General features: G+C 39.6%; 2 protein-coding genes across 2 annotated transcripts; both read left to right on the top strand.

Annotated features, from left to right (window-relative positions):
- Positions 1–81,165: 81,165 nt before the first annotated feature.
- Positions 81,166–98,487, top strand: LOC308060265 (desmoglein-4-like; the record flags this gene model as incomplete). The annotated part of the gene is made up of 16 exons (XM_080378731.1): positions 81,166–81,246; positions 83,644–83,679; positions 84,009–84,185; positions 85,206–85,361; positions 85,497–85,644; positions 86,555–86,718; positions 86,990–87,124; positions 87,688–87,873; positions 88,055–88,314; positions 89,241–89,383; positions 89,530–89,748; positions 90,040–90,591; positions 92,446–92,594; positions 93,096–93,156; positions 95,827–96,035; positions 97,516–98,487. The coding sequence occupies 16 exons, from the start codon at positions 81,166–81,168 to the stop codon at positions 98,485–98,487; spliced, it is 3,648 nt and encodes a 1,215-aa protein (XP_080234857.1).
- Positions 98,488–98,507: 20 nt separating this feature from the next.
- On the top strand, positions 98,508–143,979 carry DSG2 (desmoglein 2). Its single transcript, XM_080379160.1, has 15 exons — positions 98,508–113,432; positions 119,585–119,620; positions 120,506–120,640; positions 121,864–122,022; positions 122,269–122,413; positions 123,639–123,799; positions 124,671–124,805; positions 124,952–125,137; positions 126,121–126,380; positions 127,252–127,394; positions 128,063–128,290; positions 129,576–129,806; positions 130,820–130,944; positions 132,039–132,371; positions 134,197–143,979. The coding sequence occupies exons 1-15, from the start codon at positions 112,950–112,952 to the stop codon at positions 135,217–135,219; spliced, it is 3,783 nt and encodes a 1,260-aa protein (XP_080235286.1). The 5' UTR covers positions 98,508–112,949; the 3' UTR covers positions 135,220–143,979.
- Positions 143,980–144,179: the final 200 nt, after the last annotated feature.

Here is a 144,179-nt window from a genome sequence, read left to right as displayed (position 1 = left end):
TGGCTTTGGGGAAGTCCTCTTTCATGTTTTCATTCTTCAGGGAACCACCATCCCTCCGAGGCTCTCATTATCCCAGGAAAGGAGGTTACTACTCAGTATGGTGTACAGTGAGTCAGTCAAACTGTGTTTATGGACTTTGCAAAGATAGCATTTTTTTTCCTGTAGGACAACAGTGTGTTCAAGTCAGCCTCCTTCCTCATTTTCTCTCCTCCCAGTCCTCTCCCTTCCCATCCCCAGAGCTTGAAAGGCTGAGCAAGCCATACAGGACGCTGCCTGAAAATTAAGAAGAAAAAGAAATAAGAGGAGGATTAGAGTATTAGAGGAGGAATAACAGGAGTAAAAGAGGAAAGTGAGGGAAGAATTGAATGGATAGATGGGAAAGAAATTCAGAAAGGAAAGAAAAGGAATGAACTAGCAGAGGAAATAAGGTAACAAGATTGGGCAAGAAGTAAAAGAAAATAATGAAATAAAAAAATAATATAGTGAAGAATATAAAAATATGAAAATAATTAGGAAGCAGAAAAAATGAACTAAAGAAACATAAAGCTACGTTGAAAAGCCAGCTTTAAAAACAATTGTTTTCTTTTCAGTGCTGGAGAAGAAATAAGTACTACTTCAAGAAATGTCACAGCATAAGCTTGGGCGTGATTCACAAAAACAGATATGAAAACAATGAGGAAAGTTGCAAAGGTATGCAAAAAAAGAAAAAAAAAAAAAAAGGTAAAATAGGAGGTAGAGGAGGAGTAGCTTAGACCTTTTTAATGTTTGTTCTCTGCTCCTTTCCTTTACTTATGAGCAGCCACTCCTGAGCAGGGAGTGTTTGGCTAATGGAGTCTCAGCCCCAGGGTAGACAGGAGTGCCTCAGCTCACCCAGTAGCCAGCATCTCTCCCCACTTTGGGAGTGGTATGCACAGGCTGGAAAGAGACCCCAGGAGAATCCCAGTATGTGTCCAGCAAGGAGAAGGAGTGGACAAGTCCACGCCAAAACTCACATCCTTTTCCCCTTCCAAACAAGAAAAAAAAAAACCAAACCAAAAATGACTTAGTGTTGGTGGTACAGCTCAAAAAGCTCTCAACCACTTCTCTACTGTGTGCATTTAATATAGGCTCCTGGAGCTTTGTCATAACTGGAATGGAGAGGCCCGGTTTTCAGCTTTCTTCTGTGCTCTTTTCAGCCGGTATAAAACTACTGGCCTCATGGCAGTGACTGCCTTGTTACCTTGTTGGAAATTACAAGTGAATTGAAGTTCTCTGTTGGCTAACGGGGCACCACAGAATTAGGCCAACACAGTGGTTGTGTATTATTCAGCAATCCAGCTGATTTAGATTTAAGTAGTTTCCAGTCTGTAAGCAAGTAAGTAGACCCTGAGGAAAAGAAAGGTCAGGTTAGGCTTGGTGTCTTGTCTATAGAAGGAAAATTCAAGGGTCTGTGTGTTGATCTGGTATGTACAGATTTTCTTACAAATTCGACTAGGTAAAAAACAAAACAAAAAACCACATACACACAAAAAAAAGATGATGACATCATACTAGATGGGTTTTTCTCATAGTTTTTGCTCAATCTTCATGTGAACATGTTTAGTCATATGGCAGTGACAAACTCCCTGTGTACCTCAGGCGTATTTATGCAAGTGAAACTATCATCTCACACTTACTAGAACTGGGCAAATATATGTTTGTAGTCCCCATGAGCTTACCTTCTTTTTGAATGTGCTATACCACATCTGAATATTCCAGCCTTTAACAGCAGAACACCTCGACAAAATTTTACAAGTGTGCAGTATCATTTATTCAAATGAATACTAAAATATATAATTTTAAACTCCAGGATATATTGTGTATAAATACATTCAGTTGGTGAAGAGGTGTTTTGAACCAATTCAAGACAGTTGCAGCAAGTGATATCATTTCTGATGAGTTCAGCAAGGCAAGCTCAGTCATGCCAGTTTGGTGAGAAAGCTGAACCTCACCCAGCTGTGAGATTTTGCACTGGAACCTCAAAGCATCATAAGCAATTATGTTTGAATGTGGGCAATGAATATAGCTAAAACAGCAAAATACTTGGTAGGAGTGAAAAACAATCTACGTGAAGTTAGCTTAAATGTTGTGGTTGAAGTGTTGGGTTTTTTTCCCTGGAATGAGTAATTTCTGTGAATGTGGAACATGCACAGTCTTTGCACAGGTGTACAGGAGGGGATGGGGGTTGCTCTCCCACTTCATGCCCCCCCCCCCCCCCCCCCCGTCTGGCCCTGCCTGGGGAGATAGCCGAGGGCCAGCACAGCTTGCGGCTGTGGAGGCAAACTCAACTGTGGTGCAAGAACAGCACTGACTGCTTTCAAGAGATCCTGCTGGCGTGTAAACACAGTTTGCACCACTAACAGTTTTAAGAGCTAGCCTTCTACAAAAGCAGTAAGAAGGCAGAGCTGCCAAGTTTCCCTGTTTTGAAGGCTGACTATGATGTGGTCCGGTGGAATAATAGTCCTCCTCAAAAAAGATGAAACTTCCAGTGCTGGTGTTCATGGCACTTAGAAATAATATTTAGAAGAGACTTCCTGCAAATGCAGAGTGATGTGACAAAAGCAGACCTTTGAGGGCAGCCACATTTCAAGTGATTAATGATTTCAATTGAGAGATTACCTACCATGACCACTTAAGTCCTTCCTTCAAGGTGCAGCTATAATATTTGTGGGAAATTCCCAAACACATGCAATATACTTGGCTCTCTGCCAGAGCAGTTATGTAGGTACATAAGAGAAATGCTTAGAGGTCAACATCAACAAAGTAACCAAGTAATGATAATAAGAAAAATAAGGGCAAAGTAGTTATGATTTTGACGTCCATAGCTCTGAAGAGTATGTAGGATAAAAAAGCCCTGCATGCTTCATATATACATTAAAAAATGCATATTTCATTTACAAAACTCTCCTAACTGTCACTTCTTTGGGTCATCTTTCACATCTCTGGGTCATCATCTTTTCTTTCTTGTTTTCTTTGTTAAGAACTAGTATTCAGACGTATCTGTCTGAAAATTAACTCTATATTTATAATAAAAATATTCATTAAGACTTCAAGTAAATGGGATTCCTATGAAATGTGGAACTACTCAGTGTAGTACATTTCAATGCCTTACTAATATGAGCAATATCAACTATCACAATATTATCAAAAACAAGATAAAATTGTAACTGGTAGGCTCTAGTTATACATAAAAACCTCAAACATCACTTAAAGATCATAGACTATTTCTATAGCTTTAGTTGCAGGAAGAAGGTACATGGAAATGCTTAAAGATCAGAATTATAACAGAAGCCTCATTTGAAAGCAACTCAGTTTTTATTTCAGTATTTATTTCTTTTTTCCACCAGTGCCATTATTTTCAACCGTCGCTGTTATGCAGTATTACTTGGCAGTAACGTGCTTCAGTGCAAAAGCTAGACTTCCCAGTACAGGTTTTTGGATGAAGTCTCCTATGTGTGTGTGTATGTATGTTCCATTAGGTATTGGTATAGTATTCATGCATCCTGTGACACTTTGGCTTAAATATAGATAGTTTCTTCTTGTATGAAATTATAAACTACTTTTCAGTGAAAGGAAAAATAACATATCAATGCTAGCATATGTATAGAAAGGGAAATTAAAATGTGGCATCAAATATACTGATTGCATATTCACATCAGATACACCACAACCACTTGCTTTTTAACCACAATCTCTTCATCACTGAATAGCTTTCCATGGCCATAAAAGTCTCAAGAAAAGTCCTCCTAACTGACAAAATATAAAAACCTTACTTTCCTCAAAAGATAACTACACAAGTATAACTATTTTTAAGAAGAATATAGTAATTTGGAAGTGTTCAGCATTAAAAGAGCATATTTATACTGTGCATCAGAGTAATAAAGCAGAAAAGTAGGTTAAATACTTCAAGAAGTTTTTTTCCAAAAAAAGTCACTATTATTATTCTTGCTATTTTCTATTATGGCATCTATGTAATTTTTAAATTGTTTATGTTGTAATTAAGTTATTAAGGACGATACCTGCACAGAAATCTGTGTGCTGTAATATTTCATCATTAAGGGGGTGATGAGAAAAAGTACATTGATTTCTCTGTATTAATTCAGCACATAATACAAACTTCTATTTTATTTTTTATTGCATTAGTAGGTAATTCAGTATCAGCTTTCTCCATATAACTTTTGCTTATGTCTGTATATTGACTTACCTTTAATATTCTCAAAACGTTAGTGTCTTGAAAATAATTTATATAAATACTAAATTATTACTTTTGCATGCCCTTAGGAGAGCTTTCTATTTATATAGAATAAAATAAATAACAAACAATAAAAAGAATAGTGTTTCTTATACTCAGTATTTTCTGAAAACAAATGTTTAATTATTATTATTGGACACACAGTCACCAGTTCAAAACATTCATACTAAGCCACAGCTAAAGTTGCTGACTATGCAATAAATTTCAAGTAGTATATATCTTCTAAAGTCACACTCTAGTTTTCAAAGGTGATATGCAACTTCAGTTTTTACAGGGTAATGTTTTTCAATCTTGCACCAAAAATAAAAGAATCTGCCATGGAGTGTTTGAACCATTAATGTTGACCTATAACATATCTAGCAACAAAGAACTTAAGAAATATCAATTTTTGCTGGTCTGAATTTGGTAGATGAACATTGAACTTGCTCCTTCTCAGAAGTGCCCAAGCCCACTGTGCCAAGCTGAACTTGGGAGCAGGCACATTAACTGCTCTGTGAAAGACCTGAGCCGGGCTGACCACACAGCACCCACAGCAGAAGTTCAATGCAAATAAGCATGTACTTAACTAAAATAGTAGTAGGAGATCCTAAATCAATGCCTTGCCCAACCTTTCCAGGATTAAGGTCACTTTTTTTTTTTTTTTTTTTAATTTCCTCTACAACTGCCCCAAATATCAGGTTAATTGGGGTGGAGCCACCTTTCCTATTGAGGCTGGGGCCCTACTTGCACAGAAATGGGCAGTGTAAGGAATCAAGAAGGAGCTTAGTGGTTAAAGCTCTCAGAGAACCCTAGTCCTCATAGCCAGCACCTTCTGTTCTTTTAATTTACAGATTACTTGACACTAACATATTTCAAATAGTAGTTATGGGCTTGATGTAGATTACAGAGCTTGACCCTGGTGAGATTATGGTCCCTTCTGACCTTAAAATCTATGATAGGTTGATGCCTTTGAATAAGAGTCATACTCATAAATACCTAAAACTATTATAAACAAGATGAAAATGTAGTGTAAAATTTCATGTTTCAATCTAACAACCCATTTACTGGGACTGTACTTCATTTAAGTGGGTCTGCAATCAAAGATCAATTGCTGCTTTCTTCCTATCTGGGGTGGTGTTAAATTGCAATATAAATAAACCAAATTGTGAAGGGGTCTTAGAATTTTTTTCCTGTAGTCAACAAAAGTCCCATTTTCAATATATTCCTTTTCTGAAAGAAATGTGCATAGCAGCTGGTTTAGGTAGTAAATCTATCATTGCAAGATATTTTTAGCCAAGACCTTAAAGGTCTTCGCCACCTTAAAAAATTCTATGATTTGAATACATTTCTTCACATGCTGAACTGTAAATCATTGAGATTACTAGCAGTTGTTATGCACATCCCTAAATGTTTTCAAGATTAGGACAATTTTTTGGTTAGGAAATTCAAAAAGATTATTTACATATGCTTAACAAATGCTCATATATTGCACAACATACAAAACTGCATAAGATATTAGCAGAACATGTGTACCTAGTGACAATCTAGAGAGAATCTGTGCTGAAATATCTGCCTTTCTCATCATCACCTGAGTCAAATATTGCGTAGTGATGAAAAAATAAATGTTTGTCTGGAGCACACAACCAGAATACCTGAAAGTCAGATAGGGACTGAGGAATTTAAAAAATAATTTTATTTTGCATTTGTATGACTGGTGGTAACAAAAGTTAAGGAAGGAGAAATACTGTGAAATTAGGCACATAAAACTCTAGGCTCTGTCTCTTTCTTTGTATTTCTCTTCTTACCATTAGAGAAATGTGAATACGTGAAGAACTTTATGAGCATCTGCCATGCTATAGTCACTTGTAGATTAGAGATTACAGGCAAGACATTGTGTTAATAGATTTTCAATTAAAAAATATGCAAGTGGTTACACTTTCAGTGTAATACTGGGAGGAGTATTTGATCAATAATCTAGCTTCTTTATTGGATAGGCAAGAGCTTTTTTTTTTTTTAGAAAGCTAGTGTCACATCATCTGAGTGTTCTAAATTAAGCAAAGAGTTTCACTGTTAATGTAAGTCAGGTCATTGGAGATCTTATTTACAATGCAAAACTTAGAACTTCCTTTTATCTAAGGATAAATGGAAATATTTTTAATGGGGAAATTATCCCTTTCTAACATACTAACCCACACTTGCATTGTATTTAGTTGAAGCACTGGAGTTCAGAAACTGAAGTCATATTACAGTTATATTCTTGATCTTTACGGCATTTATCTGCTTGTATACTTGGTTGTAAGTAAGCAGTTATTAATATACTTAAATTTGTACCATTTTCCAAAAAGCACATGTTATTGTTATACAAAAGCAGTTTCATGCGCTCCCTGATCTCTGCATGATAGGAAATAAAAATGGCCTTTGGGTTCCTTGAGGGAAGAAATATATGTGCCCAGTACTGAAATCAGGGGACTATACATAGTATGTTGAAAGTTTTGGGGATAACAGTTTTGGGAGATGGTGATCCCAGGCATGAGATAGAGACACATAGGAATATCTACCTTGTCCCCTGGGAAAATGTCAATTACACTCAGTCTTTGAAACAATGTTGAAGAAGTTATTTCTCATTTCTTATTAATCAAAGTTACATATTAAACATTTAAATGTTATGTCATCATATTTGGTAGCTGCATTTCAAGATCAGATTATTGTCCATCTCAGCAGGTGTACAGCAGTTGGGTGTGATTAAAAAGAATACCTTTGGGAAGGGTGTCCTGTGCCTGAAAAAGACAACCTTCAAGACAATAGAAATCTCCACCTGTGACCCTCATGAAAATAAATGGTTTTACTTTGTATTCCCACTACGGGTCTTTATTTTGGCTAGTAAAAAGTATTGTAACAGTAGGCTATACTAGTCCATTTATGTTAACACTCACATAGGCACATCAACACACCCATGCACACTGAACTTACTTGCACATGTGCAAAAGAGTAGTTAGAAATTGGTGTATGAAGGTATGCTTGTTACATCATACATCAACATGTATATTAGGACTTTTCAAAACACAAGTGTAGTTTGTGGCAAATCTACCAGGATTTCTAAATGTCTGTTTTATCCAAAATGTTACAGATCCTTATAAGAAGTGCACAATGGTTTTAAATAAGTTTTGGGTGCTAATTACCTCAGATTGCCAGAAAAATTATCTTTTGAATTTTGAATCTTAAGGATAACTACAGATGGTTTTTTTACTTTTGTTCTACAGGCCAAGTCTGATAGATTTCAGTAAGAATTTTGCCTAAGAAAGAGATAAAAGTAAACTTTCTGGATTTGTCTTTTTTCTTGGCTTTGTGGTTAGTGGTTGGTTTCCATATAGGTTCTCACAGTCTTACATTTAGTCATACATTTAGCTGTAGTTAAGTGTGCAAATCTTCTATCTCATCTGCAAATGGAATTTTTCAAAGTAAATAGGATTGTGACATAAAATCAGAAAGCGTAGTCCATTCTTTCAATTATACTAAAAGTAGCTATTAAAGTTTTAGATTAAAAAACACATCATCTCATCTGCTTGAAACCGTGCAATTCCCTGCCTCCTTTCCCTCACTTCTCTCATTCCCTGCTTCTCTGCTGATTTTGTTACATTTCTTACTTCTTCGTATGAGCTCTGGTATGCTCAGTACCCTTGGAGGTGTAAGTCTGTAAGCAGCAGACTTCTAGCCATTCTCTTTTTTAATAAATTCAACTGACACCAGTGGAAAGCAGATACAAGACTAAGACACTTTAAAGGCTAAACTCCTCTAGCAAACGTTTTGTGCCACTAAATTGGTGGGAGGAAATTGCTTTTCATGGTGCAGAGTCTGTCAGCAGACTTGTGCTTTGTCCAGGAGATGCTTTGGGGGGGATCTCAGAGGCTTGCAGGGAGCCAGTCCCCTCTTTGTTAAAGTTTATTGGCGTTCTCTTTGAAGTCAGGTAGAGTTTGGCCATCTTTGTCAGGAGATGGAGTATTTGAGTGTTCCTTCTGTGTGAGAGCAGATGTGCTTTTTCCCTTCACTGGGAAATTGGGATGCCACTTCTGCAGCCGTTCTGTCCCCAGCTACCTTCCCTAGTGCAGGACTACAGCTGTGTACCAGCTCAGAGTAATCATGCCACATATTTCAGTGAGACTAATTATAGCTCCAGTAAGCTGTTAGGGAATGCTTTTGTGATATCTCAGAATACAATTCTGTACCATTCCCCCAAAGGAATTTTGTACCACAGGTATGATCTAGTTATAACCGAGCTCATTAATCAAATCAGACCACATCAATACTTTTATTTTGTAAAAAATGAAGGCAGCAGCCACACCTTCCCCTGGGTAGCAGTGCATCTCCTGAAGCCTCCATCCCAGGGAACAGGCAGTCAGGCGAAATCTTAACATGACTCACGTGCTCTTGCAATTGGATTATTCATTGTAGGTGTAGCCACCGTACAGAAGCTTGCCTTGCCTCTCACTTCTGCAATACCAGATTTTGAAATGGTAATAGTAGTATGTACATGCCAGAAATATTTTATCAGATACTTCAGATTCGTGAGGAAATTTCATCTGTTGTAGTGTTTTCTAATTGTGTTTAATACTTTAAAGCTTTTGATCTTTTTTTTTTTTTTTTTTGCATATCAAGGTTCAGAAAAATAATTACTAAACTCCTATATGGTTTCAAATATTAGATCTGCAAAGTAGTCACATATCTTTGGTAAAAGAACAACAGACAAAGCAAAATCAGTGACTCCTGAATTACTTTATTTACCTCTCATACATTATTAGGGTCTTTTTAGACCTACTTACATAGAAATACCAATATGTTTACCTGTTAATTATGACCTACAACTTTGGACCAGCTGCAGACTTTTTACAATATATGCATGAGATCAAGAAAGACACATGCTTTGGAAAAGCTGTCATGAAATTCCTATTTAAATAGCAATCTTATTTCCCAGCTGCTAATCATGAAGTCTCTACTCACTAATTGGTAGAAATAAACAACCAGGTAAACAGTCTGTGTAAACAACTTCTTTGCAAGAAAACATACTTTCTGGCAACACAGGTTCTTTAAGATAGAAATCCTTTTTGAAAACCTTGACTATACATGTTTTTACTAAAGCAGGACTCTTAAAGCACATTGAAGTACAATGAGTTTTCTTCTAATTCATATAGTTCTAGCCATTTTCAAGGGAAGGTGAGGGAGTATTTTATAAATATTAAAATATTATTTTTAAGATGTTTGCTAGCTTCTATCTCCCATTCTCTTACTGCTTTCAACATCAGAGTTTACAATCTTAATTCCATGTCTGTCAGGCATGAAGGTGTGCCTTTATCGCTTTGGCTTTGTGAAGAAGCCTCACAGTTAAGTTGAGACAGAGATACAAATGAAATATATTTCATAGGTACCCTTAAGAAGGCATAGTAAGACAACTTTCTTTAAAAAGGCTTCTGATACATGTTATGTTATTGTCATAATATTCCAGGCATAGGTTGCTTTTCAAATTTTGCATTCACAGACACACACACATCCTGCCCCGCCCCTCCCCAGACTAAACCCAGCTTTCCCATGTTGTCACAAAATTGCACAGAGAAAAAAACGGTAACAGGAATCTCGAAGTTTTTTAGTGTAACAATGCCAACATCTCTCTGTCCCTCATCTTCCTCCCATTTTGCAGGATTTTGTGTTTACTTGTTGCCTGAGCCCTCCATGCCCCCTGCCCCCAACTCCCCTGGAAATCCACCTTGAGATCCTCATTTTGACTGGAATCAGACTCCCCTCTAGTGAACCAGTAAAGAGGTGATAGAAAGTGATGCCATCTCCTGGCTTTCTCCTATAGCAATTATCCCTGTTCCCTGGGTCACTGCTATGGAAATTGTGCATCTCTCTCCCTGCTTATTGGGTGTGTTTAAAAGAAGGACTCGGTGTTAGAAAAACAAAAGAGAGCAACATGGGTGCATGGGAAAGTCCTGGAAACACGGGGTCTCAGCATGCCCAGCAATTTGTTTTACCAGAGGGAGCCCAGTGGTGCAGGGCTTATTCAGGTATGTGGGGATGGACCCCAACTATGGAGACTCAGTGTGTTTCCATTGTCAAAAAAACAGCCCTCTTCCAGCCTTGGGTAAGTAAGAGAGAGTCTTTGCAGGGTCACATGAAGCATATTATTTATAGAGAAGTATAAAATCAGAGTTCAAGCTGGGTTAGAAGGTGACTGGGAGAAACTGAATGTGCAGGCAAGCGTTGTGTTTCTTGGCACGGGAGCTGAGCTCAGTGTAGAAGATGACGCTTCCATTGGTGGTTTTTATTTTTATTAATTGCATAAATGGGAAATAGGTTTGAGCTCATTTAACTCTGTTTTTAAAACAGTTTGTGTGGTTAAACTAAATACACATAATGCTTGATTATCTGCTTTTATGGCTATTTTGTCAATGAGAGAGTGATTTATTAGTCCATTTGCTGTTGCTTTTTTACTACAGACTTGCAGAAATGGCTTCAGTTTAGGGAGAGACCCAGGCTGGGTCAGAGTGCAGTAAGGATGTTTAAGGCCATTTGTCAAAACTGGGGCGTATGCTGCATCTGCGCTTGCTCCTCCTTAGCCCTGTGTCTGAAGCTCCATCTCTGCCAGGTCTATAGCTCTGCAGGATTATGCTCTGGGGCTGTCTTGGCTTGTTTAATTTTGCTCAGGGGAAGAGACTGTACTTGTCATTTGGCAATGTGGGTATTGTTTGTCTTCATTTCCAGAGCTATTAATTGAATCCTGTATTTTTTTCAGCATTTCTTCTTCACTCTTCATCCTCTTTTCATTTTTTTGTGATGTGATTTGAAATACCAACACAGTTCCTTTGAAAATCTGAAGAAAAAAAAAAAATTTCCACGGCACAATTAATTTTTTATTACAGACACAGTATACTGTGGGAAATGCAAATGTTTTACTAGGTTATATTCCCTTCCTTTCATTGGCTGCAGTGTGAAGTAAACACATTTCATGTGTGTCTTTGTGTATCCTCTGAAGTATAGAGGCTGAGTGATGTGCTATTGGTCATTCTAAATTGTTTCTTTGTTAGTTTGTTTTTCACATGAATACCAAACTATAACAAAGAATAAGTCTCTATAATTATTATATCAGCTTTCCAACTGTGGTCTGAGTGGCATCAGAGAAACACAATTTATAAAGTGTCTTTGTAGTTTTTACTTCTTCTATTTTCATGGATTATTTTTTGTATCCTTTTCATCTGTGTCCTTTTGAAGACAGCTGTGTTAAAATGTGTAATTTAACAGGTTCCTACTTGCTCATGATGCTAACTGCATCTCAGTTATGACAGCTTTTTTAAGTGTTAAGCTGTATATTAATGTCCAGTTATGATTTACAGTTATGTTGTTTCATAGCATATTTCTTTCAAAGTATCTAAAGAAAGCAATCACATACTGCAAGTCAAAAGCAAAGATTGCAAGTGTATCTTGTAATCCAGTACACAATACAGCACTGCATACCGTTCACCCAACTTGTAACTCATTAACACGATAGGTATGTGCTTCTCCATGTATTTGTTCCATTTCTCATGTGTTTCCAACAAAATACATTTTGGGAGACTGATTATTATACTTCAGTATTTCTCTTTACTGGGGGATTTCCTTTCTTAATATCTCTGTACACCTTTAAAATTAACTTAAGTGATTTTATTAATCATGTAATATTAGTTTGCTAATAAAAAAATTAAAAAGTGAAATGATACTGGCAAACTAGCAAGCTATACATTTTCTTTCTGATGTTACACAACACTTTTGGCACTGACTCACCTGACATGACACGTTTGTTGCTGCTACTGTAAGTATCTTGCAGATGATCTAAAAAAAAAAATCAAAACCAATTGCCGATGCTGAGAAGGTAAAAGATTGTAACCCCCCCAAAAAAAAATATCACAAATCTAGTTTTTTAATTTTTTTAAAATGCATTTATTATACAGGGTTATAAAACAAAGCTCTGAAACACTACGGTAAATAAAGTTATGTCAGACACAGATACCAAGAATTGTGGTCATCATTATATTTTGAGGTGAAAAAGTGATTTATGTGCTGCATAAGCTAGCAGTGCTTTAAATATTTAGTAAAAAATTCTAGCTGCCACAGCAGACAATGCATGGCTGTGCATGTCACATCTGGCTGGCCTTGGGAGCATATGCATGTTTGCAGAATCTTGTGTCCCAGCTGCTCAGCAGATCTTTTGTGACAAAACCCAAATGACATCTGAAGTATCAGATGGCCCTTGGGAAGAGGGTATGTTCTGTACACTCCCTAGTATGTTGTACTGGCCACCAGACAGAGCCTACCCCTTCTAAGTAGGGACAGGGAATGAATCCAGAGAGTAAAGACAGCTAAAACAAGGGCTAGGGAGTGTGCAAGCCCCATTGCACTTTGGTGAGGAAAGAGCTGGTTTGGGACTGCCCTGTAATTTTAGTCTTTCATTTCTGGAAAAATGTGGTTTCTCTGCAATTACCCCAATTTGGCCTGCAGGTTATAAATAGAAATAGTTAGATTACTGCAAATTAAAACTATAATCATGCAATCCTTACTACTTTGTAGCAAGGCAATAGCTATAAACTCAGGAACTAATTTGCCAGTCCAGTTGTGAGCAAAAAGGAAATAAATTCAGGTCCCAGGAAATCTTCACTTTTAAATACGAACTGCTCATATGCACATCAATCCTCATCTGCTGTATTTTGTGAGAGTCAGTGGCCTCCCCAAATCTCCTAAACCTTCTGAATTCAAAGTTCTTTCAGAATAAGATTTTGAAGGAGTTCTGCGTGAAAGTATTTCTTCTCAGAACAAGTGAGCTTTGAATTTCCTGTCAAATCCCACCTCCTTCAGATAACCTTTTTGACCTCCTCTGTCTCTTTGCATCTATTCCTGTGCCTAATCCTTAAATTGATAGTGTTGCCGTTGTTCAAAATAGGTTCCAAATTTCTCAGGGCGGGAACCTTGTCTAAATTTGTATTTGTAAAGTACCATCCACACACACTGCACCTGGGGCACTATATGGACAGTAAATGATCATGGAGCTTCTTAGCAAATAACAGATGTGTCTAAAACTCTTTTTCAGTGTACTTACTTGAAAAAAAAAAACGGCCAGGTTTTAAAGATTACAATAAAACTTACAACTGGAACATAAACATTACTGATACTAAAGATATTTAAATGTTATTTCTTTTCTCAGTAAAAAGTGGAATGCAAATTTAATAACTGCAGACCTCACTAGAATTACCATTTACCTTTCAAAAGCATTTATTTTTCTAATTGTGTTACTACTACCATAAAGTAAGGAGGTATTTTCATAAAAATGTCATCTTTTTAAATGTAATTTGAACTTCACAAGGACAGGAAGATATTTTAATCAAGTGTTTTTCCTGGGCCTACAGAAAAAAAATATGCACCTACTGTTGTTGGTTGCATACCCTTATAACTCCACAAAATTTCAATGCAATTACTCTTGATTTGCACTCCGCTGTGAGAAACAAGCATGTCACGTTTTTCCTCAGGAAATCACAGCACCACAGGTTACTGTAGGCTGTATAAACTAGCTAGGAACGTGCCACTATATACCTGCCTTGTTCATATACATTTGCGTGGATCCAGTATAGACCACAATCAGACAGAGGGAACTTGGCCATCTTGGTTTGATTTGGTACAGTTGCTTTTACAGCCTTAGATGTCTGTGGGGAACTGAAGCTTATCCTGTAAGATCCAGACCAAACAAGTAAAATTAAGGCAAAATAACTGTTGTTTAATAATCATTCCTGACACTTTTGCAAGAAGTAACACAATTTAGAAGGCTTGTTTCCATTGACAAAAGCCTGGAGATACTCTTTCAGTCTTATCTGACCTTCTGCAACAAACCTCATTGGATTTGATTCTAATCTCACTCATTTCGCAAATGAGAAGTAAACTTCATGGAAATTAATGGCATGTCATAAAATGGGATATTAAATTAAAACTGGGCCAAATGATTTTGTTTTAGAGGATTGTTACACAATTGACTTCAAAGACCTCTCTGTGACCTAAATGTGAAGATAAGAGGAACTTGGTTTATTGACTTCATTTGAGATTTTAGCTTGAAATTACCCAGAATTTAGCATTTTATTCTTACTTCTGATTCAGATTTCAGTGCAACCTAATTACAGGCCTATAAAGATGTGCAAAATATGGTGAAAAACAGAAAGGTGAATTCAACACGCAAATACCAAAGGAAAGCCAAGTTTCTCCAGTGCTGTTAAAAGGCACAGATCTCATATTTCATGGGATTTACCAGAAGGTACAGAGCTTGGCAAAGTTTATGTAGGTTTGGTGAACATCTGCTATGAGCTGTAATCTGGGGACAATGTGGCTGCCAGAGCTCAATTTCCAACTTGTCCTGAGGCCTTCTTATGCTTATATATGCCCCACCTACAAATGTGCTTAACTAAAAGGCTAGTACTTAGAGTGACGTTGTCAGCATTTTCACACGATTAACTTGCCAATTAAAAATGGGCTTGGTATTGAGTTTAGAAGTTAACTTGGATACTCCTAGCTTGGGCAGAGAGTTGCTTTCAGGCAGGGTGAGGCCAAGTCTGATTTTGTAGGAGGTGTCACGCCTGCTTGGAGAGAGACGCCATGACTCGCTGTGGAGCTGGCATGGCCTCAGCTGGAGCACTCACTCCCTTCAGCCCTTTTCCCTGGACTGCAGCCAGAGGCAAAAGCACTGCTGTGAGATAGGACCGTGACTTTCATCCAACAAGTGGCTGCAACTTCACCCAGTGCCTCTTTGTTTGCTGTGGTTTCTTTCACATCCTCGCTATTACTGCCGTACTTTGGCATACTCTACCACATAAAATAGTTTCAGAAAAAAATAATTTCTGTCATCAGTTTAAATTCTTTAAAATACTTGCTCTAGGCATAGCCTAATTACAAGTTTTTTTCCATTGTAAGAGGAAAACTATATGTGTCTAGAATTCAATGACTGTAGAGCGCAAGAATGAAGATTTACAGTGGTTTAGGTTTATTAATTATATATATTTTATACTAAGAGAGAACACAGAAGATACCACAAGGATGCCTTTCCTCTAGGTGACATAAAGACAGAATAAAATCAACAGATATTTGTCCTTTGAAATTGTCTTTTGAAAAATACCTCTGTGTTTTTGGGGGGAGGAAAATGTTTATCTTGGAGGTCAAAACCATGAAAATATATGGAAAATAAAAAACTGTTCAGATGTGGTGTTGCACACGGAAAATGCACACTCCAATCTGGAATCAAATTGATTATTGAATGCATCTATTTATACATATGTATGTAACGTTATTCAGTTTGTGCAAACAATTGTGATAACTGTGAATACAAATCAGATGTTTGTCAATTTCCCTATCACTGTCCAAATCAAATAGCAATACAAGTTCTCCCAGTGGCAGTTGTGTAGATATCACTAGTCAACACCTCCTACTCTTTGCAATCACTTCAAGGGCCTTATCTTCTGTACAAGATGAAACTTGATTAATTTGCATTTTCCCTTTTCAAAGCAACAAGAAGTAAAAGCCAGAAACTCTCTGAGACCTACCCTTTTCATATGTTCCCTGTCACTGTCATTCATGCCCTCTTACTTAAGTTAGACATAGTATCCATATTTTTCAAAGCAAACAAATAATACTGAACAAACTCACTACAGATTTGCCTCTGACCATCTCACTACCTTTGTGTCGTTTAGCAACATGCTCCAAGAACTTTTCAGTGGAGATGTTAGGTTTTTTATGGTGTTACAGCATTTTCTGCTGTATTGGTGCTTCTGTAATACAAAAAATCAAAGTTAATGAGAATCAAATGTCAGCAGACATATTCCAGTAGCTATTCCAACCAATAAATAAAATTGTATTACTTTCATAGGCTTTTTTTTTTTCTCTCCAAAGGTTGTGTTGTTATTTCTAATCAAACTGTGGAAAAGATCCATACCATTGAGCCTTAAACTACCTCTTTGGCTCCTGGGGGTAATTATTTATCTTTTGTATAAATAGGATTTTCATTTCACATATCCTGCCTAAAATTTTATTTGCCATTTTAAAACAATGCACAGAATTCATAGGGACAGAGAGCTAATAGCAGCTAATAACATTTGGTGTCAATTCACACAGATTAACTGATGTAGACAGAAACAAAAATGAAAAAGTATATATAGACCTGCTATGGTGAGGTGGGCTCCCTGCATACCAGGCTCCTCAGCATTGAAGTTCATGATGGTTAAAGCAAAACCATGGTCCTATAGTTTTTTCTTTGTTGACAATGAAGTCTGGGAGCTGAATTCTCTCTATTCACTAAATAGATTCTGTTCACCAATAAACTACAGAAGGCAAATGCACCCCATCAAATGGAAGTTCTTCAGCTAGCATCTGTTGGTGGGCGACTCTGAAGTGACTGGTACTGGGCCTGGGGTGACACTCAGCATAAATGCTTTACCTGCCTTCTTCAGCATAGCAGGATTTTTAAATTAATCATAGAAGGCTGCATTAACGATTGGTCTGGTCCAAAAGAACACCAGTTATACTCCTTCCATGTATGATAAATGTGGGTTGAAGATCATATACACTACTAACTTCTGTTTTGAAAATGTATTAGTAGGCCTGGAATTGAACAATAATGGGGGGGAAGCAGACCACAATGAATTTAAGGTAATACAGGATAACAGTGATATATTTCTAGTGATTAAATAACCTGATAAAACTATTGAATTCTTTTTGTAAGAGCCAAAGAATGCCAAGGGTTTAATAAGCACTTAGGATCTACTTGATATTCAAAAGGCTGACACATTGCAGCAAATCTTTGTCCTCATTGTCTCCAGCCTGACTAAATGGCAATAAAATGATAGGCCCAGAGTTGACTTTCATGACATAAGGCTGTAAAAAACCTTCACAGGTTCACTGAGTCCAGCTCCTTGTTGTTGTAAGCAAAACGTCAGAGATGTCCTTTCCCCAAAGTTATCAAGTTCCCATCTCCTAGTAATTAAATGTGTTGTTCACTGTCCTTTAATTATAATCTCAGTGACACTGCAGAAAACTGATCCCTTCTTTGTTTACATTGCTTTAATTCATGGAAAAGTAGTACACCTTTGGGTGGAACATGCACAGGTTCCTCTCCTTCAGTTACTGTAATAAACATCTCCTATTACTTACTGTAAAGAGATGTAGTTAAAGTGTGCATTACAAGGCCATAGGATTTCTGCTATAATTTGTGGGAAAGGTATATGCTCAGCAATTAGAATATTTTTGTAATAAGGCACTGATTCATTGTAATACATCTTTGTAAAGAAATGCGAACAAAATGAAAAAATAATGACTTCTTATTCTTAATATTAAATCATTTCTTCACAAATCACTGAAGGTTTTTACAAGACAAAGCCAGAAAAATGTCCTTGACACCAGATATAAAATAGTCACCTAGAAAGGGTGAACTGCCTTTCCAGGTGAGAGGAAGGTGCTGCTTCAGAGGATATCTGTCACACAGATAGGCATGACAGCCCTTGAAGAACTTCAGTCCTCTTGGACTAACATTAAGGAAAAACAAGATTTACAGTATATACACAATTTTTGTTTGTCTATTTGATTTTCCTCAAAAAAGTGTGGTTTCTGACTGTGAGGGTAAATAGAAATTTAAATTTAAGAAATTGGAAGTTCCTAAGGAAAGAAATGTTGTTTCTGATTTCAGTGAGGCTGCTTGGTAAGTATGTTATATCCTGAGGACTTGACTGGCCTGCAGTAGCAGACTTGCACACTTCACCTATGTGATGGGGATGACATAAAGCCTGACAGCTATGAGGTGCATCAAAGTGACCAGAAGGGGACAGAGGCAAAGATTTCTCACTTCTGGCTTCCATGGTTTGGAGTAATTTCAGGGATCCTTCTGAAACAGAAATTCAGTGATCTGGCTTGTCTTCCAGTTACTATAATTTTGTTTTGAATTTCCCTCTTCCTTTTCTCCTTGGTCTTAGCTGAATCTGAGAGGGACAGAAGGTTTCCATCTCAGTATTAGCTTTTTAGGCAATCAGTCACATTTATTCCTTATTTCAGATTTTTAGGCACGGTTGGTCACCTATTTCCCTACTTTTTGAAGTCCTCTTCCTGAATCATTCCTGCTGTTTTCCTTCCTCTCAACGTCTTTCTATAATTCCCTTTCTCTTTTCCAAAGTATGTTAATTAAACTCAGGCTCCTTCAGTGCTAACATGATTTATCAGTCATTTGCAGGCCTTGTTCCCTTGACCCCCATTCCACACACTTCCCTCTCTTTCAGTTAATCACCTGTCTCCTAATTGATTACTTCATCTCCTCATGCCACCTGTTACTGGAAAGATCTCTTACTCTTTTCCACCAGACTTAACCCTGCAGAGGGAAAGGCCCATCTCTGCCTTCAGGTGATTCTTTCACGTTCTCTTTGCCCCATCCCAAAAGTCACTAATTTCTTATAACTAGTGCTTTCACTGGTCACTGCCTTGTGACTTTTTTAGTGTACTGAAACACTTCTTGATTAAAAAAGAGGCTTTGACGTTGTAACTTTTGGTAGGTGATTTTTTTTATGGTCAATATACTTAACACAAAATAAGAGATCCCTTTGTTGCTGGGGTTTATTTTGATAGCAGCGGGTTTTTTCTGCTTGAGAGTTTGAGGCAGCATGCTGTATTACAGCTAGTTTGTTGTTTCATTTCCTCCAATTTTGACATGATGAAAGACCACAGAAAATGGTGAGGTAATAGAGAAAAGATAATTTTGTTAGAAAATGTTGTTAATTTTTTTTTTTTTTATGTTTACACCTTTCTTTTTTGCAGAGAGTGGAATATCCCCATCAGGTAGAACTGTGCATTAATCCGTCACTGTCAGTCATCAAATATTATTGGTGAGGCTAAAACAAAGGTTATTTTTTGAGCTGCACAGGACATTCAATCTAGGATTAAAATCAGAAAGTAAAACTATTGCTGGATACATGTACTAATAGCAAAGCAAACCACCTGTATCTCAGAGATACTTTGATGAATTCTTGTGTTTTATGCTGTGATGAGAGTTGCTGGTGTACAAATCTGCATGCAAGCTGAAGTAGGTTACAACCTTCAAAATAAAGATACTCAGAAGTTTGTTGTTACTTTTTTATTTTCTTTGCTATTAATTTATACTATTCTACTGTAAACAGGCTGGTTCTTAACTTATGCTTTCTTTATAGTTGGATTGTATGAGCAAACTACTAGGGAGGAAAAAGCAGGTTAGAAAAGTGGGTCTGTACTGAAGTGTGGTTTCTTCAGGCAGTGAACAGCCCTTCCCCACCAGCACCTCCCCGAGAGGCTGATGTACAGTCTTATCCCACTTATTGCCCCCTGGAGCAGTCAGGAGTCTCTCATTAATCCAGTCAGATTTCTTTGATACTTCCTACTGGGTCATTTGGGGACCCATGCTATGTGACCCAACGACCAGGAAAGGAACTGCTGCTAATTGCATAGCAAATAAAGTGTTGGAAAGCCCAGCTGACATCTAGTTTCACATATTCCATTACTATTGAACAGATATCCTTGTCTGTTTGCTACTGTTGATTTTTAGTCACTGTTACTGAGACAAATACTTCCCTCTTCCTCAAAGAAAGAGAGAAGCAAAGGAAGCATAAGCTCTTTGCTTTCACTTATGCAGAAGTGTCATGTCTATCCCATTGACATCTGTGTGTTTTGCTGGCTGGATTCACATTTCCTTTACAAACACACCATAACCCACTTATATTATTTAGAAAATGTCCACATAGTCTTTCCCCTTTTCCATCCCAAATCTTCTGAAAAAATATGAAATCATCAGAACAGAGAGATGAAGTTAACCATCAGTTTAAAACAACTATCAGTTTGCAGTCTGTCCGAACACTCCAGTTTTCCGCTTACAACGGAAGAGTTTTTTCACCTACCAGATAAGTAAATCAGATCCACCAGAACCAAAGAAATGCTTCCCCAGATACTGTCTCATTGAGGTTTGTCAATGGCATAACCAAATTTTGAATTTTTAGTGATAAAATTATCAAGTAAAACACATACTTAACTGTCGTATTTCATGATTCAGACCCTGCTTAATTACAGAATATATTTAATTAGATTTTCAAGCAGGCTAATAATGTAAAAAAGGTCCACATAAAAATTAACAATACTACCTGCATTACAGGTCAGAATCTTCAGCCTATAATTGCCGGCCTTCCCAGTCCTTATTACACACTTTGTGCATTTCCTTTCAGTTTTAAATAGATAAGTGCATGGTTATAAGCAAATAATGACTTTTAAAAATATACTTTAGAGCTTAATTTCATTGATGGCGAAAGATAATCCTGTAATGTATTTTCATAGCAATGCTAAAATCTCTTAAATGTTTTATACCATAGTGAAAGACTTGGTAAAAATGCAAATATATATTTAGGATACAAATGTTTGGATCAGTATTTTATGTATTCCCTCATTTTTAAATGCAGATCACGCTATAGTAATTCATAGTTTATTTGTATTGTGACAAATTTGCTGCGATGTTCTTTGGTAACTAATCTTGAGAGACAAGCTTAGTCTTAGTTATTGGGTATGTACCCAAAAAGTAGAGATGCACTATATAAATATTCATGATGGTCAGTTAATAAACAAACAACATAAGAATAACTGCTGGACAAGACCAAGATGATGGATAAAAAGGATACCAAGTGAAAAATTATACAAACAGAGCAAGCGAATAGTGACACTTCTCCCCAGCCTTGCAATAGACTGATTATTTGCAGCTTAAGGAGTTCATGAGCACTGTGTATTCAGTGACCCTACAGATTTTTCTTCCATGAACTCCAGTTTGTCCTTCACCCTGTGCAAACCTTAACTTTCACAAAACCCTGAAGTAGCGCTTAGCCTTAATATGTGCTGCATGAGAAAAACACCTAATTTTGTTTGGTTCAAACCAGCCACCTATAGATTCATCTGATGTCACTACTTCAGCTATTGAGAGACACAATGAACAAGTGATGCCTATTCACCCTTCCCATGCCACTCCCCATTTTTTATGACTTTATCATCTATTCCCCTCAACTGTCTGTTTTCCAGCCTGAAGTTTCCTGGCCTGTGTAATTGTTCTTCCCATGGAAGTCAGTCATACCTTTGATCATCTTTATTGCTCTACCCTGAACCTGCTACAGCTCTTCCATATCCTTTTTTTGAGGTGGGAGAAACAGGACTGCCCAGAACATTCATAATGTAGGGACAAAGCAGCATCCTGATAATCAGAAGAAATATTTCTCAAATAATTTTAGTGTTTACATTTATTAAAACATTGAATTCTCTCAATTTCCTATTACAAGTCAGGATTTGAAATTCAAGATTGACTAATAAATACTGCTTTTGGCATAGCAAATTCAGGTTTGTTTTTAAGTGATACAGCTCCAGGCTAACACATGTTTGTAAGCTAAGTTTGACTATGCTGAAACCAGACAACATAGATCCAGTTCTACCTTTGAATGTTTAGATAATAATGAGTCATGCTAATAGAGGCTGTCTAGAACAGTTCAGCTCCAGCTCACTAAAGAATTTATTATAAAATATGTTAAACAAGGGCATAGACACATGAGTCATAGATGTTAAAAGACCAGAGCAGTCCAGTGTCCTAACAAGCAATGCAAGTGAGGTGTGTCTTTCTACAGGTGTCCATGCCCCGGTGATAGCCCAGCTGGGACCACTTGTCAAATGGTATAAAAGAAAAAGGGAAAAGCGCACACCCTGAAAAGGACACCAGTTCTGACCTTTTCCCATATTCTGGTGTAATTATTCAAAAAATTATTTATTAGAAATTCATCCCAGACATCTGACAGACCCTTTATGAATGTAGACAAGGGATAAACTGACCTGAATCAGCTCTTTCTGTATTTAAGCAATGGGAGAATTCGACTCCATTTTTTTATTGAACTTGCTATAATGCGGTTAGAATTCTAACTTACAGGTATAGCTTACCTTTTTTTTTTTTTTTTTGCTACAATTAAAATTCTATTTCAGATTTTTATTTAGGGAACAGAGATTTCTTCTGTAAGTAATGATATTGTTTTAAAATTAAATATTTCATCAAGTTATTCTAAACATGGTACTTTCATCAATTTAGCCTGTTCATTCCTGGTCATAGTATCACACATCCTACTCAGCAGCATGGAGAAGTTTCAACAGATGGGCAGACCTTTCTTGAATAAAACTGATTTCTGCTTATATTTTACAAGGTGGTTTTTACTTTAAGCATTATTAGGTTTCTTAGATTTCTTACTGGACCGTTTTGCAAAATTCAAGCTATGGCAAGTATTTTTTACTATTTTCCTTTAATTATACATCAATTGAATTTCCATAACAAGCTTAAAGATTCATGCAGGGAGTCCAAGGTAAATACATATTTTAATGAGCATTCATTTATTTCTATGCATTACTTAGAAAATTAAACCAATGAGAAAAAATGTTGTCAGTTCAACATTATGACTGAACATTTAAATAACACAATGTAAAGATGCTAGAGGTTCACATTTCCTAACATAGCAATAGTTTGGAGTATTTGTTTCTTATCACACTGCTGGGACCACCAAAACATTTCTCCCAACCTTTGCATTCAGCAAGAAAATAATTAATTAAACAATATGACAAGAGCTTTGATTTCCTTATTTCAGACACATGAATCAACCACACACAACAATCTCAGTATAAGAGACCATATCCTGTGTTTAAGAAAACGTTACTAACTTGGCACATTTCTTCAAAAATAGCTAATACCAACTAACTAACAAGTTTTCTCTGAATAAAAGTTTAATGAAAAATTACCCAAAAACTTTTGAATTCACTCTGAAACTCCAGAAGATGTTGTCATTTACAATTTTTAAATGTATAATGGAGATTTATACATCTTCTATGCAGTAGTTTTTTTCTTGCCAAACAGGTTTGAGTTGCCATGAGTACTCCACCCATGCATATATGAAAGATTAGCAATGAAAAGAATTGTTGAAAAATATAAGCTAGGAATGAATTAGTAACTGTATGTCATACAAGTCCAGTCTGCTTTGGGAGGAAACAGTGGAAAATACTCTGCACTGAATCAGCAAAAATGTACTGAATTTTTCCCATGCATTTTGAGGATGGAGTTAGTGTTGTACAGAGTTCAGTAGTCACATTACACTCCTTTCTGGCACGTCTGGCCTTCCAAAATAGACATAAATTTGACTAAATGGAGTCAGGATTACATTTACTTCCCAGCTCACATCCAAGTTGCATCTGTTTAGATGAATGTAAATAACACTGCAGTAAGAGGAGCTGCTGAATATGTTGCAAGAAGATTTTGCAAGATAGGGGAATCGTGCTGGAAAAGCTTGTGATAAGACAGGACCTATGCAGAGGGTTGTTCCCAGGAAAGAGCTAATACTTGCCAGCTGCATGTGACGCATGGGGTCAACAAAGAGAGAGGCTGCCCCTACATACTGTAAAACCAGAGACGTCACCACAGGGGGACAAGCTGAGAGAGGGCCAAAAGGGTGAGTGAGCCTTTACTCAGCATATGTGACTTGACAGGCCTGGATAGGCTGTAGTTGAATCCTTTGAAACCGTGACTTCCTTGTTAAGGAATGAACAAGTGCTAATAAATGTATGGGAGGTACCATGTTGAAATCATGCATCTTTTCCTTGCAATCACTTTGCTGCAGTCTGGCCCAGGAAAGGTCTAACCACAGTCCAGTTTTATCTAGTGAGTGACTAGACATCATCTCTTGAAGTTATCCAGCTGTATATAGTATGAGGGCCATGAGGATATTTACAATTAAATCTGTAGCACAAAAACACAACAATAATTATGTGATATACTGATATTGCACATGGGGCCCAATGCCAAAGTTATGTTTCACACAGTCCAGCATATTCCAGTAGTGGGAATAGGAGTGGTGCCAACACCATGAGAGAAGAATGTAAGAGATGAGCTGCAACGGGGCAATAAATCTTCAAAGGTCTGTAGCCTGCAGTTAACCCCCACATTTAGGGATGCCTGTTCTCTGTCACAGCTGAGGTGATAGCACTGTGGTGTCTGCTGGAAGTAGACCAGAGCTAATCAGGCTTCTGAACTGTTCTACCCTGTGAAGCTGGCCTGTGGGAAACTGACTTTTTTATTAAGAGTTAATGATTTAATGATGCCTTTTAATTATAAAATTAAAATGTTGTTCCATAAAATATTTAACTTTACTGTGCTCTTTTTTGTTTTCCTCTATTACACTATAGTGATCGATGGATGATCATCTGTCTTACTCTGCTGTTACTTCCTCAAGAAGGGATCATTTTAGATAACAGCAAAGATTCCTATGGTCAGCAAACGCAGCTCTTTATATGAAACTTAATAAAGGCCTTTCCTGCCTTCTGGTTGATATAGCTAGTGCACGATTTGTAATAGAGCTTTTAGCCAAATGAGACTCAACTGTACTCCTTACTAGAAAGGAGCACTTGATGAGTGAAGTTCATTTTCTCTTTCTTTACTTAGTGATATGTATTGACTAAAATCTCAAAACTCCATGGGCCCTGAGCTCTCTGTTCCACTCTTATCCATAATCTCCAAGAAACTACCTCCCACCTCAGGACATGCTCCATTAATGGAGAACCCTGGCCAGCATGATGCTGGGACTTGACTCTGCAGCACTGCAGTCAGTGTGGGTTTGGCTGCTGACTTCAGCAGTTAGGAACAGTTCCTAATGACCAGAAGTATAGTCATGTAACACAAGTGGTGTAGAAGGTGCTAATGTTCACTTTATGCCACTTCACCATGAAAAGACCACACAGTCCTTAAATTCAGTGCCAAATCGTCCTGTAGCATGTAGGGACAAAGCTTAAGATCTTGTGTGAGCATCCTGAAGAACCAGGGAGCAACCTAAACTGACTACTCAGCAGTTTTCAGGAAGGAAACAGCGGTTAATCCATGGCTGTAAAGAGGATTAAGAAGCCATCTATTTGCTATTTGAATCTGCTGTTCAAGTTAGATACCTAAATCGGTCCTTTCTCATAATACGTGGGAAGACAGAGTTTAATCCAGCTGTCTGTAGCACGGGTTGTAGTACTTACTCTACTTATGAGGCATATGCATTTAAATTAATCTTCTACCTCCTTTCTGCACTACTTGTGGGAGTGCCCGAGGTTATTACCTGTCTGCAGAGAGAAGACTCCAGGAGCCTGCTGGTTTTCCCACTAGGCTGGGAGTTGAGAGGCTCAGCTTTGTATCCCCATTCCAAAGAACACAATATAACATATTTAATGTTTACTGGTAAATGGAGACTACCCACTCCTCCTCCAAATCTGTGGGTTGTGTGCCAAGAAATCTCTTACAGGGACTCAAATAGGACCTCACAACGCTGACTCAGTGTTTCTCAGAGCTGGATATTGTGCTGGTAACTTTCCTTTCCATATTCAGCCTAACTTTCCTCAAACCCAACAATGATAGTGGTGTAAACAACTTTTCATCACATATATTATTAGATTTGAAACACTGTAGACTGACTACTTTAAAAATATTGACCTATACATGATCATTTATTTTTACTACGCGATTTCCAGAGTCCTGTGGCTATCGAGGCTCGTGTGCTGTTACTGCTGCTACACAAACTGCTGGATAAGCACAGACCTCAGCAGGAGTGCTTTTGGTGTAATCTGAACCTTGGTGCGGCTAAAAACTTTTGGGGAAAGCAAGCATTAGCACAGCCATGCTGTTTCTGCTGTTCAAGTTAGCGCATCAGGCCTGGTGGAAGGCAGTGAACAAGAGAAGAGAAAAGGAAGGATGATGACAGCAATAAAAATGTGCTCCTATTGCCGTTCTGCTGGCTATCGCAGCTGTCGCTGGATCACAGCTCAGCATGACCCAGTACTTCTAAAAAGATTTGAAATCTCTGAATCTTCTTTTGTTTTCTATCCTGTCATGTCTTTATGGACATGTAGACCTGTCCCTGGAGGAAAAGCCTGCACCAATTACAGCCCATGTTGTCAGCTGAGACACTGTCCAGGACTTCTGAAATTACTGTCTAAACCCTAGGGAGCTTCCTTTGCAAAGCAGTTTCTTCCATTGTGTCTCCCTATACCTCCAGGAGAAATCAGGGCTGGCCTTAGTAATTCATATAAACAGGACATATGGAAATGCATGCCTTTTTAACCTTTTGCCCTCCAGTGCACAACGTAATGAATGCCATGAGAAGGATGGATTTGTCTACATTGGAACTTGGAATTGATCCTGAAGGGCAGGTTCTACTTGGGCCAAGCCACATGAACTGCCTTTCACTGTCTCTATCAGATCTAGAAAGAAGTCTCATCTCCTCTTCCCAACTTTGTTCCTCATGGAAAATAGAAACAGAAGTGGGAAGTGGGTGTATGTGTAGAAGAGAAAGGAGTGAAAAAGTCTGGGAAAGGAAGTGATGGATTGCTGAGGATGGATTCCCTGTTTTAGGGGTGTCCTTGATTTCTTTGAGTCCTGCAGGATACAGATGGACAAGGACAACAGACACTAAAATTCATTGGTGCTTCTAAGCTCAGACAGAATGGTTATTAGAGAGAGAGGGAGGAGAACAAACTAATGGCTTCTATTAATATGGATACATATAGCAAGTCTGTGTTTGGGAATTGATCAGAAATGTTAATAAAACTTTTTTCTGGTCCTATGAAATATGGGATTCCTTAGGAAGAATTTATTTTCTTTCCTCTCCTCTTTCTGTCTGTTGATCAATTATTTATCAATAAATTTCAAATATTGTACAAATATTTAGTACTATTTGATATGTTTTTATGGTTTTCATTCAGATAAATCTGGAATCAGTATGTTCAGTATTACTGCTTTTAGATAAAGAAAGTTGCATCCTACACTGCGAGTTACTTACAGCTACAGCCAGAAACAGATGTAGAGAAATAATTGATACTGTAGGTATACGCACAGGCTCTCCAAGGCCTCCATCACTTGCTGTCTCCACTGGCAGTAGCTGCATTCCTCCATCATTACATTACCACCAGTAAAGATCTATCGGCACCTACAAGTCTGATGTGAGGACTGCCTGTAATGCCACTGAACATTGTCATACCTGTGCCTCCCGTTGTCGTTTGCCAAACTGGGAACGTGGATCCAGGGATGGCTTTAGGCTTAGGCAAAACAGGAAACTGCCTAGGTCAGTAGGCCGCCGAGTAATCAGAGGGCTGGCAGAGGCATTACTGCAGGCAGCAGCAGCTTTGCGTGGGTGCCAGGGGAAGAGCATCAACTTTTACACCAGTTGGTATGGCTGGAGTGGCCGATCCCTGCCTTTTGCTTGAAGCATCTCTTATTGCTGCTGCAGTTGACCTGATGATAGCTCAAAAGAAGAGCAATTCCCTGTCTTTTTTTCCCAGGAGCCATTAAGCTTTAGCTCCTGAATTCCAAGATCCTGTTCCAGGTTTTCTGTGAGTAAGAAAGAGACATAAAGATGCCAACAAAATATATTTGTCATGGATAGATCAGAAACATTGAAAAATTCAATCTCTATAGGGAAATATTAATATCAATTAAGAACCATTTAGAAGACTGCATGGCAATTATGGAGGGTATCGGTAATGAGCAAAAGGCCTGTAAAGAAGTAGTAACAAGAACTGCTGAAGAAACTCTACAACTAACTCAGCAGGTGAAGAATATTGTAGGAAAGTGCTTTCACTGTGTGGTAGGATCTTTTTTCCTTTAGAATCCTTTTGGTACTGTTAGACAAACAGGAGATGAAAAGTCTGGTAATGTCCACCATGACTTGGTAGAGAAGATGGAGCAGAGGAAAATGTTTGTTGATATATGAGACAACAAACAGTGCCTTGAGCATGCAACCGAGACAATGAAAAACAGGCCAGATAAATGATTTTGGTGGATTTCAAGCTTGTTGCCACATGGAGAGAAGACTGAGGGTAGTATTAAGATCAAAGGGCTTTTGATTATTACCAGTGTTGAATAAAATTTGTCCTTCACAAAAAGAGGTCTTGGGGGAGGTAAGCTGGAAAGCAACCAATGTCTCATGTTTGTGGAGCAAAGAACACGCTGCCAGAAATAATCTTTGTTTTCAATTTCTCACAGATCTTAACAGTACAAAAGTGAGACTCTACATACTTACTCCAAATGGTTTATCTTATATACTATAAACTTCATCATGCATTTTTTACTTATGATATTCTACATATAATGAAAAAAAAAAGTTTTCTTGTGTTCTAAATATATGGTGTTAAATACATCTGTTCTACATACACTTTTCTTTTTGTGCCCTAAATAAATATATCTCTAAAGAAATAACATATGTTGCTATAGAATAAACAATACTGTGGTCATTTAAAAAAAAGTTTTTATTGATACTACTTTGGTTTTGGGAAAGAAATAATTATTCTAGAATTACTGAGCTATTTAATTTTAAATAAAAGAACATTTGTCTTTTTTTCTCACCTCTTTTATGGACAATAAATGTTTCTTAATGTATGTACATGTATAAAAATTTTGAAGGACATATGTTATAAAATTAGGTGAAGGTTGATTTCAGCATTTCCTCAGATGTGAATGAAATGATTTCCAGAAGACTATTGTTTGTTTGAAGTGAGGAAAGTGTGATGATGACCTTGAAAAAATTCACACTGTAATCAAAAAAAGTGTAAAAATCAAACAATTTTTATATTAGTATCAAGGCGTAAGTTTAATAAGGATTCTTTTAACAGAGAATGAATTTGTATTTGTCTCACATTTAAAGGTGGTAGTCTTTTTTACAATAGGATGGATTAAAATAACATTTAAAAAATCTGAAGTGAGAACTCAATAAACTTATTTTTAAAATAAAATAAAATATTAAAATAAATTAAATTTAAATGAATAGTTGAGGTCAATATGTCAAAAAAATTGTCTCACTGAGGTACAGATAATAGTCCAATTTGCAATTAGGTCCCTTTGGGCCAATCTACTTGACAGTCAAAACCACATATGCCTGTGAATGTATTTATGAGAAAACAATGTGTGTCCCCCAATATTATCTTTAAATGGAGCAATAGCAATTAATCTCATTTCTTTGCCATGAGTTGTACCTTGAAAATTTTCATCACACATAGCTGATTTCACACTTTTTTGTGTGTGTGAATTTTCATTCACTGCTGCTGCTCTCAACGCAAGATCATTTTGGAAGATTGCTGTATGTTCATTGGTGCAATACTTCATCTGTTTCTCTGGGGTGAGCATATTTTTAATGTTTTTGCTAGTGTCTTTATGGTTAATAACTACTGATAGTACAGCAGCACACTCCCTAAAGTATCTCTTCCCATTTAATGCTTTGCAGTCTCTCCACAGTTGTTTAACAGGCTAAGATTGCAAACTTTTTCCAGCCACTATATCTTTTACAAGGCTTTGAAGCATATGGGACAGTCTTCCATCTCCTGTTCGAATACACATAAACATGAAAACAGTCAGTGCTTTTGCATGGTCAAACTAATGCATCCTTATGGGATGTCATTGTTATTTCTTACCTTTCCATGGCTCATTTGAGTTTCCTGGTGTTTTATAGGCAAACTGAAAGGCCAGTGCCACATCCCTTGTTCTGGACACTATCTGTCCAGCCTGGGTGATCACAGTGTCATGCTTGCACCAACACTGCTATTGGAGTAGCTGCAAGACCATGAGATCACACAAGGTTTTCCACCACATCTAGGTCAAGCACTCAGTAAATGTTTGTGTTTCTTATTTTGGGAGAGTTTTGTTGTTGTTTCTAATATCAGTAAGTTACTTTTGAACGTGAACAGCTTACTGTTAAATCTCATGGGCAGATCACAGAAAAGTCACTAAGTCATAGCTATTTATATAGTAAATGTATACGTAGGAGGGACAGATAGGCATAGAATAGTATAAGCAAATGAAGCAGTGTGCAGGAACAGTGGGATGCATGCACACCACAGCGGGTTTTATTGGAAAAGAAGCAGAGGACCCAGTGGTGATAAACATCAAGAAATACTGCATGTTTTCTCACTTGTGTGTTCCTGGACCCAAAATGAATTCTCACTAGATCAGGTTGGTTTGTTTCATTTTTATACCCAAGCAGACAAAATAAAGAGGGTGACTGTTTTGAACAAAGCAAGAATAGTTAAAAATGCCAGGTTAATGCATTGTTCATGAAAGGAGAGTGAAAGCAGTCCTAAAGACAGACATTACTGTATCTTCTGTGCATAATCACACTCATAATTGTAATCGCAATTGATGGACAGCCATTAAACTCAATACAAGGTTACTTGCTGGTTTGTGGCTGTTTGTTCATAAATAGCATCCTCCTCCTGAAACTTCCTTGAAACATCTCACAGGGCAGGAATGTCTGTAGCCAGTTCTACAGGGAGGGGAACCAAGGTATAGAGCTGTGGAGTGGCTTCTCCAAGGATGTGGACTCTGCTGGAAGAGCCCAGAAAAAGATTCCAATCAGATGGGTCATAGTACAACCTTCAACTCTTGGTTGATTTGTCTTTCTTAAGATAATTGGATCAAGATTAACTCAAACCAAATTATTTGACTCTGTTTCATATTGCAGTTATCATTAAAACCTGTTTTTTGGAGAGTGTCACAGAGAGAAGCCCCACTGTAGTTTGCTGGGGAGCTGGAGCAGTGGCTGAGTTACTGAGGAAAGCATTTAAAAAAACAGCATCAAGGAAATAGTGGTATGGGTTTATAGTCAGCATCACTTTTGTGGCTTACTTCTCTGCCCCCAATATGCAGTGCTGTCACTTCAGGAAACATTATCGCTCCTCTTGGGATGTTCAGGCATGTCCCTTTTGTGGTTGTATTGCAGTTTGGTTGCCAGTGTTGCTCTACCAAAAGACTGACAGCAAAGTGGTGTTGCTGGGGAAGTTGCTGTGTAAAGCCCTGGTAAAGGGAGAAAGCAAAAGAGATGTTGCTGCTGGGGCAGCTCCCCCTTGGGCCCAGCTGCACATGGGGTCCTGCCTTGTCCAATGATGGGGTAAGGTGGCTTGTAGGAAACCGCTGTGCTCTCCATCAGGAGCTAGTCAGAGCATCCTGATCCTTCACCTTTCTCACATGTGTGTTCAAAGTACTGCAGGTTTTGTAAAGTTTGCATGGCCAGGAAAACTGGCTACCAGAGCTTGAGTTCCTGCTGAGCCTTGGCATCACCTCTGGCAAGACAGTTTGACATCCAAGGCTCCCCTTCAAGGCACAAGAGAGCATGCTGAGCCTGCCCACGCTCAAACCATGAATGGTAACAGAATTTTTTTTTCTCTTATTACTTCCACCTCCCAGCCCATCCTTCAGTGAAAGAGGAAGGAAGGGGTACAAAATATTAGTTTTCAGAGGTTATGATCCCATTCCTAAAACTTGGTATCTGCAAGCCACCTTGCTCAGATAAGGCTAGCCCAGTACTAGTCCAGGGATTTCCACTTTATTGCATAGACTTCCCTATAATATGCATGTTACAGTATTTAGGTACTTATGTACAAAACCTTACCTTTCTTCATGGTGCTATGATGTGCCTATGAACACATGTGTTAGCTCAAGTATCAATACACACACTGTGTGACATCATATGAATGTTCTCCTAGGGTAGGTTTGTTTTTAAAATTTTAAACAATAGTGTCCTTGTGCCAAACAGTCTCTGTGAAACATTCTGATACAAAACAACATTGACTTCTATTGGGATCGATTAATTATACTGTAGCCTAGGTACAGAATACTTCATACTAATAGCATCAGTAATTATTTATGATGGACATTTCAGGTGACCTATTTTCACCATGTAAGGAGAATGCTGAGAAGTGAGATTTTGGCCTTTTGGAAAACCTGTGCAATTATTTGTAACTTATTCATAAAGCAGTACTGATGACAAGATAGCCGATAATTTTTGACATGCTTGTCTGAATGTCAAATGTGATACTTATTTTGATTTCTGTTTCCTTTCTCTATTTGTCAAGGATGATAAATGCATCCAACTGAGATTATCCAGCTCAGGTCCCTCCAACTAGGAGAGCTTTGGTTTCAAGGTGCTATAGAGCTGCAGTTTTTTATCTCTGTTTTTGACACAGACTTTTTGTTTGTTTGAAACGTTAAATTGCCCCTGCTCTTCCTCTTCATTGCAGCCTTTCCCAATCTATCCATTCCTTCTTCAACCACTAATAAATATTTGGATCACTGCAAATCTTTAATGGCTTTCTGTCCTGGTTTAAGCTGGGAGAGTTAATTTTCTTCTTAGTAGCTGGTGCAGTGCTGTGTTTGGGATTTGGTGCGAAAACAATGCTGATAACACACTGATGTTTTTTTGTTGCTGCTGGGTAATGTTTATACTGAGTCAAGGACTTTTCATTTTCTCAGGCCCTGGCAGCAAGAGGGCTGGAGAGGCACAGGAAATTGGGAGGGGACACAGCCAGAACAGCTGACCTGGACTAGCCAAAGTGATATTCCATACCACGGGATGTCATGCTGCGTATATAAAGTGGGGGAGTTATCCAGGGGCTGCTGATCACTGCTCGGGGACTGCCTGGGCATGGGTCAGTGGGTGGTGAGCAGTTGTATTGTGCATCACTTGTTTTCTCCCTTCCCTTTGGATTTCATTCCTCTCCCTTTCTCCCTCTTTTTCATTGTAACTGGTGGTTGTTGTTGTTGTTATCATTATCATTATCATTATCATTATTTTGTTTTATTTCAATTATTAAATTGTTTGGCTCTCGACCCCTGAGTTTTACATTCCTTTTTGATTCTCCTCTCCATCCCTCTGGCTGAGGGGCAGTGAGCAAGTGGCTGCGTGGTACTCAGTTACTGGCTGGGGTTAAACCATGACATTCCATTAACTTCAGGCCCCAAAGTGAAGGATGAAGGAAAGGACATACATCAGCATGACAATTTGGGTGGAAGCAAGTCAGCAGAGACTTCCAGGTCACTTGGCAGCTCAGCTGCACACCCGTGCCAGCTGTGCCCAAAATGGGACAGTGGGCATCTGGGATGTAGTATCACATTCTGACTTGTTCTGCCTCTCAGCTACTCAGGCTTCATTATGCGTGTCCTGTGGTCTTCAGCCACATGGCAATATTCAGAAGTCATCAGCAGAATCTGTGTCTTACTGCCTAATGGGTAAATCCAGATAGTTTTCTAAGCATTTGTAATGGTACTTTCATACTAAAAACTTTTATCTAGAAAGATGACAGATGGTATTTGCTGTGAACTTGGAGAGGGTAGATGATGTATCCTTCCTATCATTCATCTATAACTTCCAATCTTATGGAAAGTTGCATAGATAATAGATCCAATAGTAGGGAATGTTTTCTTGATAAATCAAAGTAGCTGACATAAGACTAGGTTGTGGGCAATATGCTGTAGGTGAAGCTGCTTGAGCATTCTTGGACTAGGCAATCTCCAGAGGTCCTTTCCCATCTCAACCATTCTGTGCTTCTTTAATTAGAAAAGGATTCTGCTTTTCATGTATTTATCATTTGGACATTTGTCTCTCTCCTTCCCTCTTCTTTATCACTCACACTTTTCATAACTTGCTTATTAATAACTAATATATCTTCCCTGACATAATGCTTGTCTTCAGAGAAGCCAAGCTAAAATATGTATAGACATATGTGCTAGTTATATGGCATGATTTACAACCTCCATTAACAACAATATCATTGATTTAAGTACTGACTCAATTTTGTTTTGATATTCTTATAGTATTAAGCTAGTAATGGCAGGAACACCAAGGTCACCTTCTCCTCATCATATGAGCCTTATTGTCCTTAAAGGACACTAAATTTAAGGTGGAGTCTGCAGTGTAATGTCTGTAGGGTTTCATTGTGTGACCCACAAATATAAAGACAGAATGCATAAAACACATAAATGACAGTTATGTTTATCTCCTAGCTAAATGCGAATAATAAGACTCTGTGTGAATACATATTTTTTTTCCTCTGTTGAAATATGACCTTTGATCTTTGGCAACCACTCCCACACGTACAGCACAGTGCAAATGTATCATGGAGGATGGTGCAGTTTCTCTCTCCTACTGTTTTGATGCCTGTAAAGCCCCTTATTTGCCTGCACAAATATTTTTTGCATGTTTCATGCATTTGCTCTGGCATGCATTTTGCATATTTTCAGACAGCAGTTTGGCTCCTTGCCCTTATGCTTTAGCAAAGATATTCAGAACTTATTTAGGGCAGGTAAACAGGTGTAAAGCCACTAAGCATAAACCATTTTATACCAAGTTTCTGTGCATAGTCCTAAGGGGTCTAAGGGGCTCCTCAGCATCTGCTTGGCTGAGCTGACCTCAGGGCCTTACCATGGTTGCGGGCACAGCACAGACTCCTGCCTGCTGCAAACTTGTGGATAGGGGACTGGCCAAGCCCGCCAGATTAAGGTGGACCCAACTCTGGAATTCTTGTTCTTTCTCACAGCCTCAATCTCAAAGGCTCACGAGCTGTATGGCTTATCATTCCAAGGACAAACTTGAGTCGCACAGGTATATTTGGCAAGGGTTCAAAACCTCATCAATCTCTATCAAGCATGAGAAAGAGCTAGATATCCAGACAAAACAACAGCCGCCTGCATGTGCTTTCCTGCCTTAGATGATGGCTGAGTAGTCACTTAGGTTTAAGGGATATAAAAACACTTCCCTTAACACTCTCTGTTACAAACTTTTACCAAACCACAAAGCTCACTGTTATTCCAGCAGCAGACATTATGCTCTCTCTCATCATCAATATAATCCTCATCTATTCCCTTTACACTGACACTCCAGCACCAGTCTTCTCAGAAACCTCCTGCAAGTAAATGCATTTAGTTTCCTCCCCTTTGTGAGGGTTCAAACTAGAGAAATGTGTGTATCCCACACAGAAGTCAAATCATTAAAATCAGTCTTCTTTGGCTTCTTACAAATAAAAACAGCAGTAGAATGGAAAGGAAAAAGACAAACATAATTTCCCCTGAGGAGAAATACAGACAAGGAGCCACACATGAGCCTGGCAGTCATGTTGCTTAATGTAACTTTGGAAAACAATTAGACAGGCACAACACTCAAACTTGAGAAGAATGGGATCACTTTTTAAAATTGTCAAATACATGAAATGCAAAAAATGCTTTAATTTTAATCTGATTAACTTTTCTGGAGGTGCTGTATTGGAAGCACAGATTTATTTTAGTTGCAGTAGAAAAAAAGCATTATGTCAGTTTTACTTTGAAAGACACTCCCTAATTTGTCATACCATAACCAAATTAAGCTTGAGAACTACTAATCAGTAGTTGTCTATTATATAGCAAAGCATTAGCCTTAGCATGTACAATGCCTTTGGCATTCAACAGGGCACATACTGAAAATAAGAATTCCTTTGTCATTTGGCCAGGGAAGCAATTATCTTCATAGTTCATGATTTGTATAATAATCAGTTAAAATAAGGTGTGTCATCTGCAGAAGCTTATGAAAAAAATTAGCGTTCTCATTCTTATTTAGCAGCTTTAGCTTCTTAAATGCTTGTAAAGTTCCTGAAAACACTGTGTATTCATATAACCTTTTCTTTCCGCAGTGCTTCTTTTCCCTCCTCTCCCTTCCAAAATACACAACTTTAAAAGAAAACTAGAAATCTCCGGTCACATTTAGTCTACAAGATCCCTGACATTCTGATATTCTGTGTCCAGAATTCCTCACATTCCGATTTTCTGTCTCTGACTCCATGTGTGCACAGGTGAACTGCGCATGTTCACATGTTTATGCATGACACCAGCTCCTTGCTGCTATTTCCATACTAGTGTGACAAACATTTCAGGTCAGATCTCTGAGCCAGGCATGGCCAGTGAGCTCTAGCTCACCTTCAGGTACCCTCAGGAGGCACTGTGTTCCCGAGAGAGATCTCTGCTGCCTCTTCCTCTCCTCCCTTTCCCTTTTCCCAGAGTAAGAACTGATACATACATGTGCTGTGGATACTACCACTAGCAAATTGTGTCATCCAGTTGTGCTGTTTTATATGCTGTTTATTTAGAGTTATTTACATTAAATAAAATATAAACTATTATAAACACTATTTATTTAGTGTTTACTTAATCCCCACCCATCTGAGCGGTGTTACTGGGCATTTAAACTATGATAGTCCACAAGTATTTGAGCCCAAGGTCAGGTAGATTATAACTTCCTTACAGAGCATGTGCTACAAACTAGACCAACCTTTTGCTATTAGATAATTGCAAAAAGGGTTTGGTAATGGTATGACACCAAGTGACAGACTGTTTCTATACACGTTTTTCAGTGTTATCATTTTACTGAACAGAGAAGTAGTAAAAATTAATATAGAATAACCAATAATCTGTGATCAAATTTCAGAACACCACCTATATGCTTTCTTTAAAAGACTTTGTATTTTAACCATTGAGGTTTGCAGGTGGTCATCAAAATCCAAATTAAGAGCCTACATTATAGCTAGGAGACCTGATTGCTCTGATTAAAACCATCTCAAGCATCACATCGCTCGCAAGTCTCGTTATCACACACAAGACTCAAAATCAAGTAAATGATATCACAATCAAGTGTTTAAAGTATTGAAAGTTCTTGTTTATTTCAGGTAGCATTATTTCTCCATCTAAGACTGTGTTTGTTAGGATGAACCCCTGATCTGATGGATCAAGCCAGTCTCACACACCCATTCCTAAGATCCCAGTTAACTCTACTTCCTCCTCCAAGCTGCTGTCACTTACAAAAGTTGTTGACATCCTGAGGAATCTTTTTGAACTTAATGTTTTCCATAGAACTTGAAGAAATCTTTAGTCTTGCTAAAAGCCCAGGTGTAACATAGTGAGGAGAGCATGTACATAAACACATATGTAAAAATAGCAGGAAGATTAAGCTACTTAACACTATTAATATTTGAATACCTCTGTATCATATTATTGAAATGAAAAAAAAAGAACTTGAAGATACATTAGTCTGCTCAGAAAGTACCATCCAAAGTATACTAACACATTATTTTTCCAATTACACAGCTCATAGATGGGAACTGAGGAAGAAAGTAATTCATTGATATAAAGGAAAGAAGAGATCTTTGTGATCTTCTAATCTGATACAAGTAGCCAAGGACATGCAAAAACTTAAGGGGAGAATCACACCTGGAATCAAAATTAAGTGAAAAAATAATTTTAATTTGTTTAATTTATTAAAACTTTATTTTAATAAACTCTGCTTAAAAAGTCATACAAAGCTTTCTCATTGGTGTCAAAAGTATTAAAAGCATTGGCATTTCAACACAGATTCCATCTTCCTGAAAGGCTGAGTCCTGTGAAGCCACAAAACACAGAAACCGTTTCTGTTTACCTATTCATGGGAGTTATAACCACCTAATAAAGTTAATTGACTAAAATATTGTTTTTACAGAGGGAAAGAGGATACTTTCCTACCTGCCTTAAAGAGGAAGACAGTCTTTGGTGGCCTGTGGCCATACCAGAGCATCATGTCCAGTGACACAGTCAGCCTCACTTTATGCAAGCATAGCCCTTAATAAGTGCATGAAATATTTTATGGCAGGTGTAGTATAGTGGACTAAACACAGCATTAAAAACCCAGCCTTTCTGATTCTAGTAAGAGCTCACATAATCACTCAGATCTATTTCTCTTTCCTGTAATAAAGTATCTGCATCCCAAAACATGCATAATGACACCTTCCTTACAAATGTATTTTATTGATTTGTTGATGTTTGTGATATTATTGGAAGATTAAAAGTTCTCCAGATGTCCTCTTGTGTGAAATCATTACTTATTCCTGAGTCAGACGGAGATTGTAATGTCTTCCAGGATAATTTTTACTAAGTAAGAATCTCAGCTTCTATTGTTACATTCAAATATTCATGCAAATTGACTCTTGAAAATTCTAGATGTGACAGATGCTTGTTTTTTTCAGTACTATCAAAACATTTCTAACAGGTAGATACAGAAATACCAGGGCAGAAAGGAGAAAAAACATATTTCAAATGAGAGCAGAGACAGAACCAGTATCCCCACAGTCTTGACTGCTAGGAAAAAATAGATTGTTTAAATAAAATATTGGTAACCATTGTAATATATGGGCTGCTACTACTGAGAAATAAGGTTAATGTTTTCTATAGACTTCTTGCTCAAATAATTGAGTGAGGCTTCTGAATGGTCCAGCTGTACCATACAAAGAAATCCAGAAAAAAACATTGAACAGATTCACAGCACTGCAACAAGAAACAGGATTGTCTCTGCTTCTTTAGTTGTAACTTGCTGCCCAGAAAGCATTATTTGCTTTATAAAAGTTTATAAATACAAATTCATAAACATATTGGGTTTGCTTGCTAATCCTCCTTGTAGCTATGACAAGGACAGATGACTACAATAAATCTGTAGGGGGGGGAGGGTTTTGAGAGACTGCAGCAGTCTTCATCACTATTGATGACTCGTAAGGAAGTAAAGGTCGAGGCTGTTTTTAAAAAATTTCTTTAATAGTAATTTTTTAAACTATGATGATGCTGCATTCTTAAATGAGTTACTTTGTTGTATGTAGCATGATGCTTCACATATTTTGGTCATGTTCAGAATACGTTTTTCGCAGGTTTGCTCTTTAGGAAGCGAAAAGTTTCAGCAGTCTTTATGGTACTGTGCTTTTGCTGATTCACTGAAATTGGTTTCACTTAGAGCTCAGCGTGAGCTTAAAGTCTTGGAAACTCCTGTCTCTTCCTGGGAGAGAAAACTATATTAATGTGTAATCTGCACTTGGTCAAATATCTCATAAAATCTGTGAAAATGTTTTGGATGCTGTAGTGTGTCATACAAAATAGCTGAGCTTAGGTAGTGTCTTCTCTAAAATGTCTACCAGCCAAAAGATAAACCTGCTAGACAACTCTCTAGGGTGGGGACTTTTTGTGAATAATTAGCCTTGAGCAATGAAACTCCAGAGCCACACCTAGACTGAATCTTTGATCTGTCTTTATACAGCTAGAAACGAGTTATAGAGTTTATGCATTATCCTGATGTTGCAGGCGATAAAATCTTTACTCTTGCATAAATACTGCAACAAATATATATGTGTGTCTATGTATACATGTGTATGTATCTCACATATATACATATATATGGTAAAAATGGATGTTAGGGTTCACCATTCACTTATGTTTCTCCATTGTTTGTTCTGGTGTGGTTTAATCACTTTGAGGATTTGTTATTTTTTCTTTCTTTCACATAAAAGGTTAAACTCAATGACAAGTACTTTCTTGATGGCATCAGAACAATACGTACAACAATCAGTGTGCTGACAGAGCAGAATCTTTACCTGACCTATTTAGTAGGTATACTAGTCAATGACCGTAAAATGAAATAAATTACTAGTTGATAATGTGTATGTTGGGGGGGGGGGGGGGGGGGGAAGGTTTTACACATTTTTTACACAAGTTTTATTAAATGATAGAAAGGGTCAAATAGTCTCATGAATCTGATCTAGCTGCATACGGTCTTCACTGGTCTTTGCTACAAGAAGTGTGAACTGAATGATAATCACTTTGTCCTCCATTTTAATCCCTGATGCATTTCCAGCTCTACCTGTGGCCTTGGGCAAATCCCTCAGCTTCTCTGTCTATCTTAGATGCGCAATAAGAATTATAATAATATAGAATTAATTGGTTATTTGTTTGCCATTTTGATGATTGTTAGCTACATTCTTCTCTTGTTTATCCCAAGTGAATGAATTTGTGACTATGTAATTTAGAAAAATTCAAACACAGTTGCTACCCTCATACTTAACATTGTAGTTCTATCATTAAGCTCTGCAAATACACATGGGAAATACCCACGTTGTTATGAAAATTGTCAAGAATAAAAGACTTTGCTTCTTTCACCCTGTTTAGGTATAATTGCTTCTGAATTAAAAAAAAAAAAAAAAAAAAAAAAAAAGAAAAATAATTGTATGCCAACTACATATTAAAGCTCTTAGACAATTAGAAAAAATATTCTCATATAAATTATTAGAAAGTTGGTCTTACCCACTGAACTGAGAAGTTCACCAGACCATAGTATATTCAGTTAATAAAATATGCCCAACACATTATTGTGAGTGCTAACTTTTTGCTGTTTATACTTCTTCAATAACATTGACATGCATCTGTATGGCTGAGACGTTGAACTTGCTTCAGTTGCACTCCTTACATGAATATTCAGATTTACTGAACTGATGCAGCTGGTGCCACTAAGAAGTAACCATCTGACTAGTAGATAAATCATCAGGCAAGTATCCGTGAATTGTAATTCTTTCATATCTCTTAGAGTATTGAAGATGTCAGGCTAACTTGCACACCCAAAGTTTGCTTTCAATATCAACATATTCAAAGAGTAACATTTTTTACACATTCTGACCTTTTTTGAAATTAAACTACTTTAAAAACAAAATGTTTATGAGCTACATTAATTTAGAGTAATAAATGTTCCTTCTTTTCTATATTATAAAGAAGTTGTAGTGAAATAAGTGCTTTACAGGCAGGTAGCAAGAGCTTTTTAGCAGCACTTTCTGAGTATTTTGTAATAACCATACTGTAATGCATCTGATGAAAATACACTAATATTTTTCCTTACAGACAAAAATGACGTGTCATATACTCCTATTTCCAGATATAACATATGAATATGCATGCATTTCTCTTCACTTAAGCTTTTGTGCAGTGTATCAGAAACACTGCATGGTTTATGCTCTAACGTCAGTTCTGAAGAGTTCCATACTAGGCTTGGGCTAAATGGCTAAAAGAAACTAAATAACAATGTTGTTTTAACACATTAACTTTCACCTTTGTAGATAATTTTCTAATTAATTCAATTGTTTTGTCCATTTGTATCTTAAAAAAACCCAAAAACTAAAGCACATTTCTAAGGACAAAAAACCTGATTTTATGATCCCATGGATGCCAGGAGGCTCTGAATAGAAGACTTTCCCTATTTTCTAACTGAAAAAAAAAAAAGCTGTGAATCCTTTTTTTTCTTGCATCCTCTGCTCAATGATGGCTCCACCACGCAGAGTTCCAGGTGTGGGACTTGCCCAGGAGAAGTGGAGCCAGGGGAACACCCTGGGTGGGAGCATTCCCCCTCTCCCTCCACAAGGGAGACGCCTGCATGGCTTTTCAGCTCCAGCAGCACAATACTTGCACTCTGTCATCACCCAAGCTTGTTTGTGTGCTCAGACTTATGGCTGGTTCTCTTAGAAAGTCCAGTGGATCTCACATCTGAGTGAGGCTTCAGTCAAAACCTCAAATAGCATTTATTAATAATGTTTACAGTGCTGTGGTTTCAACTTCAGGCTGCGAGAACAAATACTTAACGGGCAATAAAAGTTTTAAGATACTTAAAAAGTAGGGGAATGTGGTTTTGCTTGGCTACATGTTCTCTCTCATGCTGGGATACCAAGTAACATGTTCAGTGTGTGGTTTCTTTTAAAGACCCACACAAAATGCTTTTGGTAAGCTGTTACAGGGCTAAAGTCCACTTCAGTTAGCATTTTAGTTCATAATTCATATATTCAAGCACTCTAAAACTTTTGCTTAAAGGGTTGGTGGCAACAGAACCGGAGGACCAAGCAGGTTTTCTGTTATATTTATCCAAGGTAGTGTGCTACCCAGTCGCCTCATTAACCTTCTTCCCAATCACGCTGCACAGCTCTTGCTGTAGTCTTCTGTTCCTGCTGTGGGTGCAGTGTGCTTTTCTATTTCTCAAGTATGGTTTTTAAAAGCTGTGACCAGCATGAACCCTGGACGAAACACAGTTCCCACTTAGTTACAGGTTTGAGAATGATGGTGCCCATCAACAAAAAAATCCTACTCGGAAAAGATGAGAAACCTCTATAATCTATAAGGAATGAGATAACAGAAGGTGTAAGAATTTCTCATCCCCCTCAGATTTCTCACAGAGTCAGCAAGATCAGGCCAACATTTGGCTGCTGTAATTCATAGTTGGGTGCATTAACTAATATCCACTTTGGCTGACGTTAACATGCCAGGCTACAAACTGCTGTGCTTAAGGAACTGGTTCATGTCCACTTCTGTGACCTGGCTGTGGGGAGGCAGCCACAAGCAGAAAGGTGGGGCAGACATCCCCAGTGCTATCCTTTTAAAATGTCTCGGCTTTTATTTTAGTATGAGGTGCTTGTAATTCTAGAACTGGCAAAAAACTAGAGAGCATAATAGGACCAAGAAGATACAGGAAAAGAAGATTAAGCTTTCAGGCTTCAGTGTAAACTTTACCTTTTAATCTAAATAAAACAGAACTTGTTAGACAAGTTAAGCTGTTACTTTGTCCCAGCTGGTTTGTCTGTTGCAGTCTGAAATGATTCCTTTTAGAAAGGCAAGATTGCACCTAACTCACTGTGGTTAGCTAGGTCACGCTCCATGGCTCTTCCTTCCATATTCCCTTTTCACTTAATGCTGTGATCACCCCTTTATAGAAGCAGGTAGAGCTGATTTCCAGGCTCTGGTGATGGTTGCAGGTGCAGGCTTCTTAGCACGCATAGGCTCACTTTTCACCTCTGTGGTGTTAAAAGCAATTCAAGCTTGCGTGGTGAAATATTTCAGGATCGTGTTATGTTTTATTTCCTTATGTGGTTATCACCTTCAGACAGTAAATACAGCACGCTGGTCACCGAAGTTAGTTAAAATAAGAAATATTTTTTTTTAATTGGAAGTGTGTCTTTTACAAATGGATTTTGTATGCCTATGTACCACATACATGCAATAGACACGTGAGTAAATATAAAAATCACAAATATTATAAGTAAAAGGTTTCCTGCATTGGTTATCACATGGCCATTTAAAATAAATCTGCTTTGATTAGTGAGCAAGAATGATTTATTCCACAAGTATTTCTAAGCAGTTTGTTTCATAAGCAGGAATCGTTTCTTCTGGAAGCATCTCTATGTAGACAGGCAAACAAAAGGTCTTTGTTGTTAATACTGTTTTATTGGGCTATTTAGGACAGATAATGTCAGTGGAGTAGGTACTAACACCCCTCCCACTCATTCCTCAGCATAGACTCAATCTCTGTGTTTTTGCTAGGGAAGGACATGGATCCATGGCAATGGCTGGCAATGCTGGGCTTCTCCTAGCCCACCTGAGTTGCCAAAGCAGGGCTCAGGACACCTTAGCTGCTCTGTCACCTGAGGTGTTGCTTAGGCCTAGGAGGACTACAGCTCTACACTGAATGTGCAGAAGGCTAGATATTCTGAAGTGAGAGCTGGGAAAAAACAGCACACTTGGCAAAACACACCAAGGTGGCAGGGTGCTTCTCTCCTCAGTATGAAACCAGTGTCAGCAAAATCAAAGTTCACAGAAATAATAAGCAAAGTGTGTTGTTGTTTTTGAAAAAATGAGTAATACAGATAGCAAAATTATCATATCCCTTCAGCCAGCAAATGAAAGACTTTTCAGTGTTCCTACAAATGCAAAAATTATAATACTGTAACTGTTTTATGATATTTTGGATTGTGCATATAGTTCACAAGTGTGGGTTTTTTCTAGATATATCTGATGTGTAAGCCCATCAGATTTTCTCTACTTTTCTTCCTCCACAGCAAATGCAATGACTTAAATTTACTGTCAATAACAAAAACACTGGAGGAAATTATTTTTTTCTCATTTTGTTGCTAAATAGGTAATGAATGTTAAAACAAGCTCAGAGTTGCTGTCTTTCATGTAGCCTTTTCACTGCTTCATACACTGTTATAGGGTATAGTTAATATCAATATTCGATCATTTAGAGTAGCTAGTTTTTCTTTGATCTATAGAACCATTTAAAACAATTTTGTTAATGGTACATTACTGGTCAATATTTTAATACAAAAACTTGAAAATAATTAATTAAGCCTGCATTTACTGCAGGAAATCTGTGCACTTTCTTTCAGGTTTAATAATTGCTTTCTTCCAGGTATTGAAAAGATAAACAAGTTTGTCAAAAATTGATTTTAATGTTTGTCGGTTTACCAACCAACAGTATTTCAGTTCTTATCTGTTGTTTGATTACTCTTTCTCAGCCTTTAAGTACAGTTGTTTCTCAGCTGAGTCTCCTGGGACAGTTCTGAGGCTCAAGGTGCTCTCTCTTTTAGTTCCAGTCATATTAATAAACAAAATATTTTTGTCCAAGTATGACAGCACATTCTCTATGAACTGAAGCCAAAAATGGCTAATGGCAGAAACATAATTAAAGAAGTCTTTCAAGATATGACTGATCTAAAGAATAGAATAGAATAGAATAGAATAGAATAGAATAGAATAGAATAGAATAGAATAGAATAGAATAGAATAGAATATTTCATTTGGAAGCTACCTAAAACAATCACCTAGTCTGCCTGACCACTTCAGGGCTGACCAAAAATTAAAGGATGTTATTAAGGGCATTGCTCAAATGCCTCTTAAACACTGACAGGCTTCAGGCATTGACCACCTCTCTAGGAAGCCTGTTCCAGTGTTTGACCACCCTCTTGGTAAAGAAATGCTTCAAAATGTCCAGTCTAAACCTCAGCTGGCGCAGCCTTTGAACATTGTCTTAGGAGATAATTAACAGTTCGTGTTATATCATACACAATATTTCATTTAATTTTGGTCAACAGAGTTAGTTTATTTCTATCCAAGAAATTACACTTAGGAAAGAGTTAATTATATCTAGGATTTCAGTAACACATTTTATAAGGGAAATATTAGCTATTTGTTCTTACTTTTAATATCATTAGTCAGCATAATGCCTAATGAACAATTTTGAGCCAACCAGAAGCACATTCACACCTACTTTATAAGTATGATTGTGTTGTATGTCATTGGACATAGTAGTCTTTCAGACAGGAAATGCTTTGAAGAATAAAAAGGAAGATGTCTCCAGAACAATTTAACTCCCTTTGCAGTCCTCCAAAATATTTTGATTGACACTTAAATACTACAGTCATTTACTCAGTCAAAATGACCTTCAGAATCAATCACTCTAGCTTAGATAGTCATTTTTCCCCTGGAAAGTGTGTAGAAAATAATTACAGTTATAAACACTTGTAATATGAAATATATAATTGCTACTTCTCACTTTATAAATGACTGTACAAGGAAAGATGTAGTAGAGAGTAATGGAGTAGAGAATAACTACTTAATGGCATGTTCTGTGACAACTGTAAGCACAGAGGACCATTTCCTAATCCTTTTTACATCTGCATAATACTGTTGATTTTTTTTTGAAACAACTCTTGATAGCACTGAGAGTAACTAAGTGAACTGAGAATCAAGCCTACTCAACGTTCTTCAAAAATATTAATATGCATGATGAAACACATTGGATTCCATGCCAATTAAGTAGAGAGTAACTTGTCAAGACTTTTTTTCTGGTGTTTTCTTGGACAGTGTTATTCAGTCAAAGCTAAGCAACAGGCTGTATCCTGTTCTCTATTTACCGTCTGTGTGCCAAAAGGTTCTGCACAATCTCTGTAGTTCTCCAGTGCTCACTGATGCATTTCTTCACAATTTACCATATTTACACCATATCAAACCACATCAAACCTGAAGAGAACTTGTCCTCTTCACTGTTTATTTTTTCCTGGTGTGTTTATCACTTTCACGATAACCATTCCCTCAAAGATCATATAAAATTTGACTCAGATCTGAAACATTCAGTTGCCCTTTATGCAGTTAAATGAAATCTAGGAGGAATGATTTAGCAAACCAAATCTACCTCTAGCCAGTTTTGCCCACCCTTACTTATCTCTCTTTTTGCAGAAAGCCAGATGAAAACAATACTCTGGAAATGAACATTAAACAGCAAATGTATTCCACCTTCAGAAAACTATAAAGAATAAAATATTTCATACCAGTTTAGACTTTCTTTTCCTCATTTTTTTGAGAGATATGGAGATGTGTTATAGTCCTAAACAAGGCTAATAGGTACTGAAAAGAGAAAGGAATGCTCTGATCTGTGTTAGTGGAATGCTATGAAAACCAAGCTGCAACATGCATGTTGATGTACAAATGCTAGCAGTGATTTATTAACATGATTTCCACATACACAAATACTCCATTCAACCCACATCAACATATTCAAACACAAAATACACATTCATTTTCACTACTAGAAACTTGTATCTATGGAAACAAATTCTACTGAGTGTAACAACAGTAAGTTTGGCTTTAACATGATCCAGCAATACATTTAGGTTTTAAATTTTAAAGGAGGAAGTAATTCCACTTGTGTGAGTTTTGTCAAAAATATACTACTTCTGCATAAAAACACTTAGTTTCACAAGTAAGAGATGGAGAATGGCTAACTAAGCAACAACTATGCAAAAGAGGCTCTAAGTTCTTGAGGATCACAAGCTGAATTGGATCCAAGTTTTCAACTACTGCAGAAAAACAACCTGTAGGAACAACAAAATTATTATCCTGATAACACTGATATATAAACATAAGTACTGTTTGTAAATCATACAATCCAACTTTCTGACCTCCTAATCTCTGATAAGGCTTGTTTCATGTGGGTCATTTGTAATATGCCTACAAGACAGCTACAAGGTTAATCAAAGGCCTGAGAAACTTGGCCAATGATAACAGTTTGAAAGAACTTGTGTTGCTTAGTCCAAAGAGGAGACCCAGAGGAGGCATCATAACTTGTTCAAGGCTGCTTCAGGAAGAAGAAAGTAGAAGAGGAGGGGAGGTGGTTACAAGATAAGTGAAACTGTGGGAGGATCTCTATACAGAGCTAAGGTGATCTGAAACAAGACGGGGAAGACCCCTTTCCATGCCATTTATGAGCATCAACCAACCCCACAACATAGGAAGTGCACCTGCCTAGCTTTCTTTCCTTACCTTCACCCTCCTGGACAATCTTTCCCATCCCTCCCTAACTCCCAGACAGGTAGAGATCTCTGAGAGCAACACCGGCCACCCCTGAAACAGGAACACCCTCCTACTGCTAGTCCCTTTCCCTTCTCTTGTGCCTCACTTAGCCATTCCCACCTCCCCCTTGTGATAGATGGCGCAGAGTCTAGCTGGAGGCCTGTAGCTGGCGGTGTGCCCCAGGGGTCAGTGCTGGGTCCAGTCCCGTTCAGCTTATTCAGCAGTGACCTGGATGAAGGGACAGTGTGCCCTCAGCAAGGTTGCTGATGATACACAACTGGGAGGAGTGGCTGATACCCCAGGAGGCTGCACTGCCATTCAGCGAGGCCTGGACAGGCTGGAGAGTTGGGTGGAGAGGATCCTCATGAAGTAAGTGTGAGGTCCTGTACCTGGGGAGGAACAACCCCACGCAGCAGTACAGGCTGGGGGTGACCAGCTGGGAGGCAGCTCTGTGGGGAGGGACCTGGGAGTCCTGGTGGACAGCAAGCTGGCCATGAGCCAGCAGTGTGCCCTGGTGGCCAAGAATGGGATCCCGAGGTGCATCAGAAGAAGGGTGGCCAGCAGGTGGAGGGAGGCTGTCCTCCCCCTCTGCTCTGCCCTGGTGAGGCCCCATCTGCAGTGCTGTGTCCAGTTCTGGGCTCCCCAGTTCAGGAGAGACAGGGAACTACTGGAGAGGGCCCAGCAGAGGGCTACAAAGATGGTGAGGGAGCTGGAGCATCTCCCTGATGAGAAAAGGCTGAGGGAGCTGGGTCTGTTCAGCCTGGAGAAAACTGAGAGGGAAACTTAGCAATGCATATAAATATTTTAAGGGTGAGTGTCAAGAGGATGGGGCCAGGCTCTTTTCAGTGGTGCCCAGTGACAGGACAGGGGGCAGTGGGCACAAACTGAAACACAAGAGGTTCCTTCTGAATATGAGGAAAAACATCTTGTCTTTGAGGGTGGCAGAGCACTGGCACAGGCTGCCATAGAAGCTATGGAGTCTCCTTCTCTTGACACATTCAAAACACACCTGGACTGATCCTGGTCTACCTGCTTTAGGAGAACCTGCTCTAGCAGGGGTTTGCACTAGATGATCTCCAGAGATCCCTTCCAACCCTGACCATTCTGTGATTCTGTAATTTTGTGAAGTGCTGTATTACTTATAGGATATCACAACTTGCAAGTGTGGTTTTGGGGAAGCCTAAGGCATTGCAGAAACATTAACTACTTAAGCCCTCACAAGGGCTTTTTAAATACTGCTATCTGGCCTGTTTGGATTTTCAGAGGGAAAAACAGATCCTGGGAAGTGGTATATCTTGCTACACTTCTTCAATTGCAGAAGCAATCAATGTCAGGGGAGAGAACACAAGACAGGAACTCCTGGGCCTTGCACTTCAGCCTTTAAATTCATTGCAGTGAATTAATCTCTTTAGACAAAGGAAGCATTTTATTATTTGGTATACTTACACTCAGTCCATACCATTATATATCTGAAAACTGATCAGAAATGCATATAAAAAAGAGACTTATTTTAAAAGCCCATATATTCGGACTGGCTGATTTCAGTGGTAACTGTTTGTCTCATTTCCAGCTATGTATAGATTGCCTGTTCATAGTAAATTATTTTCTCCCTACTGAAAAACAGATTCATTTGTTATTCTGTGAACTCATAACTCATTTTTTGAAAGGCTCAAAGCCAGGCCTCACATTCTTCTGTTATCAGATGCTTGTAAAACTGCAGCTCATCCACATGCTTTCTGAGGTCCATAAACTTAAAGTACTAGTTCTCTTACCTGTGATATCATTTTGTAAATTTTTGATTGTTTTAATTAACCAGGCACACTTCTGATTTGCAAGGAGTCTGAATGCATTTTGTTAGCTTCCTGAAACACGTATTGTGGCCAGAAAACAAAAATGTAAGAAACACAGCTGGGGGCGGGTGTGTTTGTTTATGTGTTTAGTGGGTGCAAGAATTAATATTACTCTACACTTTGAATAAAACACACATTTCAATTATGACTACAGCTATCTGTACTTGAAACTTGTACAAAATTAAATCTCCCCTGACAAAATTCTTTATTCTCTGTTCTAATACTTTTATTTACAGTGAAAGTGATTAGTCCTTTTCTTAAAAAGGGAGAAATAAAAATCTAAAAGAAAAGAAATATTTATATCCTGAATATGATGGTATATTCAACAAACCTTTGATACATTAGTTATTACATACGGTAATGATATTGGGATGATGAAATCATGTTGTTTAGATAATCCACTATACTGGCATGTACCTTGCAGGGATCTATTATTTTCTATTGAACAAAGCCCTTCCCATAATAAAATTATGATCATTATTGCATATAATTGTGAAACCAAAGGGCCATATTTCATGAGCTAACTAACTCACATCCAAGCTTTTTAGCACAACTTTCAGATTCTTAACAGAAAAAAAAATGTATTTATAAAAATGAACATTACTTCTAGTTTTGAAGGGTTTTTGAATGCCTTGCTATCTGTCTTTGTTTGTATTTATTTTTTCCATTAATTCTTCTGTAAAATATAGTGACTTAGAAAAATGCAATCAGCCAAAATATACCAAAAGATGCTAAAATGAAAATTGCTGTTATTCCATGGGGTTTACTGTAGATTGGATTCCTCTGCCATTTCCACCTTCATTCACACTCTTTTTCTTAAATTCACACATCAAAAAGAAAAAACAACGCTGTTACACCTGAGGTGTAATGCTGCCACAACAGAAGTTGCGATCAAATGATAAAGGAAAGGGCAATATTTGAAAACTTACACTACAACCTATTTGTTTCAGATTCAGAAGGGGAATTATTTGAGAGTGAGGCTGCACCCATTTATTTATATCATCAGGGCTTTTCCCTTGCTTTTGAAAGCAACTCTCCAAAAACATTATCTGTCTAAGATTCCTATCAAGACAAAGGAGTTGATGCCTGATAGCATCCTCTCTTTCTTTTCTGGATCCAGGCCAATTCCTATTGAAGTCACCAGAAAGAATCCTTGTGGCTTGAGCAAGAAGTTAAATTGAGCTTTCTTGGGTTTGTGGTATAGCCTTGGGCAAGTCACAAACTCTCTGTCACATAATTAATTTATCTGCACACTACCTTTCAATATTATAGCAACCTAAGTTAATACTGCATTTGGAGTGTGTAGTTCTTTTATGTTGCATTTCAAGCAGTTCAAAGCAAAGTCTTATTTTAGGTACCTATATATAATTGTAAGACTGAGATCATCAGAAGTTAGAAGCAGATAAAATCTGTAGGATACACAAGGATATTACAGAGCTGTTGTTTGGGTTTTTTTATTCCTATAAGATAATTAACTTTCTGTTTACTATATCATTTGGAAAATGGACAGCATAAGATAAGGACTAACAATATAATAATAATAGTTTTCATTATATTTACATTTTTTCCCCTATTATAACTTTAAAGTTATGATACATGGATGCCATAATACTGCATTACATGAAATTTTTAAAAAGCAAAAATAAGGAAGGATGAATTCTATTTCTTATATGAGAAAAAATACCTTTGATAAGCTGCAAGTCTTTTCTTATGGCATACACTGTGTTTTAGGCAGGGAAGTTTCAATTTCTGAGAAAATTCATAGGAAAATTAAGTATTAAAATGTATCTATGGAATTTTTTAAAGAACAGAGAAAGAACTGGAACAATCCTTGCTTACAAACACAAGTTGAAGCTATATCCTACAAAAATCAGATCACCCAAAGAATGAAGCTTGTTGACCAAAAAATATTTAATTGTTTTTACAATGTGGACCAGGTCTGATAGGTGAGGAGGATGTGAGAAAATTAGTAAAGGAAACATTTAACCCTTGTTCCCAAACACCCAACGTATCGTAACCAATCCCTGAAATTTAGATGCTGTAGAGAATTGCGTGAGACTTATCTGACTAAATGAATGTTTATTACACTGACACAAACTTCTGAGCTTAAGCTTTTTTGTAGTCAGCAGAGTTCTGACCAATAGTTGACGGATATGTCTCATCCTAAACTAGATGCTTAAATTTGGTCAGATTAATATTGCCCTATGTAGCACTGATCATATTTACCCTACTTCCACTGACTACAGACGGTGACTACGTGACCCTAGTTTACCTGTGTGACTAGCTCAGATGTAGACATTTACACTGCAGACACCAAAAATTTAGATAAATTAATATTGGCCCTTATGATACTGTGAACACAGTTTTTCTAAGATTCACTCATATGTTAAACAAATCTGATAAAAGAACCTGAGCACGGCATAGTTCAAAATAGCAACAGATTAGATTATTTTCTTGGCCTAGCAATGACCTTGGGACAAATCTTTGGTCTAAATTATTCAAAGCAAGACCTGAAATCAGTACATTTTACATCCTATCACAGTCTACTAACTACAGGGGTACCATAGTTACTGTTCTGATGTGAATGGCATTTAAAAGTTTGGACGATCCCCTTTTCATTCCAGTGTCTTACAGGATTCATTTGAAAATTTCTAATAGGTCAAAGGAATGGAAAAAATATCTTTTGCTCAGTTCAGTTCCACAACTTTTTTTTGTTATAGTCTGTGCCTCCAAGGCATATTTGAACATCTAACCGTTTTGATCCATCTGGTAGAATATATACACAGAGCAGGAATAATTTCAAAGGGGAGCTGATTTACTTTAATTTACACATTCACATAGTTTTTTACTATCTGCTTAACATGGCACCCCTTTACCCATTCTTTTGGCACACTAATTGAATCAGCCACCTTAGATTGCCTTAGAATTTCTTAGCCTTAGCCTATGAAGGCTAAATTCAGAGATGACCTATCAGATGAACAGAGAATCTAATGTGGATCTAAGGTAGTTTACATGCCTGGCAAATTAGATAAACTTAGATTACCAGTAGAGTTGTTTCATCTCACAACTAGTTACCTTAAATTTACATAAAACTTAATTCCTGAAGGTGGCAGCATCATGACCAAATCTATACACAGCCTTCGACACATGCAAAAACCCAGAACATGACCATGCAATAAGTGTTAATTTAACAGTAGTGCCATGTATGACTTTTTAATATGTATAACAGAGTAAGTTCTGTGCTGAGGATTTCCTATGTTTTTCTCTTGAGCTATAAAATTTAAAAGGAGCATTCTTTCCCTTAGAAGTCTTTTAGCATTCCACGCTACTGGTATTCATGAATTATTACAAGCATTTCATACCAGAAATGGTGAGTTTTGAACATTTTTTTTGCTGATTCTTTGCTTCACAAAGGTCATTTTGCATAACACGGGCACTGTAAAAGGAGTCACGTCATAATTGTATTGTCTTCTCTGTCCGCTTTGAAGCCTTCTTCATCATATGAAATGAACACTGTAGGGAGTCCCTATTTCTCTACAAGTGGGATTTTTTTCACTTGTTTCTTCATAGTTACTATCTATGTCTGTGTAGGCTGGCTTGTTACAGAAAAAGGAGGGGATAAGGGTTTCACCCACCCATGACCCTGTGTATACAGAGGCATGAATCACTCAGGTTTACATAAGCAGATCTTTTTTAAAACTGCCTTTGGTAGCGATCACTTGACATCATACTGAAATCAGGGGGGTAAAGTTCCATTAAGATTAAAGATTATGGATTAAACCTTTTATTTACTTAGACTCAAATCAGAAAAAAAGCAGAGAAGAGGTACAGGTCACTCTTGCAATGTCCCTGGGACAGCCAGAGGGAATGTCACTCTGCCCCCAGAGGAATGCAAGCTTTATTCCATCCCCATCTCCTCAGAAAAAGCAGGCTTTTCAGAGAGTGAGTCCAGCCTTTCACACTTGGGTAAGCAGGGCAAACCACCCCATGCAGGATGGCACAGCTATGGGAAGATCAAGCAATATGTGAGTACATTCCCTGGTGCTTCCTCCTGGAAGAAAGAATTTGCATCATTCCTTAATAATGGCTACACCTGAATGTTGCAAACTAGCCCTTAGCTCTTCCTAGCCATTTTCTGGTATGCAGAGCACGTTTTCCAGTCCAACAGGACTCTCCCCCCACTGTAGCACAGGCCTCTCATTTTCAGGTTCCTCGAGCAGGAACCTACAGACCAACATTTTGCATTTAGGTCTCGTTCAGCTGGCGAGAGTGGCTTGGCTTCCCTGCACCTCTCCCTGCATGCTGCTCTCTCAGAGGCACCCAGGAACCAGCCAGCTCCATAAAGCACATACTATTTAAGTAGAAAAAGCATTTAGGAGGACACATGCCTTAAAAATGTTGAAATAGTATGAATAATACCTAGCTTACCTGCTTGGTTTTTTTCCACATCAAAATCCTTTGGAGAGTTTGCCTCTGTCTTTCTCAGTCTTACATCTGTCAGTGATGAGAGGGGTAAAACGCCTTTTCTCTCATGTCAGAAACAAGATTCTCTGCATTTTCAGATCCTCTATCTTCTAATGCTTCCCAAACCTGACCAAACTCGTCTAAGCTAATCCCACAGGGCAATACTTCAGAAGGCTTTTTTTCCACCTAATTTTAGTATTGCAATTTAGCCTCATTAATTTTAGTTCCTACAGCAAGCATTCCCTGCCTTAACAGATAAGACAGGAAGACTTTAGCTCTGTAAAAAATATGTATATAACCTCAGTTAAGTCAGGATAGTCACTACTGAATAGTCTGTGCTCCTATAACATCTGCGGTATTAACACCGATGAAATGACAGCGGTGCTGACAGCCTGTTATTTGTGTTGGGGAGTTCCTGATGCAGCTTCTTTAGAATTTCATTCCAAAAAACTTTTATCAGTTCTCTCTGGCAAAAACACAGCTGTCAGAGATACACTGCATTGCCTCTGGCCAGCTCTACCAAGGCAGAATTAGTTCATCTCTGGTGCGGTTGCAGGATCGTCAGTATTATAGCTGTGGTTTTGTTTTCACCTGGGCCACTTTGCTCTCCAGACCTGCTTGTGGACTGAGATGTGAAGACATGTCAGAGTGTATCGCAGAGAAAACTGGAATAGCTGAGCAGTATTACTTCAGCTAATGGCAAGTGTTAGTGACTTGCCATTCTGAATAATCAACAGGATAAAAAATAATTATTACAAGGAGAAAAAAAATATATCTAACAAAGGGCAAAAATTAAACTAAGTGGAAATGAGGCCTGTGGCTTCCTTCTCTGTCTGAAATAAACTCACACTTGTAGAAGAGCCCTGAGTGTAACAGGGTAAATAAACTGGGCTGTGCCCAGACACGGCAGGGTCAATGGGTAGAGTGCAGTGCTTCCTGTGCACCCTTCTTGCAATGACAGTTTGTCTGTGCCAGGCCACTGTACCCACTCATCTCTGGGGACTGTTGTATCAAGAAGGCAGGAATCCCAGCTCTCTATGCCTCCTTTCACTAATTTTTGTGTAAAGAGCAATATTTTCAGAAATCTGTTTTCCCAATTTCTACCTTGAGTTTTCACCCAGGCTATCACTAGATAAGCCATAAGTACTTTACAGACCATTCAAATCTAGCTGAATTACAAGAAGGGTCATCTAACTGGCTGCTGCTTAAAAGCTTTTTCAGTTATAAGGATTCAGATCCTTGTATTTTAAAATTAATTTAAAGTTTTGCCTGTTTTATATGCCAGATGGAAGTATATCACATATTTTGATGAGTGGAAATTAATCTGGATTTGGGGGGAAAATAAGTCAATGAAATTACACAATAAAAGCCTTGGAGCCTTTCCAACATTCACAGGTTAAAGATGTCCAAGGGTGCTTTATAAAAAGGCAAACAGAAGCATACATGATCTCTTAGTCGCAAGCAGAAAGTTTTACCATTATATCTGGTTGCTGCACCTCCAAAAAATATTCACAATATTTTTCTGGCAATGCAAAAGTGACTGGAATTCATCACAGAGATTTTCTCCAGTTAAAATTATGAACAATGTTTGATGTGCAAAGATACTAGAAGTACAATGCAGCCCTTATATAAAAAAATCTTTCTAATGCACATTCTTTTGTTTGACGATCTAATACATATAAACAGATACTTTCAATCTGTAAATATTTCATTTTATTAACCTAGAAGTTAATAAAAAAGCAACAGCAAGTTGTGCTGCACAGGTATTTTTGTGTTCTAAAGCACATTTACACTTCTGCTTTTACGGACTTAGAGAAAGCCTCCAAATGCAGTGTTTCAATTGTATCTGAATCGCCGGTTATTAAAGAGATATCAGTCTTTCATGGGAACCAAGACATTCAGAAAATGGTTTTTAAATCAGAATGACTTGGCTTGGGAGTTTACATTGGCTTCTGTCCAAGCAGAAAGATCCAAAAGAGCAAATTACACCTCCACACCCAGTTAGAAAGTCTGCAGGTATTAAGTTGTTTGTTAAGTAGAGTCATTGCGTTAGTAATTTTAGCTGTGTTTGTTCTTTGTGGAAGGCAACAGGCTCTTCCAGATAGTTTCAAAACATGGCAGGGCAAAACTTGATCTTACTAAAACTGAGTTTCTGCATGAACTGTTGTTTCTCACTTCACAGGTTTCCTCTGCTCTTCTCAGCCAAATTTACTGCTAATGTATCTTTCTCTGTGAAATATGTTTTTACAAATGTTTATTTCAGAAACTACATTAAACTTTTGCTTTATGGAAAAGAAGCAAGACTCCTTTGTCTCATGGTCCTGTCTTCTTGTCCTTGTCATTTTGTATTTCTCCCATATGGAAGAAAAACTATACCTCTGCTGCAGAAAAGTTCTGCCACTTCTTTTTTTTCCTTAATTTGAAATAAAACATGCTTTCACAAGTCAGTAAATCAGATAAATGCTTTGTAAGCTTCCTTAGACTTCTGAACAGAACATTTCATTACACCTGTAGCTCAGTTCTGATCAATGAATGCCTTATTATAGAAGCCTGGTCAGAAACACTTATTTTTCTGAACAGAAAGCACAAATGACCAGATTATTACAGTGATAATCATTTGTTTCACTTGGCCCTTTGCTGTTGTACTAGGAAATTGTTCTTGGAACTCTGAAGTGGGTGAAAAGGTCTAGAGCTGTCATCTTTCCTCTGTAACAGCAATGAAACATCCCAGCTAGTTTCAGCAAAGTGTAAAACTTACTCCAATTCATAGAGGTGTAACTGAAGGTAGAGTTTAGTTCAAAGGCTGATATAGATGTAACCTACAAGCCCAGCTTGTTCCTCTGGCTCTGTGGGACTCCTCATAAGAGGAGGAAAATCAGGATTGAGTTTTGTGGAGGGAAACTCTCACTATATTAAACCACAACGCAACCCAGAGGAAGTCTGCTATGCAGGTGTCTACCATCCCCAGAGAAGATAACCTTCCTAACAGAGGCCTCCAGTGCAATGCAGTGCCCTCAATCACCTGTATATCTTTAGGGTGTCTATAACCTTATGAAAGATGTAGCTGTGGCAACCGGATATGCAGGAATTGCAAGCAGAACTCTCTCAAATTTCCTTTGCCTTACATACTGCTGCAAAATTGCTGTGCAGACTCTCATGCCCTCACCGAGGAGCTCAGCTGCCCCTCAGGCACAGTGACTACTGCTGACACTGGCTAGGGTGGTTTGAATTATGCCAGCTCTCACAGGTGATTCATCCTTCTCGTGCCCATATCTCCAAGCATGCTCAAAATCAGCATATTTCAACTCATATATGGTTTCTAGGCCAAAAAAAATTCAGCTGCCATTGCTGTGGCTCATATGGCTAATTTTGAAATTTAAGAGGCATGAATGCCTCCTTGTTGGCTGAATTTGTGATCTGCAAATGATAGGACGGGTTTTCTTTTTCTTTCTCAGACCTCTGTGGAATTGTAAATTCAGCTGCAGCATAGACACTGGAGCTTGTTTTGCAAGCTATGCAGAAGTGGGCTGGTAACATATCTAAACAGAGCATAAGCCTTGAGGCTTCTTTTCCAGCCAGCTGTCAAAGCTTTGAAACTATCATATGTTTAAGGCACTGAAAGGACTGAGGAGCATAAGCCTGGTGGAATGTGAGGTATTCATTTATCTCTGGAAGTTTACATGTCCTGCTTGATGACTTAGAGCTATAAAGTGACGAAGTAAAAGATAAAAGAAGCTGCAAAGAAGTAAGAGCCTCTGCAGTCACACAAGCTGCCTGAAAGCTTGAGCTCACCAAAGAAAACTTCGGTCCTTCATTGAAAATACCATTAGGGATGAACAATTGATCTTGTACCTGGCCAGATAGCTTTGGCACCCTGACAGTGCTCGACTCCAGTATGATTTATAACAGCCACTCTACAAAAGGACAGTGTTTTTCACTTAATGGAAGCCAAAATGGGAGTAGATGCCTGACCCTGTGTCACAGAGGAAGGGTGACAGGAGAGGGAACAAGCCACATGTACACCCTAACCACAGAATCATCCTTCTCTTTTTTTAGGAGTCAGCTTTACCTTTGTCTAAGCATCCACAAAGATCTGCAGATGACTGTGTGACCAATTTGCAGCTAAGACTGTATGTGAACAGCCTGTATTGTAAACTATTTAGGAGTTAAAAGCAGTTTATTCTTTTATATATTTGCTCTGAATTTAGCCAAAATGGCAATGTGATGCTGCAAGGTCACTGTAAAAGCTGCTGAAGAATTAATTTAAACATCCAAAAGACAAAGTTCAGGGTTGGACCTACTATGCAGCTCACTTAAGTCATACAACATTGTTTCTGTAGTCACACCGTGCAGAATAACCTTTACAAGCAGAGAAATATCTGGATTTCCTCAGATAGATTTCTTCAGATGGTTGGAAAGTCAACTCACTGTAGGCCTCTAGCTGATGCTGACTTGCTAAATGTTGTCATCCTGTGCCCCTTCTGTAGTCACTGGGAGGAGATAAGCATGTCCAGCAAGTAATTTGAGATCTTGGATGTTCTGATTCATCTTCCACAGGTGTCTTCCTCCCCACTGACTGTGCAGGGAGACTGTGCTCCTATTTGATTTACGCAAGTTAGGTGCATAAAGTTAAATGAACTAAAGATTTCTCCAGACTACCCAGGGGAATTCCCGTGTGTTCTTCCCTCTTTGTTCCCCTTTTTGTCCTGGAAAGCAAGTTACACAGAATTTGTATTTAAAATATGAGTGTTCCCTTCTGCATATGAGAAAGGCATATATAGAGACGAGCATTATATCCTTTTCTCACAGAAATAATAAGGTTGGGTTTTTTCTTATTATCCTCAACTGCACTAAGACTTCCCAAAGATTTTGGGAATGGTTTGGGACCACTCAGCTACTTTCCTCTTTAGCCATAAATCTCATGCTCCTACAACTGGAGTTTCCAGCCTTACTGATGGACCCAGTTTAGGCTGCAGAAGGCAACAAGAAAAACTCCTCCTCCTTCTTCTCAGGTATGCTTGTTGCCTTTCTGGGTACTTCCTTCTGGGAGAATTCAGCTCTCTGAGGCATCACTTTTCCAGTGAATGATTGCATGAGGAGGAAAGAAGAAGGGAAAGCAAAGCAGACTGTGGCTTGGTATGCAGGGGAATTATGGTGGGCAGAAAGAAAATGGCACAGGAGCATTTCGATACGGAGTCTAACATCCCCTTATCAATCACTCTTACAATGGCAACCGGTTCCTAGGAGTTTCTGAGTGGCTGATGCCCAGCTCTCTCACTTCTCTCTTCTCAAAGTCTGATATTGGTAGTGTGTAATCGGTCACCTATGTATTTAAATCTAATTGCATAGTTCAGATGCAAAGAGAAGGAAAACAGGGAGCTCTTGATTAAAAGATGGAGACTGCTTTTGTAAGGAAAGACTGAGGAAAATGCCTTGCAGCTCACAATGTGTTCTTCTAGGGGCAAAAGCAAGTCATGATTCTTGCTGGTGTTACCACTTGTGACTGTGAACAGAGAGGTCCATAGATATTTCAGTGTGCCATTATTATGTATATAAGTGAAAGATTTTTTGTCTTTAACTTCAGTAAATCAAGCCATAGCAAGAGAATTTTTATGCTAGAGAATCACAAGCTGTAAATGCAGCACAAATTTTTCAGGTAGAAGTATAATAAAGATTAAACGTAAGTTTAATAATAAATTATATTTTAAATAATATAATTATATATTTAAATAACAAATTATATATTAAAAATAAATAAATATTAAACAAATAACCAAGGGAAGTGATGACAGCACACAAAGCTTTAAGTCAAAACCAGATATATTTCTGCATTACGTACTCTGTTTCTGATGCATGGCAAGTAAAATTATTGTAATGGTCCCCTCTAGCCTTAAAACATATGAACTGCTTTCTCTGGTACAGCAACTTAACGCAGCAGGCCAAGGGGAGAAGGAATTTATTACACCAGCCAATGCTGCTGTTCTTAAAACCACACCCCAAAGGAAAGGTACTTGAGAGGAAATTGGTGCAGGAGGTTAATGAAAGGCAACAGTGACCAACACAAAGAGAGGATTCATCTGTAGTGCTCTCTGTACAAGTACCATTCCTACCAGCAGGGCAGGAGGACCAGGTGAAGCATCTGGGAAATCACAACTGAGGGTGAAACCCAGGATTTAGGAATGTTCTTCCATTGGTGCTGGTGGTCCAACCCTTTTGTTTTGCTTGCTGTATCTGTGCAGAGACACTAGCCAAGTACCACTATTCTTGAAGGTGGTACCTTTCTCTTTCAGGAAAAAATATCTAGTGCAAACTCAGCTCACCACAGCCACCACAAATTATTTATTTGCAGATTCCTCAAACGTTTCCAGATGGCCTCCTCCTATTCAAAAACTGACTAAACCTGCATTGTATAGCTTTCTCCAGTAAAGAATCGAATCTAAAGTGATTTAGAAAAATGTAAAGATTTTTATGACCTTTCCTCAAATCATTTCAACTTTTTGGTAAAATCAAACTTTAAAATGTTAATTTTTTCCCCAGAAAGTGAGAAACTACAAGATTGTGCTGGCAGGTATAAATACAGCAGATAATATTTTCCAGCTATTTCTAGTGATCAACAGCGAAGAAAAGCAGAAATAGTGTCTATAGTGGAGGCTGGGTTTGGTAGGGTTTATTTTGAAGGACTGGCTTTTTGTTCATGATAAAGCATGATTGAATTTTAAGAGGATTCTTAGATACATTGTTTCTGCCCTAATCTATGGATTTGGCGTAAACTGAAAGAGCTATGTTCAGTGAAGAAAATGACAGCCTGCTTTTTGCTTTCTTGGCAATTTCCAAACCAAACTACTGGCTGTATCACTGTCTTTCTCAGCAGTTTCCTAAATCTAGTTGTACCAGCAGAGTGAGGTGGATTTACTACTCTTACTTTAGCTTTTTTTGACAGCTGTTAAGAGAAAGACTATTAGGTTATTTCAGAAGGTCATGTGTTTTACACAGAGAGAGCCAGTAGCATTCATAATATACAAAGTTCTGCAATAAGCTTTTTATAGGCATGTAGTCCTATTATCCAAAATATTCAGCATTCCTTTAACTTTTTTTTCTTGTTTTATTTTTTATTATATATTCTTAACATTTCTGCTTTTGTCTACTGTTCCTTTCAAGTCTGAAATATCTGAGCAATTGCTTAGAGAGGAAAAATCAAGTATTTCTTTTCAAGAAAGATTCTCTTGCATACAACACAAATGTTTTCTTCTTTCTCCATTTTTACTACCATTATTAATACCATTGCTACTAATATAGAGCACTGTAATTTTTGTAAACCTGACTAAAACAAAATTCTTTTTCCCAAAGAGGCTTACCATTAATTAGCCAAGAAGACAGACACAGTTACAGTCAAATCATATGCCAAAGGTGGGAGGGTAAAAAGAATATATATATACATATATATATGTATATTTATAATCTGTATAGTGAGCAGCATGGTATATCCTTGCACAATATGCAGCATCCTGTGCATTGCTTCCTGGAACTTTGCTCTCCCAGTCGACCTGAAGTCAGTGATTTGCTGAAGTACACTCAGGGTTCACGCACCTTTCTGAAGCTACTTTGGCGGACCTGCACTGCCCAGGCATACCGCTGAAGCAGTGGATGAAGCATTCTGCTTCAGAGTCTGGCTTATCACCTTGGACGTGCAGTACAGAAACTATTTGTCAGTTTCCCGAGGGACTGGCTGTTTTCTTAGGTGTGTGCCTGTACTCAGCGCACGATATAGCCACACCTCTGCATTTTCACCACTCTCATTCCCTGTCTAATTACGTGTGCCCTGTCATACTCTTAAGAAACCAAGCGGGTAACTTGCTGATATCATGACAACTCTTTCTTTGTTTTCTTTTTTCTGTTTGTTGTTGTTGACGCATTGGTTTTATATCTAATGACAACTAAGACTTTTTTTAATATGTAATCTTTGCTTCTTCTGACAACATCCATTAGCCATCACAGTCATAAAGGTATAAACTGCTGGTAATGATTTACTTTTTTCAGAACAAAACACTAGTGTGAAATCCAGTATTTGAAGAGTTATCCTTGTTCTTAATACCAGCTTTTCTCTTGTTGGCTTCACTTTCTCACCCTTTGTCTTTGTGTGTGAAGAAAACCAAATGGTTTTAAAGTATCTTAGAAGCTCAAAGATGTCAATCTCTGTGTCAGTGACATGTTGAGTTTATTATATAATTTGTTACAAGAGGCAGCTTTCTCTCAAGGTCAAAGTTCAGTACATCCCTAGCTGAGGAGTGCATGCAGGGGGAAGGTGAGGAAGGGATGACTGTGAATTCAGTGAAATGACAATTTAATATTTCTGAAGTTACACAGGTATCTCATTAACTTTTGGCAGATGCAAGGTATGTATACATTCCCATTATATTAATTTGTGAATGTGTGTTCAAGTACACTGTCATATTTCATGCATGCACTAGATATACCAAATGATCAGAAATAGCAGCTGGAATAACTTCAGTATCTTCCATAGTGGCGCAAGAAGTTTCCTCAGGGAGGACACCAGAAAAGGAAGCTGGTGGGGGGCGGGATGTAAAGATCTGGAGGATGAAGTTCCTCTACTGCATGTGCCAGGGAAGGACCTACCTTGGTGACAAGGTCTGCCCTCCTGAGGGAGACCCCTGAGACACCCCCCAAGATGCCATGGGGCTCAGCACTAGTCCCTGTAATATATACTGCCACTGGGAATACATGGCAGGCACTAATGAAAATGGTCACTTTTAGATGGCTCTAAAAGTGTATAGCTCAGCTCTGAACCATTTTTGGCAAAATACCAGACAAACAAAATTAGAAAAATACATATATGCTGGTTTAAAAGGGTTTTCTAGAGGCAATTTTCCCACATAAACCACCAGAAGGGAGAAAATAACAAAACAAAAAAAAGGAAATAGTCAACATGGAGTATATATATTTCTCTAGATTTTCTGGTATACATAGAATGATTGTTCAAGTGACTTAAAGTAAGCATGACTTAAAAAATGTAATGTGTCCTTTAGATAACATACACAGGCAAGTGAGACCTGGCATCCATTTTTGCAGTCCTGTTGGCTCCTGCTGTGCTCAGAGGTAGCCCTGTCATCACTGGGAGCTGCAGCTGCTGTCACAGGCAGTATCTGGGAAAACTAAGAGTAGACCACAGAGAGCAAGGAGTTTTAAGAGGTGTAGTAAAAAATGTGTTAATTAAACTGGACAGCAATAGGAACCAAAACTTTGCAGAGGGCAATGCCTTTCCTCCATGTTATGGTGACCAGACTAGAAAATTTGTCTCTTGAGATTCAAGAGGAAACAAAACCAGGTTGATTTTGCGAGAAAGATCTGGATACACAGAACTTTGTAACAAACCTAAATCTCTGCATTGTGTAGACAATTAATGGACAGTAATAGACAAGCATTTTTGGAAGAAATATTTTAAAAGAGAAACTTCAATAAATGCCGAAGTGGATACTTGCTTGCACAGAATCTCAGTTGTACATGTAATCCCAGTAATTGCTTCCTTCTAATTAGACTTGTAATCAGTACCCAACCCAGTCTAGATGTTCTTCAGCAACTTGTCTGAGATGTCCATGGGCCAGATTGCGACAGAAGCTGACACAGGAACAATGGAGCAATACACAGTGAGTGAGCCTGTCCGTCACTAAGTGACCAGTGCAAGGGTTGGCCAGATCTTCAGTTCACACACCACTTGGAACTCAGGCATGGAGAAATCCCACCCGTTTGACTAAGCACCCACCCAACAAAGGCACGAGAGTAAGAAGCGTAACATTAGAAGCACAGTCACTTCAACTTTCTGAATAGTCAGAGTGAGCCATCTCTGGAAGCTCATCATTGAGTTGTCTCAAGCAGGTGACACTTTATTGACTATACATGTATTTGTGATGTTTACCTTAGGCAGGTTATATGAATCTAAGCTTTGGAGGGATAAAAAGGAAAGCTGGTCCACAGCACAGGCATGATAGGCTAGAGGAAGCAAGCTGCATCACACTAATAACAGACACACAACTTACTAAATGCTGTTCAGCTTCTGGTGATCCACTTTAGGCCATGTGGGGATTTATTTCTTGGATTTAGGGATCTGAGAAATCTCCATCATCTGTTCTTCAGCAGAGCATTTGCAAGGCCTAGCAAGGATGGTTGTTTCAGGTCTTCCAGTACAGTGTTCAAATGCGCCTGTGTCAGAAGAATAAATTAAAAGCATGATTCACATAATTTAGGACTCTCACTTCATGTATCTGTATTCAGGCCTCCTGTAGACTTACATCTTGCTTTCCTTGGTAACATAAATTAGGGAAACCCATTTCACCTACAGAAGCAGGTTTTCTCTCATGGTACCTGTTCCAAAGTTCAGCAAGCTCAAAGACATCCTTTTCTGTGAATTCAGAAATCTCTGGGTCAGTCACTTCCCAGAGATGAAAGACAGAATCCAGACAACTGGACAGATAAACCAAACTGATCTTTACTTCCAGCAGCTCGCCATGTTCACCCTTAATGGTGCGTAATGTCTGTTATTTACAGGGAAGGCTGACTCTTGATTAAAAGTTTAGTAGTCATTCTTAGAAGGTATGCACTTTTTTTTGTTGTGTAAGTCCCCATTGTTCAGTAGGATGCCAGTGAATGACCTGGAGAAGGTGACTAATGAGCAATTACTTGCTGGTTCTCTTAACAGAATGCATTCAGTGAAATAATCAGTCCTCATGTTTAAAAAAACAGAAGGACTTTTCACATTGCACATAACTAAATTTGAGGAACTCATTGCCAGAGGATGTTTTGGTGGTATAAAAGCTTTAAAACAAATTAGTGGAAGAAAGGTGCATCAAATACTGTTAGACATAGCTGTATGAATGCAATTTCCAGCTCAAAAAGTTCCTGACCACCAATGACCCTTTTCTGTGAGTTTCTTTCTGAACTTGGCAGCTGTTGTTGGCCTCTCTCAGGTGCAAGGTGTTAGGTTAGAGGGAACTTTGGTCTGATGTCTATGGCTAATGATGTGATATATTCTTATGGCGTTATCTCCAGTTAATATTTTTATTAAGACATCTTCTCACAAATTCAGTATACAAGAATAGAATATGCACAGATCCTCAGCCAGATATAATGTTTTATAGGCTTTGTCTATAAACATAAACCCAGTTCAGTCTCCTACATAAAACCAGAAAATAACAATGCCATTGCATTAAAGACTATGTGTAATATGTAAATAAATTTTTTAAAAAAAGTATTATATTATGGAAAACACTAAAATACATATTTCAGGCTCAAGCCTAGCCATTGCCTTTTCCCCCAAGAAAATAAGGAAAAAATCTGACATCTTAATATTTTTTGTGGGTGATAGGGAAATTTGTGATCATTTCACAAAAACCAGTTGTTGAAATTGAAAGAATGGGGATTACTACTTAGGATTTCAGTATTTTCTATTGGTCACAGAGTACTGTAATACTACCATTCTCCCTCTTCAAAGGAAAAAGAAAATAATCTCAATTTTACTCAGTGATTTCCTTGTCTAATTGCCAAGTTTTTAAAAAGCACTGTATTAGAGAGACAGGTTTGACTTTAGTTGCTGTTGCCAATGGTGATATTTTAATGATGATTGCTGAACCCATGACTCCCACTTTCCCATTGCCTCAATATTCAGATATTCAGAGGCAGGCTACACCACAAAGATCTGCTCTGGAAAAAAAAAAAAAGACTTGAGTACCCATGAACCAAAATAATTTGGAAAGACAAGGCAACACCTGAAGTCATTATCCACGTAGCCGTGACAAAGACAGCAAAAACATCCAAGCAAACTGCTACTTCTTCAGGGACCCAGTTAGTACTTGAATAAGGCTGGATTTGGAACGTCTCTATGCTATTAGTCATGCAATTCACTCAGCAATCACTGCCTAAGCAGTCAGATTAGACAAGAAACTGCATGCTTTGTTTGTGGCTTACATACCTGCTCTATACAGTCAGTTGAAAAGAAGTGATCATGCTCCAGGTAGTCTCATGACAGCTGGTTTGTTAGTGCTATAGAAGTGTAAATGCTCCCTGAGCCTCAGCAAAGGAGGCAGATGAAGACTGGTGACCATGCCCTGCAGCAGCGTGTACAAATAACCTGGTCCTTGTTATCTAAAGCATGTGTTAGGATTTCTGTAATCACCTTCAGGTATCCTCCATTAATAGAATACAGGCTCTATTTAAGGGCTAGAAGGAAAGGCCTTGGTTTCTTTTCTCTTTTCCCACCTTCCTTTCTTCCCAGGAAGAAGGAGCCTCCTACCACCTATGAAGGTATTGTGGGGAGCATCTGCACAGCAAAACCTCTACCTCTCCTGCTGCCTGTCCTTTACCTCCACTGCCATGCGAGCTGGAGGGAGAGCAAGCTGGTCTGTCTGTGTCTCACAGGACTTGCAGGTGGAAACAGATGGCCAGAGCTAAGAGAAACAGATACTCTCAAATTATACTAGAAGTAGGGATTTGACAGGGCACCATACCAGATAGACTAATCAGTTATTTCATTGCTAATTAAGACCAGAAACAAGTGAGAGTGTGTGTGTGAGAAGTGCTAAGATTGACAAGCAGTCTGTTCTGAGATATGCCTGTGCTAGCTAGTGGAGATTAGGACAGGAAAAGCTCATTAAAATGCCCTGCCTTTTAAAACCCACAGGTGAAAAAACTCAAGTTGTTCTCAGTCCTCCAGAGTTAGGCAAAGCATGCCGGTGCCATGGCAGGTGCCTAGCTCTAGTGGCACTCCTAAAACACAGCCCCGCTCAGAACAGTCTTCACCAGTTCTTGCCTTCAGCGCCCTCCCATCTGTCCATCCTGCTCAGCAGCTTTCAGGGGGAAGGATCCAGGTGCAGAGCTTGTGCAGGGTGTCTAAGATAACACAGTTAGCCAGTCAACAAGGGCTTTGTTTGAGCCAACATGGGAATGTGACTTTCAGTCACATTCTCTTGGCAAGAGTGGAAAAAAAATGAAAGTAAAACTAGGATGAGAGCATTATGCTTCAGGCATTTACTTGCCTTTGGCTACTGAAAGCACTAAGACTAGATAACGATATAACATTGCTCAGGGTTTTCACTCCATGGATATTTTAGCACAATATATTTAAATAGAGATGGTGAGGTTGCTTGTATGAGTTTAGACATACAGTCCTGGCACATTTGGGACTGATTATAGACTTGAACTAAATATATATAAATATATCTGTATATTAATATTTATCTAAAACCCCCAGTTTTTCCTGTCATGAATGTTAAGCTTTTCAAGCTTATACACAGGCCTTATCCTTGCTGTTTACTTCTACAGTTAAGTGGCATGTGCCCTTGCATGTCCTCCACCTGTGAAGACAGAAGTTCTGCAGCCTGTGTGAGGTAGCACCACCATTCATAAAAGAGCTTATTTCAAGGTAAAATGGGAAATTTTGGCTGCATCTGATATCAGAAGGCCAAATGCACATACCTTTGGGTCTTACTAACATCCACATTGTAGAATTGTGAAATGTCAGCATAGATTTTTCTTTTTAGTTGAGAGAACAAACTGCAGAATTTAACTGAGTACCAAACATTTTAACAACACTGAAAGTCCATGAAATCATCCCTAAAGCCTAGAAAACATTCTCCTTACGATGTGCAAAAGGTTATCAAGTCAGTTGAGGGAAGCACACTGGAAGAGAGAAGGGCTCCAGACACATTTTATAACCTTGTCCTTTATGCCTAGACATGCTTCTGCTTCTTCCACTTGCTTATCTGAAGTCAAACCTGTTGAAGGTGATACTAACTTTGCATCATCTAAATCAAATTCACCTTTAACTCATGTAAGCGTAGGGGTTCATACTTTAGATTACCAAGCCAAGATTCTTTTTTATTTTTTTTTTCCACGGGCTTCTGAAGTTAAACTCTTAAAATCATCTTTGTTTGAAGCAATGCTGTGATGTTGTTACTGAACTTGGTTTTCTAATTAGCAGGCCTGATTTTAGCAGCACTAATCTGGTGATGCTTAGTGTGTTTGAAAGTCATGCCAATTAGATGCTTGGGTATGACTTTACAAGCCTGTTACTTGATAAGAGCTTTTAGAAAAGTTGCTTGAAGTTAAACCCCACTTGTCACAGAATTGGTCCTGGGTAGCTCCAGACTGCTCCTATAGCTCCTAGATATTCTTTCTTTTCTTGCTTCTTTAGCTTTTTTCTCCTTAAATCTAGGATTATAATTGTATTTTGTCCCAGCATGAAGGTTCTCTTCTTTATCTGTAATCAGGATAGCTCATGAGATTTCTAATGCATTTTCAGTTAAACAAAATATACAGTAAAAGCAAATTTTCCAAATGAACATTAGTGCCTTACTCTTTAGCCACTGTAAAGGCTGATCTAAACAGTAAAAAATACAGAACACATTTCAAACACTAGGACTGAGTTTTATTTATCCACATTGGTTTAGTAGCCCACCCTACTATTCTCAAAACCTACCTTTAACTGCTCTTGCATGCACTTCCTTTTTTTTTTTTTTTTTTTTTTTTTTTGGCTTCTGTAGATATAATGTAAGCCTTTGGCACTATTTAAATTCCAGAGTTGTAAACAGATACCACTAATTTTCTTTCATATAACACTGATGATTCAAAAATCTGAAATAAATAATTGAAGAGACAATAATTTTTAAATATTTGCAGTTTAATATAAATAGTCATATTTTTATTTTTGTTTAATGTGCTATAATGGCTGCACAATGTCTGGAATCAAATGTGCATAGATATTTTATTTTAGAGATAAGGCAAAAGCCTTTGGAAAATACTACACACTCTCTGAGGGAAGTAGATGAATGATCTTGAGACACCATTCTTTCTCTGCTCTTCTTTGTACACACCATGTACTTACCCATGTACATACATGGATACATGGGACATAATATCACCTGAACAATAATAGATTTGGTTTAAAGCATCCATATACTGACTATATCACTTATTCAGAAAATGTGGTATTATTGTGGCCTATAAAAATAAAGTGCATCCTCTGTTCAGAGGACAGAAAGGAAAGCAGGACTACAAGTAAAGAAGTCAAGTTCTGACTATCAACTTGACATTGAAAACTTTTTTAAAACTGTGAATCTCTTTTCTGCACTGCAAGCTCCTCAGAAGGGAGACCATGTCCGTTATTTAGCAACAAACACAATGGGGCCAGATGATGAGGGCAACCTCTGGGCAGCCTCTGTGCACTATTGCAACACACAGGTTCAATCATAGGAGTTACAATGTGTCTTCAGTTTGATTTTGATGCTCAAAATAATACCAAATACAGCATTGTTCTTTAATAAAGCACACATTTTGTGGAATTTGTCGATTAATATTACAGTCTCTTTATTTCTGATAACCTTTCATTATTTATCTAGCTGCCTATATGTATCTCATAGGTACTGCAAAGGCCAATTTTCCAATAGCTTTTAATGAAGTAAGATGTTTTATGAAATAATTCCAAAGCATACTGGGGTTTAGTTCACATATTTTTTTACAGATCTGCTTTTTACTTTTTCATGCATTTTGAGGTGACAGACGGATTGCTCTCCCGTGCTTCTGAAGTCAAAAAAGTGTCCCCTTACTCCTGAATCTCTGTATCTGTATCACGAGTTTAGTTCTTTGTCTCCAACCCTACATCAGAATAGAAATTTGCAATGGATTATGTCCAGAAGATTCAAAATGCTGACAAAACATTGGTACAGCACAGGAAAGTACATCAACTTCACCTATACCCAAAGCAAGTTAGGCAAATTATCAGCGGAGATAGATTTATAAATTGACTGCTCTTTAGAAAAAACAGTTAAGCCAATGTATTAGATTAACAAGAAGGAATTTAATTATACATTTCAAATGATGTTTTAACTGCTGTGACTATTAAAAAAACACTAATATAAATAATTTATTTTGCACTCACATAACCTTTACTTACTGTCTGAATTAAACAGGTTTTCTTTCTCCTATTATATCAGAATTTTTATAATTTATTTCTTTATTTAGAAAACTAGCAGAAAGCAGACCACTATCCAGGCAGATTTGTTATTTCCATGCAGCATCCCAGATATTAATAACCTGCAATGAAGCAGCACACAGGCCATGCTGCTGACCTGTCTAACCTTCTTGTACTAAGAACATTTTCACCCTTGGCTCAGCAACAGGTACACCACTCCTCTGGTTTCATTTCCCTGCTCCAAGACTACTTGTCTTCATACCTTAACATCTTGAAACAGCAGCTTCAAAATTACCATCACAGGCTAAAACTAATGAAGATATGGATTCATAATGACTTTGCTAACCCCACAAGGAATACAAGATGTTTATCTTTCATTAATATGAACTGTAAGTCTCCAGCATTATTATTTTCTGTGATACCTAGGTAAAAACTGTGCAGAAGGTACAGTGTGTCCTTTCTTTTGTTTGACTTTGAAGTAAAAGTTAGGCTAAGCTTTGTTCATGATGGATGCATGTAGCATTTCTCTTTGTACCAGGAGGCCATTGCCTTCACCTTCCTCCAGCACTCCTGCCTTGTGCTCAGAGCTATGATCCTAGGCCTTTCTGTCACCCTCTCTGGTGAAAGTGGGATAGGAGAAAGACATAGTCCGTTGCCCACAAACTGATACTCTTTCACCAGAAACAAAAGCAAAATCTAGTCTGGACAAATACCAGAAACCTTTTATACACAACTGCAGCTACTGCTTTGGAAGCCCAGGTTGCTACAAGAACAAGGCCAAGCACAGCACCCTTGGATCTTGCAGAAACTGGGAAGTGCTCCTATGTTTGTCGTAGTAGAGAGATGGCAAGAGCATTAATACTGACTTTCAATGGTGGGATTCATCATTCAGAGGGAGTCATGCAGGCAACGTTAACCTGCATATAAGCCTCGACCCTACTGCAAACCCCACAGTCAATGAATTTGGCTTCACTGGAAGATAAAACTCACTAGTTCATTATAAATAAAAGGAAAATTGTACCCCAGACTGGGAGAATAAAAAGACAGTCAGGAGATGCTAACTGCTTGAAAAAGTAGCAGGTGACTGTTACCAAGGGAACTTATGAATCTGAACATTTTTCTGTTGCTGTTGACTTCAAAGATTGACAGAGAAGGCAGACACCATCTCAAAGTGAGCAACGTCATAATCGCATTGCTCTAATCATGCTCATTTCCGCACTCTTTAATTTTCTTCCTTACCTTCTACTCCTTACATATTTAATTTTTCTAATTTTGCTGCAAGGCTATCTTTCTGATTATGTTTCTTGGTTTGCCCTACACATCTTCAGCAACTCAGAAATGACAATGTCATCATCACAATTATTATTATCAACATTTACTAACAATAGCAGTAAGCTGAAATGAATAAGCTGCAAAAATCATCTGTTCTGAGGAAAGTGAAAAATTGCCTTTGTCATGATGCTGCCTAAATCAAATTTTAATATTCAATTTAATATCCAGACAGATGGGTTGATATTAGAATGTATGGTGGTGTTAATCAGGCCGATAACAAGAAATACTGCCCATCCTAGCAATTCTTTTTGTTAGAGAGAAATTATTTGGGACTGAAATACATGTTTAGCAGTCTGAAATAATCTTTACAGGAGAAACCCCTACTCCATAAAAGTTTTATCAGCAACAACAGTGATCCTGTTGATATGCAAGTGATATTCCCAAAACATATCAAAACATAAAGTATATGGCAAAACAGACCTGTATATCATAAACATTGCAAAGTGTGTCTGTGTGCCTTACCTGTCAAGTAATTCCCAGGAGCTCCAGTTCCATAAATGTAAAATAAGATATATCAGAGGTGAGTTAATTGTCATATGCCACTTGTAAGATATCTTAAAGCACAGAAGATGAGACAGAGTCCTGTCCCTGCTTTTCTGGGGCATCTTGCTGTGCCTTGGGTTCCTCATATTAAAACAGGGTGAATGATGCCAACTTCATCATATATTGCTTTGATAGAGCTAATGGCATTTCCTTTTTGCCTTCTCTTGCTATTACAGAAAATCTCTTTCTTAGCCTTCCATGTAGGTCTGAATATAGCATTGATAAAATACTTTAAATCTACCTTCCTGGGTGCTTGCCAGAAAACAGGTAATTTAGGAAAGTCTTAGGCTGGCCTCCTCTTGCAGAATGGAGGTCTGTATTAATTTAGGAATGACAGAGCCTCCAGGTAACTGCTGGGGAAACATGCTTCCTTTAATCAAGAAGGTCAGGCTAGAGCAGAAAAGTTTAATTATTTAAGAAGTTGGGGGGTTTCACTTCCCACACAGAAGACTTACTCAAGGCTAAGTCTGAGACTGCAGTATTAGGGGGTGTGTTCATTGTTATGTAGATCCAAGCCCTTGCTACAGCCCAAAGGGACTGTCCTACCCACCCTCTGCCCCTGGCTTAGCACCCTCAGCTGCTCCTCCCTGCCATCACCTGCTTTGGATGTTTAGCATCTTTAAAAAATGCAGGGTTTAAGCCATTTAGGAAATCTGAAAATTATATGCAGCCTCTCACAAAACTGAGTATATGCAGTTCTTTACGGTTGTGGGTAATATAAAATCGTATAAATATGAATGCTTAGTTAAGAAATAAAAACTGCAAAAATATTTAACATAAACTTCTAGAAAAAAAGAAACAAAAACAAACAAACAAAAAATCAGAATGAAACTCCCCATAAAAAAACAGACTGGAGCAAAATAAAGCAAAAAATAGTTAAACTGAAAAATAAATGTTACTAAAACCCAATACTTTACAAGATGCGATCAGTATTATAACAATGAAGAACTAAGAAGAATATATTAAAAGTGATAAATCTTTTAATTTAAAAATTCCATTAAGACATCCGTATTAGCCTGCTCTGTAACAGTCTAATAGAATCATGATGAATTTATGAATAAGTCAGTTCTGGGTTTATCATCCCAGACAGTACTATGCTTACTTTCAAAGGCAGATTTATTTTCTTTTATGTGTTTCCCCTTATAGTACAACTCTTGAGGTTGTGAGCTTTAGCCTACAGGAACATTCATGTTAGCCATGTATGAAAATACCTGCAACATACATCTGAGATACCCAGTCTGACTCCACATTCCCCTGAGTCCTTTAGCATTCACACCTGGTAACCTTATCACTCATCCTGAAGGGAAGGGGCCTTAGGAGCTGGTTTAGCTCTCAGGGTTTAGCTCTCCTTGAGCAAATTTTTCAACAGCCCCCACACTGAAGCAAATGCTGGAGATGGATTTATGTCAGTAGGAATTTCTTATCCACAACTCAGTTATCTCCTCACCATCGGTAACTACATCCTCCTTCACCTGTGGCACAAATCAGCCAAAGAAATCACATAGCCTTTCCTTTGGTAATCATATCGCACTGTAGGTTGATACTGATTCTTCAACACATCTGTAGTGAGAACAAGTTTATGGCTAACTTCAGATCATATTGATTTCATTTTCATGCATTTTGCAAATGATATATAGTACGTTGGTCAGTTTTGTTCAATGAAGAGCACTAATTTAGAGATGCAATTAACAATCACAGAGTATTGCCAGAAATTTTGTCAAGTGAAAAATGTTATCATCTAGATGAGACACAAAAGTTGTACTTAGCCATCTAAACATTGAGATAGTTGCTGTTGGTATTAAATGAACAGAGCAACATTGTATTATTGTTGTTACTGCTTTTAGATGTATCTTACACCACTAACTTTTCTGCATGTCCCCCTCTCACTTGACATCTTACAGATTCTGAGAAAAAATCAACCTTTGTGTCCCTGAGGCCTGGCCACTTTATAGAAGGGCTACCCTAGCACATTACCTAAATTGTTCTCAGAATATCAAAATATGAAAAATACCAAAATTTTATCAGAAGACACAAATATCCATAGCTTTTCTGTAACGACGGTATTTATTACTTCATCATGTCATTCTCTATTTCCTGGTCTTTTTTTATTAGGTCCCATGAACCTCTTTTTTCTGCCTGCATATTGTGTACCATGGGAATTATTAGAAAAAGATGTGTCTCCTATGTCTGTGAGTATGAAAATAATATAGGCAGGAAGTAAAGCAGCCTTTCTGAGTGTGGAACAGATTTATTTGTTTTGAAATTCAGAAGGGCACTGACCAGATGATGACCCAGTGAGGAGAGCAACTGACTCTTGACTAAGGAACTTGCTCATGGCTGACCAGGGGCAAAAGCCCCCCCTCTGAACCCCACAACAGGGGCAGGCATAACTCACATTGAGGACCGTGCCAGAAGAGGGTGTAGAACCAAACTACCAAACTTTTCCCTGTGAGATGCTCAGAAATTTGACTGAAGCGCGTGCACCAAATATGGATGAAGCAGGTTTGAAATCAGCTGTGGGCTTGGGCTGATGATGCACTTTTGGAGGCTTAAAAGCTTATGCCCCATTTTAAAAAGATACTCAAGAACAGTGTTTTAAAAGTAGTGAGACCACTGCAATAGGAAAAGGGTGCTTTCTGAAGCACTCAAAAGTGTTAATTACCTCGCCTAAATGGAAGTCATTAGGAACTGGACTCTTAGCTGGCTTTGCAATATCAGTAGGCGACAGGCTGAATTTTTAGGCTGAAAAGTGAAATTTTAATTAATTGCATTATATGCCAGTTATATTTTGAATTATCCAGCTCTATTTACACAATGATCCAAGGCCCTTTCCTCTGCTGCTCGGTAAGATGCTAAGAGGGATAAAAGAAAAAACAGAAAAACCTTCATACAAAATGTAAAGGAGAGAAAAGCTCCAAGAGCACAAAATCACTGTTAGGCAGTTGCTAATAATTCTGTCTTATTAATTCCAGTATTCCCAAAGGGTAATGGTCAGTGGTTTAGGATTTCTTCTTGAAGCCAGGTCAAACTACTGTACCTTTTCCGTCATTCTTGTTTAAACTATTTTTAAAAAAATATTAATTTTAAAATTATATTTTTGAAAGTTTGAACATTTGTTTTGAAATCCCATTTGGAATTACATTATAAGTTTTCCTATTGAACAATTGTTCTTATTTATCTTTCCCGATGAGTCCATGTGCACTTTTCTTCATAATGAGGTATGGCACAGAGAGATATTGTGTAACAGCTGGGGCTTTTGTTTTCACTTTTTCTGGGACTATTATTGTTGTTTGAGGCATTTTTTGTAGATCATCTTTTGTAGATCAAATTATCTTCTGTTATACTAAAAATTATGACACAACAAAATTGAAATAATTTGGCCTGTAGGAGAACATGCATATTTTACATTTTCAAGAAATAACCTTCTTCTGTTCAGTAGTCAGAAATTCAGTACTGCCAGGACCAGTTTTGAGTGACACCCACTTCCAGCCTTTCTTGGTTTCTTATCAAGGCTCCTATATAGCTTTCACATGCAGTGATTTCTCAATAATCTAAATAAAATAAGTTTTTATCAATCTTCTTTCACAGATATTCCAAAAATAGTCAAAAATAGTCTACTGACACCATGTCTGAAGGTCTGTACAGAAGTTTGAGAGCTACTCATTCTGAAGCCATGTTTACCCTTATTCCATGTATTTCCCCTACACAGAAAGTATAGAACTACCTCTGAAATGCCAGAATACTGGCCCACTTCAACAACTGATTATTGCATTAGTAATATGGATATTTTACATTTTCCTGCAATAAGTATAATATCAGTATGGTATGAAACATTAACAAACATATGAAAATAACATTAAAAATTCTGAAAAAAAACACCCCAACCACCAAACCTTCAAACCAAACATCTGAAAAATGTAGAAGGCAAAATGTTTTAAAAGCGGCATCTTGGAATATGTAATTAAGCCAAAGTTCTGTAAAAAGATACTTTGGTTCATAAAAGAATATGCGTATTTTATATGCACAGCAAGTAACTTTTTTTTTTAATTTTTACTTAATCCAAAAGCAAATTTCAGATTATTGAAAATTTTCCAGAAAAGTCAAAATCTGTATGTGATCTGTTTAAACTTGCCTGTCACAGTTTGCCTCAATGACTGCTGCTGAGAATGTTAAGCTTGGTACCAAAAGCTGAGTGACAGCAGGGACAAGCACAACGCTTTGGCAGCCCCAGCCAGCTGCAAGGCGACAAAGCACCCATCCTAAACAGCATGTGGGCACAGCATGCTGCAAAGCTGCTTACCCAGCAGGAGCATGGGGCCTTTTCCCAGGAGGTGCTGAGTAACACCAGAGGTGCTGAGCCCTCTTTTCCCAACTTGAATTCAGTCCTGGGAGATGCCCGGCGCCATGGCAGGTTTGGCAGGCTCAGGAGCAACCAGCCATATTGCACTTCTGAGGGTGAAGCATGCACCCTCTTCCCAGGTTCAATGGCAGGACAGAAGCTCACTTTATCTTTTTCTTGCCCATACCGGGGCAGTTCAGGTGTCCTAAGGACGCAAGAAGGGACTTGCAATGCTGTGCTGCAGAACAGAGGGACCTATTACTGAGCAAAGTGGGGAATCCTCTTTGATTTCTCTGTCCCTCATATATTTGTGCCCATGCCATCCAAAATGAGGCCAGAAGTGAGCTGTGAAGCACATCTTCCCTTGCCTCCACTATCTGTTATTTTAAGCAGTTCTCCAGTTTCTCTGGCACAACACGTGTACATGTCCCTCTTCACCGTGTCAGCAAGAGCACAACCCATAGGAAGGGAAAGGTATGGCATGAGGAAGCTTTGCAGTTGGTCAAAGCAGAAACTCTCCTTCCTATGCATCAGATATTCTTGTAGCCTAATGAATAAAACACTATTTTTTGCAACAAATTAATATGTTACCTCTTTAATGACAATCCCATTCTGCTCTGAGAGCTGCACTTCTGTTAACAATGTGCATGAAACTGACCTCTTCACGCCTGGAAGTAAACAAATAGACTTACATTTGAATTCAAAGTAATCATTTCTTAAAATCCATATTCTTTACGGTAATATTCATTTAGCTCGTCTATTATACTTAGTCCAAGGAGAAAACTGGTAATTGCATTCAAAGCAATGATAAGTTATCATTTTAATGGTTCCTTATGTTGTGAGTAATTTATAAATCACTCGGTATCTTCTCAGCGAAGCTTGCCTTCTGTATTTAAAACGTACCCTTTCGTATCCAACAAAGGGTTTCAGTGCAGTAAGAATTAAGGTGTGTCTCAGTTTTTACCTGCAAGCAATAATGATGTTGTCAAGCATTTCAGATGAGACCAGCCCAGGATTTTGGGGTGGGGAAAGACACTCTGTTATACAGCATCTTCAGTGCTTCCCTCAGAGGGAGGCAGAGACACCTTGAAGGGCTGAGTATAAGGACATCTACCGAGTGTCTTTTAAAATAGACACCAGAGTTGGGGGGGGGAGGGGAAAAGGAACAGGCTTGTAACCATAACACAGTTGGACTTGTATCCAAGAACTCAGATGCCATGGATTGGCTCCCTCACCAAACGGCTGCTTTTCTGTTCCTTTTATTGGTAAGTCAGATTTTAAAACAATTTTTGTAAACTCTATGATTCTGCCAGTTGAGTCTTCCTCAGCAAACCTATACGTTTTTCAGTGTAAACTACCGTCCAAAAAACTCTTGTGAAATTTAGCATAAAAAGCAAAGCTGTGCTTATTTTAAACTACACTTCTGAAGATTCTATGCAAATAATTTAATTTTCATTACATGCTGAGAAATGTTTCTTTTGATTTTGATTTTCTGCAGTCTGTTGATGTTCAATATGGGACTTTTGATGTTTAATCCATGAGTCTTCAGGTGAATGTTGTCTGTGGCTACTATTAAAAGAGTCACTATTATTAATAAAAGTATTATATTTATAAAAATCCTAATAACTTGACTGTATATCATTTGGTTCTATGTCTTTATTTTTTTTATCAGTTGAGGGAATATGAAAAGCAGATGTCTTTTTTTAAACTGACTAGAAAGAGCACTTCGGAGCTAACTAAATCCTATAGCTATATTCAAAAGAAAAGCGCGAAATCTAATGAAGACCTTAGCTGAGTAAAAGTCAAGACTTTGCCTGTTATTTCACATTACAAAGAACTCCTGCCTTGTAGTGCATTAGTGCCTGAGCTGCCATGTGCTGGTCGGGTGAACGCAGATGAAAGTGTTGCTCTTCAGGTTTGTTTTTCTCACTGTAAAAAGAAAGTTGTGGCTATGGTCAAGCTGCATAGCTGTATAGTGTGTTCATCAAAGCACATGAATACTCAAAAAGGACTTAAATAATGAAGGCCCTTCTACTCCTGCAGTATGATTTTTGTGTGGATTATTTTTACTTGTCTGTGCTGCTCTTCTGAAATTAGGTAGAAGTTTAAGGCCCTGAAGACTGAAAAGAGTAAGATTTCTACTACAGTTATGTACTTCTGTGGCTTTCATACAGTTTTACATTTTATACAATGTATTAGTAAGCATAAATGTTTGTTAACTTCCCATTACTGACCCCTCTAGGAATGTTATAGTTAGGGAAAAAGTGTTTGTTGTTACACAACATGAAATCATAAGACTTACTTTGAAAAGATAATCCATTAATTTTAGGTGACAGCTCTGCAGTCGGTAAAGTAGAACTAACCAGCACAGGGCAGCTGCCAAGCAAACAATAAAACTTGGCAAAAGCAAGTTACAATTTGGATGAGTTTCTGCTTGTTTAGAGACCTCAGTGCAGAGGTCTCTGAGATTGGCCTATTGTACATCACTCTAACGCTTCTGGATTTTCATCTAGCATTAGTGACTAATTTTACTCAATTACCTGGTGATGCATACTCCTGATGTGTCGAAGTTCAAAAAAAATTTGACTGTACTGTATCTAAGATCTGTCTATTCAAAAGAGATTTTACTGCTTTACTTGTCTCGGCAACTCTGGAGCCATTTTCATTCTTTCAGTATATTATCCTTACACTTGTGACTGATGAAGGATATTTGTTCTCAGAAAAAAGGAGCAATTGTGAAAACTGCCATTATGTTTTGATGACTATCAAATATTTGAACTTTTATTACCCAGAGGAAACAAATGTTGTTCTTATTATGCGTTCTTCTGCACAGCAGTGTTCATGGTGGCCTGTACAGCTTAGTAGCATCTTTCAGCACTTTGAAGAAAGCTGACAATCAGTAGAGATTAAACAAATTATAAATTATGTATCCCATGTTAGCGTATCCTGAAAAACAGTCTTGGTTTTCAGCTCAATCTTTCATGAAGATCACCTGTCTGAATGGTGTGTCTGATTAGTATGTTGTTAATAAGTTGTACCAAAAAGAATTGCTGTGGAGTTACACTCATTTTAGTACACTATTACACTTTCAAAAAAACACCACTTAGAGCCCTGAAACAAATAATTTTCTATATGCATTTCACCATCGGTGGCACCGATTCTGCAACCCTTGATCACGTGACTTCAAAGGCGTTATTCTCATGAGTAAGGGAGTTCTGTTTGTGATACTTGCACAGACACGTTTTATGGAAATAACCTGTTTGATCAGGTATGACTCTTCTCCTGCCAGCTATCATGTGACAGCAAATAATTTTAAATTCACCACATCACTTATATGCACTTTTGTCTGGCTACATTTTCCCATGTGTTATCTATGCCGTTTCCCGCCTCCCCCCCCCCGCCTCCCCCCAGTTGTTAGGCTATGGTTACACCTCCTACTCATAACTTGGTTGCACATAAAATATTAAGGGGCCAAATCCTCTCCTTGCATATGCATGTAAAGCATCTGCCAGGATGTAGTCAGAACCTATAGGCTCTTCAGCCAAAGAATTTTGTTGTAGAAATAGAAACTAAAGCAATTCTACATCCAGGAATTATCACTTAAGATTAGGTTAAGTCTGCAGTTCTAAGTGAAAATGATCCCTAAGCAAACATGCATTTGCAGCTAAAGTACTTTAAGCCATACTAGAAATCGAGTTTCACTGAGGAGATTTATTAAGGAGACTTGGCATGACTAATTTGAAAAACTCAAATTTGAATGGTAATGGCATACACCCTGTATGAAATTGCTTTTCTGTATATTTTTCTAATGGTTAAGCTCAGTTACTGTATGGAAATTCACTATATCTGTATGACTATGCAGAAATGAAACAATCTCAGTGGAAACTTTCCCAAAGTGGTCAGTTCTCTGAATAAACACATTTTAAAATAAGTAAAACTTTGGAATATACTCTTCTGACTGACATGAACATTGTCATACTTCTGCTGAAATAGCAATGGATTCTCCATCCTGGGTGGAATACAAAATATTGGTGTCAGTTCCTAACAGAAAAGGCAGTAGAAATACCTTAGAATCAGAAAACAAAATGCCAGAAAAATCATCCTGAAAACTTCTCCTTTAAATTGGAAGAAGCACATTCACTAGTGACCTATAAAAATGAAAAGTATAGACAAAAACACATTCATGTTTCAATTTTAAAGTGATCAAATGCCTTCTTTTTAAAATGTGAGGGTTTGTCTTATGTTTCAACTCTGCTTCTCATCATTTCATATACACTGATTTATCATTTTTTAAAGAGATGCAGAATGAATAAAGGGAAAGGCTCGTTATTTCAACTCTTTACTAGTCAGAGCTTTGGCTGAGTAAGAAAGGTGTAAAAGTCCCAAAACGCTGACACAACCAGAGCTATCATGGCAGCTTGATGACTAATACAATATGTGTGAGTTCTCAGCACTCCTCCCATCCAGGCCAATAACAATACCGCTGTTGACTTCAAAGAGAGAGAAGAAGATCCAATATGAATAATGCTGGGAAGATGTTAAAGGCGTGTTCAGTCATTTAGATTTGAGTAGGTGGAGGAGGGAGGATTCCATAATTGCGTATAATATTGCTTGGCAGTCAATTAATGATTAGTTAATTCTTGTTTGTAAATGGCTTTGAAGGTGCAAAGAACCATTCACATCCTATGGGCCTAATTCTGTTCCCAGTTGCATCAGAATGAATCCAGAATAACGCCAGTGTGACTCTAAGGAGTCATTTTGGACACAAGGTTCAGGCTTTGTATCATTACAACAAGACAAGCTCTCAGACAGGCCACTCTGCAAATGACAGTCACCATAAACACGTTTCCTGCCTGCACCTCTCCCAACCCCAACCAGAAACAGCTTGTGCAATGAGCCTCTAGCTTCTCTGCAGAGTTTCTGTTTTTTCACAGTCTCTCAGAGAAAACAGAACAGCAAATCTTGACATCATCCTGATCAGCTTGCTTACCCCAAGGTTCTCAGGATGCATCCCACATATTCCAGTGGCTCCTATTACTTTCATTATCATTAGCCACTGAATCTGTGCAAGGTACTGTACCCTGTTACTAGTTTAGAAGGGAAATTTGTTCACTGCCTAGAGGTATGCTGGAGTTAGCTGCTAGGAGACTACTTTTTTGCTGGAAATAGCACTAAAAAAAAAGTTTGCCTTGTTTGCATTGCAGAGAGACACATTAGAAATAGACAATTGGAGTGGGGGAAACCTTCTTTCTAACTGCTGGTGATTAGGTGGGGAGGCAGAGGAACTTTCTTCCCTGGATAGTTGTCAATCCAGAATTGTTGAGGTTTAGCTGGTGAACTAGACAACTTTGGCGTCATTAACTAAGAAAAACATACCAAGTGTTGACATCAAGTTCACCAGAACAACCTTTTCAAATGATAACACAAACTGTACTAAGGACTCGGATTCAAAACCATCGAGACTTCTTTCCTGATCTCCCACTAGCAACACAAAACAAAATGGGTTTTCCTTAGTCAGTGCGGGACAAATGTGGAAATATGGGTCCTAAATTTACAATCCCCAGCACTACAGATGAACAAATTCCTGACATTCCCATTATTGGTGCTCAGAAACAGAGGGTGAAATTCCAGTGTAGAATGTGTATTATTCACTGCTTGAAAACAGAACTCCTTATAGGCTGAAATCAAGTGGTTTATGAATATTCATGTTCTTAAAGAACAGAATTCTTGTAAGAATTATAAGAAATAATTCTTATTTCAGAGATACTCAACACAGGCTTTCGGTCAGGCCTGCTGAGTGTGAGCGCGATGGGGCTGGGTGTGAGGTACTGGCCTCACTGTTAAATAACAGGACAGGCCACGGGATGCAGGCAGTAGACAAGATTCACTAACACTGCACTGGGAGGTGTGTTACCCACGCTTTTCTTGGTCAAGACAATTGCTTACATGCCAGAAGGGATCCGGCCTAAGGGTGGAGAGGATTTCACCACACTTGCCACAGAAGGCTCTGTTCTGCTCTTGGGATCAAGTGATAAGAGGTGTTGAATCTGTGCTATTTCTGGTGGGTTTATCAGTCAGGCTCTCTGGTGAGGGTGGAATCTGCCCCTTCTATTCTCCCATGTTTCCCCAAGCTCCAAGGGGGATCATAAAAGGACAGGCCTGAGCTCCCACTGGGGGGGAAATCTGCAGCTTAAGTGGAGTAGGATGTTGTTCCTTCTCTGAGGTAATGGCTGCACATATATTTGTATCCCATTCTGCAGCTGAGGTTTTAAATAGTTACCAAGACATAAACTCAGATTAAAATGTGTATTGATGCTTTTAGCACAATATGAACATACTTTAATGATTTTCCTGGAGCATACTTTTCTTAAACATTTATATCAACAGCTTACTCAAAGAAACAAGAAAAAAAATTCTTACTCCATGAATAGTCTCATAAATTTCCAGGTATATTTACACCAAGTGGACAAATCCACAGTCTAAACTCCCTCCTTCAGAAGCAGACTGGGGCAGCCATTGTGTGCCAAGGTCTCAGGGAATGTTCTAGGCAAGATGAGATCATTGGAGACATTGCTTTGTAAATGACAGATGGTGGACCTCTGACAGCATACAGGTAAATTGGTGCCACAAACGAGTGGCTTAGGTTAAGTCATTACAGCCTAACGGGGAATCCTGAGATCACAGCATGGCCCAGGGGATGGGAGCAAGAGGCACCACCACAGTGGGGAAATGGGAAAAGGCAGGTGAAGCTGCTGTTCACTCATCTGTTGCATGTAAGCAGTTGTTTTAACATAAAGCGGAAAAAAGTCTACGCCCATCTTCTAGCCTTGACAGAGCAATGCAATATATTTGAAGTGAGGAAAGTCCCATGAGGTAAAGCTATTATAATGAAAAAGACTGTGAGAAATTTTATCCAAGTGTAACTGACACAAAACCCACCAGATAAAACAAAAAAATTGCTATTGAGCAGTACTGGGAAATTATAAGGGAAGTGGGAAATTGGTAACTACAGCTCTTAACCACATTTGGTGAGAAAAGAGAAACTTTGCAATGCTTTTTGAGTCACCTGGATATTTTGGTTTTCCCAATGATGAGTGAAGCAAGCATCCAGTCCTGAAAATCCCATACTTTTCACCCTTTACCATCTGAAGAGAGCAGAGGCAGGTCCTAAACCCAAAAGAGATGCTCTGAAGAGGTACATTCACCAACTGAACTTCATTTTCACACCTTATTTAGGAACAAGGTTAATTAAACTGTGCCTTCTTTTAAACTGTGCTAATCAAGAAGTCGAGGATTCTCTATTATTTTTATTTTAATTTTAAAGTAATTGCATATTGCATCTGATCTTGCCACCTTTATTTACTAAAGGCTTTGGTTGCATAGTTATATCTGAAATCAAAGCCCACTGCACTCCAGGGAAATCTGCCTGATGACTGCAATTGGCTTTCCATATTACATTGAACCTCTTCAAGCTCAGTGGGAAGTTTCAAGAAAATAATTTCATTCCTTTTTGTTAAACTACATAGTTAAGTACTTCAGGTCTCCTGTGGACCTTTGAAATGAGGAAAAAAAAAAAAAAGAATAACTTCTTTAGAATAAATAAATACTCCTTTTCTAGTTTCCTAGACTTACTTTTTAAGAACAACCTTTGCAACAACTTCTCTCTTCAGCTGAGGTGTTACAACCTAAAAATCTGTGTGAAAGCTGTATTCTCAGGTAGGTATAACTTGAAATTTGCTATAGCACATCATTCAAACTCAGTTCTGCCTTGAAAGACAGAATTAATTTTCAAGGTGTTAACTGTCAAGGAATTCAGATGATGGATATAGAAAAGAATGAATTGCACAAAGTCATCTGTGAAAATCCTGTAGCTATTGTCTAGATAGGCTATTGCAATAAACTTGAGAAAAAGAACTGCTCCAGTCCTGCAGTATAGCAATGTAAGACAGTTGGCTTTTACTTACTGCATTTTTCCCTGAATTTTTGTATGCCAATCTTCTCATTGTTTTTTTGTAGGTACTCTTGGATTTCAGCACAGGATTTCATGTAGAGGTAATATATATTTCTTTAGAAACTGATTTTCTGATTAAATTAAATGTAACAATGCCAAAATGAAACAGAAAGTACTGAACTAAGACATTTCTGAACTTGAAGATTGAAAATGTTTTTAAATATTAAACAGTTGCAGGTAATAACCTGCTCACCCTCTCAAGAGATATTCTCTTGAATATGAATGAGTGTTTCCTACACAGGAATAATTCTAAAGTTAACACCTACAGTCTTCGAGTTTTGGCACTTACTGACATATAAAAAAGCACATGATTTATAAAAATCCCTTTTCTCTGTATTGTTGAAAAATCTAAATGTCTGTGTTAATTTAAAATGGATTGAGGTTACCTGTCATACGATGCTGGAACTCTCTGTCAAAGGTGAAAGAATGGGATGAAAATGGAATGGCAAGATGGAAAACCTTCAGAAGACAAAAACGTGAATGGATCAAATTTGCTGCAGCTTGTAGAGAAGGAGAAGATAATTCTAAAAGGAATCCAATTGCCAGAGTAAGTACAAAGAAAACCAAAAGTGTTCACTGGCAAGGAAGTTTTTCTACAGACAGGCTGATAAAAGGAGAGAAATTTAAAAGTATATTTGCTTAAGAATAGTCAAAGCAAGGAATGTAGAATAAAAGAAAGATGATGCAATATTTCCAGTTCTGCTGAGACAGTGTCATAAGGTGAACCCACATGGCTGCTGAGGAGTGACCAAAGGCTTCCTAGAACATTGCCATCAGTCTACTTCCTGGACAGCTCCAACATAGTTTCTTCATGTGCATCATCTATATACTAGATCACAATATTTTTCCTTTCCTTTCTCACCCTGAGAAACCCCTGAGCAGAAGTTCAAGGATAGTGTATGATTTCTGTGGGCAACAGAGCAAAGATGTCCCCTTGTCATGACCGTACCCTTACTGAGGTCCAGACACACTCTGGTATTCTTGGAAGTTTCATTCTCCACTTCCCTGCCAGAATATTTAAGAGAAATAGAAAGCCTGTGGATAACTGGCTAGCTGAAAAAGTTCATAGACATAGTCCAGCTGGCTGGACAAAAATGCACATCGCTCTCAGCTTATCTGAAGTAAAGCAAAAATATAACAGGAAGATTGCAGTGGGAAAAGAATGTTGCAGGTGGGAACAGATAACTACAGAAGAGAAACTAGGGGCGGGCTTGGTATTTAGGCAACTAACCAATAATGAGCTTAACTTTTGTAATATGTATGAGCTAATTATAACAAGGCATAAAAGGCGACTGTAAGAGACAATAAATGAAGTCTGCTGATCACTCATATTGAGTGACTGTGTCTTCCCTCCGTCGCAACAAAAGCCCATCCAGCACTTAAGGGGAGATGAATCTCCAGGCTGACTGTTTTGTAGAACATCCTTCCACTGGTTCTGTCAGCTGAACCTTGTGATAGGTGGTTTAGAAACTGAAATTATATAGATTTTTTTACAGGAACTAATAATAGGGGAAAAAGTCCTGAAGGTGTCCTCAGTAATCTGGCATACTGTTGTCTATTGTTGTAGATCCGATCAGATTGTGAAGAAAACCATCCAATCACATACAGCATCTCTGGAGCTGGAATTGATCGTGCCCCCTATGGAATATTTGTTGTTAACCCAAGAACTGGAGAAATTAATATAACGTCAGTAGTGGATAGGGAAGTAACCCCAGTATTTGTTGTAAGTACTCCCATTTTACCTTTATAATGATGGATCCAGGGTGGGGCAGGGAGAGCAGGAGGTGGCAAATTCATTTCAGATTGTTACTTTCCTTACTTCACCTTTGGTTTTAAAACAGTAAATCTCTTTGTCTAGATACGTTGCTTTGCTAAACACTCAGTGACGGGTGTAGATTTGGAACCACCTCTTGAACTTCGAGTCAGAGTTCTGGATATAAATGATAACCCTCCTGTATTTGCACAAACTGTATTTACAGGATCTATTGAGGAAAGCAGTATGGACAGTAAGTAACTTTGTTATGCCTATTATTGTATAGTTAGTGAAGCTCCCAGAATACAGTTATTATAAACCTGGGGTGCTCATTCTGCTTTTTCTTAGGCAGTTACATATATTGGCCAGAGCTACTCCAGAGAAGGGGGCAGATGCCTCTTGAAGTGCTATTCGAGCCAGGGCCCAAGCTCATTGCCTAAAATCAAGCAGCAATGCTTCCTTCTCCCTTCCCTCCCACACAAGAACATTGAATGTTCCAGTTTCTAAACATACCATCATGCAAATTCTTTCCAATGTGAAAATTTAAAATAATGCAGTTAATTTCTCCTCATTAAAAAAAAAATAACATTACACCTACACTTATTTCCTTTAAGGGTATATAAAATATAGGGGGTTTCCTGTTTTTTTCTATTTCAAATATTTGTATTTGTAGCCTGAGTATTGCATCTGCAGTAGAATATTACTAAATAAACCCTTACTTAAACCACTAAAATAGTTCTTCTTACCAAAAGTACAGCAGCCAATATTGGACATGCAAATAGCACTGAAGCAATACTGCCTAACCCTCATCTACTTTCTAGAAATTCTCACTTTAAACTTTGGAGAATTCTTAAATTAATGTCTACAAGCTCAGTATGTACTGGTTTTACGTAGTCCCTATGGTTCCTTAAAGAAGTTCAGTGAAAATCTGCATTACTCCATCTGATCTTAATTTGTAATGCATTTTAGAATCATAATCATTCAGCCAGAATCAGTACTACAAAATTAAACTTTTGTTTTCTCTTTGTAAATGTCAGTGCATAGATAGCATTCTATCATTTTTATACACCAAGTTTTAGCATTGTCTGGATGAGTTGTTTGCAGGACCAAAGCAGATTTTCTGATTTGTTTTTTTATTAATAATCATTATTTTTTATTCTTAGATACACTTGTGATGAAAATAATTGCAACAGATGCAGATGAACCTAATCACTTGAATTCTAAAATTGCCTTTAAGATAGAGAGTCAGGAACCTTCAGGTCCACCTATGTTCATTATGAATAAATATACTGGAGAACTCCATCTTGCAAATTATCTGGACAGAGAGGTAATATTTCCCTTCCTAAAGTTAAATAACATGATGTTGTGGTGTATATGTGTTATGGGGTGGTGAGGGTGGGTGGAGCGGAGGGGGAGGTGGGGAGAAATTTCATGGGGTTTACAAAAATTAAAGGAGGGATTCATTTTTTCTGTGTCTTACACTAGAATGTCTAAGGCAAATTCCTGCATTAGGGAACAGTAGCAAGGCATGAGTATTTATAATAATTTGAGATGTATAGGTGGTCCTTCTAACACACTCACTTCTGTTTCTGTGACAGCAACATAGCAGCTACACTCTTGTTGTGAAGGCGTCAGACCGGGATGGAGCTGCAGATGGAATATCATCCCTATGTAGCTGTAATGTTAAAGTTATTGATGTCAATGACAACTTCCCAACTCTTGCTCAAAGCTCTGTAAGTTTTTAGTACCAAAACCAACACCACTGTTTTAAAACCTTGTTCAAAAACCCAGATGATAACAGCCCTTACTAACCTGTAGAGCACTTTCACATTTGAATGCTCCACTGGATTAACAGTCGTGCTTCCTTGAAGTGTGCTCAAAATCCAAGCCGTTGCTTGCACACCAGTTCTGATTAACATACACATCAATTCTTTTTGTATTCCGTGAAGTCATTCCTAATGCTGACTTCTCGGTGTTCAGAGAAATACAGTCACTCAGGTATCCAGACCCATGCAATAGAGCTACATTACGTAGGTTAATCCAGTCTTTGTATGATCTTTTCTTATCGAAAGCACAAATCCATCTCCTCTAAGATGCCTCTGCAAACACTTGAGGGTGACACAACTCTTTGGGTCTGCACTGAGAATGAATCACAATTTACCCAGAACACATCATTTTTATTAAATTGACTTCAACTCGGGCAGGACATCCTTCAAAAGAATCTCTGCAGTCAGCTCCATTTTCCTCACATTCCATGTTTTAGTGTTTGCTAATAGGTATTTATCTGTCGTTCCAGTTTTCAGCAAGTATTTCAGAAAATTCACTCAGTTCAGAACTACTACGAATACAAGCTCTGGATGCTGATGAAGAGTTTACAGACAATTGGTTAGCAGAGTTTTTCTTCATATCTGGTAATGAAGATAACTGTTTTGAAATTGTTACAGATCGAGCTACAAATCAAGGAATTCTTAGAGTAATTAAGGTATGGATAAATATTGTGATTCGACTGTTGAAATAATAAAAATCTTTAAATAGTTTTAATAAATTTTTAACAAAATTAAATGAGCAGTAAAAACACTGTCACTCAACCATTTAAAATAGAAAATATTTAAATAAAATTAAAGGGACTTTTATTATCTAGTTGTTTGTGGTTTATCTTTTAGGAACTGAATTACGAACAACTCCAAACTCACTCACTGATTATTGGTGTCAGGAACGTAGCTGCCTTCCACCACTCCGTTGCACATGAATACCAAATGACTGGAACACCCCTTACAATAGAAGTAAAAAATATGATTGAACCACCAAGATTTCATCCGTCTTCAATTGTGTTTCCTGTATCAGAAAGCACAAGAGTGAATTATGTTGTGGGAACATACACAGCCCTTGATGAGGACACCGGAGCTATTGCATCAAATGTTGTGTAAGCTCTGCTCTGCTTAACTCCCTGGATGAAATAATTATTTTGAGATTTCAGTAGAAAGAGGAGTAGGTAATTTAAAGGGTGCTTTAAAAAAAAAGACTTTAAAAAATTTAATAGTTTAGCAATAGAATAAAATAGCAAAAGAATAGTATATTCTTCAACCCATTTTTATGCTATGATTGCTTTTGTTTTGTGACCTACTTTCCTTAGCCTTGTGCAAAAGACAAAGAAAATACCATTTTTCTAACAGGCTGTAACTTAAATAAATCAGAACAGATTTTTTTTCTAACCAAACCTAAGAATATTTTTTTCCTGAAAAGTTCGCTACAAATAGGGAATTTTTTGGCATCTCTAAAAAAGCAAGAAGAAAACCCCAATAATATTCAATATTATACAATCAGAACAGAAGGTCACTACCAGCTTATTCAATAGTAAAAAAAAATTACAAAAATAGACATTTATTTCTCCTCAAATTAGTGATAATTAATGGAACTATAATTTGCTTTTTAATGTATGTAGAAATAAAGACATGCAATTTACAAAGGTTTGACAATTTTTCTTAAAACAGAGGAATATGTTAGCAAATACAGTCAGAAAAATGTGTAGGGAAAGCTGTAGATTTAACTGCTGACAAAGTTCAACAGGGATTCTAGTAAAGGTTTACAGGGTCCAGAAAGATTTTACTTTTAGCCTGTGATACCACTTTCAAATATAATGGACTTCTGGACATTTACTTTCTTCCTAATTATTTTTCTGGTCTACATCTTTTGAAGTATAGAGGAATTTTGCTCGAAGAGGGTGAAATTCAATAGAACCTAGCACAGCCTAAAGAAAAATATTCCAGAGGCAAATATTATTTGCAAAATGAATATTTAATACACATATTCATAACATAATGCTGAGTATTTTTTCTTCACCAAACACAGATATAGTATAGGACGTGATCCAGGTGCCTGGTTCAGAATCAATCAAAACACTGGTGAAATCACACTGAACAAAGTAATTGACCGGGAATCAATCTATGTAATCAATGGGCAGTACAAAGCAGAGGTTCTGGCTATCACCAGAGGTAAGAAAAGAGATTAAGTTTTCTGAAACAGTATCTTTGTTCCAGATTTCTCTCAATGTTTTTTCCTCTTTCCAGTTTTCCCACCTGAACTGCATTATTTATACTATTAATATTCCCTCCTGATGAAAAATATCTTCTTTTTACAGGTGTTCCTCGATATACTGCTACTGGCACCATTGTGCTTTCAATACAAGACACCAATAACAATTGCCCAACTATTAATACTGAATTAAGAAAAATATGTATGCATTCCCCATCAGTGGTTATCACAGCAAAGGGTATGGACGGTGCTGCATATGGTGCCCCCTTTACATTCAGCATACACGGTGAACCTCAAACCACATGGATTATCAGATCACTAAATGGTAAATTAACCTACATTTTATTTAAAAGTGCATTTGCCCCTTTTATATTCCTCAGGTTAAAAAGTGATGACTAGACTGACCTGGCTTAGGTTTTCCAAAAGAAAAAACTAGCACAGATGAGCATTGTAAGTTTCAGCTTTGAATAAGTACTGTAGAGGCATAAAGTAACTGAAGATCTTAGGATGGGGATGCTTACTCTTCATTCTGTTTGATGAATATTACTTTAAAAAATTCTAGATTTGTACAGGATTTATAGTCTATACCTTAATCTATTTTTTTTTCTTCCCAAAGCTTCCTCTGCAGAACTAGTGGGTCAGAACATTGACTTCTACGTTTATAGGATCTATGTCAGCGTAAGAGATAACCAAGGCCGACGCTGCCCTAAACCACATATAATTCCCGTGCAAGCTTGTCAGTGTGATAGTCGTAATTACTGCACCAGTGGGGCCACAAAAATAATTATCATTGGTGGTGGTGGCAGTGGCGGTGGTGCTGCTGGTGGTGGTGGTGGTGCTGGCGGTGGCGGCGGTGCTGCTGGCGGTGGTGGCGGTGCTGCTGGTGGCGGTGGTGCTGCTGGTGGAACAGGAGGCCAAATAGGTGGAGGAGGAACAGGACAAGAAAGTGGTGGTATGGGTCCGTCTGGACCTGGAGGAAAAGAATTTGAAGACCACACAGACTGGCAAGTTTACTCTGATGGATACGGTGATGTTGATGAAGGAGTTACTGCAGCCACTGATTATGGTTATAACGAAGGTGGAAATTATGGCAGAGCTTTGCCATCTACTACCACGCTTAGTGGTGCTGCCATCGGCTTGATGTTTCTTGGTGGATTAATATTTGTTTGTAAGTATAAAACTAAGAAAAGAATTTTAGTAATTTTCTAATAAGTTTATTTTTTTAATTCTTCTAAAGTAAGGTGACTTTTCTGGTTGGTTGTTAACCTGTTGGCTCCCATGGGGCATTTGACAGAGAAAAAAAAGTCTAAATTATAAGAATTTCTACATATTTTATATTCTACATATTTCTATACATATTTCATTCATAATAACTATTGGCTTCCTAAGATTTTTTTCTTAAGGTGTTATCCAGTTCTCAAACCATCAGACAAGATAAAAATATTTAGTAAGCAAGAGCTGTCCCTGTCACTTACAACTTGCACTTTGCAATTTGTACTTCTGTTACATTAGTAGAAGAAATGGACAAGTATCAGCTCCAAGCTGGGTATGAAAAGCTGTAAAGAACGAGCTTCCTTTAAACTCAAAGGCAGATTTCAGTAGTAGAACAATAAATACAATAACCTTAAATTTTGAACCTTTTGGCTATTGCTGCCAAAAATTACATCTATTCAAAATAAGTAGCATTTGAGATAACAAAATCAAAACAGGTCATTTATTCATGTCCTATTACTTTTGAAGAAATATGAGTTTCAGGGATAAGGACAACTTTGTGCAAACAATTACTTCTCAGACCACCACAATCAGATGTGATTGTCTTTATTTCATGTCCTGGGCTTCAAGCAATCAACATCTAAAATTTCCCAGTGCAGAATTACTGACTACAAAACCAGAGGAAAATTATTTTTCTCCTGAGTTTTGCGGGGGCCGGGGGGGGGGGGGGGGGCGGGATGTGCATGTGTGTGATCCTTGATTAGCAGGAATCAACAAACACAACATTTTGAAGCTGCAAAAGGCTGTTTTATTTGTAGTTCCTAGGTGGTTAATGTTTCTGCCTTTTGAAATCTCTTCTAGTTGGTAATCTGGAGTAAATATGTCCTCAGTCATGCAGTGTAAGGCAGCACTTTGTACACTGTATAACCCTTTCCCCTTTTTAGATTACTTTGATGTTAAACTGAGAGTTTTAGATGATCTGCTTCGTCTGGTGAAGGCAACTGTCTCTCTCCACTCCCTCTGCAGTGATCCAAGGTTACTAACTTAGCCATCTAGGTCAAGGACCTAAAGACAGCCAGAATTAATATTGCAGTGCCTTTCCAAAATGAGCAATGTTTTCAATGTTGGCATTTAAAACATTCAGCAATTTCCAACACTGAGTTCTTGAAACAACTAAGCATAATACTATGCACACTGGGAAACCTAAGTCACTCTGTGTAATCATTTGTTAAAACTGGGGTTTGGGGTTTGCCTCTATTGTTTTGCAAATCAAGCATTATGTATATGTGATGTGAAAAATGCAACTGGAGCCTCAGCCAAAGATCACTGTAGTCAGATGAATATCCCTCCACTGATTCTCATATCTCTATTATTACTAATGTGTATTTCTTTTCAATTACAATATATGAAGAGACAAATGTATGTTTATATATCAAGAATGAATATCACTGAATGCTATACATAGCAAAACTGGTTCTGTTTGTTCAATTTTCATATGTAGGCAACTTAGATTCATTCAGCTGAGATAGATCAAAGTCTGTTCCCAGGTGTATAGGCATAAATTTGGAGTAACAGCCCTACTCCACCCCCGCATTGCTCTGCTGTAACTGAAGGTGCAAATTATTCTGAATTTCATAATGCATAAATTTCCAAAATTATTCTGAAAGCTAGACATGCAGGCTGCTTGGTTTGAAGCATTTTAAAAGACATATTTTCAAAAGTTCTTGAGCACCTGTCCCCTGGGAAAAGCAGCTATTCCTGTGAGGAAGAGATGTCTTAAATCCCTCTTCCCTGTTTCTTTCCTGTTCAGTAATTCCAATTTTGATGTCAATGAGTGACTGTTGTGGGTGTGGACCCGGTGCTGTGGGTGGAGTTGGAACTGGATTTGAACCTGTACCTGAATGCACAGAAGGAGCAATTCATCCATGGGGAATAGAAGGTGCACAGCCTGAAGACCGGGTCAGTAATATTGTGTTTCTAAAACCTGTACTACCTCATACTTACAGAAAAGACTGTATTTGACTAGAAGCATGAAAGTGATTGTAGCACTGTGTCATCTTCTAAAAGAAGCCTGTCATTGTCAACCATTGCTAGGAAGATATGAAAGGTGATTCTTAATTAACATTTGTAGATGAAATTTGTGTGGTTTAACTTGTATTCAGTTAGCTTGGTCCAACAGTTTGGTGTTACTATTCCCTCAGCTGAAACAAAAACTAGCAAGTTTTTTTTCAGTGCGAAGTAGGACAAGGTAACACAAACCATCTGCACTGATCACCTTTTACATTGACAATGAAAAAACCTTGGAGTCATCTTTTTTTTTTTCTTTTTTAATGGGGATGGTAATTAATACCTATTATTAACAATTTAGACTGCTAATTTCTTAACATGATTCACAAAGTCCTGGTCTTCATATGGGGATTTCAAACTCATCACTCAAGGGGTCAAAATGTTGTCTTTCAGGATGTCTCACACATTCTTGCCCCAACAACAGCTGCAGGAGGTGATTTTGGTGAACCCTCTGGTAAGCAGATCCTAAAATTTTCTATGTGCTATAAAGCTATCATGCAGAATTTTGTGTCTTCTGATGCACGGAGCACTGTGGTTTTGCAGCTATAACCCAACCCTTCCAACCTTATATCTACAGACAGTCAAGCTGCTGCTAGTAGGAATTCCAGTATTAATACAGGAAAGGATCTGACATTTGATCCTTTGAGCAGATTCATTTCTGCAAACTAAACTTATTTTGAAATATCTGCCAAGGCTTTCAAATCTCAGGTAGTTCTTTCTTTTCTTCTCTTATCATTCCAGCTAGTAAATGGAGGAACATTTGTAAATGTAAAGACAACATAAAGACACCAATTTTAGTAGAAATCAATCTTAAGGACAGAATAAGGAAATTTTCTTTCATAACTCAGTGATGAAAGGTTCGGTTCTTTCCACTTTCCAGGCTCTGCTTCCTATAAGGGAGAATAGGACCTATCAAATAGCCAGTTAATTACTGACCATTTCTGCAACTAGACTAGTCAGAAAGTTGCTACATAGTACAATGAATTTATGCTTCTGAGATAAGGTTTCCCCAGGAATTTAATGGCCATAGAGAATAAGTAATGCTGTGCAGTGCCACTTTCTCTTTTCCCCTTTTCCTTACTCCACAACAGGAAGGAAGGATGCTGGTACAGATCCATTTTCACTAGCTTCTGACAGGAAGAAATGTCACTTCACAAAACAACTTCTCTGATGACTGTTGGTTATTCAAAAATTTTCTCATTCTTAAGATAAAATATAAAAGAGAACATTTTGAGGTGTAAACATGAATTAAGAGTCTTTGTTCTCAGGGAAGTTCTGCTGCCATTACAAATGAAAAGTTTCAGGCTTACACATGTTTAGAATCACAGAATGGCCAGGGTTGGAAGGGATCTCTGGAGATCATCTAGTCCAACCCCCCTGCTAAAGCAGGTTCTCCTAGAGCAGGTTGCACAGAGTCACATCCAGGTGTTTTGAATGTCTCCAGAGAAGGAGACTCCACAGCCTCTCTGGGCAGCCTGTGCCACTGCTCTGACACCCTCAAAGCAAAGAAGTTCTTCCTCACATTCAGGTGGAATATCTTGTGTTTCAGTTTGTGCCCATTGCCCCTTGTCCTGTCACTGGGCACCACTGAAAAGAGCCTGGCCCCATCCTCTTGACATTCACACAAGATATTTATATGCATCGATAAGACCCCCTCTCAGCCTTCTCGAGTCTGAACAGGCCCAGCTCTCTCAGCCTTTCCTCATCAGAGAGATACTCCGGCTTCCTAATCTCCCTAATCATCTTTGTAACCCTCTTCTGGGCCCTCTCCAGTAGTTCCCTGTCTCTTGAACTGGGGAGCCCAGAACTGGACACAGCACTGCAGATGGGACCTCACCAGGGCAGAGCAGAGGGGGAGGACAGCCTCCCTCCACCTGCTGGCCACGCTCCTCCTGATGCACCCCAGGATCCCATTGGCCCTCTTGGCCACCAGGGCACACTGCTGGCTCATGGCCAGCTTGCTGTCCACCAGGACTCCCAGGTCCCTCTCTGCAGAGCTGCCTCCCAGCAGGTGACCCCCAGCCTGTACTGGTGCGTGGGGTTGTTCCTCTCCAGGTGCAGGACCTCACACTTGCCTTTATTGAGCTTCATTGGGTTCCTCTCCGCCCAACTCTCCAGCCTGTCCAGGCCTCGCTGAATGGCAGCGCAGCCTCCTGGGGTATCAGCCACTCCTCCCAGTTTTATATCATCAGCAACCTTGCTGAGGGTATACTCCGTTCCTTCATCCGGGTCATTGATGAATAAGTTGAACAAGACCAGACCCAATACTGATCCCTGGGGAACACCTCTGGCTACAGGCCTCCAGCTGAACTCTGCCCCTTTGTGATTTACTTTATTTCTACTGTTCAGTACCATTATGGTGAAAGTCCCTGGCTCAAATTCTATAAAAGAGATTAAATGAAAACAACAAAATTATTTAGACTATGTTTCTTAATGTAATCATAGTCAAGACTACTGTAAGCAATTGGTTTATTATATTACATGCTGATATTTAAGACCATTCATTCCTTGTTATCATATATGAAGAAATCTGAAGAAGACAAAATTCTGTAACTATGACTTTATATTTTATTGTAAATAACATTTTCATTCTGCATTATGAACGCTGGTGGTTACTATGATCCACTGTTAATGTCCCAAATCCCCCTTAACAATCTAATGGCTAGAAAATGTGAAAGGAGTTACAAAGCTATTTCATTTAGAAGAGAATTTAAGGCAAAACAATTTTAACCCCGATGTGATCATAAATAATCCTTTATGTATTTGCATAATTATCCATAAGCATTACCTGATTTTCTAATGCAAATCCCATGACAGTATGTATGTACATCAGAGATGAATCTCTCCGGTCAGTTACACAAGTAAATCATTGATTTTGTAAAGCACATATGCATGTGCTCCCTAGCCTCAGGAATAAAATCAAGGTCTTAGACGTCTGCTAATGTATGCTTAATTTTTACTGCAGTTTCAATATTTGGCACCTATGCATGGATCGGTGACTGAACTTAGTCTAAAATACCTTTAGAAACTCAGTAGTGTCATTGTACTATTTGTAAAAACAACTGGCAAAATCTGCGTAAGTTTTCGCAAAGCACAGGAAGGATACCTTTTCTTCTGTTTTCAGACATATATACAAACACGTATGGAGGAGGAGGAGTAGTAGCTTCTGGTGTTGAAGAAACTACAGGGGTTGGCTATGGCACTGGTACTGGTTACGGAACAGCTGGAGGAATTTCTGGAACAGGGGAAGCAAAAGGGTCAGCTGGAGGAACAATAAAAGAATATCGAGAAGGAGGGGTTAACATGGCCTTCTTAGACAACTACTTCTCTGAGGTAATTATCTGATGATCTTTGCTTTATATCTGTAAGCCTACTGTTAGATTCTCCTCCCCAGGTTATGTGGTGGAAATCCAAAATAACTCCACTTAAATTGAAACTTCCATCATGTAAAACTGGTGTGAGCAAAGCTGACTACACTAGCGGGAAAAACTATGGCACTAGTAGCACTGACTTTAAGCTGCTGCCACCATAGATTTGATTGCTCAATAGCCTTTTTGTAAACTGATGGACACACTGCAGGTATGGGTAGCAAGCAGTTTAATTATTGCAGCTTCATGTGGCCACCAAGTTTATATATTTGCCACCTTTTTCAGTGTATAAATAGATATTAACTTTGTGAAATTGTTCACAGGTACTTCCTCTACAGCTTGTTTAATGAAGTGACTTTTACCCTTAAAGAACTGTGAACACCAGTTCACTTTCCTCCTTATTTTTATTGCCATTTCTATTCCCTAAAAGACTTATGAACTGCAAGTGACACAAATATGCAGTTTTGTAATTGGCAGCATATTAATTAGCCTTTACATATAGGATTAAAAAATGCTATGAATTTACATGATTAATGGATTAATGGGATATATTTTCATAATTAGCATGAACCGTAAGGCATAAATATTATAATTGCATGTGTCTCCGAAATATCAATTAATATATCAGGATTGCTGCATTTCAAAATCTAAACAAGAATCAGTGGAGGAGACGACAGAGCAGTCCTGAGCTCTGTCTTCATGACAGAGGTCCTGAGCATGGACTTCACCAACACAGGAATCTCCTTGCTTAGGCTGGGAGCAGTATATAGTCATTGTTTGCAAGCCACGGGCCTCCACAGATTACTCCTCCTACTCTGCCTCTCCCTCCCAGGCCTCCCCTTCTGTCCTTCCATGCTTCCTCCAACCTCATCCCATACTCACTTTAAATTCTCCTCTTTCCTGCCTGATGTCTCTGCACTGACCACCCCATCATCCCCAACACCATCCCAAATCAGTGATTTTTACCCTGCTCAAAATGGATTCCCCTCGGGGCTCACCAAGCCTTCCCTGCTGTGTCCAACCAACCCTCTGTCCCATACCCTCTGTCCTGGTCTCTCCACTGCTCCCCTCGCCATCCTGCTTTGCTCCTCTTCCTACTGCTTTGTTTGGATATTGCTGCCCAAAGAGTACATTTGTTCCCCTACCCCTTTTGGTCTCTCCCTTCACCTCACAGTCAGATCCACTGATGACAGACTAAATTTGAGATGCTAAGTGTTGGCAGAAACAAGAATAAAAAATCAGTACTGTTTGGATAAAACTTATTTCAAGGTTACAAAAATGTTGATTTAATTTGTCCTGTTGATGTCCTGTTTTTCAAGTCAACTGGGCCTTACCATGTTCAGAAAAACCTTACTGTGGTTTGAGTCTTCATACTCAAAAACCTGATGAAAAGTCACTCTGTTCTTCTTTTCTTCTTTTATTTTTTCTTGTTTTGCAAACTACAGAAAGCATTTGTGTATGCAGATGAAGATGAAGGTCGGCCAGCAAATGACTGCCTATTAATATATGATCATGAAGGAGTCGGTACTCCTGTCGGCTCTGTGGGTTGCTGCAGCTTTATTGGAGAAGATACAGATGAAACGTATTTGGACACATTAGGACCAAAATTTAAGACCCTGGCCGAGATCTGTCTGGGTAAAGAGATCGAACCTTTCCCTGATGTCAACCCGCCCTGGCCATGCGTTAACGTCGCCTTTCCTAACCCTGAAAGTGATCTAAACCTCCCACCACCTGGAACCACCATTGTTGTCAATGGATGTGCACCTATGCCTCCTCCCGTCAGCACTACAACGGTTGTTACTGAAAACACCTACACATCTGGGTCAACCATACAGCCCCCAAGGCCAATGCCAGATCCTTTGCTCCATGGCAACATGACAGTGACCGAGACCTACACCTCTGGCTCCCCCTCTCTTTGCGTTGACCCACTCCGTGCATCCAACGTTGTTGTAACAGAAAGGGTTGTTGGTCCTGCATCTGCCTCTGATTTGCGTGGCATGCTAGATATCCCCGACCTCACAGATGGGTCCAACGTTATCGTCACGGAAAGAGTAATTGCACCTAACTCCCGGCTCCCAGCCTCTCTGAGCATTCCTGATTTGGTAGATGGGTCAAATGTGGTGGTGACAGAAAGGGTGTTCAGGCCTGCCTCTGGCATGCCAGGCAGCTTAATAAATATTCCCTCGGAGTTATCGAACGCCCACAATGTGGTAGTCACCGAGAGGGTAGTGTCAGGGTCTGGGATGAGCAGCCTGGGGGGGACAAGCCTGGCTGGGGGGAATCTGGGCGGCCTGAGCAGTGCTGGTCAGATGCTCAGTGCTGACTGTCACGTTGGCCAGGCAATGGGCACGGCATCCCCCAGCACCTCCCGGAGAAGAGTGACAAAGTACAGCACCGTGCAGTACTCCAGTCAGTAAGGCCTCTGCCAGCGCCCCTTCCTGTTGAAATCACCATTTGCACTGACACTCATTAGCTGCCACCCATCAAGAATATTGTTATTATTTATAACTAGGAAATAGTGCTAAAATGTCAGGGTTTCCTACTTACGTGAGGATCTCTGAAGGGTGCCCCATTTCAAGGTCAAACGCAGGACTTTGTCAGTGAAGGGGAAGTTGAAGGTAGCTTTAAATTTGTTTCTTCCTCTCCACCTAGCACTACAAGTGTACAAACAGATACTAATATTTTTGGAGAGAGATCTGATTACCGAATGGAGCAGTGAGAAGGGATCTTTGTGTGCATACAGTATCAGCATGAATTAATGTCTTATAAAAGAGTGTTAAAATACTATGCTGCTGGGTGATCTCTGACAATAAGCAGATTTGGCTTAATAGCCCCTCACTGACAAGACAGGAAAAGAATGTAATTAATAATTAGTCAACTCAAGACTAAATAAGCACTTTTAAATGATTAATTTTAGTTTGCATGTGATACAGGAAGTGTTACAAAGTGGCACTTTCAATTATCTCTCCCATCACCAACAATAGTTATAAATAATAATCATATAAACACAATATAGTTTCATTGCTTTCTGAAGTTCTCAGTCAAATACATACTTTGTCACGGCCTGCCATGCTCTCATGGCAAGGAGCATGACCAGCAATTTGCTGCACACAGCGCTGCTACGTTGACGCTGTCACCCAGGAAGATGTTGGCTTCATCTTTTCTCCATTACCGTTACAGCTTTCCTTAAATCTAAAAGGACTTCAGTGACAACCAGGAGCTCTTAGTCAGATTTTTGTGCCAAACCATGACTACCATTTAAATTTCCAGTGTCAAGTTATATTAAGAGGGCTATAATGTACCATGCCAGTTCTCTTTTCTAACACTGACAAGAAAATAAAGTCTTAGAAGCTTTGTGATGTGGGGACGCGACAGCAAGTATTGTATCACTGACGCTGGTAGTTGAAGTCCTTCATGAAAAGAAAAAAACACTTGGAGCAATATCAATTTGCTAATAAGCAATGTGGAGAATTGTTATTTCATATGTCAATGTATTTTGCATTGATATTTTCAAAGTGTTAATTGAAAAAGGCTTTATGATTCTATAATCTTAATTAAATCTGGCTTTTATTTTCCCACAAATACAGCTCTACTGGACTCTGTTATTCCAATAATACCTTAACGTGGCTTAGAATATGACCTGAAGGAGCAAAATACTGAAATATAGCGTTTATCTCATTTTACTTCTGTATCATATGTATAGTAACAATAGCATACACAACATTGCTTCAGTGTAAATACAATAGTTATACAGAGAGACTAGCTTTTTTGCTAGACCACCAAATCAGTAGTTTTCCCTCAAATTTTGCTTCTTCAGCTTTGATGGATAGGTTAGTGAGTAGTTTAAGAGTCGCCTGTGAACCTCCCACTCTCTAAAATAGAAAAGAAACTTCCAGTTGCATATCCAAATTATCTTATCTCAGAAGCAGATAACAAGTTTCTGAGTTTGGTATCAGGAAAAGTTTTTTTAAAACGTACTTTTGGAAATGCAACTAGATCTGCTGTCAAAGTCAACCTACAGCGCCCTCTGAGTCAATGCCACTGCTGAAAACACCCGAAATCCTCAGGAGTCATGACCAAAACCAAAGCTACCTCAAGAAAGCATCCCTTCTATGGCTTCGAGTCCTTTTCTGAAGCAACTGAGCATGCTAGGTGCTCTCCCCATAATATCCGAAGTACTGTTATTTTTACTTCATCCTTTAACCTTGATTAACTTATGTATCACTAAGATTGCATTGACTTCAGTGGAATGATCTCTCCTATACATTATGGGCCAACTGTAAGTATGGTTTCTGGAACCATTCTTTAAAGAAGGAAAATAGGTATTAATATATAAAGCTCTATCCTTTTATATCTGGAGAATGCGTGCTGAAATTCACTAAATCTGACATGCTCCCTTTCATTTTGCTAACTATTTACATTAAAAAAAAGCAAATATTTGAAATATCTATGACTCTCTGGGCATTTAGAAAGCCTATGCAGTACAGCTAAAGCTCACTAGAGGTATTTCTTAATGTAAAGAAAATGAAGTCTTGTGTAAATATTTCCATAATCATCTTATGCAAATCAGAACTATTTTTCCTAATTGTGCTTCAAAGTAATATAACTAGTCTTTGGGAGCACATGCTGAATTCTCTGTGGCCCTCTTGAACAGGAATGCTATGTGAAGTATGAGTGTCTGAACTAACTGTGGCTTCTTTGCATGTCTAAAAATAGAAAGGGGAAGAATTAATAGAGAAAAAATAATGTTTCAAAGGACAGATTTTGGTTATGCAGTAGCTGTCTACTACCTTTTTAAACTTTCTAAACTTTTAACTTTTAAAGATCAAAAGCTTATTATTTAATACCAATTTTGAAAGGTATCTAGCATTTTTTTATATTGGTGTCTCACATCAAACAGCAATCAGATTATCTGTCAGTGCATTTTTTAATATTAATCTATATTGCTGTGTAATTTTCACAAACTTTCTTAAAATTGTTTGCTTAGTGAGATGTGGATATTTTTAGATTACTACAAATTGTGGAAGAAAAATTTATCTGAAGATGTGAACAAATACATGGTTTATTAAAAAATCTGTGCAAATTCTTTTTCTAGCTTTATTATTTAAAAGTAGTATATAATTTAATCCTGACTAGGAGACATTAGTTTGTTTCTTTTCCTTCAGTTGTAATTTAGAAGCCCGCTTGCTGTCTACCTTTAATCGTATTGTTTAATAATGAAGTATGAATGGTTTTCAGGAGCAACAGACAAATTTGAGTAGTGGTATCAATCCTTCTCTAAACCATTCAAGCAAAAAACTCTTATTAAAGTGTCAGCAGTGTGCATCACCATGTCTATGGCTTTCTTTTTTTTACTTGGGTTTTATGGAGCAGGATCCTACAGTTTTACATAGGCTCATTGAGATCTTGGTATCATGAAAAGTATACTGCCATGGAAGAAAATGGAGCCACAAGCTGAGGGTCTCATTAGATTTCTGTCTTGGGAACACTGTCTGAATTTGAACTGCAGGTTTCGATACTTTTTACTCTGTCCTGATTTTGTGGTAATAAATACATTTAAACTGTTGTGAGCAGCACCTACTACGTGCAGTATGAAAAGACTACACAATTGAATCAAAAATAAAAGAAGTCTAATGTTTTGTTTGAATTAACATAACTATATAATTCAAATGCTCCTCACTATTGAGTGACCAAATGCATCATTTTCATTCTATTTAAAATTTAGTTAATATTACAGTGTTAATGTGTTTTCATAAATATTAGAGATTTGTTTGTAATTTCTTAATGGCACCAAAAAAACCCAATAAATGATCATTTGGAACATCATGTTGTAAGTAGAGTGGCTCAGGGTATTTTTTTTACTCCGTTTATCAGTGGGAAATGTAGTTTTCTTAAAACTGCTCGTTTTTACAGGAAAATTCTAGCTTTAATTTTCTTTCAGGAAAAAAAAAAAAAAAAAAAAAAAAAAGAAAAAGTGCTGATTTAGAAAGACAGGGCATCATCCCAGGGTTAAACTGTTTCATGTATCAGATTCACTGAGATACTTTAGGTTTTAGATCGTCAGGCAGAAATGTGCCAGGTCTCACAAGAATTATAGTACAATTTCCTCAAGCCATCATTCTCTGCATTGTTCTTTCTCTTTAGATGGCCTTTTCTGTGATACCCTTCTGTCCTGCAACTCTTAAACAGTGCTTCAGAGGAGCTATAGACTAAGGCTGGACACAAGCCACAGAGAAGAAAGAGAGCAAAAGGCACTGGGATCACTTTTGGGCAGCACAGGCATTGCAGGTACATTCAGTGCATACAGGTCAAGATGAGTTAAACCAAGCAAAAACTCCTTGGTTCTAAAAGGAAAACCTAAACATTTTGACTTTTCTGAATCAAATTTCTGCCTAATGTTCCAAGCCAGTATTCATGATAATAATTATTTTTTGTACAGAGACTTTTCAAAAAGGTTTATGTGAACTCAGTACAATATTTGTTTTAAAAAGAGAATTGTGTATTTACTTCTAAGTCTGATGTATCATTTCACTTTGCTTTAACATTTTGACATCTTTTTTCTCAGTATTTCATACAGAATTATTTTGGGCACTCACATGTACTTCAGATAATTATTTAAATATATTTTCAGGAAGATCAGTTATAAAAAAACATTGTCCATCTTCCAATTTATAGCAATGACATTGCTATCAGTCTGATGACACTGCTAGTTCCAGTGCAACAAAGATAATTTATCATTTATCTTCTGTATATTTAGAACCTAAGTGGAAATAAAGCAAAATTCTGTTAAACAAAACCATTTGTTATGCTCAAGCAACTTTAATTGAAATCTATAAAAGTGCATGTATAATTCAAAAAATGATTTAGTTATATATTTATGGTTCCATATTCCAAGCGCACGGAAATTTTACAAAAGGGGGAGCAATGAGAAAATTACAGTTGGTGACAGTTTTGGATGCACTTTTGTATAATAACAGATCTGTCATATTTTCTTTTTGTGACTAATAGTTTAACAGTGTCTTGTATTTCAGGATCCAGCACAACAAGGTATGAAAGGGAACAGTCATGAAAAGTCAATTTAGGAAACAGAAGCTGCTTAACTGACACCCATCACATACCCTGACCTTTGATATTCATCATACACTGTTGGGCCTACCTGCAAATTTAGTTAGCTAGCTGTTTAGCCCTTTTATTTTTCCTATTTTTTAGGAAAGTTCTAAACAATAAAATATATACTTATATAAAATAATATATATAAAATATATATATTACTTACAGGCTTTTTTCCAACTCATTCATTAAGGATTCCATTCAAGCCAGTCAAAATCTAGGTAAAACAGATTGTAATTTTGTAGCTGCAGGCTTTCACCTTACAGTGATCCGGGACCAAAGCCTGGGCAAGGGTCTGTCCATGAGCCAGTCAGTGTGGGCTCAGGCTGCCACAAAGGTGAATCATCTTGTGACACCAGATCAGTACTCAAGTGACAAAGATCTCTCCAGGACTACTTATAGAACCTTGGTAAGTTGCTTAATTTCTCTGAATGTTCACCAAATTTTCTGTGGAAAGGGGAATGAAAACTTAATCTCCTCCCTTTAGGAATATGACTATAAATTCATCAACACTTGTAATATGCTCAGGTGCTAAGGTGTTTTGGTAATACCTACAAATATATTGCCAGCAATGTGTCTGAAGCACACACACAGAGGACACTTTTTGAGCCTCTGATGCTGAATGTCTATTAAAATTAATGCCATTTAAATGTAAAATCTATTCTAGATCAATTATTTGTATATAAACAGCGAAATAACAGCTATTGGACATGCAAAATTTATTAATAGCAGAAAAGTAATGCTTTTCTTGTGTTTCTGGGTATGTAAGTCTGACTTCTATCTCCTTGATTTCCTTAGTTAATATATTACTGAATAAAAATGACCATGGTAGGCTGTAGAGGCACCATCAACAGGCTTAGAAAGGGACTAGGGAAATTCATGTGTAACAGGTCTATAAATACAAACTAAATAGCCTCATCTGGGTGAGTACCAGGGGATGGGCTACAAACAATGGCCAGGCCTGAACATGCTTTCTAAATGGCATCTCCCATTGCAGTTGTCAGAGACAGAATGAAAAGAAATACACCCATCTTTCTTGTCTTATCAGTCATGCAGGGGGTGCTCTCAGTTTTGTTACACCCAAGTTCAGAATCTAATCTGAAAATTCAGCAGAAGTATTACCAGTGATTGAAAATAGCTTTATCACCTTTGAAAAGTTGCCTAGTCTCAGTTCTAGGGGATTGCCTGGGATTTGCACTTTTTATAGAGGATTCATCTCAAAGCATCCGAAATAGGCAAGTCTTAATGGAAAGCTGTCAGCCTTAACACTGATGTTAACAAATATAGTTTGCACTTTCTCACCATCATAGCTGTGCAATCATTAGGAAAAAAATAAATGCAGCCCTTGGGTCTTTTGGGATTTTTTGCCTTTTGCCATCAAAATCAGAAAATATTTTGATTCAACAGAATATCAGTCAAGGTGGTGCAATACACATCCTGCAACCATCCCACACAGAAATGTGCATGTCCACAACCCACCCTGATGAAAGCTTCACCAGAGACAACTCTTATTATGTTCTATCACCATTTGCGATTCACAGAGTAACTCTGTAATTGCTTTTATCAATATAATTTTATACTTCAAAAAGAAAATATTATTAGGGTAAGTTGTGAAAACAACTTTGGCATCACCCTTAACATTTCATTTCTCTAAGAAAAGCCTATGTAGAATGCCTGCATTTTTAATATTGTATAAGCCAACTGAGGAATAAAACCAACAGCTCCAATGTGTGACAGACTTGCCACACTTTAGAGAACTTCATATGTGTCCCTTTCAGTGTAATGTATCACAAGCTGCGCCATGCCATGCACCATGTTGCAGACAAAATCGTCAGCAAAACTTTCATCTCGAAAGTTCCACTGGTTCCATTACACACACCATGAATTAAGAGCTATGTCAAAAGCAGGTCTTTCTCACTCACAAAGCAAACCACTGCTGATTTTTTTGACTTTACATGGAATTGAGTTCTCTGTTGAGAGACTCAGCTGTGACTAGGTTGACTCACTTGATATTTTAATCTCCTGAAACTGCATCTTGTCACTTCCTCCTTTATCCTCAAAATAATTCCCTTGATTAAATTTAGCTAAGATTAAAGTATTTTCACTTGTGACAGGCCTTTGACACTAATATATGATGACAGGCATGAGTCTTCACGGCACTACTTCTTTCCTCTTTTGTCATCAGTAAGTACTTGTAAAGAGGATCGGCCACATGAAGCCCCTACAGCATGAACATAAAGAAGTGAAGAGTGAGTTTAGGATTTACAGTAATTTCCACAAGCAATATTCAAGAGAACAGGGGCTGACGTGCAAAGTTCATGTAAAACTAGGCAACGTGGCAAATTCTTGACAACATATATTCTTGTTTTGATTTGTAGGTGAAAAGAAAAAGAGAAGGTGAAGGAGCATCTAGGTTTTTTCCTTGGAGGTCAGCAGGGGGGTTTGGCATGAGGGCATGAGAGGGGAAAAGAGAGGAAAAAAAAGAAAAGTCTAAACCTGGGAAATGCTTTAGACCTCAGCATCATCCATTCAAGTTATTACAAGACAAATTAAGTGCACACAAAGTTATAGGGTCAGATTCTACATCCCCGATCACAAATGAACAGCACCTGATGACGTCAGTAGCCCCCCTCAGATCAGCAGGAGACACTGAACAGGAGAGCCCAGCAGTTTAAAGGACGGGACCTCGCAGTCCTATCTAACTTGTGTTTTATTCAGTCAAATTGCTTTCTGTTAACGGAAATGGGAACAGAAGGGACTTTACACAGGACCAACTCTACTGCTATCTTTCCTGACAAATGGCCATCCTAACCCTAAGATCTTGCAGTAATGAGGATTCAACTCAGCCTCCCAGGTGGAACAAGTCCTTTAATTACTACTGGAAAATTCAGCTGGTAGCTTACTTACGTATCCCTTTTTGCAGTTTCTCATTCTCTGTAAATGCAGAGAGCATGCAAGCCCTTTTTCATGTCCTTTTAAATATCACGGAATCATAGAACGGTTTGGGTTGGAAGGGCCCTTCAAAGTTTATCTAGTCCAACCCCCTGGGCTTGTGATTCATCCTGCCTTACTGGATTTTCTCGGACTCTGTGAGGACATGGGAACCAAGATTTCCTTTTATCTTTATATTGACCATTTTGTCTCTATTAGTCTGAATTATGTGACTCCTTCTGAGTGCCCTTCTCACTTTATAAATCAAAAACTTAGAAAATTTAAGAATATGCATATAGACTGTGTCCTGAGGTTTTTTGCTTTTTCAGTTAACTTGGAATTATTTTTATTATTATTATATATTAATTGTTTTTATTAACTGTTACAATATTTGCTTGGCCTAATATGCATTCTCATTTATCCTGCATAAAACTTTTAAAGAACACTAGTAATTTTTTAGTGTAAATACAACTAATGCCACTGTATTCCAAAATCAAACATGTTTTCTGATAGTTCAGCTATGCAAAGTACCTCAGCAAAAAGAACAACCCACCTAATTCTGTAAGAATGATTAATATAAAAGCCTATTCACAAAGTTCTACAACAACCTGTTAGGAAACCTTATAAATAATGATAGAATAAATTTATATTCCATACATTTTTTCAGCCTTGGGTATTTTGCATCACTTTAATAGATTTCTCTCTCATAAATATTTTACTTTTTTATGATGAACACCACCACAGATATGTGTGAGGTTATGTCCATGTGTAAGATGAGAACAGTCATTTTTGCCCCAAGGCTTTTCAGGTGGTCTTAGGTGGGTCTTTGCAGCTGGCATAAGCTGAGTTATTTTAGGACTGTGTCTTCCTGGGGGGCTGTGAGTTGACTTGTGGACTCATGTAATGAATTCAGGGTAGGCATTAGAAAAGTATCGCCTCCAACGGTTTAGTCTGTAACCTCACTGCAGTGCAGGCAAATTACCAGGACGATTAGAAGCAGAACCAGAGGTCAAAGTATCCTTTCCACTATGCCATCATTAACATAATTTAATGAGAGGGTTTGGCACATGGATGGTATTGTGGTGACTCTCAACTAAGAACATGAGCTAAAGGTAGTGAAAACATACCCTAACACATCAGCCAGCTCCTCTGTTTATTGATATGACAGACGTGTACCCTCCAACAAGCTAGCCAACACTTGGAAACAGCATGTTTTTCGATGAGGTACTCTGTGGTGAAACAACCAAGAGTGAGGTTTTAGTTAGCATTCAGATGTATATGTCACACACCAATGTAACTTTCAAATTGTTTTTTTAAGAAGTAAAGCCCCTTTTAATAGGGCCTGTAGCAATAGGACAAGGGGTAATGGTTTCAAATTAAACTAAGGTAGGTTCAGTCTAGATATAAGGAAGAAATTTTTTTACAGTGAGGGTGGTGAAACACTGAAACAGGTTGCCCAGAGAGGTGGTAGATGCCCCATCACTGGAAATGTTCAGGGTCAGGCTGGACGAGACTTAGAGCAACCTGATCTAGTTGAAAGTGTCCCTGCTCATTACAAGGGAGGTAAACTAGGTGACTTGCAGAGTCTCTTCCAACTCAAACCATTCCATGATTCTGTGATGTTATGATTCTATGAAAATTTGAAGGAACTTTCCCTGTTAACACATCCAGTCCACTGATAACTGGCAACCACATTACAGAATCTCTTTTATAAACTGACTGAAATCAGTTCTTGTCCCTGCATTTCTAACTGAAAGTCACTCCAAATCCCACCAATCTGAGAGTTCGCTGTTCTAATCTCCAGCCTAAAATTCAGACCAGTTGATACCTGGTTTTGTGCTGGTGTTGTTCTTTCACTTTTAAAATGAAGAACTTTTTTTTTTTTTCCCAGCTGAGTCAACCCCTACTAAGGTTACCTGCTAACTTAGCATAGAGGCATACACAAGAATTTGGAGTGTATTAGCCCATGTACTTCAATTGTGACAGAAGAAATCATGGAATAATATTCTTTTTATCCTGAGACAGGGAATGAGGGAATGCCACATTGCTGTATCTACAGTCCCTGAAAACTTTCACTGCACTGCACCATGGCAGCTGGTACTGGACTTGACAAATTACAGTGAGAACTGCAGAAGTTGCTTCCATAGCCCAAGCTGCAACTTTTCAAAATAATCTTCCTGTTCAATACAGTTCAGTTGTCCAGCATTGATGAAGATTCATGGACCAAAAAAAGGCTAATATTTCTGCTTATGCCAAACACAAGTAAAAGTCAGCAGTGTGCCCTGCAGCCGAGAGGGCAAACCGCATCCTGGGGGGCATCAAACACAGCACAACCAGCTGGTCAAAAGAGGTGATTATCCTGCTGCGTTCAATGTTGGTGTGGCCTCGCCTCGAGTACGGTGTGCAGTTCTGGGCCCACAACTCAAGAAAGATGTAAAGGTCCTTGAAAGTGTCCAGAGGAGGAGGGCAACAAAGCTGGTGAAAGGGCTGGAAGGCACGTCCTGTGGGGAGCAGCTGAGGACTCTGGGTTTGTTTAGTGTGGAGAAAAGGACGTTGAGGGGTGACCTCATTGCTCTCTACAGCTTCCTGAGGAGAGGATGTGGGGAGGGAGGTGCTGAGCTCTTCTCCCTGGTACCCAGTGATAAGATGTGTGGGAATGGTCCAAAGCTGCATCAGGGAAGGTTTAGACTGGACATTAGGAAGTATTTCTTTACCAAGCAGGTGGTCAAACATTGGAACAGGCTTCCTAGAGCAGTGGTTGATGGCTCAAGCCTGCCAGTGTTTAAGGGGCATTTGGACAATACCCTCAATAACATCCTTTAACTTTTTGTCGGCCCTGAAATGGTCAGGCAGTTGCACTGGATGATCATTGTATGTGCCTTCCAACTGAAAGTCTGGTCTGTTCCATTCTGTTCTGTTCCATTGAAGTAGCTGCACAGCAAAGCAACCGTTTGTATTTACCTATATGCTCTCTGTCGTGTAAGTTTTCCCAGAAAATCACACTACTCTGAAAATACAGACTGGAGACAATTTCTGAGTGAGTGGCCTCAGTTGCTATGCAGAGGAAAACAACAAAAGAGTTGCTCTGCCACTCCTTGTTTTGTATGCATAAAAGACAGTATTTCATGCTGTCAGACAGTAACAAAACACCTGTGTTCAGGGCAAGGATCTGGTCTGGCTTTTTTACAGCCCCGCCAATCCCACAGCTCGCCGTTTGGCAGCCTTATTCATGCCTACAGCTGCAGCTGGCACCTGGAAAGTCAAACAACGCGGCCACACCGGCAAAGAAAAACCAGGCAGGCAGCAAACAGCAGAGTGGATATAGGGGAAAGAGCTGAAGAGAGAAAGATAAGGAGAAAGCAGCTGAGTAAGAGAGAGCAGGTAAAGCAAAAGAAAGCAGGGGAATTATTCCTGTGGTTATAAGGAAATAAACAGCTTGTATTTGTTTAAGGAGAGTGACAGGAGGCATGGAGAATCAAAAACACAGTTAATGCACAGGGGAAAAACAATTACTCTGTTCTGAGAGTGTCAAGTGTTTACTTAAAGTATCAAACCCTGTTGCTAATATACTTCTCTCCTCAGTCCACTCATTTTTCCCCCTCAAGGGCCCTGGTCCTGCAAAACACTTTGAAGCCGGTAACCGCACGCAGTGCAACCACTGCAGTCCCAATAGCTGTCTGCGGGTTAGGAACCCTCTCTGTGATGTGCATATTTTTTCACAGAATATGCATTATTCATTACATATTTTGAATAACTAAATGCAATTTTGATATATTCATGCACAGACTTGATACACTGCTTTCTACTGGGATCTTTTCCCAAAAACTGAGTGGCAGCTGGGGCCATGGTGCAGTAAAGAATCTTTAAACAATGCAGAAAAGATTAATGGCATAATTTCAAACAAAGTGAGATGTTTGCATGATAGGTTCATATGAATAATAAATTAATTTCACATTTCATTCCTAAGGACTCACTCTGGGTTTTCCAATTAACACCGTTTGCTAGATACTGCATTTGTCTCTCTTGATTGAATCATTTGTCTAAAAGAAACTGTACTTTTCTAGGAAAAAAAAACAAACAAAAACCCCCAACAAAAATCCACAGCTGCAGTAAAGTCACCTTTGCTTTTGTAGGAAGCAGAGGTGGACTCTGCTGGTCTGATGTAAAGCACATCCTTGTCTTCTGATACTTGGAGGAATTTTACCAGTGTGCTTAACTGTAAATGTTGCAACTATGTACGCATGGCATGGCCGAGCTGCACAATGCCGTCGTATTATGTAGTTTAGCTACTAGTAGAAAGCTGCATTGTATAGTTTAGCTGCTAAGTCGATAAGAACCAGTCCAAAACCAAGACATGAGCCGAGAGTGCTGAAACAGGGCCAGAGGAAGAGAAGGTGATGAAAAAGATGAGAAGAAGATGAGGAAGATGACAAGGAAGAGGATAAGGAAAGGATGAAGATGTCCCAAATGACCACCAGAGGAGCCCTGACCATTAGGCCACATGCGTAGCAGGAGTGTAGATATAGTAAGTAGTTCATGGAACTGTAATGCACATGCTAACAGTTTCTCAGAAATGTCATCAATATGTATAGAAAGGCCATATAAAGATGAACAGAGAAAAAAGTCGGTATGCATGTTGGGCGGGACTTATCCCCTGTGCATCCAGCACCGAACATAAAGAACGCCTGCTTTCTAATACTCCAAGCCAGGTATTAGAGAGTTTTGTCTCCGATTTTTCAGTATCACCTCCACCCCAGGGAAGCCGGTAGCTGACTGGCACTGCTTTGAAGCATTACGCAGCGTAAGGAGGAAGTGACAGGCAGAGCTAAGGACAAGGCAAGGTTTCAGGGGAGCCACCAAGGGCCAGCCACTGTCCCTTGCTCCAAGGACACTTGCTAGAATACTTGTGCTGACAACAATTATCCCTGAAAGCAAACACTCTCCCTCACCAGAATAGTTAGGTTGTCTTAGATGACAATTTATTTGCTGTTAAAAGCTTATCAAGAGAATTTAGACAGATGTTTGTGCTTTGAGAAAGGATCAACCTGGTGCACGCCCCACACCTTGGAAAGCCCCTGTCCTCGCCAGGCGTGAAGAAGGGCTCATCTGCTTTTATGGCTTGAAAAGCAAAGATGAACTTCCTCTTGGTTCTGCAGTGTTGGTGAACTCTGAACTGCTGATGTCTCCAGAGGGAAAACAGAAATCTAATGTTCCACGGATCCTCCCGCACGAACGGATTGTATGGGCAGAGCTGCGGCTTGGTTGGGGGGGGAGGACTGTTTAGCAGCTGCCAGGTTAAAGTCCAGGAAAGGCACAAAGAAATTTGACTTCAGTGGTCGGTGACACAGTTAACTAGCTGTGCTAGAAAAAAAATGATACTGTTTGACATTTATTTCATAACGTCAGGCAAATTATTTCTGTAAAGTATGACTAATAGACATTTTTCATACAAGAGAACTAGGTAAAAAAAAAGCCCCAAACTTTTTCATGGTGACTGAGGGTCTTGTAAGATGCACAGGACATGTAGCTGACCCACGTTTAAAGTTATAAGCAACATAAAACAGAATAATTTACAGAAGAGCTTCTGTCTCTCTGTGGCTATTGAGCTCTGTGAAGGAGTTATTCTACTCACTCCTCCCATAAACACATCGGTAACTTCAAAAGGAAATCAGTGCTAAGTATTTTTGAAAGGAAATTAGATTAGATATTTACTTCGTCATCTCAGCATTAAAAAATTGGCAAAAGCTGTAAATATACATATTTACTAACACCTCATTAACAGTGTGTTGGACAGGCAAACAAAAACTGTTTCAGAACTCAGAGCAACTCGCAGATTAAGATGAAAGTCACAAATCAAGGATCTTCTGTTACAGCATTTTCATGCAAAGAAATACTTTCAAGTTACACTTAACCATCGGGCTAGAAAATGTAATACACAGCTAGAATGAAAATCTACTTCTAAATCACCGAATTAAAAGCAGTGTAATATGAGGACTCTCTGAGACGTGCTTTGCCTCATTTGCCTCAAACAGGAATTTCTAAAAGAGAATGACACAGTACTTCTACTAACATTAGTTGCACTAGCTACACTGGCTCTTAAACCTGTACCAAACTACACCTCTGCCCTGAAGAAGATCCTCAGAGGATCTCAGGGTGTATTCTTGCACAAACGTATACATTTCTGTTGGGTTCCAAAGTGATCAGTCCAACGCAGCAACTCAGTGACGGAACCAAGAAAGAACATGGAAACCTTTAACACCGTGCATGTTGTGTATATTGGTTTCTTTGATTCTGCCCTTTGTTGTCTTTAAACTAAGGAAATTATATTTATGCAGGGGTATCAGCATACTCCGTAAACTGTGAAATTCTAATCAAATAATACAAATAGATGTACATAACTTCAGAATAAATTGTGAGGTAAAGCTGTTTCCCTTGTAATCCCCATGTAAACTATAACCGTTGCAACTGCTATCACATGCAATGTGAAATTATTTATCGTACACTGTTACAACATGTAGTAAGGGGACATAATGTATTTGAAAAGACCCCCCCTATAAGGCTGGTTCGCCAAGTCCTAACAGTATGACATGTAGTATCATAACCAGCCACCTCAGGAATTATTTATAATTGAGCGCAACCTTAGAAAGATTAATTACGTGCCTGCCCCAAAGAAGATAGGATGTACGGGAAGTGTATTTAATTGTTTCGCCATCACAAAGAATCAGGTAAGCCTTCCTAAGCATCAATTAATTAGGTGTATCCAGGAAAGATCTCTGCCAGATAAAGCCAAAAAGAACATGGCCCAGGGAGTGTTAAAAAGAAGATTACGGGGAAGGTTATGATAAAAAAACTCACGGTTTTATTTTCCCACGAGACTCCATTCCCTACCCACCCCACCCCCAATTCCTCCTTAATTGATTACTTTGTTGTCGCAGCCGCTTTGCATGCCTCCTGCAGCTCCAGCTCGCTGTTCCTGGCGAGGGGGAAATCGAACCTTGCCACCCGCGGGGAAACTGCGACCGGCGGCCCCGGGCTGCCTCTGCGGGCTCCCAGGCGCAGGGCGGTGGGCCGGGCCGGGCCGGGCCGGGCGGGGCCGGGGCCGGGGCCGGGTCCAGGGCCGGGGCCGGGGCGGGCCGAGCGCCACCTGCCTCCGCCCGGCACACTCCACCCACCCGCGGCTACTTGTGCGCCCCTCGACGTGCCGCCGCCATTTCCCCCCGTGGGCGGCCCGAGGAGGGGACCCCGTGCCGGGCAAGGCGCGGAGAAGACGGTGGCCATGTCGCGGGGCGCCGCCGCGGCGGGGCGGCTGCTGGTGCTGCTGGTGAGTCGGGGCCCCGACGGGGCGCGCCTGGCCGCGGGGGTCCCCCCGAGCGGGCGGGGGGAAGCGCCGCCGTGCGGCGCGAACGGTGCGGGAGGGAGCGGCGGCACCGCCCGGCCCCGGCGCCGCGGGGGGCTGGAGTGCGAGCGCGGGGGGGCCCCTCCCGTCGGGCCTTGGCAGCCCTCCGCCGCCGGTGCTGGGGACGGGGTTTCTCCCTCGCTTTGCAAGCGGGCGAAAGCCGTCGCCGCTCGCTGTCCGAGGGCGGGTGAAGGGAGGAAGAGGCGGCTGGAGCGGTACCCGGGATGGGTGGGGCTTCGGGAGACGCCGGGGGGAACAGGAACGCGGTGAAGCGTTCGGGCTGTTGCCGTCTTCGTGTTCAGCGTGTTATCTGTGTTAAGAAATCGCGTTGCCTTTTTGAAGGAGTAGTGCCGGGAGGGAGAATGGATCATGAAGTATGATTTAATGGAAGTTTTTATCGCCTTAGAGAAATGATGCCAAATTCTTAACAATCCAAGACGCTTCAGGCTTTCTCCTTCCCTGCCCTCACTCGTTTTTTAGCCCACAGCCTTTAGACCTTCCATCCTCTGAAACGCCTTCTCAGGCTAAAAGCAAGGAGAGTTTCACGACCGCAGCGCCCGGTTTATTTGATCCGGGAGGGTGTTTCCAGCCTGTTTCTAGGCGTTTTACAGAAAGCTCCTTCATACCCGCCGCACTGTTCGTTAGCCCTTCCCCGTTCCACGCTGGCGCAACGCCTGCAGGAGCCGGGCGGCTGCGGCGCAGCCAAAGGCAGGGCTGGAGGCCAGGCCGCCGGGGAGCCGCCGGGGAGCCGCCGGGGAGCCGCCGGGGAGCCGGGCGGCCTGCGGCTCGCTTGCGTGGTCAGGCGGCCGGGTGCTGTAGGTTGGAAACTTGCTCCCTGGGCTCGGAATCCAGCTACATCGGATTTGTCAGCTGGAGACCTGTTGCCTGATAACTTTGATGTAGACTTCTGGTTGGCCGCGGGTCGGCCAGCGACAGGCCACCCGCTTCTTTGCAGCAAGCTGGGAGTTAGAGTTTGGTTGGAAAGGTTTTGCCCAAAAGAGCCACGGGGAACATGCGGAATGCTACTTGTACAAAAGTTTTCACTGATTTTTTCTGTAATACCTGAAGCCACAACATCATCCATTTTGGTGGGCTTGCACGGGCACAGGGTGCTGTTGGTTTTGCCTGAAGAAAAGAGGAAAATTATTTTTCTCAAACCTGATCATCCTCAGTCTCAGCTAAAGCTGTGGCAGGGTACAGTATACTAAGAGTGAGCTCAGTTTGGTGCCTGAATGCCTCATTGTCAAACAGAATATTAGCAAATAAAGCTGCCTTAGTTGGGTGATGTCAGGAGAGGCAGTGCTGGGTTTTGCCTTTTTTGTTTGGTTGGTTCGGTTTGGTACTTTTTCATCTCCCTGATCTGGACAAAGCCATTCATGTGACAGAAAATCTAGTTGCTTGTTTGAGAGCATCAGATTAGGGTCATTTCTATTTTATGACTTGCAAGGATGGTACTGATAATGTCAAAACCTTAAGAAACTCCTGAAAAACAAAATCAGTCTAGAAGTAGTGTCTTCCCAAAACATCTTCTACCTTAGAAGCATCGAGAACTTTTTCTTCCTTTCCTTGTTTTTCCTGGAAGTGTGTCTTCATCATCTGTGCTCCCTCCCTGCCTTCAGCCTGCATCCCTGTATTGTTGTCCCCAGGTACCTCGCAGAGGTTGTGGCAGCTTTCCCCAGGTCCCTGCCTCTGACCCTTTTCCAGGGATGTCCGGGTGTGCCGGATGGCAGTGCTCCTGCAGGGCTGGGCTCAGGCTTGACTTGGCATGTGTTCAGGGCACACACCCAGAGCCATGGGCCTGCCGGGCAGGCACAGCTATCGAGGATTATTAGACTGGGAGGTTTCTCCGTCATTTCTGAAGGGGGTGGACATCACGTCTTCAAGAGGTGAAATCCTAGAATGCTTCTTACATTTGAGTGAAAGAGGAGTTGACAGAGATGTATGAATCTTACTACCCAAGTAGCAAAACTGATTTTATTCTCTGAACATATTCTCAGATCGTATTTCCTTGATGTTTGGGATGTTAGACTTTGGCTAGGTATGATGAAATTCAGTCCACAATACATTGGATCACTATTGTAATGTCAGAGGCAGTAGCAATTACTTTTCAAAATTAAAAGAAACATGCTAAATTAAAAAAAAAAAAAACCAAACCACAAAAACATGTTTAATTTTATAAAGAGCAAAGGTGAGATAATTCAAAGCAGCCTAGCTTCTATCACCAGTAACATGTTGAAACATGGTAAAAATATTTAGAAGTATCTGTACATTGATTCAACAAATTAATATTGTTCCAAAAAAAGGGGGGTGGGGGAGGGGGATGACGGGACAGGAACTGTGCTACAGTGAGATATGGTGGGAGATAGGTGAGATCTAGTATTTTATCCATCCTATTGAACTGAAGTGTTGTATTATTTTGGACACTGGACTTTAGAAAAAGTTAGTCTGCCCAGGAGAGACTAGAGGAAAGCCAAAAATACAGTCTAAATTCAGGAAATCCTGTTTTCTGATTCTTGAAGTGAGATTAAAGAACTGAGAAACAGGGCGGGGGCGCGAGTGAGAAAGACTCATGATGAGTTTTCAGATACATAAAGGGTTAATTGTGACGAAACCTGAATTAACACTGTTCAGTAAGAGCGTTATCAATATGGCAAAGAGGGAAAGGTTAAGACATCTCAATAAAGGTGTTTGAGTTTCTGTTTTGGTAAGTGGGGATGCAGTGGATGCAGAGTGCACCTGTCTGGTTGGATCACATTGTGCTTTCGAAGCAAATCTGCAGTGTCTGGATCTGATCCCTCCTGGGTGAAACTGCCCTGGGAGATGCATCCATTTGCTCGTGGGTATTTGGGCTGTGGGACCAGGCTAATTCTAGTCTGAAGCAAAAGCCACAAAACACAGGTTTTGTAGTGTTGGGTTCTCAGCAGCAACTGCTTTGCTCTACAAATCCTCTCATGTTGGGCTTACAAACTAGACATGGCTACAGTCAGGGGCTCAGAGAGAAATAGATGTGGGCTGGCTCTGGGGCAAGTTGAACTGCTCTACAATTTCTTTGTTGGTATTGTCTGTATTTCTGTTGATTATCATGGAAGTTTAAGCTTTTAGCGTTCATTTAGATAAGTGATTTTGTGTGCCTTCATCTGAAACTGAATCTCATCCAAACATCAATATGATCAACTTGCAAAGAGCTAAAAATTAGCATAATAAAATTAGGATAAAAATTAACAAAGACTTCCCATCTGTAACACTGTCTAGGCACTGCCTTAAGTTAGCTAGTGAGGCTGTGGAACTTCCATCCCTTGTTTTTAAGGACAGGTTGTCAGGAAGGTGTAGTTTGTCCTGGCCCTGGGGAGATGGACTAGTAGATGATCTTGGATGGTCCCTTCAGCCTGCTTCTCTTAAGTGTGGAAGATCTTCACTTGCCCACTGTCGTCAACACCAAACTGACTCACATGAGGTGCAGGATCCAAATCTCCTGACACACAGCATATGTGAAAGACAAGGTTTCTAGGACTTAGTTTTGTTGTGTAGCAAATACAGAAACATACCTTCTTGCTTACTCAGTCTTCATCTTCACAGTACAAAGCTAAGATGTGTGTTCAAAATCTCTTCCTTAGTCACTTCCTGACTACACATGAACATGGATTTGGGCAAGAGCAGCCTTGCAGTCACTCCTTGCTTTCCCTTGCCCTCTTGCCTATTCCTGCTGCTTTCCTGTAGTATTTCATTCCATTTTTTTTACTTCAGGCCTCAGGTTTTCTACCTCATTTTCTGTAACCATCCAGTTTTCTTCTGACAATGCTTTCTCAGCTCTGTGTTATCAACAGATGTATTTTTTGTGCCAAGGCTATGATCCACATGAAATGATGAACAGGGCTTTCCTACTCTTACCAAGCCATTTAACAGAAGGCAGCTCTAGGAAATTAAAAAAAAGGGGAGGGGGTGGGGGTGGAGGGGGAGGAGGTGGATTCAGAATGCAACAGCTGTTGGATATGTGACTTTTCACTTTTCCTTGAAGAAAATGTCATTGAAAAGTGCTTTTCCACATTTTTGGAACCTTTACAAATTGTTTGTAAAATGCAGGATCCTTTTATGTATTTGTTACACATGTATGCACCTTGTAAATAAACCCACCATTTTTAAGCACTGTTTGTAGATGTCTTAGAAATCCCTTATGAGATTACCTGTGGACTATAGATTAAAAAGTATAAGAGCAGAAGTATTTTTACTGTTTTAGCAGTAAGAGTTTTAAGGCTGCTTTGCTGCTAAGCAAACAAAGCAATACTTACCTTTAACTGTCTTAATGAAAGACTTTCTGTTTACAATGACTAATAGGATTTTCTCCACTTTCACTCAGTGGAAGACCTCCTTATTCTTGAATTTTAGGCACTTCTGTTTATACTGTGGTTCTCCTATTTCCAATACAAAGAAACTTCTCACCTTGTGCCTCTTGTCCTTGTTCAGTATTGAGACAGAAACACTTTTCCCTTCAGTTTACCAGTAAGAACAAATAAGGATGTTCATGAAGACATCAGGACAACTATTCACCTTGCAAGAGTTGCAGGTTCTGTTGTAAAACCTTGACTGTAAACCAGAATTTTCCTGTCACTCTTGCTGGTACAATGTCATTAATCATAAAAATAAATTTTAAAAATCCGTACAAGTAATAAGATTGTATCCCTCACAGCACATAACCATTAGGGAACTCAGTGCTTGCTGATTTTTGCCTTCAGAATATTTACATGGGGAAAATTCCCATTTGAAGAACAGTTTTGTTGGGCAAGTTTCAGCAGCCATCTGCTACATTGCTCAATTTCTGCTACATTCTTCCAACACCTTCCACTGCATTGTATGGGGAAAAGATAAACATCTTTTAAAAAAAAAAAAAAAAAAAGCTGTCATCAATGCAGCAATCAAGGCTGAGTCAGAGGGATGAATTAGGGAGAGGCCAGTCAATAGTCTAGAAATCAGTCAGAGAGAATATAAAGAAATACTCCCTGATGTAATTCAGTAGGAAATTACCTTTTATGAGCCTGCTTTGCCTTAGGCGTTAGTATTAAAAAAAAATTAGAATTCCCTAAGTTGCGAAATGTAGGTAGATGTAATAGTTTCGAGAACATAACAGTGTTCTCTACCTATACAAAGCTCAAAAGCTCTATTTGTTGGATTCATATGTAATATCCTACATGTTGTTGTTGCATGCCAGTGCCTACATTTTTGCATTGTTGGGGGGGGGGGGGGGTTGTCGCTTGCAGAGTCTGTGGTGCCTAAAGAGTGGGTGTAAACACAGGGTCTCTGGTGATTTGGCAGAGGTTCCAGTTCCTTCCAGCTAGGATGAGGCACCTAACTGAGGTGTCTAAAGGCATGCAGAGCTGTCCTGGTGCATGGAGAGATGGGCAGTCCCAGTACTGAATGCTGGCGTGTAAGGTTTTGTCAGAGCAAGCATGAGCTGCCTGCTAGCATGCATGGGCCTCTGCCTTAAGTAAGGGATGTATGTGTGCCATTTGTCCTCCCAGCAAGGTGCCAAGTAGAACGCTGCTTCCGTCATGTAAACTTCAGCAGATGTTTTGATTAGTTCTTGCTTTTAAACGTTATTTAACTTGTTTTGTTTGCTGATGCGGTCGGTAACCCACCACAGCCTGTATAATCTGTGATTTGCCCAGAAGAAGGGGATTCTTCAGAGCGCTGCTGGCAACCAGCACTTACTTCAATTGATGGCAAATTCCCATTGTTTTGGAATAGTGAAGCATTATTCAGCACTGAAAAATGGTTGATTAAAAATTACTATAAAGCCTGCAATTATTGGGGGAGGGAGGTGTCAATTGCTTATTATCCTTTTCCTGCCAGGAGAGTGCAAAACTTAGTAATTTTATAATTGTAGTGTATATTTTTAATGTGGATGGCTATGGATGAATTTTTCAGAAGTTATTATGGGTAAATAGTGAATATTAAATGATAGACGTTCAGATGCCCTCTTCCTGATGGGTTTGCTGTTTTTATGAGGGAGGTCATGTCAGTTAAGTTTTAGTACTGCTGAAGTGGCATAGAATTAATAATGTTTATCATAACTTCCATTGCAGATCTGTTTGAATTATGGAAATGGATTCTATGTGAAGGTAGGAAATAATGAAAAACTGCTTGTCTTTATCAGTGCCTGAAGAAGGGTTCTCTGAGCAAAGTGTCAAAGGCGTGCCATACTTCAGTTGATAAATATCTTGAGTTTTACCATTTTCTGAAGCATTGAAGATATGTAATGAATAATGAACTAAAAGCTGAAATGTAAGTGAATAGATTCTTATATCCATCAAACCGAGTGGCATTCAACTTTGAGAAACTTCCCCTAAAATATTAAGTTTGCAGATATCTCTTTTTTAACTCTATAAATGAAATCGACTACTGTTTTATGGAATATGTTAATCGAAAACATTTCCAAATGTGAATCTGGAAATCAACAGACACATTAGGGACTAAGCTGGACAGAAAGGTGAAGGCTGTCACGCCCAGTGATAATGAGAGCTAATTGAGCAAGGGTAGCAGAGGCAGTGGATGTGTTGAATGGAGGCTGGCTGTTTCGTGTATTGTGTTTGAGAGAGAAGATTGAGTACAAGGCAGTATTGGTGGGTTGGTAAACAGGCAGTAATGGTGGTTCAAAACAGCCTTAGTGCAAAACTTCTTCCCACATCTGATGACAAGCACTCAAATCTTCCAGAACAGGTGTAATTTCACCAACCCCTGGTCATGGGAACTTGCTCAGGTATTTGAAGCCTGTCTTACCTAATTCTGTCTCAATGAAAAGACTAGTGTAGTTTTCCTCCTCAATCAGCTTGAGGAGCATATAGTTCTTAGATTGTGGCTCGGAAGGCTAATGCTGCTCCATGATTTTGAAGCTACTAGCTATTGAAAGAGCAAAAGCTATTCAGACATCTGGGCTACAGCAGCACTAAAGCATTCATCTGAAATGGCTAAATGTAATGCTGACATGCAACTTTGTTTTTTCACAGGTTTATAATCAAAATGGCATGAGTAGCATATTGTCTCATCCCAACAGCCTAATCAGACAGAAGCGAGAATGGACAGTCCCTCCAGCTTTCATACGGGAAGAGGAGGACAATTCCTATATGAATCCAATCGCTAGAGTAAGCCCAGAAAAGAGATAAAAATAAAGATGAAAATGTAGAATGAGGTTATGGCTGCCCTAAACACACACACAGATATTTCTTTAATTTTAAAGGACTATTGAATGTCAGTTGAAGATTGACACATTTCCTTCTGTTTCCTTCCTTCAGCAGATGGGTTACTCCTGCAACCTGATTTGGCTCTGTGTCTCATCTTTTCCCAGCCACCAGTTTTCATAAAACTTTTGGAAATGCAGTACAAAGATACTTTTCTCACTCCACCACCCCTACTTGGCTGTGGTTGAACTTAGCAAGTGGGTACCAGAACTGCTGGTGGTGACTGGGCAGAAGGGTGTACATGGAGCACATTTACATATGCCTCACTTTTTAGGAAACAGAGCTAAAAATAACCAAGGTATTACCCTTTGTGCAAGAACAATACTCATTTAGTTCAGAACCAGTGCTGAAACCAGAATTCACCACACCTGTCACGTCAGCATATAAAGTAACTGCAGATGGAGCAGGCTGTTACCCTCTTCCTGGGCTGGCCCTTGGTGGTGATACTGGCACAACGCACATGTGCTCTTCCAGATGCTTCAGGTATTTGCTGACAGCAGAGGAAGAGTATAGTCTGTAGTCTATGTAGCCTCCTCTATCTGTTCCTTTCCAGGTCTGACCTTTTTTCCTCCACCCTATCACTTCCTCAGTCCCGGTCACATTCGCTAGCTTAGGGCTAATCTCCCTTAAACATTTGTCATACTTTATTTCTAGGCTTTGCTCAAGTAACTTCAGTCTCCCCTGCTCAATTTATTGTTTCAGATTATTTTTCTCTCTTGATCTTTCGCCACATTTTGTTTGCCCCCATCATTTTCCTCCTGCTTCCCTCACTCGAGCTTTTCACCTTATCACAGTGGTCGTCCAACCTTTCCTCATACTTGTGCCCTATCCCACTCTCTTTGTCCAAGGAGTCCCAATTTTCGTCTGCCACAGATCTCTCCACTCCATGGTTCCCAACTGTTGTGCTGTCCATCATGTTCCTTGTCTCCCTGCAATAGATCCTCAAACAGAACATGCAACTCATTCTGCATTCATCTCAACATCACCACACTCAAAGGAGTGCAGGGAAATGTGCTTACTATTTATTTTTTCTTTGTTTATTACAAAAATTGCAAAAATATTTGTGTTGCATTTTAAAATGTGGTTTTATTTACCAAATGCTATTTTATCTGTTATATTTCTGCTAGATACATTCTGATCTTGAAGATAAAGGGATAGTGGTAACTTATACTATATCTGGTCAAGGAGTAACAGAACCCCCTTACGGATTATTTGTTATCAATGGAAAGACTGGAGACTTGAACATCACGGGAAGGGTTGACAGAGAAAAGACTCCAATGCTGTTTGTGAGTTGAATAGTAACTTTTTTCCTTATAGGTGCTCTCCTATCCATTTTTTATTTATTTTGTTCAAATAATGCTTCTGGATATTTGTGTGTGTATGCATGCTAGTATTTGTAAGCATATTATATATATATATATGCTTAGTGTTTGTTACATACATGTTTCTATATATTTCTATTTTGCATATGTATTTATATATATTACAGTCACTCATTTTTTTGCTTATTGTTTCTGTCTGTATTATTTCAGCTCAGAGGTCATGCACTAGATAAGACTGGAGCAAAACTGGAAGAGCCAATAGACCTCCCAATTAAAGTTGTGGATATAAATGACAATGCTCCGGTGTTTGCACAGGAAGTTTTTGTTGGTTCAGTTGAAGAATTAAGTGAAACAGGTAATGCTGCTTTTAAATTGTTTTTTTTATTTAGTTTTTCCCACACATGCAAGGGCACAAGTGAATATAATCTTTCCAGCAGCGTATCTGCATTAACAAGGATGCGATCTCTTGTTTGCATAGGTCAGGTTATCCACATGTGAATGTATGTTCTTATTCAGGCTTAAGCCGTGTGGTGTCATTAAGGGAAAGCATCTACATAAATGCAACAGGGGACAACACTTCCTCTTATGGCACCTTTGGTTTGGTGTCAAAGCGACCACAAATCCAGGAACCAGAGCCCTTCAGCAGGAACTGCATGGGAAATGCAGCCTACCTTCTGGGCTAGTAATCCTAGCTGTCTGGGAGGGACTCCACTCTGCCATGCTCATGAAAAACCCTGCTTTATGTATGGGCCGGAGAGGTACTTCACTGTCAAGCACATATGGCCATGACCTAACCCTCGAGAAGTTAGTGGCCGTTTTCCTATTGATGTCAATAGACAAAAGAGCAACAGATTGTTTTCCAGAAGGTAAAAGCTGTAATAAAACAATCTTATAAATACCTGACATTGTGTCCGTTTCCATATCACGATAAACTGAGGAAACAAATTCTTGACCGTGCACTTGGGTGAGGTATTGAGTTCCCTCAGCTCTCTTTCAGGTCAGTGGCCACCATATGGTCATTGCGCTTTGCCTGAATTCCACCTAATATTCTAACTCTAGCACTGGGCACTGAGCTAGACCGTTTCCCAAAGAGCAAAACCTGTGCCATGAATTATGACAGGATTGCACATTGGAGTCCGCTGTGTATTTTGAGTGAAGCTGTTAGAGGGCATCAATACAAAGCAGTTGTTTTAATACTGTTCAGGTGGAAGAGTTAGTAGTGCTCTCTTTAGAATAATAATGTGTGAGGGAAATGCAGCTTGTTCAAAAACTTTTTCTTTCTTCTCTGAATGATGTCTACAGTTTTCTGTCAGAATTTTTGAAAGAATTCAACCTGTTGTTTAATTCTGGTGCATTGAATTCTGAGTTACAGATATGTGGATACAATTGGTTTTTACACGTACTGTTTGGATTTCAGGAATGCTTCTTCAACTTTATTAATTAAATAAATAAAGGCAAGAGCGTCAGAAAACTGTGCAGTGCATCTGACAACATGCCCTTACCTTTGACGTTACAGTAAAAACACTTACCAGAGGATGGCAGTGTAAACAAATACTGGTGGTTTTTTTTGCTTTTTGCAGGTACAATTGTAATGAGGATAAATGCAACAGATGCAGATGAACCAAATAACCTAAATTCCAAAATTGCTTTCAAGATCATTTCCCAAAGCCCTAGCGCTGCATTCAGTGTGAATAAGGATACTGGCGAGGTTCAAGTAGCAAAAATAAGCCTTGACAGAGAGGTAAAAACACCCTGCCACTTCTAATCTGTTAACAGTGGTCTTCTGATGCCTGTTGTGTCACCTTCAGCCTTACCCGCCAGAGTGAAGAGCTGGCCCTCTGTTTCCTTCGCCTCCCTTGGGATTAAAACCTTGTCTGGCTGATGCATGTTTTTCAGGAGTTGGAGGGGAGGGCCGAGGAGGGAGAATGTGATGGGATCAGGGTTGTATTCCCCCTGTCACAACAGCAGCCTAGTACAGCACGAGCCAGCCCCTAGCACAGCGCCAGCCTGATGTCGTTGCTTTCAGTCCCTTCCATGCAGCCGGGGCAGCAGTTGTGTGAAGCGAGGGGTTGTTTCTTTTTGCTGGAGAGCATATGGCAAAGACAACGCAGATCACCCTCTGCAAAGCTGCTGATTGCATCTAGATTTCTGTGGCCTGCTATGCAAATCGAGGTGCAAAGAGTTAGGAAGGGTGCCACTGTGAAACAGCGTTGAAAGCCACATATTGCCAGCAGCTTTGCCTGTGCTTGCTTTGAATTTTCACTGGCCAGCAGATGGTGATCTGGATGTTAGCTGTGGGGAACATCTTCTGCCTTTAGCCCTGTCCTGACACGCAGGTAGCACTGGTCCTGTCCCCGTTTATGGACACTGAAATTTTTTCATTTGCCATGTAAGTACAGGTTAACTTCTTTGTGAAAGTCCCAAATCCTTTTCAAAGCCTTGGCTCTACTCCAGCAGAGCCTGTCAAGGTAGTTGTGTGTGAGATCTACTTCTAGCCAGAGAGGAGTTAAAATTGACCATGAGAGGGATCAGCAAAATGTAGTAAAGATAATATACAGTGAAGGAAAAACTTTTAGGCTGGTTTAAACACGTTTGTTTTCTTATCATGGCAGACACAAAGTAGCTATTCTTTGGTGGTGGAAGCAAAAGACCGTGGTGGTGGATTAGGTGGGAATGCTGCAACATGTTCTTTAGAAATCAAGATTTTGGATGTCAATGACAATCTGCCTGTTGTTGAAAATCGTGCAGTAAGTACATTTATCACAGTATTTGGCATGTTATTACACCTGTTGGTATCCCATTGCTTAATAACGAGGTTCTGCAAACTTTCTTGCACGGGTGGAATGAAGTAAATCATTACATCTTTATGAAGAAGAATGTTTTTTGATTGCAGTTTGAAGGAAGCATTGAAGAAAACAGAGCAAATGTGGAAATTCTGCGAATAAAAGTATTTGACAAAGATGAAGAGTTTTCTGATAACTGGCTGGCAAACTTTTCATTTGTTTCTGGCAACGAAGGTGGCTTTTTTCGTATAGTAACAGATACCCAAACAAATGAAGGAATTTTGACTCTTGTGAAGGTTAGTATATCCTTTAGAGACTCATCTTTAAACATTAGAATATTTTATTCCCTTTAAGCTGCCATACAAGCTATTTATATTCAGTCAGTATGTAAACTGCAAATTTACATGGTGGACGCTCCTCCTTTGGCATACTCTTTGTTGGTGTATTCAATAATTCTGTGCAAAATCATTATTTTTCCCAGCTTTACCATTTACTTTCTGTGTGATCTCAAATATATCTAGTGGGGCAGAAGCCCCGAGTTTCCCTGGTTTTTGAGCAACAGTGCTAATAAAAATGCTGTAAAGTTTCCCATATTTTTGCTCTCCTTACTGATCTCAGTTTAAATTTATTTGCCATGGCCACAGATAGCATTGCAGACAACACCTACTCCGTGAGCCATGGGCAACAGACTGTTTTATTAATTTCCATAAATTGAAATTATGAAAATATTTTCCATAAATGGAATTCTTTATTTTATGAATTTCACTCCCCTTCGGTCCACAAGAACTGAAAATGCAGAGTGTCCTGAGTAGTTTTTTTTCTTTTTTTTCCCCTCTGGTTTCTATATCAGAAAACTGATAACTGTAAAAGATTGATAAGCATTATTAAGTAAATTAATTGGTTTTAAAAAAACATACAAACGGAAGAGACAAGTAATATTGAGCACCAGTTCACTGAAGGTAGGGACAGAATAGATGGGTAGGACTCATTGTACCTACCTTAAATTAGTTTAAATTCAGTATTATAAAGACATCCCTATGGTGCCATCCGTTAAAAATGAGAAGTCTTCCTTATGTACTTCTAAAGAGTTTCAAGCATTATATACTCTGGTAACATGTTAACTGACAGTTCTTTGCACTGTGGCATCCTAAATATTTAAATAGGGATGCTACAGTATTATTTAAATAGGATTATTTAAATATTAAATGCATGAATGTTGTGTAGATATTAGATTCTGTCAAATTCTGAGTGGTTTTGTTGGGTTTTTTTATTGCTGCAGGAGCTGGATTATGAAAAAATGCAAAGCCTGGACTTGGGCATTGTTGTTACAAACAAAGCAGAGTTCCACAAGTCAATTAAACACAGTTACAAAGTACAAACAATTCCAGTCAGAGTTTATGTGGTTAATGTGCGGGAAGGCCCTGTATTCCCTGGTGGCACAAAAATTATTGAAGCAAGTGAGAAACTGCAGATAAACCAGGTTATTGGACAGTACCAAGCCTATGATGAAGACACTGGAAAAATAGCACAGAACATTAAGTAAGAATCTTACTATAGCCATCATAACTGAGTATGTCAGAAATCACATCTTATTGTAAAAATGTGTATATTGAACTGAAATAATTTCAAAGGCAGTAATTTTCTACTGTGCATAATTTACACCTAAAATAACATAATGATCATCATCTTCAATATTCTATTATGCAGAAAATAGCTGAGGTGAAAATCCTACTTGTTTTGTTGTATGTGGTGAGACATGAGTGTTTGGGCTGAAGTTGTCCATGCTTGTGTCATGCATGTTTAATTTTGACAGTAATTTACTCATCTGATTTCATCATCTGCAGAAACTTTAGGAAGAAATATTCAGAAACGTGTAGTGATCGGACAGAAAGGTTGTGAAGCACATAAGTCTGTGTGTGTGTGTTTAGCTTTCAAATCGTAGCTCTTCAGATAAAATGGTGTCGAACCACCACTGTAGCTTTTGCAAATGGTGCAGACCAGCTGAGGTGTGTACCCACTGGTGGACCCCTCTCCCCCACACCTGTAATACAGTCTCTCCTGGGTGGCTGCTGCTGAGCTTTTGCGGTGAACAGGGATGGAGAGGAAGAGGACGATGACCAAGAGCACAGCTCCCTTTCCTGCTCCAGTCTCACTCCCTGAGTCGACTTTTTATAATGCCTCCACACGTAAATCCTGGCTCTAGAGGGAAAGTCAGGTTTCAGCGTTCAGGGTAGGTTTATAATCTTAGATTTATAGCTGAAACCAATTCCAGTGGCAGGAGTGTCAGACCTCAGATCTAGGGATTTTGTCTGTTCTATTAAACGAAGAGTAAACTGTGAAGCTGCTTTTTCCGCTGATGATTGCTTTCTTCATTATAAACATGTACATCTTTGTATGTGATTTTAATCAGATACATGAAAGGAAGAGATGCAGCAAACTGGATCACAATCAACTCAGTCACGGGGGAAATCCAACTTGCCAATAAACTTGATTATGAATCGTCTTATGTAGTAAATGGTACCTACACTATCACCATGTTGGGTATAACTACTGGTAAGTTGCAAGGGTTTTGTTTTCACACTAATTGGTTTATGTAGGGTTTACGCTGCCTTTCTAGGTTTAACCTCCCTATCTTTAACTGCCTAAAAGTTAGTTACCTAGTGCAGTTTCCCATAGGCTCTGTATTTAGAGGAGAGACCCAGGCTTACACTGAAATAGGATGAACCTTGGAAAGAGTTCCCAAGGTGCCTGTTTCGTTTCTTTGACTAGATGGAAGTGAACTTCTATAAAAGTTTTGCAAAGACCAAGTCTGATAAGAACATCCCTTGTCAAGATAGAAATTGCCAGTATCTCAGCATGCTAATTGGCAGCCTTCAGAGTACTGAGTTTTCTTGAATGATAACCCAGAAAGACTCCCTGAACTTTTTGTGTAACTAATTAGCATTCTTCTTTTATAATCTGCACGTTACTGTGTAACCACACATAGGAAATACTTTTTTTTAAAAGAAAAAAAAAAGTAAAATAGTAAAACAGCTTACCTTCAGAAGAACTTTTTCAATATGTTTATCAACATTAGGAATTAAATACTGCTCCCACAAGCTCCAGAGAGAGCTCTTTCAACTTATTTCAGCAATGTTTGTGGATTGGAAAATATTAAATTCTTTATTTTAAGATGATTGTTTTGCACAAATAAATTTAACTTTTCATATTTAAAATCTTAGATGTTCCGAAGAAAACGGTCACCGGCACAGTCATTATTCAAGTTAAAGATGAGAATGATAACTGCCCAGTTCTTGTGAACCCTGTGCAGACTGTGTGTTCAGATGCAAAATTAGTTGATGTTACAGCTAATGATTTGGACAGTTACCCAAACAGTGATCCCTTCAGCTTTGCTGTCATTGATGAGCCAGAAGGGACGGCAAAAAATTGGGTTATTGCATCCAGAAATGGTAAGAAAATGTATTTTTAATTACTTTCAGTTCTTCGGAGTCCTAGTGTTGTGATTTGTTAATTCCAGTCAAACTGACCGTTTGGCTGATCCAGACCAAAACAACCTGTATATATGGAGTTAGGCATGAAGACACATCACTTGTGTTCTGCTCTCTTCTCTCTAATGCTATAAAAGCACAGTCATGTCTTCTGGGGCTTGTTGCCTTCGCTCAGTTGGACCATATTTGTGCAGTTTGATGATGCATATGTGGTGATGATGATTTCATGGGTAATGCTGTGATCAAGCCATTCCCATCTTTCCAGAAAAAGAATGCAGTGATGGAGGATGTTTTTGTTAAAACTGAGCTTGCAGATTTAGCGTAACTGTAGCCAGTAACATAACCAACTTACAAATAAATAAATAAATCTGTCTGCACAGTGGGCCTTGAAAAGGGGAAACACAGTGTAAACTTTCCAAGACTGTCCAGCACAGTAGGAACAGAAATAATTCAGAAATCATAAATAATTTTAATGAGTATTTCAAAATGAGATCAGCATTTTCTTCTTACATTTCTGTTCCTGTAAGCCTGGGAAATGCTTGAAGGAAATGCTTCAGGTAGACCGAAGGTACCAGAAAACACTTCAGACTCATTATTCTGTCCTCCGTAATACTACAGCAAACACTGCAAAGCGATCGGCAGTCATCGTAATGGCCAGGTTTAGGACCAAGAAGGAATCTTCTTAGCTTTCCTCACCCCATTTGCAGCCGGACTAGTAGCAATTGTAGAAGTCACAACTCTTCCAAACAGGGTGGTGTTCCCCAGCTGGGAGCATCATCTGGGCATCTCTTGCCTAGTTGTGTCCTTGATGTGACACAGCCACAGGAGCAGGTGATACGCTGGCTCCCCAGTCTCTGCCTGTGGCCTATGACAGATTAATCTCCTAAGGACTGAAGCTGTTTTATTGTGGATTCAGCCTTTACCTACCTGGATGATGTGTAGGTTAACGCTACATAGGCGGTTGGGCTGTCTTCCGTGATGTCTCTGGTGATGTGAAACTCTTCACAATTATCTGAGACCGCAAGTGAGCACAGCTGCTTTGTTACCAGCATGAATTACATGATAAAAATAAGAGCACGTACACTGTAGCAGCAGCTGATTAAACTTCACTCCATTGCACTGGCTGCACTTAACTGGAGGGGTCTTGGGAGGCTGTGGTTTTATTTCCCTTAGTTTACAGGAGTCAACTTTCTCTCCACTCATTTCTTGTCTTTTTGTTTTTCTTTAACCGCCTCCTCTGCCTCAGGCACCAGCATACAGTTGGTACCACAAAACCTGAAGCTGGGAAGAACTGAAGTTCGCATCTTGATAAAGGATTTCCAAGGGTTCAGCTGTGCTCAGGCACAGTCTCTGCAACTGGCAGTTTGCAAGTGTGCAGATGATGGTGTATGCAAAGAGAAATATATTGGCAATAAGTCGGTGGGTCTGGGACCAGGAGCAGTTGCGCTAATCATCTTGGCTTTTTTACTTCTACTGCGTAAGTAATTGTTTCATATTATCTTGGAAGCACTGTAAATATGATCTGTAAGGCATCAGGAATGAAACAGTCTGGCTTTCAGGTTTTATCATCTTGATATATTCTGTGTAAACTCCTAGTCTGTGTGAAGTCATGGCAAATCCCCAACTAATTTTAGTCAATCAGCGCTTCACCCTCAAAGGATTTCAAGCAGTGCATTTTAAAGTCAATATGTACAACTTTAATATTTGTTTATGGTGCTGTAAATAACACGTGGGGAAGCAGTAAGGGACCCTTTCTGTGTTCTCACATCTTGTCATGTGAACCCTAACTCTTCCCACTCAAACCACAGCATTTTCTCCACTTCTTTCTCCCTCACTGCAGACCCAGGTCTGGTGCCTTGCTCTGAGCAATGTATGACATTGCTCTTTAGTGAGACAGAACAGAAGTTCGAAAAGAAGAGAAGAATGCTTGGACTTAGGGTACAGTCATGCACCAGCAGCACATTTAAAACTGCAGTAGTTTATTGCTTGTACTGGTAGCAATCTAGTTGTGGCAAAACAAAGTTCATGCCACATAAATATGCTGTGCTCCTGAAACTGGATGTTTTTAAGTTCCCCAGGCAGTGCCCTAGGCATGTCATAGGAGTAGTGAGGTGAAATTTACATGACACCATGTCATTAGCAGGAGGAGTTAGAAATGCTGAGGTTGTACAGTGAAATTTAGGGCTTGGGTTTGGTATATGAGATCTTCACTAGAAGTATAGCTACATACATGCATGATCATCTGCAAGGCTGAGGCTCGGATGGGTTAATTGTCAGTTTACTCTCTAGGAAACCAACCTGGCATATGTTTTTAAGAAATACCTTGAATATTTGGGAACCTGTCTTCAGTCTTTATTAGCTCTCATACTGATCATTAGCTCATTAAAGATAAATTTTGGTATGGGCACTGGCCAAACTTTGGTATTGGCTGTTAGCGTGCTTTGACCCTAATAATCACATAGTTAATAGTAAACTTCTGTTTCCTCGTAGTTGTCCCACTGTTACTGCTGCTGTGTCCCTGCGGATCAGGAGCAAAGGGATTTGCTGCAATACCGGACTACAGTGAAGCAACATTGCATCAGTGGAACAGTGAAGGAGCAGCTCCCGAGGAGAAGGCATGTATCCCTAAGAGCATTTCGCTTTGATTTCTATCCAAGTGTTTGGTTTGGCACTTGGCACCTCTTCCACATTACAGGCTGATGTTTCAAACTTGTACAGCAGATTTTAACCGCACATGAATATTAATTAAAATTAACCCTGTGAGGCTCAGCGAAGGATGCATGGACAATGAATTCCATTAGCAGCTCTAGAAAAAACAACCATAATGTTTAAATCCCAAAGTAAAGGGAAAGCAATCAAGCAAATGTTGACGGTATCTGAGCAGAAGATAGGAGTGTGGGGAAAGCATCCTTACTGTAAAGACTGAAGCATTTGCATTTGCAAGCCTGGAATGTTCTGCACCCCTTTGGGAGTATGGTGAAGCAGGGAAGGCATGGGTTATACAGCTTAGCTTCTCTTCATTAGTTCAGAGTTTCAGGCTGCATTTTATATTACTTCCCTGTGTATTTGCCTTCTTAAACAGAGCAAATTGTTAATTGAAAAGAAAAAAAAAAGGGCAGAAAGTGCAAAACTGTAGAAAAACCCATTTTTGAAAAATAAGGGCATGACACTGACATGCTTCTGCACAATAACAAAGAAACAGAAGTAAGGTAAAAGACTGATTTAGGGCTAATGATCACACCAAATTCTTGTTAAAAGACAATTAACAGGGAAGTCAAACTTCTAGAAAAGAAGAAAGAGCCAGGCAGCACCATAGAGGCAGTGCACACTCCCTTGCTTTGTATCTGAGAAAAGCTGGGCAAAGTCTTTCTTGGAACAGCTGAGCTCCCCGGAGTTTTGCAAGCCCTTTTTTGGTGTGTTTTTTTTTTTCTTTTTTTTTTTTTCCCCAGCTTTCACTCCCAAGCCTTTGAGTTTAAAGAAAGCAGTGATCTATGGAAACATTTCCATGATCCTTCTTGGGAATGCAGTTGTGGAAGCTGCACCCTCTTTCAGGAGGCCTTTTTGCAGCAACATGTATAGGTGCGAATTCAAGCAAGTTGTAAGACAGCACCCTCCCAGGTCCCACCCAGCCCCACTGCTGGTTTGGTGAGTTCCATGTGCTAGACAGCACAGCTTTCATGTCACATCCTAATTTGTGTTGTTTATGTAGCCAGTGCAAAGCTTCATCCCACCCACTGCATCAGGGAACTCGAAAGGAGCAACCAGTGAAGTGACAGCAGCAGCAGGAATGAGTGGAGAGGAAACTGCAGCAGGAGGAAGCAGCTCTGCCTCTCACATAAGAGAGCATCACACCACTATTACTAAGGACAGATGGGAAGAGCAAAGACATCTCCTTTCTGGTGGGGAGTATGGAGCCATGGCAGCTGGAAGGGCTGAAGGCATGGCAGGTCTAGAAGGCAAGACAGCGGTGGCTGGAGGAGGAGTCGCAGTGGGAGCAGCAGGAGCCATGAATGAAGAATTTTTAAGAGACTACTTCAATGACGTAAGCATATGACCTGAAAATAACAGTAGTTTGATATTTACACTTAGTGTTGAGTGTATATACAAACGGTCCTGATACAGTGGTCAATGTTGTGTGCCTGTGGAGTTGGGGGCATTAAGGATTTTTGGGTTAGACTCACATGTGGGACTTAGAGCATGGCAATGCTCAGTCTTGTAGCACTGGGTGCTTACAAAGTCTCCCATGATGAGACCCTTCTTCTGAGGGAGGTACTTGGGAATGGGATCCAGAATATTCAGCAGTGACCAAGGAGCCCCTTGCCCAGGAAGAAGCCGTGAGAAAGACTGTGATCTAAATCTCAGGGACTTAGGCACATTAAACTGGCCTGTAGGGAGGCACCTATGACTCATTGTGAGTCACTGCTACAAACTTTACTGTGGAGCAGGTTTTTGAAAGATAAGCAATAGATGTCATATAGTAGAGGGTGGGTCTGCATTTTCAAAGTAGCTGATGAAGTAGGTGGTGCTGGACTTGTCTCTTTGCCCAACAGCCTGAAAGGGCCATTCTTCAGAAGCATATGAGGCACATGTTGCAATCCCCTTTCTGACTATTTTATTGGTGACCTAACCATGGACCAATAAGTTGTTCATACTCACTGTGGCTGTTGAGCTTAAGATACTTGCATGTCTCCTGAGTGCTGTAGCTATTGATCTTCTGGGTGAACAGATGCAACAGTAGCACCTCTACTTTCCTTCTGCTTTTTACACTTCCTAATATTAAGACATAGTTTAAACACAGCTACTTGCTGAAGTCCTGCAGGAGGGCTTAGTAAAGGTCACGCTACAGTACTCTTTACAGCTTCTGGGAGGCTAAAATTTCTTGGATTATAGGGGGGAAAAAAACACCAAACCAGACAAATGACCACATTGAATAGTTTCAGATGTGTGCTGATTTTTGTCAAAGCATCTCGGGTAGTGCGCCTACTTCCAGGATCAAACACAAATAATCATCCACTCAATTTAAGTCTGGATATATACCACATTATACAGATGCCTAAGCCTAATATACGCCCTGGAACGTCAAATGTGGCAGGAAAGTGGTTCTGAGCACAGGCCAGCAACCATATTAAGTAAAGCTGGTTCAGCAGGCCCAGAGGATTTGGCTGTCTAAACTCCTGGAACTGGAGCTGGTGCGAGCACGTACACAAGATATCCGTGCTAGCACTGGCAGCAGCTCCATTGCAGATGCTGTTTTCAGACAGAGCTGGCCCTGGAAGCACTATAATGAGAACCCGTGAGCATGCCTTGTTGCAAAGCAGCCTGCATAGAGCCTAAAACTTTATGTGCTGGACTGTGTTCCCATACTCATCAAGCCATTTAACTTCATGATTTGTTTGCTGTTGGGCTCCTTGGGTGTGATACAGCAGGCTTGTGGTAGTGAAAAGAGCCGTGGCAGGTGATAACATGTCAGCATGTACTCATTAAATGTGTGTTTAAATATCAGGGTACTCTCAGGCATGGTGTTGGCACTGTCCCACAAACACCTAGTTGGAGGTGAAGTTCATTCAGTGAACCAAAATAAAAGCAAGCTACAGTTCCTGGTAGGAGTAGCAGCAGGTGGTTATAGTACCCAAGATTTTCAGTTTAACCTCAGATTTTTCTTCTCATCAAGTGTACTGTCAAGTTCAGACTAACTTCAAAAAAACAAAACACTTTTATGTACTACCCTTTTTTGGTTGATGATTTCTGTGGGTTCAGTTAAATTTTCTTACTTCAACCTTTCTGACCAAGCATTCCTTATTTTCAGATTGATTATGTCTAGAGCTGACATCAATGAATTTTTGCTTGCTTTTGTTTTTTGTCTGTAGAAAGCTGTCTCTTTTGCGGATGAAGATGAAGCCCAAGCTGCAAATGACTGTCTCCTGGTTTATTCCCAGGGAGAGTCAGGCTCCCCCCACGGTTCCATCGGCTGCTGCAGCTTTATTGATGGTGATCTTGATGACCATTTCCTTGATGATTTAGGAGACAAATTTAAGACTCTAGCAGAAATATGCATAGGCAGACACATCAACATGAAAGATGGTAGCTCCAGGAATGAATCGGGTTTTGGTCTTAATGATGCAAAGTCGCAGTTCTTAGATCCGCAGACTGCTTCCAGCTCCAAACAAGCCTTTGCCCCAGGCAGCTGCTTCCAGCCCACCCCACCAGTGCACGTGGGCAGTGGTGCAGGAGAAGACACCATGTCCCAGAAGGTGGTCACGGAAACAACCTTTGCATCCTGCTCTGGGCAGCATAATACCCGGCCCCTTCCCACAGCCCACACGGAGACCAATTTCACCATGGCGGAAACATGCTATTCTGCGGGGGCTCCTGCCTACTCTGCCAGTGTCTGTCTAGACCCCCAGTTTAAGGAGAACATAGTGGTGACAGAGAGAGTGCTGGCACCTGCATCAAGCTTGCAGGGTCTGGTAGAAATCCCCAGTTTGCCGCACGGAAATAACATGGTGGTTACAGAGAGGATGGTGAAGTCGGAGAGTGCCGGGCCAGGAGCCCTGACGGTTCAGGATCTCCCTGACTCCCAGTACGTCGTGGTGAGGGAGCGGGAGAGGGTGCTTGTGCCCACTGCAGAGCAGGGCTCACTCAGCTTCCCCACTTTGGCAGAGGGGTGCAGTGTGGTGGTAAATGAAAGGGTGGCAACAGCCTCGGGGATGCAAAGCAGAGCCGAACAGGCAGCAGGTGCCAGCCTGGGAAGGCAAGGGCATGTGTTGATCACAGACTCTCTGCTTAACCAGGCGGGCTCCAACTTAGAAGGGCCACCTCCTGCTAGTGCCACACTGAGCAAGTCTTCCAGGGTCACCAAATACAGCACAGTGCAGTACACTCGCTCGTAGCCTGGCCCCTTGCAGGGGTGGTGGTGTCCAGCACTCTGGTGTCCACGTGTGTCTTGCCTTGGGCTTTTTCTTAAGACCTGAATTTGCTGGAGCTCTCAGAATGACATGGACTTGCTTGCAGTAGTTTGTATAAATAAGGATTATGACCAGGAAGCTAGCAAAGAAATCTGCTGTTACATAACATTGGCAGCGATCCTTTTGAAGTGGAAGTGTGTGGGAAAAACGTAATTTCTTGTTTACTGTTTTTGTAATTTCTGTTATTATTCAGTTAGTGTAATAATACCACATAACCACAGCTGCATAATTATGGGAAAGCAGAAAAAAGAAGTCTAAAATCTAGTGATGGATAGTGGTGTGCAAAGCTGGTTAGGTTTCTGAACTGCTGTTTAGTGTGTCTGCTGAAGTCCCCCTTCAGGGGCATCAGTTTCTCATTGCCTGTTTGCCATCTATTACCTTGTGGGCCAGGGTAGCTCCTCCTAAACTGCAGCTGCAGATCTCTGCACCTTGGTGGATGTCTGAGAAATCTCCCCTTCCTGAGAAGCCAAGGCCACCAAAGCCAGTACATCCTCAGGGCAGTGGTGTGTTGATCTTCTGGAGGGATGTCACAACTTCGGGTTATCAGCATTTGTACCTTAAGCAATCAATACTTGCATATTAGCATTAGCACGGGGGTTAAAGAGAGTAAGTAGCAAAAAAAGCTGAGAACTGCAATTTTTTTGGTACTTCAGTGTAAAAATTCCATTACTTGCCATGGGTCTAGGCTGACATGGACAAGTAAGCATTTGCATCGTATAGATTTTTTCATTGGCTCCTAACTGGTCCTTTAATAATATATGAGAAACAGCCAGGACTTACCTTAGCTTTAAAGCCAGAGATTCAATCAGTAACTTTGCTAGCAAAGTTTACGGCCCTTAGACATCTGTAGAATATGATTTACAAGTGCAGTTAACTAAGTGATTTTAATTTTGTCTATGAATTGTCACAGGTACAAGCACAGAAATGCAGCCTGATACGTGTGCTTGTGTGTGAGGTTCTGCTGGCTCCAGTACCAGAGCTGTGTAGGCCTGTGTAGTGCCGTATAACAGCATCGTCTCTTGGCTCTGACAAGACAAGAGAAAGCTCCCTTTAATTCTCCAACAAATAAGACCATTTTTATGTGGTAAAAGCAGAAGCCAGTACTGCACTGTTTGGCACTATGTACATATGCATATGTAAATATTTGTATGCAGTTTGAAACACTTTAAAGTTAATTTTATAAAGGAAAAACTGGCATACGCTCCTCATGTTTTCTCAGAGTAGAAAGAAGTATTTTAGATTAGGTATTGGTGCCATGTTTCTCTCATACCTGTAAAATCAGCAAGCTGGTCATACGGTGCTGCAAAACCAGTGCACCTGTGGAACTTTCTAGTTGTCTCCATCTCTCCTGGAGTTTTCCTGCATGCAGCTGCAGTTAAGTTTTCCAGTAGTATGTTTTGCCTTTGGCTAGAAATGCTTTCAGTGTATTTGATTTTACTGATAAGGATGTAAAAGTTGATTCAAAAATATAAATATAAAAAGTAGGAACTGTGGCTATGCTTAACAGAGGGCAACTTGACAGACAGGCTGTTACATTAAGTGGAGTACTTCCAAGCAAATCAAATTACCCCCTTGCTTGGACCTGTTGGTTATTTAAGTACATGTATTTACTTTTAAGCAAGCACACAGTTTTAAGTGGTTACCACTTTTTCGTGCAGTTAGAGGGAGTGAACTTATTTCTAACTTTTTAATGGAGTATTTCTGTGGTTTTATGCAATCTTGAAATAAAGAACTCTTACTGTATTTTTTGTTTTTAATATGTACTTCATTCGGTTTTAACATGGCCACCCCGGTGAAAACACCAACTTTCCTACTGCAAATAAATTTAAACATAGAATGAGGATTGGGATTTCCCAAAGAGCCTGAAGGAATATCTGAAAGATGCAGATGTAATAAAAGTTGGTGTCCTGCTAACTTACAGATTCTGAAAAAAATGTAAATTCTGCCTGCTGGTGTAGCACACTAAATTCTGTAAGAATTGATGCAAAACAGCACCCTGTCCACAGATTTACTGGGCTTTGAGTCCAATCTTCTAATGAGTTTATACATCAAAACAACATGGCTTAAAATACTGTCTCAGTTTTACAGTTGTTAAAACATCCAGAAGATTATGTAAGAGTCAGGACCGTGTCACAGAAATCCTGACTTCCCTGCGTATTGTTTATATAAAAACTTTTATCACAGATTGGCTAGTGCTGTAAAGAGTCTATTTGAATAGATCCATTAAGAGTGAATCCCCATTATTTGGCTTGGTCTTATACCAAGACTTCAGATGCTATCAGCATGTGCTAATGCTGGCAGAACATCAATCAGATTAACAAAGTCACTTCTAATGGAACTGTGTGTTGTAAATGCTGGTGGCTGGTGGAAGGAATGTACAAACCCAAACTAATGGAAATGCCTGGTTAGCATCTGACCACCAGATAACCCTGAGACCAGGACTAGCCCTAGAAACTTATCTTTTCAAGAGATGCCTCATTCTGACTTTTCAGAAGTAAAAATGAAGTCTGTAATTTTCTTATCTAAAAATAACAGAGTGCAGTTATGCTGAAATACCAGCATGACAGGGACTGTATCCATGCTGCTTTTCCATGATTTATGTTTCCTCTGAATCCTCACCAGGTACAGCAGACTCCACGAGTATGAGCCAGGCTGCCGCAAGACAGCGCAGTCATCCCCAGCAGGAGGGTGAGGGGAGTCCCTGTCCCAAGCACCCACGAGAAAGGATTTCCTTTGTCAGACCTCGGTGTGTGCTTGGAGCCAAGTTAGGCTTTGCAAGACAGGACAGTCTTTTCCAAGCTCTGTTCTTTCCTGGGAATATGACCATCAACCACCATCAAAGGCTTAAAGCTTGTCAGGGTTATCAGCTGTAAATCAGGGTTGTAGTAGTTAAATAAATCAGCTGCTCTCCCCAGGAGAATGATGGTAAGCGTTTATGGCCTTGAGGTGTTCCAAAAATGCATCACTCCCTCTCGAGCTGCTGTAGCAGAGCAAGTGGCTCTGGCTGTCTCCCTTACTGGCCCCTTCTCCCCTGGTGGCCTTTGAGCTCCCCATGAGCTCGAAACAGTGACAACCATCTGCCCTTCCCACCTCGTGGGCAGGAAAGTTGGCCTCTGCCTGGTACCAGTGGAGGCTTTCAAACGCATTCCTCCAGCTGAATCAACTTGGGTGAAAATCAGGAGGTGAGCTGGGGGTATCAAACGGCTTTTGCATGTGAGGACACAAGGCTGGGCTGAACAGGGTCCCCGAGGGGTCAGAGTGCCAGCTGGGAGTAGTTTTTGAGCCTGTCTTGTAGGACACAAGCTAGGAAGCCCAGCCCCTATGTGCCTGAGGTCCTGCAGGGGCTCAGCGCATCATGCAAAATTTGCTGGCAAAGTCCAAGCTGCAGGGCAGGGCCCCTGTGGGACCTGTTCTTGGTGGGACGGGCAAACTGGCCCCTGCCCACCGGAGCCTATGTAGGCTTTGGCCCAGGGGCTGTGCATGGAGGGGGCTGAGGGACCGCAGCTGGCACACAGCCCAGCCCTGCGGATGCCAGCCTGGGCTGCAGCCCGCTGGTGGGGGCGGCACTCTGCCCTGCCGTAGCTGGGGAGGGCGTGGGCAGAGCGTGGCCGAGGGCTTGGGAGTTTTTGGCCTTTCCTTGAGGGATTTGAACCCACTGCTCTCCCAGGCTGGGATGCTCCATGTGAGAACAGGCAACGTCTGCTGCCCTGCTGTGCACACCTGTAGCTGAAGCACACGCTCCGTTACAAAAGCTGCTGCAAATGACAAAAAGAGTTTGCATGGATTCAGGGCACAAGTGCACAGAAAAGCAAGCCATCGGGGGGGGGGGGTCCCCACTCTGGGAAAAGCTGATAGCTGAGACTCCTGGTGTGAAGGCCTTCTTCCATAGGCATCCCCTTATGATGATGGCGGGATACAGAACAAGAAGAACTCTTGGCATGATCCAGGAGAGGCTCGATGTCAAGAGAGAGCAGCACAGCAGTCACCTGAGGCAAAAGGACAGTAGATTAGGGAGATAACTGGAGGAGGAGAGAGAGGGTGTTTTGCTTTCTTTGCAGAGAGCACAATCCCTGAATAAAAAACGGATGCAGGATAGGGCCCTGACTGCCAGATAAGCCATGTCCAGCGCCCCAACCCTCTAATGAGAGTCTCTGCCAAGAAACAACTGCACAAACGTAGCCGTTGTGACCCTTGAGCCACACAAAGCCCTTGCAGTCACCAGCTCCCAGTTTCTCTGGGTGGCCTCGCCTCAGGATACAGCATTGCAGGTGATCAGGTCTCCCCAGCACATCCTATTGCTGAGCACCCTGGCAGCTGAAAATCAAACTCAGGACCACCACCCCAAGAGGGGGATAGAGGGCAATACAAGTTGTGCAGAATAGATCCTGAAAGCTGCTCCCAAAATGGGCTTTTTTATCTAACTTCAGGTGCTGCCGCACAGAGCATCACCATGTCCGCAGCTCTCGGCAGCCTGCCTGCCACAAAGACAGCTAACTCTGGGCAGTACCAACTGCTGGAGCATTTTGGGTTTTGCAGTCCCAGAGGATACGGACAAAATAAGGTGTACCAAGAATTGGCACCAGTGGCTGTGTCATTCTCTCACTGCACCACGTCTTTATTTCAACAGCTGAAAAAAACCACCAAAGTAGACAAAGTTGCAGACGTAATTTTGAGGCAGAGCAGGACCGGGTACCTGTTCCCCTGTTGCATGGGGGTGGTATATGGGGAGGTTATCCTCATTTTTACAGCTCCCCATTCATGGAGCCACTGAGGCTGTAATGAAAAGGGCATGAGGGTAGGGGGCCACAGCTAAAAATTGCATTTTTATTTAATACTAAGTAATTTTTTTTATGTGTCATATGTTGAGGGAAACTTCTGTCATTACCCTGTATTAGCTGGGGAAGTCCGGAGAGAGGAAGATTCACACTGTGCAGATGTTCTCTCTAGTTACTTCATTATTTTCTTATAGTTACTGAGATATGTGTACAAAGTGTTAGCACTGGTTTTAAAATTGCCCTGAAACTCATTTCTTTGAAATATAGAACAGAAAGTGTCTTCAGTTGGATGGTGAGAATGCCTCCAGAAGGTGCTGTGGATGCACTGGGGGGAAAACCTCACGGCAAACAGTTTGTTCTGCGGGGCGCTGGGGGTGGGAGGGTTTATAGCCCTCCCACGTCAGCCTCAAGCTGGTTTCTGACCTAAGATTCAAATGTTTCATCATAATATTTCTCTTACATCTGTTATCTCTAGCAAATAAAACTCAGAGATGATGTATTACCTCCCAATGATTAAGCAACAAACTGCATTGATTCCCTGGCTAATGATTATCCAAGATCTTTGCAGCGTGGCTAAAGTTTAAACCCTGGGGGAGTGCAGGATTTGAGAGGACAGGGCTGGTACCAACTGACAGGTCTCCCTCAGGCCTTGAAACCAGACTCCCAAAGCAGCCAACTACCCTTCTCCTGCTGGGGATGGGGTATCTGGGAGCAGGTATGGGACACAGGATGGTGATAGACACTGAGCTGCTGGGAGCAGCTTGGTGGTAGTGACATGGCACTCGGCAGAAGGAGGGCACAGGCTTCAGCAGGGCCCTGGGCTGGGCTGTGATAGCCGCCCTGGGTGACCTCCAGCCTGGCTGGTTGCCTTCCTCACCTCTTGCCGCCCACGCTGGTCAAGCTGGTGGCCTCCTTTCTTCCTTTGATTTCTTCCTCTTGTGAAAAACTCCCAGCATCGCCTCTCTGATGTAAGGCAGATATTTTTTCTCTTTTATTTTTAGTCTGCAAGCATTACCAGTTACTCCTTTCATCCTTTCTAGAAAAGAAAACTAAAAGCAGAGCTTCCAAGTAGAAGGAATTATGTATTTATGCATCAGCTCTTAGATGGAGCCAAATCACGTCTCCCGGCTGATGCATTACACCTGCTGTAACTCCCATCTGAGAACACAGCTAGTGCTGGCAGCGGGAGATGTGCTCTGTGTGCAAGGGCCCTCGTGTTTTGCGATTTATCATCCTGTGGTAGACTTAACACTTTTGTCCTGTAGCCAGCAAGCCTGACTTCTGCAATAGCAGGGAAGAAGGAAAGCCTCTCACACTCCTTTTGAATTGGGAACCCAGCGAGGTACTGTCAAAATAATAAGCCTGTTTAAGAACATCCATCCTACCTTTGTTTTGTTCCTGCAAGCAAAATCTGGGAGAACTGAAATACAGATCCATACAAATTTCCACAGTCCTGGTAACTTGTAGATGGGCTATTCTTCCTCCCTACACTCTGCCTCACTAGAATAAAATATTTTTCCCTAACACAAGCAAACCAAACTGTATCCAGAGTTCTGTGGGAGGATTTTCAGGCATCTCTTAAAGCAAACAAGCAAATTAGACTTAGTATAAAATGACGAAAAGTCTGCTGGCTCCCTAAATGCCCCAAACACCCTTTTCCAGGTTAAATACCACCCTAATGGGTGGTGCTAGTGGAATTAGTTAGTAGCTGATCTTACTGCACTTTGGACAAATGGCTGTCAACTGGGGCAGCTGCAGCCCAGAAGACAACAGCAGGTAAACAGCTGGAGCGGATCTCAAGGATGTGTCCTGAAGAAGATCCTTCTCGCATCCCTATCCTTCAAATTGATGAGTATTTAAGTATTTAATACCATGTGAAACAAGTCCAAGCAGAGTGACCTTACAGCAGCCTTGAAGCTGCTAGTTTGGATGCTCTTCTCAAAGAAAGGGAACATGAGATAGAGCTGAATGCAGGTCTTAATGAAAATTTCCCTTACAACTTGAATAGAGGCAACCACCATTACAAACTGTGCCTCATTCTGCTGATGTTACTTCATAAGATTAGCTCAAAATACTTGTGAGACATTCTGAATCACATTTTTTTGAAACATACAGTTAGAAAAAAAATAATCTTAGCTACCTTTAAATCCTCACCCCTTCCTGTTGTTGTTCTCCTCCTTTCATATCCAAGAAAATTCCTGCAAACTGGTTTAAAATTAAAAGAAGACGTAAACACTTTGCACCTGCTGAGCATAACACAATATTAGGATCTAGGAAGACACCCACAGTAAAATTGGACTCCTAAATTAACCCAGTTCAGTAGAGAAGTATAGTTAGCTATTCAGGGATTAAGGGAGTCTGTTAAAGGAGATATTTAATGAAGCTTTCTGCTAAAAAATCCTGAATGTTCAAGGCCCCCATTAACCCACTTATAAGAGAGATTTCAGTGTATTATTTACAAAAGATCTCACCATTTTATTGTGTTCCCCTCCCTACAAATCCCACTGGTAACCTGTAGTGCAGTCTGGCATCCCACTAGTGGTTTTGGCTGGGATAGAGTTAATTTTCTTCATAGTAGCTCCTAAGGTGCTCCATTTTGGCTTTGTGACCAAACCAGTGTTGATAACACAGGGACGTGTCAGCTATTGCTGAACAGTGCTTGCACAAGCATTAAGGCCTTGTCTGCTTCGCACGTTGCCCTGCCAGCGAGCAGGCTGGGGCTAGGCAAGGCGCTGGGAGGGGGGACAGCTGGCATTCTACAGCCACGGTGGGAAATCCAAGAGGAAGGGCAGAACGCGGTGCTGTCCCAAAGTGTCTGTATTTACTTTTCAGATATACTATTCAGGTTTTTCACTGATGAGTATTCTGTCCTATGACAAAACAAGAAGAATACTGCTTTTGCCACAGATGGATGGAACAGGAACATTCCTGATGTGATTTGGTGTGAGGAGCAAGAAAATAATTTGAGGTAGAAAGCTCCAGAGCACTGAAGTTCTGCTGCAAAAACGATCTTGGGCTCCTGAAAGCTGATATATTGGATCAGCTGAAGTTTGGGATTAGCAGAAAAGGACAGTGTGACACAATATGTGATGGCATGGAAGAAGGAAAGAAGCTGTTATTTTAAAAACTGCTTCTGAAAGAGAATGTGCTGAACGTACCTCTCTGCCTGAGCTTACCAAGTTATCTGCTGTGTGTTAGAGAGAAATAATCTGTGAGGAGTGTTTGCTGCAATGGATGGAATTTGTACCACAAATAAATTAGCAGTTAGTACCCCCAGGATTCTTTTCAGGGAGAGCCTCCTTTGAAAAGCCCTGCCCCTCAGATAACCCCGCTTTGTTTCTCTCCCACATCCACCTTTTCCTGCTGAGCTCTGTAGCCAGATTAAAGGATCAACAGGGATCGAAATACTCCCCTGTGCCGCCTACTCATCCGGCAGACCTGGCGCTTTTTTTGTTTAGGGGAGCTGGAGTCTGACAGCATCTGACCCATCCGGGTGCATTGCGTTTGTGGAGCATTAGGAAAGAAATCCAGGCTTCCAAAGGGAAGGGAAATTTGCCTTAAGCTTTTTTTTTTTCTTCTTCTTTTTTTTCTTTATTTTTTCTTTTTTTTTTTAATTCGTTTGTTTTAGTGACAGAATTACTTTTAGTTCTTTACGGCTGGCTCCGCCTGCCAGAACAGATAAGGCTCTGAACCACAGCGCCGGGGAATGGACAGGCATTTTCCCCGGCGCCACTGGGAACTGGTTTATCACCTCCATCGCCGGCCGCTGCCCAGCCGCCTCCCCGGGGGCACCAGGGCGGTGGCACCTCTCTGGACGCCGAACCACCAAACTAAACCTTCCCCTCCGCAGAGCAAAGCGGGGCGGCCGCTCCCCCGCCCGCCCCTCCCTCGGAAAACAGGGATTTTCCCGGGGCCGCGGGTAGCGGAGGCCGCCAGGTGGCAGCCCGCGATCGCGCCGCGCCCTCCCGCCCGGGGACACCGGGGGCGTCGCGAGAGGCTCGGCCGGGCCGGGGCTGTGGGCTGGGGCGGTGCCGCCGCACCCCAACGGCGCGGGCAGTGGGCAGCGGGCAGCGGGCCGGCAGTGGGCAGCGGGCAATGGGCGGGCAGCGG

Source organism: Falco punctatus (assembly GCF_963210335.1).
Source record: "Falco punctatus genome assembly, chromosome: 3".
Classification (NCBI taxonomy): domain Eukaryota; kingdom Metazoa; phylum Chordata; class Aves; order Falconiformes; family Falconidae; genus Falco; species Falco punctatus.
This window is presented reverse-complemented; position numbering and strand designations above follow the sequence as displayed.

Excerpts from the sequence above, each read along its gene's own strand:
- DSG2 (XM_080379160.1), top strand. The coding sequence starts at position 112,950 with ATGATAAAAAAACTCACGGTTTTATTTTCCCACGAGACTCCATTCCCT. Across the intron at positions 122,023-122,268 it reads AAAAGACTCCAATGCTGTTT|CTCAGAGGTCATGCACTAGA; the intron begins GTGAGTTGAATA and ends GTATTATTTCAG. Across the intron at positions 126,381-127,251 it reads AAAATAGCACAGAACATTAA|ATACATGAAAGGAAGAGATG; the intron begins GTAAGAATCTTA and ends GATTTTAATCAG.